General features: G+C 38.7%; 17 protein-coding genes across 26 annotated transcripts; 10 read left to right on the top strand and 7 right to left on the bottom strand.

Annotated features, from left to right (window-relative positions):
• Positions 1-7,612: 7,612 nt before the first annotated feature.
• On the bottom strand, positions 7,613-12,016 carry LOC112183297 (NADPH:adrenodoxin oxidoreductase, mitochondrial). 2 transcript variants are annotated; one of them, XM_024321636.2, is made up of 14 exons: positions 11,859-11,895; positions 11,655-11,759; positions 11,343-11,470; positions 11,196-11,249; positions 11,003-11,067; positions 10,789-10,905; positions 9,984-10,093; positions 9,815-9,888; positions 9,632-9,693; positions 9,312-9,510; positions 9,020-9,080; positions 8,788-8,855; positions 8,278-8,423; positions 7,613-8,166 (listed from the first exon to the last, which is right to left on the bottom strand). In XM_024321636.2, the coding sequence occupies exons 5-14, from the start codon at positions 11,036-11,038 to the stop codon at positions 7,939-7,941; spliced, it is 1,101 nt and encodes a 366-aa protein (XP_024177404.1). In that variant the 5' UTR covers positions 11,039-11,067; positions 11,196-11,249; positions 11,343-11,470; positions 11,655-11,759; positions 11,859-11,895; the 3' UTR covers positions 7,613-7,938. The 2 variants fall into 2 exon arrangements, with proteins under 2 accessions (XP_024177404.1, XP_024177403.1); XM_024321635.2 differs by lacking the exon at positions 11,003-11,067 and having other exon boundaries at positions 11,343-11,456; positions 11,859-12,016.
• Positions 12,017-23,737: 11,721 nt separating this feature from the next.
• LOC112187877 (transcription factor bHLH68) lies at positions 23,738-27,710 on the top strand. Of its 5 annotated transcripts, none has more exons than XM_024326836.2 (9): positions 23,741-24,286; positions 24,551-24,926; positions 25,363-25,440; positions 25,707-25,772; positions 25,982-26,047; positions 26,296-26,361; positions 26,512-26,556; positions 26,768-26,815; positions 27,132-27,691. In XM_024326836.2, exons 1-9 carry the CDS (start codon positions 24,009-24,011, stop codon positions 27,267-27,269), a joined length of 1,161 nt encoding a protein of 386 aa, XP_024182604.1. In that variant the 5' UTR covers positions 23,741-24,008; the 3' UTR covers positions 27,270-27,691. The 5 variants fall into 5 exon arrangements, with proteins under 5 accessions (XP_024182609.1, XP_024182608.1, XP_024182607.1 ...); XM_024326837.2 differs by having other exon boundaries at positions 23,742-24,286; positions 24,554-24,926; XM_024326840.2 differs by lacking the exon at positions 25,982-26,047 and having other exon boundaries at positions 23,739-24,286.
• Positions 27,711-33,624: 5,914 nt separating this feature from the next.
• LOC112183381 (bark storage protein A) lies at positions 33,625-35,345 on the top strand. The gene is made up of 5 exons (XM_024321740.2): positions 33,625-34,027; positions 34,128-34,195; positions 34,291-34,446; positions 34,581-34,832; positions 34,920-35,345. Exons 1-5 carry the CDS (start codon positions 33,796-33,798, stop codon positions 35,256-35,258), a joined length of 1,047 nt encoding a protein of 348 aa, XP_024177508.1. The 5' UTR covers positions 33,625-33,795; the 3' UTR covers positions 35,259-35,345.
• Positions 35,346-35,810: 465 nt separating this feature from the next.
• LOC112183379 (putative E3 ubiquitin-protein ligase LIN) lies at positions 35,811-42,609 on the top strand. Its single transcript, XM_024321738.2, is given in 15 exon segments — positions 35,811-36,586; positions 36,589-36,806; positions 37,528-37,758; positions 37,855-37,940; positions 38,035-39,177; positions 39,273-39,417; positions 39,556-39,810; positions 39,957-40,263; positions 40,360-40,484; positions 40,569-40,685; positions 40,786-41,040; positions 41,183-41,293; positions 41,392-41,538; positions 41,722-41,970; positions 42,339-42,609. Coding segments are annotated over 15 exon segments (4,026 nt in total). The 5' UTR covers positions 35,811-35,967; the 3' UTR covers positions 42,357-42,609.
• A 195-nt stretch (positions 42,610-42,804) lies between these two features.
• Positions 42,805-46,015, top strand: LOC112183380 (stachyose synthase). The gene is made up of 4 exons (XM_024321739.2): positions 42,805-44,436; positions 44,537-44,714; positions 44,805-45,172; positions 45,263-46,015. The coding sequence occupies exons 1-4, from the start codon at positions 42,961-42,963 to the stop codon at positions 45,839-45,841; spliced, it is 2,601 nt and encodes an 866-aa protein (XP_024177507.1). The 5' UTR covers positions 42,805-42,960; the 3' UTR covers positions 45,842-46,015.
• Positions 46,016-49,722: 3,707 nt separating this feature from the next.
• LOC112190284 (protein NRT1/ PTR FAMILY 1.1) lies at positions 49,723-52,315 on the top strand. Its single transcript, XM_024329713.2, has 4 exons — positions 49,723-49,834; positions 49,923-50,140; positions 50,222-50,772; positions 51,301-52,315. Exons 1-4 carry the CDS (start codon positions 49,729-49,731, stop codon positions 52,217-52,219), a joined length of 1,794 nt encoding a protein of 597 aa, XP_024185481.1. The 5' UTR covers positions 49,723-49,728; the 3' UTR covers positions 52,220-52,315.
• A 6,850-nt stretch (positions 52,316-59,165) lies between these two features.
• LOC112183522 (E3 ubiquitin-protein ligase RING1) lies at positions 59,166-59,807 on the bottom strand. Its single transcript, XM_024321907.1, has one exon. It carries the CDS (start codon positions 59,805-59,807, stop codon positions 59,166-59,168), a length of 642 nt encoding a protein of 213 aa, XP_024177675.1.
• Positions 59,808-64,447: 4,640 nt separating this feature from the next.
• Positions 64,448-66,785, top strand: LOC112189165 (protein NRT1/ PTR FAMILY 1.1). The gene is made up of 4 exons (XM_024328433.2): positions 64,448-64,545; positions 64,641-64,858; positions 64,947-65,497; positions 65,870-66,785. Exons 1-4 carry the CDS (start codon positions 64,452-64,454, stop codon positions 66,783-66,785), a joined length of 1,779 nt encoding a protein of 592 aa, XP_024184201.1. The 5' UTR covers positions 64,448-64,451.
• Positions 66,786-77,306: 10,521 nt separating this feature from the next.
• On the top strand, positions 77,307-78,998 carry LOC112189419 (peroxiredoxin-2). Its single transcript, XM_024328754.2, has 3 exons — positions 77,307-77,572; positions 77,780-77,859; positions 78,564-78,998. Exons 1-3 carry the CDS (start codon positions 77,418-77,420, stop codon positions 78,815-78,817), a joined length of 489 nt encoding a protein of 162 aa, XP_024184522.1. The 5' UTR covers positions 77,307-77,417; the 3' UTR covers positions 78,818-78,998.
• A 2,574-nt stretch (positions 78,999-81,572) lies between these two features.
• LOC112189418 (rac-like GTP-binding protein ARAC7) lies at positions 81,573-84,507 on the top strand. The gene is made up of 8 exons (XM_024328753.2): positions 81,573-81,992; positions 82,291-82,378; positions 82,487-82,596; positions 82,858-82,921; positions 83,019-83,083; positions 83,177-83,242; positions 83,381-83,487; positions 84,176-84,507. The coding sequence occupies exons 1-8, from the start codon at positions 81,894-81,896 to the stop codon at positions 84,204-84,206; spliced, it is 630 nt and encodes a 209-aa protein (XP_024184521.1). The 5' UTR covers positions 81,573-81,893; the 3' UTR covers positions 84,207-84,507.
• Positions 84,508-85,426: 919 nt separating this feature from the next.
• Positions 85,427-87,492, top strand: LOC112188881 (cyclin-dependent kinase F-1). The gene is made up of 2 exons (XM_024328113.2): positions 85,427-85,961; positions 86,482-87,492. Exons 1-2 carry the CDS (start codon positions 85,476-85,478, stop codon positions 87,397-87,399), a joined length of 1,404 nt encoding a protein of 467 aa, XP_024183881.1. The 5' UTR covers positions 85,427-85,475; the 3' UTR covers positions 87,400-87,492.
• Positions 87,493-87,986: 494 nt separating this feature from the next.
• On the bottom strand, positions 87,987-92,316 carry LOC112183521 (disease resistance protein RPM1). Its single transcript, XM_024321906.1, has 3 exons — positions 91,857-92,316; positions 89,051-89,742; positions 87,987-88,937 (listed from the first exon to the last, which is right to left on the bottom strand). The coding sequence occupies exons 1-3, from the start codon at positions 92,314-92,316 to the stop codon at positions 87,987-87,989; spliced, it is 2,103 nt and encodes a 700-aa protein (XP_024177674.1).
• Positions 92,317-96,111: 3,795 nt separating this feature from the next.
• LOC112186714 (protein starmaker) lies at positions 96,112-99,973 on the bottom strand. Of its 4 annotated transcripts, none has more exons than XM_040514266.1 (3): positions 99,410-99,973; positions 97,489-97,753; positions 96,112-96,665 (listed from the first exon to the last, which is right to left on the bottom strand). In XM_040514266.1, the coding sequence occupies exons 1-3, from the start codon at positions 99,725-99,727 to the stop codon at positions 96,286-96,288; spliced, it is 963 nt and encodes a 320-aa protein (XP_040370200.1). In that variant the 5' UTR covers positions 99,728-99,973; the 3' UTR covers positions 96,112-96,285. The 4 variants fall into 4 exon arrangements, with proteins under 4 accessions (XP_040370200.1, XP_040370201.1, XP_024180982.1 ...); XM_040514267.1 differs by having other exon boundaries at positions 99,422-99,973; XM_024325214.2 differs by having other exon boundaries at positions 97,489-97,741; positions 99,410-99,972.
• A 7,215-nt stretch (positions 99,974-107,188) lies between these two features.
• Positions 107,189-109,900, bottom strand: LOC112186713. Its single transcript, XM_024325213.2, has 4 exons — positions 108,763-109,900; positions 108,472-108,678; positions 108,269-108,360; positions 107,189-108,108 (listed from the first exon to the last, which is right to left on the bottom strand). Exons 1-4 carry the CDS (start codon positions 109,864-109,866, stop codon positions 107,400-107,402), a joined length of 2,112 nt encoding a protein of 703 aa, XP_024180981.1. The 5' UTR covers positions 109,867-109,900; the 3' UTR covers positions 107,189-107,399.
• A 2,084-nt stretch (positions 109,901-111,984) lies between these two features.
• Positions 111,985-119,494, top strand: LOC112186715. The gene is made up of 3 exons (XM_024325216.2): positions 111,985-112,224; positions 112,446-112,649; positions 118,879-119,494. The coding sequence occupies exons 1-3, from the start codon at positions 112,189-112,191 to the stop codon at positions 119,173-119,175; spliced, it is 537 nt and encodes a 178-aa protein (XP_024180984.2). The 5' UTR covers positions 111,985-112,188; the 3' UTR covers positions 119,176-119,494.
• A 7,615-nt stretch (positions 119,495-127,109) lies between these two features.
• Positions 127,110-129,492, bottom strand: LOC112191018 (glucan endo-1,3-beta-glucosidase 8). Its single transcript, XM_024330544.2, has 2 exons — positions 129,009-129,492; positions 127,110-128,452 (listed from the first exon to the last, which is right to left on the bottom strand). Exons 1-2 carry the CDS (start codon positions 129,365-129,367, stop codon positions 127,336-127,338), a joined length of 1,476 nt encoding a protein of 491 aa, XP_024186312.1. The 5' UTR covers positions 129,368-129,492; the 3' UTR covers positions 127,110-127,335.
• A 1,190-nt stretch (positions 129,493-130,682) lies between these two features.
• On the bottom strand, positions 130,683-134,289 carry LOC112191019 (tRNA (guanine(37)-N1)-methyltransferase 2). 2 transcript variants are annotated; one of them, XM_024330545.2, is made up of 12 exons: positions 134,124-134,289; positions 133,842-133,945; positions 133,636-133,733; positions 133,407-133,511; positions 133,242-133,304; positions 133,067-133,140; positions 132,437-132,962; positions 132,232-132,351; positions 131,967-132,125; positions 131,661-131,767; positions 131,346-131,420; positions 130,683-131,234 (listed from the first exon to the last, which is right to left on the bottom strand). In XM_024330545.2, the coding sequence occupies exons 2-12, from the start codon at positions 133,934-133,936 to the stop codon at positions 131,187-131,189; spliced, it is 1,470 nt and encodes a 489-aa protein (XP_024186313.1). In that variant the 5' UTR covers positions 133,937-133,945; positions 134,124-134,289; the 3' UTR covers positions 130,683-131,186. The 2 variants fall into 2 exon arrangements, with proteins under 2 accessions (XP_024186313.1, XP_024186315.1); XM_024330547.2 differs by having other exon boundaries at positions 131,967-132,089.
• Positions 134,290-138,770: the final 4,481 nt, after the last annotated feature.

Here is a 138,770-nt window from a genome sequence, read left to right as displayed (position 1 = left end):
CACAAGGAGGTATTTATACACCAAGGTTACATATACTAACTAGGTAAATGCTAATTGCAATTAAAGAGATAATTACATTCCTAATTGCATACAATAAGTACATTCCGAATAGAATAAGAATATTCTAAATAGGATACGTTGACTTACACTAACACTCCCCCTCAAGTTGGAGCATACAAGTCACTGATGCCCAACTTGTCAAGTGAGTCATGGAACACCTTGGTGGAAACTCCTTTAGTCAACACATCCGCTAATTGCTCTTCAGTTGGAACAAATAGAAAGTCAATCAACTTCGCGTCTAGCTTCTCCTTAATAAAGTGCCTATCAACTTCCACATGCTTTGTACGATCATGTTGTACCGGATTCTGTGATATATCGATTGCTGCCTTATTGTCACAGTGTAACTTCATGGCTTGCTTAGGTTTGAACCCTAAGTCACGCAATAAATTACGCAGCCATAGTAGTTCACAAACTCCATGAGCCATCCCTCTATACTCTGCTTCAGCACTAGACCATGCTACTACCTTTTGCTTCTTACTTCTCTAAGTAACCAGGTTTCCTCCTACAAATGTAAAGTACCCTGAAGTAGATCTTCGGTCAGTAATACAACCAGCCCAATCTGCATCAGTAAAGCCACTCACCTCCAGGTGATTATGTTTAGAAAACATCAGACCTTTCCCTGGTGCGGTCTTTAAGTATCTTAAAATTCTCACAACGGCATCCATATGAGCCTCACTTGGGTTGTGCATGAACTGACTCACTACACTAACTGCATATGTTACATTTGGTCTGGTATGAGACAAGTAAATTAATCTTCCAACCAATCTTTAATATCTAGCCCTATCTGTAGAAACTTGATTAGGATAATCTGCCAACTTGTGATTTTGCTCAATAGGTGTGTCAATGGGTCTGCAATCTAACAAACCTGTTTCAGTCAGGAGGTCCAGAACATACTTCCGTTGGCATAAGAAGATTCCACTTCTCCCCCTTGCTACCTCAATGCCTAGATAATACTTTAGGTCTCCAAGATCTTTCATCTCAAACTCAGAAGCCAACTGCTGTTGCAGTTTTCTAATCTCATCATTATCATCTCCTGTAATCACCATATCATCCACATAGATTATCAACACGGTTATCTTACCCTTCTGACGCTTGAGAAAAAGAGTGTGATCTGAGTTGCTTTGTTTATAACCAAAGCGGCGCATTGATTGAGTGAACCTCCCAAACCATGCACGAGGTGACTGCTTCAAACCATATAAGGACTTTTTCAATCTGCAAACCACATCAATATTTGTAGTAGTTTCATATCCAGGAGGAAGGCTCATGTAAACTTTTTTAGCTAAATCCCCATAAAGGAATGCATTCTTCATATCAAACTGCCTAAGTGGCCAATCTAGGTTTGTAGCCAAAGACAATAACACCCTGATGGTATTGATCTTCGCTACAGGGGCAAACGTTTCATCATAGTCCACACCATAAGTTTGTGTGAACCCCTTGGCCACCAATCTTGCCTTGTATCTATTAACTGAACCATCTGCATTGTGCTTCACTGTATAAATCCATCTGCACCCCACAGTCTTCTTTCCACTTGGAAGTGGTACTAACTCCCATGTACTATTCTTCTGCAATGCTGCCATCTCTTCCTCCATTGCCTTAGACCACTTGGGATCTCTCAAAGCTTCCTGCACTTTGTTAGGAACAGATACAGAAGATATTTGGTGCACAAAAGATTCATATGACTTAGATAACCTATGGGTTGACACATAATTGGCAATGGGATACTTTGACTTGTCACTAATGGTGGGTAGTACTTTTATTAGAAATACTTAAAGGATAACTGACACGATGGCTCTTGGCCAAGACACAAGTTTCACATCTAAGAGAAGAATCATTAATGCCCAAAAACAAAGAAGGCATAGACTTTTTCATGTTACTAAATGAATGATGTCCTAAGCGACGATGCCATAACCACAGCTCACTCAACTGCTCAGAACTCGAAATCAAAGCGACTGGGGCCATCTTCCCTGGTTTCTCCCCTGCATACATCTAGTCCATATGGAACAACCTCTCCCTCAGATCTCCCCGACCAATAGTCTCCCTGGTAAGAAGATCCTGAAACACAACATACATAGGGAAAAAGGTCACAGAGCACTTAGCTTCAGCATTTAATTGTGGTACAGATATCAAATGGTGAGATAAAGCAGGAACATATAAGACATTATGGAGTTCTAATGTAGGTGTAAGTCTAACTGAACCGGTTCCTAACACAGGGAAGGCTTCACCATTTGCATTGGTAACTTTAGACACAGGTGGTGGTGACAAGTGGGTAAAATAGGATTTATCATAAGTCATATGGTCTGATGCCCCAGAATCAATGATCCAGTTATCTTCCCCAACAAAATCAGAAATATGTAAAGCAACACCAATCTTACCACGTCCAACCATGGATACTGAGGATTACCAGCAGCAGTTGTGTGATCACGCCCCTCCACACCATAGTAATCAGGATTTTGGACTAAATGAGCTGTAGCACGTCCTTGTTGATTAGGTGCTGGTTTTCCCCAAGACGCAGGATATCCATTCAGCTTGTGACATTTAGCTTTAATGTGCCCTAGCTGTTTGCAGTAGTTGCAGAAAGGACAATTGCCAGTAGGTGATGTAAAGCTAGACTGAGGACGCAACTGTTGAGTATGTGGTGGCACATATTTAGGTGGTGTAGGAGTAGATTGAACTGTGAGACTAGACAATTCAGAGTGAATTGCCTTAGCACTCTCTAGTTGAGCCTCATCCTTGCGAATATAGGCAAAGGCTCCATCAAGGGAAGGAGGAGTAGCAAGCCGCAACAACTCACCTTTTGCACTAGCATGCTTGGAATCAAGTCCATTCAGAAATATGTGCACCCGCAACAAATCTTTCTCCTCATTGTGCAGCTTGATATCATCAGCATTCTTCATCTTATTAGGGCGCCTCTGATCAATCTCCAACCAGATGTTCTTCAAAGCAGCAAAATAAAGGAACACACGTTGTCCATTCTGAGTCATCTTGAATGCCTTGGTGTGGAGTTCATGAATCTGAGCAAAGTTAGAATCATTGAGATACAACTCTTTCAAAGTCTTCCATATCTCAGCAGCTGTCTCGCATCCAATGATTAGTTGAACTACCTCATCGGTCATTGATTTGTAGAGGATGGACATCACAGACCCATTTGAGTTCACCCACTTTCCGAATCCTAGGTCCGTCTTATCTGATGCTTCAATTGTGCCATTCACATATCCCATCTTGTCAAGCCCACACAGATGGGCAGTCATTATCTTCCGCCAAGTACGGTAATTGGTGCCATTCAACTTAGCACCACCAAAACCTCCAGAGGAGTCTTGATTCAAAGATAGCTCCACCTTTTGAACAGCGACATCATCATCCTTGCCTGACCCTTGTCCTCCCATTGCAATAATAGAGCACAGCGGAATAAAAAGATGAAATTGAGTAGGCCGAGAAAACGAACAGTAGAGGTTGGAAGGAAAAAAAAAACCCTAAAACCCAAATTCTAGGTTTAAAGGTGTGAATACTCTCAATCACAAGAACACAGACAAACAAATCCCAATTACTGGGTAGAAGAAAATTTAAGAGAAATTAAATTGAGAGAATTGAGAGCAATGAGAGAACAAAGAGACAAAGTCCAATACGGATCTTTGCTCTGATACCAACTTGAGAATAAGAACGTATTTGAGAGAATAATGAGATAATTTTATTCTTCTCACAAGGAGGTATTTATACACCAAGGTTACATATACTAACTAGGTAAGTGCTAATTACAATTAAAGAGATAATTACATTCCTAATTGTATACAATAAGTACATTCCTAATAGAATAAGAATATTCTAAATAGGATACGTTGACTCACGCTAACATTGACGGCCTCAACTGAGTTGTTCGCTCCAATCGAAATTGCCTCAACTTAGTTAGTATCTCGGATTGTAATGACGCCATGGTTTTCTCAAGTTCACGGCACCACGCAGCTATCTCTTCTCTCGCGATTTGGATCCTCCTCCTCCTCAAATCATCTGGGTCAGGTGGACGCGGCAGTGCTGACGAGTATGGTGGTGGATTCCCAGCTCCTCGGCCCCATAATGTGGGCTCTGATACCAATTGTTAGGGTTCTAAACCCTAACAGAGAGAAAGTAGTAGAAATTCTAAGAAAAACCAAGAGAAATGTAAAAACTGAATTTCATTCATTGATTCCCTTTAACAACCAAAAACGTACATATATAGCTACCAACTAATGCAAGCTGTGCACTAGACAGGTGTTGGAATTCTAGAGGAGACATAAAACGAAACAGATAATCCGGATATTCTTCTAACAATGTCGAAACGGTGCGTTTCCCTCTCTTAGACCAGCTTCCCATATGCGACTAGGAGAACTAATGAAATGACTCGTAACACCCATCCCTGATCTCAATGAATGCCGACTTGTATGTCAAGGATGGTATGAGAGCATCCGAAATCGGTCTTTTGTGGAGACAGTCAAGTCACAACATGGGACAAAGGCAAAGAGTTGTTTGCATGATAGATCATCTACTGGTGATGTGGTAACCGTCAAGTTTGATGATGAAAAAAACCTCTGCATTGAAACGTATGTGGCTCCTCTACTACTGTAGGATTCTCCGCGCATATTGGCTTTTGTACATGATCGAATATTGATTGGTGATGAGCAGCAGAAAACCCACCTCATACTTAATCCAAGCACTAGAACTTGCCGTAGGATTGAAGATGGAAGTCGTTATGGCTGTTGGAAATTGTATGGCTTTGCATACAACAAAGCTGAGGCAGATTATACAATAGTGAAAGTTCTTTAAGTGATACCTGAAGATGAATACAAGCAAAAGAAAGACTTACGCTACTATCTTCTCTCTACAAAGGGACATGTGGACAACAAAAAGACTAAGAAAATTCAAACTTGGGCTGTCTCAATTTGTAGGCAGTTTGCATGAAAGGTTGTTTTTTTGTGATTTAGATTCTACCTCTCTCGTGACATTCAACCTGAGCATGGAGGATGTCAAGCTGATTCCTCTACAATTGGAATTGACAGGACATGTTCTCACTTTTGGAGTTGCAAGGGAGAAAGTTATACCTGAGCAGGTGAGAGAAGTCTTGCTTATATACTGCCATCATGATACGCTAAAAACAAGCGCGCAATTTAACCCTGCAAGAATGTAGTTGTTAGTATAGAATAACTAGGAATCGTTCAAGCCGGGGATTGAGGGTACACAAGTATTACGTAACAAATAAAGAATCAAAGTATGAATATAAGTATGTACAAAAATAATAAAAGAATATATGAACATGAAATCGTAAAAAATGGGGTTTTAGGTTATATAACGCATAAAATTTAAGTAAAACATATTAACAATGCGGGATATACAATGATATGAATGAAGATGTTAGAGATTCGGAAATCCACCACCAAAACATGCTCAAGATTAGTTTATTATCCTAGTTTCAATTTCCAAGTCATGAAAAGGTTTCAATCAAGAACAAACCGTAAAACGCACTGCATAAGTTCTTATTACTTCCCTAGATTACTTAAGCAAGATGAACGCACCATTACTAAGCCTTTAGAACAAACAATCAAGGTATAGAATGTTATCCTATCAACAACTTATTCTAAGCATTAAGTATATGTAGAAGTTTGATCGAAACAAGTATGCAAAACTAGTGTGGAATGCCTACCTAGCATGCAATCCTTTTTATTTGGTTTCACCTATTGTCCTATAGGTTTTGTCCTATAGGTTTTAATACCATTGAAATAAGCATTATTAACCGTTTAGGAGATTAAAACGCCTATTTCTAGCCCCACTTACAAGTTCATAATGTTCTATGCACGCGTTCATGAACATAAACAAGTCAGAGATATCCATAAACCAAAACCAAATAAACAAATTCACAACAAAGTAGTTTCAAAACTAAGAATCAAAACAATGTCAAAAATATGTCTTAGGGCTTCAAACCTCGCCCCTAACAAAAGTAATTTAGTTATACATTGTTTTAAAAATCACAAGAACAAAACATAAAAATAGAGAAAAAGAAACAGATGTGGTGGCGGAGGAAAGAGAAAAAAGAATAGAAGAGAAGGTGAAAGGTGTGGTCCTTTTCATTGTGTTGCAGAGGCTCTTTATATAGAGGATACACAACCTTAGTTTCCTTCTTCAACTCTGCTTATAATTTGCTTGAAGTTTCATTCGATTGGTGCACAATTTAATTACTTTTAAGCCAATAAAATAATTCTATGTCATCAAGAATGATGCAGTGGAGAAGTTACTTTTTGCTTTTTACTTCGATTGGAAAGTTTACTTTTTGCTTTCAGCACAAGAAGGATGCAGTGGAGAAGTTAAAGAAGGATTGAATGTGCCTGGGTGAGAGGAGAGTGCAGAGGAGAGATTTAGGTGACATGTGCTCTAGCCTTAGCTAGCTTGAGAGATTTAGGCGTGATATGTGTTGCTAGCTTGTAGCTAGCTTCAATCTTTACAGCTTTTGGTTTTTGGTCATATTGGGCATGACATTATTGACATATGACACAATTTGTCTTAGCTTGTAGCTAGCTTCTATTTTTTCAGCCTTTTCTTTTAGTAACAGAATCTGTCATACGACACAATTTGTGTGTTGAACTAGCTAGCAACATATCCCTAATATACGACCAAATGGGAAAGGATCAAAAGGACGACCGTGTGCTTAATTAAGTTTGCATTGTCTACATTGTTGAACTTGTTCTGCCATCTTATGAAGCATTCAAACTCTAGCTAGCGTAGCTTAGCTTTGATACGAAGCCTCCATGTAACACGGGGAGGGTTGGTCCTTTGACCATATATTCTATAACCCTTTTCTTTCCAAACACATCTTTTTACTCAAATGATCTGTGTTTTATTTGAACCTTGGAAGTGGAGATTCATGGGATTCACAAATGCTTTGGCCCTTGTTTTAGTTTTCTCGACTTTTGGTACTTTTTCTTTCGTCAAAGTACTATTCATCAACTTGGTGTCTTTGATCAAGAAGAGTTTCCTTAATGATCTCCTCAACTCTTGTACTTACTAAGAAAGCAAGTATAGCTTTTATTACCATTTGGTATGATAAATAATTACCATTATTTAAAGTATTCTTATCACCATTATAGTGTTTCTCCTATTTGGACTAGGAAAGGATCAAAAGGACCAAAGCATTAACATTATGTCTTCTCTGAACTTTCCATGACCAATATTTGTTGTAAAAAAAAAAAAGTTTCTATCGTAAAATTACTGGAACTTTTCATTCAATTTGTAAAGTACAAAACTTTCACTCTCAGATGTTAATATATGGCCATAAGTCAACTAGAACTTTCTTGTATATATTTTTGCATTCAAGTGTAAAATGAAATAGGAACCTCACTGGAATGCAAAGTACAGAACTTTCACTCTCAGGTGTTGATATATTGGAATCGCTGGCGTCGTCGTTGCAGCCGCATAAGACTCGGGCAACACAACTGCACTCCCATCCCAGAAATACCATGGACAACTGAAAGTAGATGTAGACATGATTGACAGTCAAGCGAGCAAAATCAGATCAGAGATACAAGGCTCAGGCTATTGGAAACCCTAGCAGAACCCATTAGTACGGGCATGACGATAACTTGATTGAAAAGACAATACAAATTTGTGTCATATCTTTGGTCCTATTCTTGGAAAGGACCAAACACATGAAATAGATTTTTTTAATTCTATGATTCCATTTCTCCTTAAGATACGAAAGCACAAGAAAGAACAAAATAAAGAACGTACCAAAGAACCTGAAGTTCAAATATTGTAATGACAAATAAAATTAGCTCTATCCTTCTTAAGGAATCGTTGGCTTCACTATGTTGACAAACAATGTACTATCCAAGCTCTATAAAAGACGACCTTTATATTCAATTACTCCTCTGATGCTTTCTCAAGCTCCTCCAATGTGGCTAATTTTTCCCGGGGCTTGTTTTTAAAATTCCCAAGCTCTCTTTCTCGTGAGTCCATCTCTTCCCATCTACTAAATGGTACAACTCTTACATTTCGGTTGTCCAGCAATTGGAGGAGACCCTCCCTGCCTGAGCTAGCTGATGAGAATGTGACTATGCCTTGCTTAAGGTCTTCAGATATACTTGCAACCTGCCATGTCAATCAGGAAAATCAAGTGAGGAAAGCTGCGCTCAATCACCCTAATGAAATCAAATCCTAACTGGCTATCTTTCCATTCAAGTAGTGTACAAGACCACTTACAGTTTCTTCTGCACAATAGAGGTTTGTAGCAATGATCCCAGTTGGTCCTCGCTTTAACCATCCACATACATACAATCCCTTCTCTAGCCGTGTATGATCTCCAGATGTATCACTTACAACTCGCCCTCTAACATTTGGAACCACACCTGCAAAAAAGGGCCATCAGTTCAGATTTGCTTTCTCTCATGGATGTATATAGGATCAGCCAAATATATTTTCATGTCATCTCGTTTCGGGAAAAGTTCTATTTGGTAATAGCCAAGAGCACAGGAAAAATAGTTCTTTTGAGATTCACAACTTCTACGGAACAGGTCTTTCAGGCCTCCAAACATTCAAATGAACTGAACTCCCCACGATATGTGTATGTCATAATACATCTTAGTGGAATAATCTTCCTCAGATTTTGTATACTATCATGAACTTAATGCTTGAAGATGTCATCAAAATAAATGTTTTTAGTGTAGCTCTGAGGGACACCTAAGATCCAGGTCAAATATAACCAGTGCTTACCTTTCCGATCATCAAAGGGTAAGCCATTAACTGGTACTGATTTGTAACCAATGCTCTTTAAAACGATTCTACAGAGCGAAGAAATACACAGTTGTCAGTACCTCATCATGATTCATGACACACACACACACACACACACACACACACACACCTGACTTTACGGCTTCATCATATGCCATTGCACATGTCAAGCGGTAGGAAATTGACAGATTGAATTTTAAAAGAGTAATACCCGCATCCAAGATCTTCAAATTGTCCCGTACCCGCAGCCATTTGTTCTCCAGGGTTCACGCCTACAGTTTTAAATTGAAGGAAGCAAATTTATCATTATCACTTGGATGACCAATCATGTAGATCATTTACTAATGTTATTAACAGCTTTCACAGTAACTTGATGTTTGACCTCTTCTGTTTTCCTATGGTACCAAAACGAATCTATGGTCCAGTGACTCAGTGCTGTGTTTATTGCATTGACGAATATATGACAAATCTTAAATCACTACTCTTATGAAGGAAAAATTTACCTATGAGCTTTGTCTTCTCAAGTCTGACACCAGAAACATGGCCAGTTCTCTCATCAGATTCTAAAAACTTATCTGGCTTCCAAAAGAAAACAAAGTGGAGTTCACGTTGATCTGAACTGGGGTGTGAAGGTCTAGATGTAGCAGCCTTAGAAAGCAACTCATAAACCCTTTTCCGAATTCGATTATTCTTCATCTCTTCCTTAGCAAATGACAGCAACAAGCCACAAAACACCAATGGAATGAAATATTACTAAAGATAAAAGGGAATTACTGCATCACCCATATTGAGAGAGAGAACGAAAAAAGAAAGGTAAGCATACTTCATCTGCTTGGGTTTTCAGTAGATCAGCTTCCTTTATGTGAACATGCAGATCTTTTATACCTGAGAAACAAAAGCAACATTAGTCAAATGTATATTGTTCTCCAAAGGAGAACAGTCTATGACTAAATTTCAAATCATATACTGCACGTAGCAATAGAAGGACGAGAAGTTTGACAATCACCGAGAATTTCACGCAGCTCTTTAGCAGTACAAGCTGCTTGTGCCGGACCCCGCCTTCCAACCAAATATACTTTCCTGACATGAAATTGATATCATTAAACATGAAACCTAGATAAAATAAAGTAGCCATTAAACGTAACTGATAATTCTAAAAGTATGGGATAGAAAACCTTATAGAGCTCTTCTCAAGAGCTGACAAAGCATGGTTAGCAATATCAGTCGTGGCCAATTCTGTTGTTGGTCGTAAGAGAATGCGTGCAACATCAAGAGCTACATTTCCCTGGAAGCAAAAGGAACTGTTTAATAGGGATAAAACTCTGTAGTGAAAAGCTATATGTTTTAACATGTCCTCTAAACTGTAATAAATTTCACATATTCTGAGTACCCCAACATTTTCTTCAAACTACCCAAACTGTACTCAAGCCGTGTCAAGTTACTGTTCACTTCAAGTCATAGTTCACTTTTGTTTCTCACTACATGATAAACCAAATTATTGAGGACCATCGTTTGTTTTTGGTGACAAAGCAGCCTCATGTCCCGAAACCTAGTCACCTAGTTTGCACCTTTATTGGCTCCCACTACTCTGTTCTTTGATGCCCTTAATAAGCACCATGCTCTATCTAATTACAACTCCTAGCTTATCTCTTGTCTGTTTTTCAACTAAGTAATGTCTTTATAAGAGAAGTCTTAAATACCTCACAAACATAGAAGATAAAACAAAAACTACAGTAAAACATCTACATATTTTTAATTTTTGGGGTAATTTTTTTTTCCTCAAAATAAGGTTAAAGAAGTAATCATAAAGTATGCCCAGTGATAGGAAGAAGTAGCAAGTTTGGACTGAGCTTTAGATGGTTGTATGTGCTGTAGCAAGAATTTTAAAGTTTTTGCAGTAACCACCTTACTCATGCCAGTAACTAATTACACAATTGATCCTATTTCTGACCTCATTTCCTAAATAAAGTATGAAGATACCTGGCCAAGAATTACAGCTGTATCCGAACTCTTCAAGTCAGGATTAAGGTATCTGGAATCCGGATGCCCATTATACCACCACACAAATTCTCTAGCTGAATATATGCCACTCAAATCCTAGAAAGATATACAAACAGAATTTTCAATAACAATATAAGTCAATTTAGAAAGGATAATCATCAATAATGGTTTAGTTACTATAACCCCACCCTACCCTAAAAGAGGAAAATCCCAAATCTTCCTGAACCATAATGAAGGCTTGATCTTATCTCAGCCCTCCTGTACAATAAGAGATATTCCCATTTGACACCCTCTAAGTTTAGTCCCCATATCCATTCGGCATTTACATTATCCAGTCTATAGAAGAAAGAGCGCCATAAAATAAAAGCAAATCAAGCAATACATACTTCTCCTGGGATACCAAGAACTCTATCACTTTCAGCACCATATGCAAGCACAACCTGCTCAATTGCGCAAAAATATCGGTCAAACAAAAAACCATATCCAGAGTGAAGCTGCCAACATTCTTAACACCTATTGAGATAGAACCTCACCACATCATACAGCTCGCGGAGCTCGGGAAGTGTGACAGACGATCCAAGAGTGACATTTCCAAAGAATGAGCAGCGTTCGTGTTGCGCAACCCTCGTAAACTGGTTCACCACAATCTGTTGCAAGTTTTCTGATCACAATAAGCTCAAAAAAATAAGAGGTTCATTTTCGCAAGCCGAAACTCGAAGATCCTCCACAAAACAAACATCCATAGTTTCAACGCACACTTACTCAATTACAGAATGCCTCACAATTTTTCATCTCATTTAGCTCAACAATAAATAGCAATGATATTGGGGGAATGATATGATCACCTTGGTTTCAGGATGGTCCGGTGCTACGCCGGAGCGGACTAATCCGAAAGGCGTCGGCAATCGGTCAATGATGTCAACCTCAGCTTCCTGGTGCGCCTTCAGCATCTAGTTTTCAGTTCAATTCAAAACACAACCAATTGCATCCATCAAATCCCAAATCTTCAATCGCAGAAGAGAAACGGAAACAATACGAAGGCTTTTTACCTTCTCCGCCGTGTAGAAGCCGGCGGGTCCACTTCCGACGACGCAGACGCGGAGAGGACGAGAAGCGGCGGTTGAGAAGGTTCTGGATAACCATGTCCTCAATTGAATAACCGCCATTTTTTTTTGTTTTCGAAGAAGATGAAATTGATCGACGACTGTGTTAAAAGCTACTGAAAAATAGGGCTGCGACTTGGGCCGGGTCGGGTAAATTTGCAAAAGGAGTAGAGATGCTAAACCCAATCTGTTTAAAATCCAGTTGGTGTGGAATAGACTTGAGCCCAATCACATTAATCAAGTTATAGTTGTTTAACTAACGTTGTCTCAAATTTAAGTTGTACTTTGCAAATTATCTCTTGCTGAGGTATCTCATCTCTCGTCGACCAACGATTTTAATGTAGGATTGGAGCTAGAGACCGGATTTACGTTAGCGACATATTGAGGTTGAGAATTGCTCGACCCTACAAATGGGGGGGGGTTGGGGTGGTGTGGAGATTCATGTTAGGGTCGAATATGACCTAGCCCGCCTAATACGTTAGAATTTAGTGTTCTCTTCTACTCACATTGTGGTAAGGCACCATGCACATGGTAAAGAAATGGTTGGTTAGTCTTAAGAAAGAAGACCTTGTGTTTGTGTTATTTTTTAACTCTTAGCGATAGAGGAAAAAAACAAACCTAGCAAAAGAAGAACAAAGAAATCTTTCTAGCCATTATGGCTATTACGGACTTTTCCATACCGAAAATGTCATCAAGTAGAGCTTGAATAGCCAAAGTAGGAAGAATTTAAAAAATACACACAACACACATTTTCATAGTGATAAACATTTTCCTTAAGAAGAATAAGTATATCGCCAACTAGACTGCCGTCCAAGAATGAAGACCTCTGTTAATGCAACACATAAAACACGTCGGATAAAAACAAAGTTTATATTCAAATAGGGATATCCTAAGTGCTCTTAAGTCTTAACCCACTTTTTGAAGCACTGATGATTAGTGCACATTATACTAGCCAAATATCCATAATTATATGTTTGACTCCAGCACCAACCTCATGGCCCATCACAAGAAAACTACATGGTCTCATGGCCCACTGAGTCAACATGTGTCAAAGTCAAACAATTCCATCTGCTCTTCAACAAGATGTCACATATGATGTATATGTGACGTCATAATAAATTGCTCCTCATTAATTTACAATATTCAAATTTTTTCTCTCTTATAAATATAACCTACAAAATTGAACCCCCCCCCCCCCAAGCTAAGTTAATTTAATGGGAAATCGGAGAATTTCCAAACTCTCTTAGTTTCAAGGTTGTTCTGATTGTTTCTCTGATTATATAATTGTTGTGAAATTGCCTATCATATGCCTATAGTATGTATAATTCAAATATTTCATATTATATGAGTAAACAAACAATGGCTTTATTTTTTTAATTTTTTTTTTGGGAAACGAACAAAATGGGTAGATAGTAAAATGTAAATAGAGGTGTCACATTTCTCTCTTTTTTTTCTTTTTTTTTTGAGGAATTTCGTTTCTTATTGGATAGATTTTTAGAATTTCTCTTAACGAGAACCTAATGATAGAAACAATAAAAAGAAAATTTCCCTTATAGGCGTAGGGCCAGGTTGGTTTTTTTTTTATGTTAGTTACGGAAGAAAAAGACATTAAAAAATGAAAGGGAAAAGTTGTTAAAGGTCGGCATCCAGGGTCAGTTTTGGCAGTATGGCAAGGGGGACAAAGGGCTGGTAGTGGGCCTTTGGTTGGGCCCTCTCCACTAGCAACAATACAGTCCAAAGCCTTAAGTCGCTTTCAGAGATGAAAAGCCCAAAGAAGAAGAATGCTGCTCATATACAAACTCCCCTACGGACGGTGGACCCACTATTAAAAAACTAATGTATATCTTCTCAAAAAAAAAATATATATATATATATATAGTTGTTTAAGGAAAACTGAATTTGGAGATAATTGAGTTGTACTTTCATTGATAATAGGGGAGGGGCCTCTTTATATAGAGGATTACAAATATAGAGATAGAGTTGTACATGGAAACATAATCGTACATTGATTGGATATCTCCTAAGATTCTCCGAGAATATCTCTAAGATTGAATATCTCCTAAGATTCTCCGAGAATATCTCTAATATAAACTCTATTTCACCTAGATTCTACGAGAATATCTCTAAGATTGGATATCTCCTAAGATTCTCCGAGAATATCTCTAATATAAACTCTATTTCACCTAGAGCAAGTAACCTCTAGTTTGGGCCAGACACATATTCTGGATTTACTTGAACAATAGTTATATTATTATTTTTTTTTTTAGAACCATCCTTTTCTTTTCTTAATCAGAAAGAGATTTTCTTTAAAATGTATCTAAGTTCAATTTTGGTAAACATTTTACTGAGACAACGAATAAAATGTCTCATGTAATTATATTAAAGATTGTCATATTACATGAGATGAATCTTATGTGATTAGTTCACCGCAAAAAAGCTCTATGTAAATTTATTACGATTATTCGTTATTCGCTTGATCGAACATAATAAAAAGTTTATTTTCTAATATATTTAAGAGACAATATAAAAAAAAATTAACGATATTGTCTCACACTCTCATTAATTATCACTTGAGTTAACCTAAACATTGATTGTTTGTTGATGAAGTTATATCTTTCTTACTTCTTCGCTTGGAGTTCACAAACTAATTTCACAAAATGGAAAGGTTTGCCCACGTCCAAACATTAAGGTGCTACCAGAGTAGTGGACTCCAAGTTACCATGTGATTGGGTTACGAATAATTAGGCTTTTATTTCATTTTTTTTCTTCTGCATGACCTGTTTCTTTACACCTGCGGCACCATGTGAACCGCCCACTGGTCCATATCAGTTCTCTGGTTCGTCTTCTTGTGCTGAGGACTGGATCATGGGCATACAGTTTGGTTTGCGGTTGGCTACAGTCGGGCACGTGAGCTACTTCCATTTACATGGTTAATGATCTAGGGCAGATGTCATGCTGACTAAGTGACGAGCAGGCTATAAGCCAAAGTAGCTAAACTCAAAAGATAAGCAGTTCTTATGTCGATCTCATCTGGCCATATCTTTCTCTCTTTATTTCTCAGAAATGACATTGAAACCACGGCCCGGAGTCGAATATAAACAATTTTAGTTACTGATTATGCAGAAGCTTAAAGAATTTTTACCCCTGTATAAGATAAGAGCTAGGAGACTACATTAGAAAACGATAATAAGTCCTTCAAAGCTCGACAGCTTGTCCCTTAGTTTTTGTTTCCGGAGAAATAAAGGAAACGCCTTGCCCATTTGGCATCGAGTACTATAGAGATGAAGTTTGATCTCATCACTTACTCGATACTCTTAAGTACGTTCTGTAATAGTTGGGATTAGACTTTGGCCTTACCATCCTTGTCCTGGTTTCAAAGAAAAGACTGATTGTAACAAACTAAAGCAAGTTAAACTTTTTTTTTTAGTTCTCTCTCATTTGACATTTATTCTCTTTAAGCAATAAGCACATTGGCTTTAACACATGCATAGAAACTAGCAAAAGCTATCCTTGAAATAATTCCCCCTAAATCAATTAACAAATCCAAGACCATTATACATATGTAAAAGTATTAGAGTGGGGCAAAAAACCTAGAAAGTGGGCATTATTCAATACATATAGAAAGACAAAAGTATATGATATTGAATTGGAAAAGGAACGGTATGAAGATTATTGGGATCAGTTCTATAGCTATATTAACAAGGGCAAGATGAAATCTGAGTATTTATTTCCTAATGAGAATGATTGAAGATTTGTTTATAATCTACTGAGATATGGTCCTTTTGCTTGTCTGCCAAGATTATTCCTTTAGTAATATTTTACATGATTATTAAATTTGCTACTTACTTATACACTTCTTTCGAAAGCGACTTCGATCTACATATATATACAATTGGTTTGCTAGTAATGAAGTTGCATCATTCGTACTTATCTATGCAAGTTTGCACACATACATCAATTACTATGTGTTCTCATTTGGACTGATACAACTAATTACTATGTTCTCGAAGATGAATTATACCTGCTTATACAGTTTACTAGTTCTAGGATGAGAAAAGAAGATTCTTGATTTATTTCTTGGGGTGTTTAGATCAATATTGTTTTAATTGAATATCACCGTTTTGAGTTCATGGTATTGTAAATTATATAAAAAAATATCATGAGATTGATAACTATGCAACCTTACATGTATACACAAAATCAACACATAAAAAGTTATCTAAATCTAGCGACAACAATACGAAGAATTAACTTGTAACATAATGTGTCAATATTTGAAAAATGTGCAAGTTAGGTTTATTCCAATACTGTTTCGACCTAGCAGAGCGCTCTGCTAGGGTTTGTGGTGCGGCGGCTCTCTTGTTCGTCGTGTCCTATACCTACTCCATCCATGGAGAAAATTTCCGGCTTTGGCCTCTTCATCCTTGTCTTCGTTGTTTTAGAAGGCAGTGCCTCTTTGGAGGGGAGTTTGGGCGATGATGAGGCTGTGTTGAGTTCGGGGTTTGCAGGCGATGTTGTTTCTGCATCTGCGTTCGATAGTGATGTGACAGATGCGGCTTTGAGGCTGGGGATGGCATCTAGATGGCAATTGAGCAGCGATTCGGTCTTGGTTTGGTCAAGATCGGATCGAAAAGATCGCTTCCGATCGAGCCCACGAGACGTTGGTGTACCTGTTACAGGTGATGATCGTTGGCGTGTCAGTGATCTTGCTATTCCCGTTGGTGATGGAGTACTGGTTTGCATGGATTCATGGACTATTGCTGGTGGTGGTGGTAGAGCTCCTGGGTATATCAGCTGCAAGGATGGAAGCCAGAGCTGCTGTCAAATCAAATCGGGGCTTCCGGAGATGTGGGCGGATCTGTTTTTCTCTGGCCCGGGTAGCTCGTTGGCGGGGCTGTTGGCGTGGCTCTGCTCATCGAAGAAGATTACCTCTGGGGATACTGACTGGTGCAGTAACGAGGTCTACCACGTCGGCGATGGTGGAGGCTTGCTAGTTGGCGGCGAAGGTGTGCTGGTCCTGTGGGGTGCCCTTAGTAATTTCTGCTTGGGCTCTCTGGGTGTCAATCTGGTCTGTGGGCTTTACACACTGCTGGACTTGAGTGGGCTGGACCTTCAGTTTTAGGTTTTGGGCAGCCTTGGTTAATGGAGTGGATGGTGATCTGTCACCTTCTGCTCCTATTATTGATTAATTTTGTTTGGGTCGCAAAAACCAGTGCCTTAGTTGTTTACTTTTATGTCTTGCTTCGAGGTTTCTTGGTTTTTGTTAGAATAAAGGCGCATGAATTCACCAAAAGGTGGGTGTACTAGGGATTTTGTGGGAGTTTATTCTTCTAGAATAGGGGTTCATGAGATTCTAAGGGACAATTCTTTCTGACGACTCTATAAGGGTGTTTCGTTCTTGTACTGCTTACTGAATTATAATGAAAGGGCTGACATATTTGTGTCAAAAAAATATCTGAAAAATGTCATAACATATATTAATTAACGCTATAAATGCTTGCATACAAACATATAAGTAAAAGATAATTACATCATAAGAGAATGGTAAACTCTAGGAATGATTGGTGCACACAATAAAAGAAAACCATGTTAGGATAAGTATTGATTGAATATATACTTCGAAATGCGTGCACGCAAAGTGAGTAAACATCATTTTCTCCTACATTTGTTGGTTACAAGACTTACAACATATCGCCACACAACATATCGCCACTCCTATAGGTTATGGCCGGGGGAAGAGATTAATAGGTCTATGAACCTTGCTAATCAATCATACATGATGAACTAGCCAGGCATATATATATATATATATATATATATATATATATATAAACATCATGAACTAGCCATTCAAGTAGAAGGGGTAAGTTGGAATTGAAAATTATATATGCATATATACGTATTAAGTTTCAGTTAACATCAGCGTGTGATAATATAATAATAATATTGTTACGTTATTTATATCGTGTAATGGTTTTAGAGGCTACGAATCAAGCATATATTTCGTTAGAACAGTTGGTATTAGAGAAAATTATTAGATGAAGAGAAAGCAATGCTAGTGGGTTCATATCGAAGAGCACGAGAAATTTCTGTTCTTTGTAAACATAAAGAAGTTTTATTATTTCTATTTGCTTGTCTTCATTTGTCATAGATGGGGGATTTGCATACCTAATGGCATTCCCTTTTGGTTAAAGTTGGCCATTTAAATAAGAGTAGAACTAAACCAGGGTTATTTGAGTCATGGCTTACCCTACAACAAGCTTATTATATTGAGGATGATTAATCAAGTTGTCTAGGGATCCTAGATAGGAATAATGGATATATTTTAAGGGAGTTAAAGAGCATGTGTGATGAGGAATCCAATGATCAAGCATGAGCAAGATGAAACAAAAGAACACACCCTTTTATGAGGTAATATTCGAAGCTCAAGGAAACGACATGCCAAGTTTCAAAAATGTCGATGATTTTATTAGCAATTGTTAATTTCATTTAACAAATTATATTAATCTCGACAATGATATCAAAAAACATGCATGCACCATCTATTCAGTTATAATATTGTCTACATGTATATGCCAAAAATACGAGACAAAAGAACTTATAGGTCATGATGATGGGTATATACAGAAGCATGTGTTTGACGCAATGGAGAAAAATTGTCCTATTTGATTGTATTTGCCAATATGAAGTCTATGTACTAATTCGTTTCGTGGAACTTTGCATTTAGCATGTATCTGGAAAACAGAATTTCCGGGTTGTTTCTGATTTAAGCATTCCAACTGATTAAGAAAATTTTAATTCTAATAATTATAGTGTTGATATGGCCAGTTTGGCACTCGTGGTATGTTAAAACTAGTCAAATCTTGTCAACCCTCCATTTCATTGAAATTTTTTCATTTCATAATCTTGACCATTGATAAAAGATGATTTTATGGACATGTTGCAAGTGACGGTATTCAAGGATATTGAACTTTCTATTTTTCTTATGATTTTCTTGGTTTTTAGACTTTGGAAAATCATTAAAAAAAATATCCGATTGAGAACGTGTAATTTTAGCTAAAAAAATTGTGTGTTATAGTCCACAATTTTAGGTGAAATCTCACCGTCTTGGACATATTTTTTATTTTTGGAAGAAAATTCATGAGTTAGTTCTCATAGGATTAGAAAAGCATATAACATCTTTCGATGTGCTTACACTCGCTTGAGGAGGCACCATTAATCTCACTTGCATTATAGGCATGGGTGCCATTAGTCTCACTAAACATAGGTACCCTTTCACTAGACATATACGTACACTCTAACCCTAAACCCTAGCTATATAGAAAAACCCAAAAGCACATTGTTAAGAAAGAGAAGAATATATGGGAAGGAAGGTGAAGACAAAAGGGAGACGTGTTGTTCCTTGTTTGTTTTATCGTTGGACATGGGAGAGAGCCAAAGAAGAAGAAAATAAAAATGGGAAGTGAGAGAAGTGGGGGTGTGCTGGAAAAGACATGGCGCCCCCGACAAAGATTTTGGCAGTACGGACCAGACAACACCATGGCTGCTAGTTAGTTTTAGTAACCCCTTAATATGCCCAAAACAATAAGGGTTATGTTCCTAAGGCAAGACATTTGAGCTCGAGATTTAAGGGTATTTGTTTCTTTGTTTGTTTCTTGCATCAAAATGCGGCTTAAGGGAATGTATGTTTTGGGAGTAATAGTCGAGGAGAATAATTTTAATGTTTCTTTATGCTTGCTACCTTGATCTCATTTAATTTGATCGATATTGAGAATGTTAGAGGAATTACAAACGAAGTAGTAGGCGTCGGCCTCGGCTTTTTGATTAGCGGTCACTTCCCAACCCTAGAGCTGGAGATCTAATGAGTTTCACCAAGTAGGGTTTCGAGTTTTATCAACAGAAAAGAGAAAAAAAAAATGAAGGTTTTCTTACAAATATTATAAGATCAAGTCACCCACTTCATATTAGAGCAAGTTCACCCGCAATCAAGAAATGTCAAGATCGAAAAGTCAAGAATTCGACCAGTCAAGATACTGTTCACTGCCACTGGACATGGGTTTACACTCGTTTTTTTCTTGACGGTCAAAACTGTTCATCTGTCACTGTTCATCAACTTTCACTGTTCACCACTTTTACGTTATTTAGGGAGTCGTGAAAATTGACTTTTTATACGTTAGGAATTTGGGAAAACTTTCTTCATAAAAGTTGTAGAGTTCGTCGATACGATCTCGTGCATACATGGAACTCAATATTTGGAGTTCGTATGAATTTATTATGAATTTTTGAAATTTGAAAATTTTCTATAAATAGCAAAAAAAAAAATTCTATTTTGTTTCAAAGGATGAAATTTTTTCTTTTTTTCATTTTCGCCCCCCCCCCTCTGGTTCTCTCTCTCGCAGCTGCACCAGACCTGGCGGGTTTCGTCCAACCCGACCCAGATTTTTCTCCATCCTCTGGCCAAGGACCCGGCCCTCCCGAGGTCGCCTCACCTCGTCCGGCTGCGCCGTGGTGTCAGTCCGCCCAGACGCTGCCCCCAGGCCGAGATCGAAGCAACCCCAGGTGGGTCTGCTTGCTGTTGCTGCTTCAGTTTCTCCTTGCTGCTGCCCCCGACGTCGCCTCACCTCTTCTCTCTCCGCAGACGTCGCCTCACCTCTTCTCTCTCCGCATACGTCACCCACGTTTGGGTGTGGGCCGAGCTGGCACAGCCCTTGGCTGGGCAAGGAAAATGTCATCCTCTTTCCTTTTTTCTTGACTGAAGTCAAGAAAGTTCATCCTTTGCCCGGTCAAGCTTCTGTTGGTGGAAGAGAGTTTTTTTTCTTGCCCGATCACCACCTCAGCAAATCCATGCTTTGCTCGGCTAAAGAGGAACCGGTGGACTTGCTCTTAGGACATATTAATATAGATGGGCTTGACTTCATAGTGATCTAGTTCGTTTGAAAATAAAATTATGGATAAGAATAAGACATGTTGAAGTGAAGTACTATGACGACGAGTACATAGTTAATAGAGCCAACGATCTTTGATCTATTTTTATTCTTACAAATATCTTATTTCACGATTTGAATTTAACGACTAATTTTTACTTGACATGTGATTGATGATGTATTACTTAATATAAGGCCTGCTCACCTAAGGAATAGTTTTTAAGGGATTGTGAAGGACAATGCATCTCAACCACATGTATTAAATATAAAAGCAAAAATTATAACAATTTAAAACTGTGCATTTATTTTCAGCCGTCAGATTCACTTGTCCCTTAAAAACTGTCCCTTAGGTGAGCAAGCCTATACTTAATATATATATATATATATATATATATATATATATATTCAAAGATGTCAAGTTTATCTGTCTCTCATTTGTTTGGATTAGCGAGACAAAAGGCCTGTTCACCTAAGGGACAGTTTTAAGGGACTGTGAGGGACAAGTGAATCTGATGGCTGAAAATAAATACACAGTTTTAAGTTGTTATAATTTCTTCTTTTATATTTAATACATGTGGTTGAGATACACTTGTCCTTCACAATTCCTTAAAATTGTCCCTTAAGTGAACAAATTTGAGCGAGACAATGTAATATCACACTTTTAAGTTATTTATAAATGAAATGTTCTCTATTTTTTAAGGAAAAAAATTTCTTTGTTTCAATTCAAGATATGATTAAGAAAAAGAACAAGAACAATTATAATATGATTATGGATTAGAACAATTGTCCATTCGAAGTAGCTTTTAGAATTCTATTTCAAAGATGGCTGTAGGTAGCTAGACTCGTGCTAGACATGGAAATACATATGGAATTCATAGTTTCTGACTTTCGATCTGCTAGGTTTTAAGTGCTAACCTTAAGCTCCCTGGATGGCGAGTTAGTGTTGACAAAGTTGTGTATCAAGGATTCACTGCGCCTGCGCATCTTGTCTTTGCCTTTCAATTGTAGTGCAAGTTAAGTCTGTAGTTGAGTCGGGGCCTTGTTGGCTCCGTGAGTAGGTCATTTTGGAGTTCAAGTGTGAAGTCCAGTGGCCATTTCTGTGTTTGAGATGATGCCAAAACTCATTGTATCCAGTTCATTATTAATGAAGTTTATTCTTGATAAAAAAAAAAAACCTTAAGCTCCTCATTTGGGTGCCAATACAGATAGGGAGGCCATTTTATCAATATGGGAGTGAATCCAATCTTGACTAGTCTCTGGGAAACTGTAATCATTCTCTTGAAGACCTGAGATCAGGGATCTCCAAACCCTAGATATTGACCTCTCGAAAAGTGTAACACTGTTCAATGTCGGTCACCTCCATTTCTATTCCATACTCTCACGGGTCATCTTCCTTACATTTACCACATTCTTCTCCATTTCTTAAATAATTAGACAGACAGTTACAGCAACCTTACAAGCAGATACGGTTACCACACATACATCATCCACTAGTAGTCTCTGTAGGTGACAACAAATCTAGTAATGCCAATGTTCATATTTTGATGATCCTCACTATCAATTTCGTAATCGTCATTTGTTATTATAATTATTTAGTTTGTAAATTTCAATCCAAACAAATTTTTTTAAGTGTATGTAGCCTGCAGCTATATCCTCTATCCTACCCCACTGTTAGACTTCAGAGTCGTTTAAATATGTGACCTCGTTTCCTAATTATTTAGGTAATAAAACTAGTTTAGCTAGGGTTACATATGTACGTACTAGTTCTCAAATTCCATATCATAACCTGAAATGTTGCAGGAAATCGAATTCAATCAATATTAAGGACAGAATTAACAAGGAACCAAAATCAAACCATGCATGACGATCACGAAATTAAACATGAAGCTTAAGCTTGCAGTAGTCATGACTCAGAATAAGGTGGCTACCTCTCAATTATAAATGACTCAACCTGCAATAATGACTAATTAATACTCATCGATCATTTCTCGTAGTTTAGTAGATCAATTAAGTCACTTAATTATTTGACCATCTCTTACAAGTTAAACTCATTTCCATCTAATTTATGATTCTTAGACGTTTTATCTTTCCTTATTGGAAAGAAGGCGGGTCTAGAGAGGGTCACTATCTTTTTGGAGATGATTGTATGCACCGACAGTGCAAGTCTGTAGGTTATTTTAATCTCTAAAAAAATAACAATCACTCATCTAATCCACTCCTTTATATATTTTAATATAAAAAAATTACATCAATTCATATTGCAAGTACCCATACACTAACGGTGCATGGAATACACTCCCCTATCTTTTTATCAGAATGATGAATTAACGTTGAATTTTTAACAATAATCTAGGTTTATTAAAATGTTAATTTATTATGTTTTCGAATTATTTGCACGATGAATGTTTGGTTTCATTTTTTATTTATTATTTTTTTCACAACAAGTCAACAAACATATAAAGTTTGAATTTTTTTAAATTAGCAATTTGCGTCAAAACTTACAATTTACTCATTGATTTTTTTTGGCATGATGCATCGATAAGCTATTATAATCGTTCTTATTGTTCATAAGTGGTGCATGAAATTTCTTTCTCTCAAAGTAAAAAAGAAAAAGAATTTCGACCCCCCTTAATATGCATCACAATTGACCAAGAACTAGCAAGTTACCAAGACTGTTGTTCTGATACTTGTGTAAGTTCTCTACTATGTAATGCCAGGTGGGGTGATGGGATGGAGACAATGTAAACTCAGAGTCACGCTAGTAAGACCCAATATGTTTTTCGTTTACTTAATTAATTGGAATTGCTACCACCTTTTCTGTCCCACTTTGAGATAAAGCAAAAGTAGATGAAAAAGCAAAGAAAGAAAAGAAAAACACAAAAGAAGGAGAAGAAAGGAAAAAGCAGATCAGAGTAATAAAGAAAAGCGGGGGAGAGAGAGAGAGAGAGAGAGAGAGAGAGAGAGAGGTGGGTTTCTCAAAACTCCATGATTATTCAAATTCTCTCTTAAAAACAGGACCTGGGTTTTCCCCTACCTAGTTGGTTAGTACTTAACCCAGTGTTGGTACCTCTCAAAGTTTCTACAGAGACTTATTTTGGGAGCTTCAGCAAAACAAAAAAGAAAACCACACAAAGGGGAAAGGAAAGCTAAGCTAAGTTCAGAAGACTAAGGCATGAATAGAGGTCATGTTTTGCAGAGCTCACCGGTGCAACAAATGATGGCGGCTGGAAACCCTAACTGGTGGAACATCAATAGCATGAGGGCGCCAACAACGAACCAACCTTCATCTTCTCCTTTCCTGCCTGCTCCTCATCACCCTAGTTTTTTCATTCCACAGTTTCAACCTACTAGTTCCTCCTCTTCTTCACTTCCCTTTATTCCTTCTTGGCATGACAACAATAACCAGAACCAGAACCAGGAGCTTCCAGAGTCTTGGAGCCAACTCCTCCTGTAATTACTCTTTCTCCTCTTTAGCTAGCTCTTTCTCTCACAATACACGCGCATGCACGCACCACTGGACATACATATATTGCTATACAAATTAAACTTAGAATTCTCGATGTGAGATTCTATATATTCTCAAACACTAGCCTTTGCATCGCTGCTTCTTGCAGCCTGCATGGATTTCCGCCTTTTTATTTTTCATATTCTTAGACACTGGCTCATCATATTTAAATAAAATCAAACTCATTAACGGGTGTGATTATTATTTAGCAGGGGGGGATTGGTTGGTGAAGATGATAAGGCAAATGGTCTGAGACAATTATTCCATCAAGGTAAGAAATTGGAGGACTGGGAGGAGCAAATATTGAGTAGTCAAGCTCATCTGAATGCTCCTGTTAATGTTGATGTGAAGCAAGAAAACTCGCCACCAGGGAGCTTTCTGTACGGACATCATGGGAATGGGAATAATAATGAAGATTTTCAGTCTCAAGCTTTGTGCTCTTTGTCTCAAATTATGCCAACCACTACTGCTGCCTCAGCCTCATCTCCCAAGTCGTCGTGTGTGACGAGTTTCGGTAGCAACATGTTGGATTTCTCTAACAAGTCGGAGGGGAGGCATCCACCACCGAGCCGATCCAGCTCCGAGGTAAAAGAGATTGAGAGAGTCGAGAAAACGAGATATATATTCTTGAATCTTGATTTCTTAGGGTTTGGAGAATTCCTTTCTTCCGCTTCTTCTCAGATTTAACTTGAGTTTAAAAATGCATGATGCTGAAAACAGATCATGAGCTTATAATCAAGATATGAAGAGTCATTTGGTTTTTTTTTTCTCACTTTTAATTTCTTTGTTATTTATATTTTGATTTAAAGGCCTTCTTAAATCCAATTGCTGGAATCAATGATCAGCACGCTGTTTTTGAAATGGATTGAATCAGATTCCCTTTTCATCTTTTTGATCAATTAGTATGAACTTGTTAATTGATCTAGATATAGAATATAATCCAAGATTAATGGTTTCTATATATTGATTATGTTTACTATCTTTTCAATAATTAATTTTTTGGTTTTCTTGTCTTGTGAAGTGTAATAGCAGTGCAACTGGTGGGGCAGTTAAGAAAGCTAGGGTTCAACCTTCTTCTTCAGCCCAACCTACCTTCAAGGTAACGTCGCCCACATCTCTCTCTCTCTTCTCTGTTTCCACACACGAAAACAGACACACACATGCAGCTATCTGTGTGAGCTAGCTAGGATTGTAATACTTGTCTTTCTTGATTGTCCATTTCTGATCAATCATATTGATTCTTTATCTATCTATGTCTACCTATCTTTCTCTCGTACGTCTGTATTTTAACCACAGGCTAAGAAGCTGCATATGAATCCTTCACCTCTTATTTTATATCGTTGTATGTGTTTCGTGATCGATCAGGTGAGGAAGGAGAAATTAGGTGACAGAATTACAGCTCTTCATCAGCTTGTTTCCCCATTTGGAAAGGTAAAGTAGCCTTCAGATTTTAATCTTAGCAGTTAAAATAAGAAAAACTCCGTAATGAAAGAACTTCTCAACTTCAATATATTTTCATTTTAATCTATCGCATATCGTACTTTTAATTAATTTTTAACTTTAAGCATTAAAGAAGAATGGAGACATAGAAAGTGTATGACTTTGGAGGGACGTGGTGTGGCTTTTTTTCTCTTTTGCAGACTGACACAGCCTCTGTCTTGTTAGAGGCTATTGGGTATATCAGATTCCTTCAGAATCAAATTGAGGTCACGTCTTTCTCTCTCTCTCCCCCCTCCCTCCTTTATTTTTGAAGCCAAGACTGGAACAAACCATGACCATGAGTTGTTAGTCATATATGGCAGCAGTACAAACACACCGTTAAAGTTCCATTTCAAATTATTTGTTGCTTTCAGTTTCAAGTTTCAATATTCTCTCTCTAGATTTGATGATCGAAGTTCTAAATATACCCTTGTTTCTTCTTTCTCTTTTTCCCCCTCGGATGCTGATTTTGCAGGCCCTAAGCTTACCTTACTTGGGCAGTGGATCACCAAACATGCGCCAGCAGCAGCAACAGTCTGCAGTAAGTTAAATATATTAGTTACTCACTCCAATGCCACATATATCCCCATCACTCTCTCACTCACTCTCTCTCGCACGTGCATTAGTCTATATAATTAGTTAATGATATTGATTAATAAACCCTCCATTGGACTTTTCTTCGGTTAATTAGGTTCATGGGGAGAGGAACTGTATGTTTCCTGAAGATCCTGGGCAGGTATTTATACGTTTCCTAGCTTCCCAGAATACTACAAGTTATTGCTCCTCTTAAGCAAGTAAAGAGATCATTGAGTAGTGTACCTAAACATAAAGATTAATACGATAAGCTTTAATTAAAGAAAGTCACGCATGGGGCATAATGTTGATGAGTAGAATGAAATTGGATCAATGCTAATGCTTTTGTATCATTGTTTTGTCTATATATATAGCTGCTGAATGACAACTGCATGAAGAGGAAAGGAGTTAATTCCGAGCAGGTAAATGCATCCTCGTTATAATGAGTCTGACCTATTATGTTGCCACTCACACTACCAATGTTGTTATAAATTATCAGTCTTAGTCGTTGATTAATTAGGTGGAATCTGGCTTAGTTTGAATAAACGTAAACTCGGGCAAATAAAAAGAAGAAAGAAGAGACATATGATCCGTATAGTATGACAACTGAACTTCTGGGGAGAGATATCTAGCAACTTGATGAACATTTTCCTTGCTACATAACGTTTCATTGATTGGTCAATGGACTTATAATTAATTAAGCTCCTTTATCTTTTGGGTTTAAACTTTGTTAATTAGGATGCTTATGAAGAGCCAAAGAAGGACCTCAGGAGTAGGGGCTTGTGTTTGGTTCCGGTTTCTTGTACCCTGCAAGTTGGGAGCGACAACGGAGCAGATTATTGGGCTCCGGCAGCTCTCGGCGGAGGTTTCCAGTAAAGCAATGTGGAAGGGGTGGCATAAGCAGCACACACGCACGTATACACAAATATTCAAGAGATCGTTCGAATAGATGGAGCTTCATGGAAGTTAATGATATAACATCATGAGCAGTCACTCTGCTAAAACCCAAAGGCTGATTGCTCATGATGCTATACAATATCTATTAATTTTATGCATATATGCTTGTGTGCTAGCTGCGCTAGGTTGCTTTTAATTTGGGACTAGGAAGTTGTTAAACTCCCTAATTAATTAAGTTTTAATTATCTACCTTCTATCTTTGCTTCAATGCTAGCTGTTCATGTATATTCAGTATTAATTAGTAGTCGAGTAGTGATCATTTCAAATTAAATATTGTTGATCACAGAGCAGCATGGATCAATTTGAATCGTGTTGAGCACTACATACTCAACTTTTATTAATATGTGTTCTCTTTCGTGATTTCTATGATCATTTTTATTATTTTATTTATCGTTAGTTATAATATCACGCCATTCATATATTTTTCTTATAACATTTAGAAGTGTAAGAGTGCAACAAATATGAATTACAAGGAAGATCCCCGTAGAACTTTGATATTAAATTAAGAGAATTAATCAAATGTTCTTATAATTGTCCAGAACTCTTTCTTCTTCATTTTTTTCCCTCGATCAAACTGAAATTACAGAACCAAATGCATTAATTGAGATAGGATAATAGACACACAAAAATTCTTCAAGAATATATTGATATGACTCCATGCGCATTATTTGGTGTACAATCTATTCTAGGGTTTGGCCAAGGGCAAGGTATTCCAAGAATATTTAATTTTTATGGTACAAAAGATAACCCATTTATCCCAACATGTGATCCCTAATCAATTCCATCAACAATAATAAATTCAGTTTGCTTTCTTCAACTTTGGGTTGATCTTCATTTCAGTGAATGATCTTTTGTTTTAATCACGTTGGTCCCTACAGTTTCAATTTTCATTACCCGAGTGCAAATTTCAAATATGACATCACAAGCTGACTTGGATATGACATGAAGGCCCACTTTTCAGATTTTGACCTTCATTTTGGATGAAATGTTCAAACTACCTTTTTGTACTCCATATTCTTCTTCCTATGATTTTGCTGAAGACGAGATCCTAGCTCCAGCTCCACAATTCAATCCCAATTCCCAAACTATACCCTGCACAACCCAATCCCAAACCAAAACACAAAATCGAAACACCCAAAATCTACACATCCTCAGCCTCGGTTGACTCTGAAAGCGATGATGCCGTTTCACTTTCACTTTCACTTTCTTCTCCTCCAACACCAGTTGGGATAGTCACCGAGGGAGGCGATGGAATCGACGGTGGCGGCGGAGGAGATGGAGTTGTTTGGGTGGTCTTTGCTCTGGTGGTAGTGGTGCTATTGTTGCTTTAAGGCGGGGAAGGCGAGGTGGGTTTCGCGGAAGCAGGAGACGACGATGAGGGCTTGGTTCAGTTCACAAATTCAAAGGACGACTTCATCTGTAAATCCTCCATTTCAGAATTTGATCCTTGCTGATCTGATTCCTTTGCTAAATTTGATTCAGTTTGATCCGTGCTCAATTGGGTGCTTGCTTATGTCTTAGACTCATTGGGATGAGTAGTTTCCATGTTGACTCTGCTCTGCTTTAAGATCTAAACATTTTTCGGTGAAAGTGAAGCTCCGGGCGGTGTTCAGGCTCGAGTATAGCTGAGAATGAGAGATTGATAGGAGCATTTTATGCGACGTGTATATGGTTAATCCCTATATTAATCTTTGTTAGTTTATTCTATTTTCTCCTTATTTATTTACTTTTGTGTTTATTAGGTTTTTCGGAGTAAATATACAAAAAGAATATAATATTGAGGAAAGATGCACAAATAAGGAAAAGCTTGGAGTCCTGGCCAAGCAGAAGACCTTAATGGATCAAGGAGCCCAATTCATGGAGATATCGCAGCAAATTATGAAGATATTCGCATAAATATTGATGATGACATGGCAAATTCTCATTGGACAAAGTGTGGAGAATCCTAAATCAAATAGATAATCAAGAAGTTGCATTTCTCTACAATTCAAGGAGTCTCAAACCAAAAAGGAATGAAAGAGGACTTAAGGAGCAATATAAAAGGGCTGTGCAAATCTGAAAAAGCTCTCTTCTCTTCTCTCTTCTCTCTTCCTCTCTTTCCTCTCTCTTGCAACTTCTTATTTTTCTTTCTATGAGAAACTAACTCTTTAGTTAGGGGTTGTTGAAGCCTCAAATCATGATTGTAAACTTGTTATGACTTTTAATTAGTTTTGTTTATCTATTGGATGAGAACCTAATTTCTATCTTCACATTGATGATTTCTTTGGTGCGCAACTTAGATTGCATGTTTAGGGTTCTATTGCTATGAATGATCATTGCCTGTGCCTTTCTTCGAGGGTTCCGTTGAGAGTTCTAGAGTAGTAAATTGTCTATAAGACAAGTGATTAGGTTCCTAGATTAATTGAGACGCATCGTACTCAAAATGCCTTGTGATGTCTAGTGTTTCTATTGCGTAATGATTTTTTTGTGTTAAATCTAGAGTTGCGTCAACCTAGGTTGCATTTTACAAAACAGGTTAGGTGTAGAGCGTCTCTTACCTAACATACAAGTAAGGAAAATGACTAAATACTGTTTAGTCCTTGAGGTTTTGATAAAAAAAAAACACCTTAGTTCATAGTCTCTGAATTTCATACCTTTAGTCCTCGTACTCCAAAATTTAGGACCAATAGGTCCACTTAGTCGAATCTCTCGGTTAAGTGGGTGACCTGGCACACACGTGGATGCCAACTAAGAGCTAAGTAAGCCGGATGGATGGCAAATTCTACATTATGCCCCTGTCGTTTTTTGTGATCGATTAGGACCCGATCCCTAACCCATTCTCCCAAAACAGCCCTAATTATGAAAATCATCGATCGAGCTCTCTCATCTCCTAATCCCGCCTAACCCACAAAATCGAAAACCCCAAAGTAAGAAAAAGGAAAAATCTTCTGAATCGGGGGACTGAATCTCAATCCCAGGCATTTTGAAGTAGTAGAAGAAGCTGGATATAGAGGTGCCGACATGGCTGGAGATGACGGTGATGTTTTGGTTCCGAGAGTTGAAGATGGCGAGCAAGTGGACAACCCTGAATATAGTGAGTTTTCTTTCCATTTTGAACAACATGATGACGAACTGAACTAATTGACGAACTATTTGAATGGTTCCCAGTTTTAAGATTTTGAACAAAAATTGGGGGTTTCTTTCGGGGTGGTATGTGGGTTGTTTTTCGGTAGTTTCTGATATTTTTGTAAAGGGTTTTGTGTTGGAATGAAAGTTTCGAGTTCTAGGGTTTGAAAATCGAAATTGGGTTTTATGGATTTCTGGGTTTTTGAGTTTAGGGATTTCCACACTATTTTGGGTTTGTGGTATTTGTGAACATGGTTACTTCAGGTTCAGTGTGTTGTGTATTTAAGTGCTTCAAATTTGTGGAGTGTTTGTTGAGAAGTCTGGGTTTAGCTTTTAATATTGTCGGAGTTATGGGTGAGTTGATGGTGTAATGCTCTAGTTTTTGTTTTTTGTAAACTAGAGCTTTTTCATTGCCTTGCTGCAGATTTTATGGATTAATATGAATGAATTGGCACATTATGGTATTTTCCATACTTGGTGATTTTTTTTTTCTGTAAGGATTTTTCTTCTGGTATTGTGGCATACTATCAGTTATATTGGAATTGGCAGATTTCTGCAAAATTTGTGCAATTCGCATATGGCTGCAAAATCATGTGTAATTGGCAGATTTATGCAAAATTTGGAGGAGGTAATTTTAGGGGAATATATGAATGATTTGAAGGGAATTTAAGCTGTAGATGGAAGCAAGGGTCAATTTGGACAATTTACTAGTGACATGGCATGCCAGTAGCTGAGTTGGCATGGAAGGAAACGCCATGTCAGCCACTTAACAGCAGCTTTTAACGGACGGTTAACAGAAAGGATCTATTGGTCCTAAATTTCGGAGTACGAGGACTAAACGTGTGAAATTCAGAGTTCAGGGACTGAAGTACTGTTTTTTGATTAAAACCTCAAGAACTAAACAGTATTTAGTCCTAAAGAAAAACAATAGGTTAATTCAGGCGTTGGGTTAGCTTGAGCATCTTCATCCATACGTAAATGAAATTAGGTTGAACATGACTAGATTGGTGGTGGATGCAATTCCTCTAACTTGTTTTATCTTTGATTTTCAAAACTATGAATCAAGTCTTTTTATTTTCGGAGTCATATAGTGTTTCGTTTTTATTTAATTAGTTCGTCAACCAAAACACCTTCAAAAATTATCAAACTTTGTCAGTAGTTAGTTTATCATGTTTAAAGTCTGTTTGTAAATTTTTGTCACATTTAGAATAGTTTAGAGTCATCTGCCAGTCATATCTTTATAACTGGACAATTTAGGTTTATTTTGTTTTGAGTCTAAAGACTCAGTGATTAGACCACAATCTCTTACCGGGAACGATCCCTTCTTACCTATACTATTTTCGACATTCTTGTAAGGTTAAATTATATGCATTTTTGTGCATCTATTTAGGTGTATAGAAATAGCCTATCAGAGATAGAGAGGAGGTTTTAGATATGAGAGAGAGGCAAAGTCAGGCAGAGAAGAAGAAATGTAATGGAGACAAATCAACAGACCCATTGTACCAGATGAATCTAGAGGAAACGAAGCTATAACTTTGTCTCAGTTTCTAAATTTTAATCAACAGGAGACGGAGGCGGCTTCGTCAAGCATTCAATTCTGTTTTGGATCCAATTCAGGCAGCGGTTTCGTCAATATCTAGATTTTAGAGGCGGATGGAGGCGGCGCGTGTTGGCTAGCACCCAAGGACCCTTCTTAGCGATTCAAAATTCTAAAAAAAAAAAGGTGATGCAACAGAGAAAAATAAAATAAAAATTAGATTAAATTTGAAATGTCTATTTTGCCCTTCTTAGGGGTGCAAATTCTGAAAAGTGGTCCCACATGTCGGTGCCAACTCAGCTTATGACGTCATATTCGAAGCCAATTTTGAAATTTGGATTTGAGTGATGGAAATTTAAACTGCAGGGACCAACGTGATTAAAAAAAAAATCAGGGACTGAAGTGAAACTGAATTTAGTCCACAATAATTCTATGACATCTTTATGATTCACCTCGTGTCTTCCATAGGAAGGTGGTGTGGAGCATTGAGTCATTGATCGCCAAAAACATGATGGATTGATGACGAGATGCAACCAAATAATTACATGATCACATGATGGATTGACAAGTTACAAATTACATATTTAACGGTTTCTACCAACCAAATAATTTGTAGAACAAAATTGCGAGTACTTGCAAGTTGCAAGTACAAAGTAGTAACCATGTGATCATGTAATTAGTATTAAAGACTGAGATTAAAAAACTAAAAATACATTCATTTGTTTTCCAATCTTGAAATCGAATCTATAATTTGATCACCACAGATTCTCTACTCAACAGGGGACTTTGGTGAAAAAGACCGGAACTGTACTAGCCAGAGTAATTGGACCATTAGAATCTTTAAACACATTATCCATAAAGAAATTTAGGACTTCATTAGTCGATAATTTCAGTATAGCTTTTTCATGACAAAACTATATTGGGCTGGGTATGGTCTAGGATCGGCCCATCTAGCCCATCCTTGGTTTGATTTTTCCAAATTCCATGTCCAACACCAAGCTCAGACCAAGTATGAACGAAGTTCCTTAACCAGTTGCTCAGGCAAGTTGTACTGTTGTAGTTGACCTGGTTTACTCGGATTAAACGTGCAAATCGAACCGAATGAATCGTAACGTAACGTAATCTCTTTTGTCCATGTGCATGGTTTTCGGGGTATGAACAGAAAGAGGTCGAGCTCTTCAAGCAAAGCATTTGAATAGTCTTCAAAAGGAAATACACCGGCTTCTTCCAATCAAACCAGTCGCTTAATTTCTTATCAGTTTAATCTAATCTCAACAATTAAAATTTTAATCCACCTTTAACAATATAGAACACCACAGCTAGTCTTTAGCAATTTCTAGCTCTTTCAAAAGCACCGGTGTTTTAATCTAGTCTTATAAATTTAGATTACTTTGACCTAATTTATATATAACACCTAGTTAGGCCATTCAAACAGAGTTTTAGAAGTCTATGGATTGGTTTGGAGTAAAATTCTACGTACTATATATGTATCAAATGCTGAACTAATTCTGTGGCCATCCCTATGTTTTGACTAATCATATAGAACAGACTAGGTACCATGATATTGATTCCTAGAGTTGACCCTTCTACAAAGACAAATGCTAATTAAGAATCTTCAACCTTGATACCTCTCCTTTTCTAACGTGAATATTGAAGTCTTTGAATCTAGCTAGCTAGCTTTCACATCTATTGATTTTTAATCAAACCATTGTATATAAATGTGTCAGTGGCCAATGCAAGTCGATCTACAAGGGTCATCAGCTTTTGGGTATTGATTAGAGTAATATAGAGGGAGAGAGAGAGATGGAGAGCCATTTGAAGATGGTGTTAGTGGTTTTCTTTGTATTGGTTTTAGGGATTAGCACTAGAACAGTTGATGGTGCAGTTTCTCAAATTACCATGAAAAAGATTGATAGGATGAATAGGAAAGGCCCATACTTGGGTATTATAGTACCAAATTCCTTTGAGCTCACCCCTCTTCTTCAATCGGCAAGCTTTGTGACTGATCAGAAGCTTCCCAGTTTGGATTTTTCAGGTAACATATATTAAAATGTCCATCATCGAAGTTTTTATATATTGCATCAAGCTTGATATTGGTACCACTTAAATCGATATTTCTGTACTGAATTTCACAGGAAGAAGGTTTCGATTTGGTAGATTGGATAATCAAAGTGTTGTAATTGCTATGACAGGGTTGAGCATGGTATGTTATGCAGAACTTTAAGCAGGGTTTACTTAGTTTCTTGGTCAATGCAATATTATATATTGAGAATAACTGGTGCACAAACCTTTGACTAGCTTAATGCAGGTGTAACAACTCAATTATTGCTAACCCTATTCAAGGTGAAAGGGGTTGTGCACTATGGAATTGCAGGAAATGCAGATCCTCAACTCCAAATTGGAGATGTCACTATCGCTCAGTACTGGGCTCATACAGGCCTTTGGAATTGGCAGGTACAATTAAACATTTTCAATTGTGATGAAAGTTTTACATAATCTCACTCACCATAGCAAATATGAATGTTTCTTTAGTTTAAATTTTACTAACATTCACATCATCAATTCCTCTGTCATTTGGATGTATGCAGAGGTTTGGGGATGGTCCTGATAATTTGTTATCCTTGGAGTCATTCGGAGACTACACCAGGGATGTTGGTTACATAAAATTTTCCGAATTCAACAACAAAACAGAAACTGAGAAGTCTGTTGACAATTTTCTGAACAATGCATGGTACCAACCGGAAGAGATCTTCCCAGTTTATGGCACTCCTGAAGTTCGGCAGCATGCCTTTTGGGTCCCCGTAAACAAAAAATATTTTGCACTTGCTCAACAACTACTGGTAATCACCTAGTGGCACAATGTTCTCTTATCTATGTGTGTGTTGATCTAATTTGTTTCTAATTCACTTTCGTATTCAATTTCACAGGATTTGAAGTTAGAGAGTTGCGTGAATACAACTTGTTTACCAAGAGCACCAATAGTGGTGAGAGTGCAAAGAGGGATCAGTGCCAATGTGTTTGTGGACAATAGTGCATATAGACAATTCTTGAACTCCAAGTTTAATGCCACTGCAATTGACATGGAAAGTGCTGCAGTAGCTCTGGTCTGTAAACAGCAAAAGACACCTTTCATTGTGATTAGGGCGCTATCAGATTTGGCTGGGGGAGGCTCCTCTGTGTCGAATGAAGCCTCTATTTTCGCATCATTGGCAGCTCAAAATGCAGTCACCGTAGTGCTCAAATTCATCTCCTTGTTGTCTTCCTAGTTTCACCAAATTAAACGCGATAGCTCCACTGATTTTTACACTGTATCATCCTTCATCAAGTTGTTTAAGCATCTTTTTTCGCGACAATTTTTTATCGCAATTCCTATCTGCTGCATCTCCAATACGAGTGACAAAGAATAAACTGTGTATTGTACGTGTACATGACAGCTGCTAACCTTCAAGCTTCATTGTTTTATTATGAAACCAATGAATATTGCTCTCTTACAAATCAGCGTTACATCTTAAAGTTAGGGATGCACCTTCCTACTAACTTTCGCCATCCAGACACACTGCAGTCTGCAGGCTGTAGCCAAAGATTGGCCGCGTATCTCTATAGTTTATTCATCTTCATTGAACAACCTATGCCAAATGGAAGAACAAGAACGATTAATTAAGATTAATCAAGTTTCAAAGTATACTCCATGGTAGTACTGAATTGATTGATTACGACTGATAATCAAAATAAGCAGTCAAGCCGGCCGGGGCGGCATATAATATTAAACCATGGACCTCGATCTTCATCCCTAGAGTTCTGCTCAAAATGAGTTACATTTGCTGTGAGATTTCCACAAACAGTTCGAAAAAACATGCGAAAATGACCGTTTTGTCCCTTGACGCCGTCTTCGAGATTCTTTCCCGCCACTTTTATTTCCGTTAAAACCAGCCTAAAACCCCGAAATTGAAAGTTGAAAACTCTCAAAGCACAGTGATGAGTGATGAACACAGCCATGACATGACCACTACTACTAGTTCATCACAGATTCTATGCCACACGGCGGCTTTCGTCTCCGAAACACTTTCGCAATCGGAGCTCCGCCGCCGCGTCTTCTCCACGCTCCGCCGCAGGCTCCCGCCACCGTTGGGTTCCAGCCAAACCGCGGCTATTAAATCCCTCAACTTCGCCGCGGAAACCCTAGAAAACGCCATCGCCGAATCCAGCGCAGCCGTCCGGACCTCCTCCCTCCGCCTCTGTGAGAAGCTCCTCCTCTCCGGGCCCAAAAGCCCCTTCTCCTCGCTCCTCCTCTCCCTCATCTACGGCCTCTGCCGCCGCTCGATCGACGCCGCCGTCTGCGTCCTCGAGATCTTCCGATCCGAGCCGGCGCTCGCCCGGACGGAATTGGCTCCGGTGCTGTTCGAGGAGCTCTTCCTCGTCCACCTCCTCCCGGTTCTCCAGTGGTACAATCGCCGGCGATCGCAGATTCTGCCGTCGCTGTCCCCAAATGTCAGCTACGAAAACGACGACGACGACGACGTTTCGATCAACGACATGTCGGTGGCGTTTCCGGCGGGGTCGAATTCGCTGTCGAAGATGAGCGGGAACCAGACGGCGGGCTGAAGGAGCTGGAGAGCCGCTACGAGAGGGTTTTGGATGAGAATTGTAGGGTTTTCAGTGAGTATTTCAGGGAGGTTTTGGAGAATAAAGATGGAGGAAGAGTGATTGATCCACCGGCTGTGGTGTTGGAATTGAGTGAAGGAAGTGATGAGTTCCGGTATGATGATCGGAGCACCGGAGAAGATGAAGCCGGATTTGAAAACGGACGGTACAATGTAATCAATTCTTTCTCTTTCAAACTTAAGGTTTTGTTTTATTGAAGAAATTATAACCGTTTGTTTGTGTTTGGATGGAGCTCTTTTGTTCTGGGTATTGGCCTTTTTCTTTGTCTTGCATATGAACCGGGTCTTGCTTTTGCTAATCTGATTAAATATTTTATTTCGATAGTGGTTCAAGACAAAAACAAGATTTGTCTTATTGGAAAAACATTATTAATAATCATTTTGATTATTAGTATTAGGACTAATTGTTTTTGTCACACACCAACTCCCACGTGTTTATAATGCATTGTACGTACCTAAATTGAAATTGTCCCACTCAATAAAACTATGCATTAGGTGTACCGGGTAGGCCACTCTATAAAACAAATCATATAAGACATGTTGCTGATGACTAGTTCTTACATAGAAGTTAACCACAAAAGCTCTTCTTTAAAATGATTTCTATCATCTTCTTGTTTGTGTGTGTTGGATTCTTTGAACCATGAGCTATATTATCCTCTGGTATGGGGTTTTCCAAGGTATCTCAGGAAAGGAGAGAATGTCTGGCCATTATTAGCTTCATTTTCCTTTAATGGTACAACTAGAATGGGATGTGTGTGATCCAAAGTAACAGCGCGTACCCACTGGATTCTTGACTTTTGTAGTCAACCTGTCATTTTCTACAGTTTTGACATTTCTGTGAATCCCATTCACTTTTGCTTCTTAAAACTCGCAGCCAATTTGGGCTGAAGCAGAGAATTCAGTTGAATCGTTCAGCAGGGGCAGCAGTGTAAGAAGAAGACCCAAGTCTCCCTCATTTTATCCTCAAAGAGTTGCACTTGATAATATCTTACCCTCATGGAGTCTGGGAGCGACGCCAAATGTAAATTCAGATTCTGAGCTGGAAGAATCTTCTTTGGAGGACCATTCTCTTGATTCCTTTTTGGATTCCGAAGCTGAAATTGAGGTGAGTGAATCGATTCTAACAAGAAATGACAGAACCTCTACAGCTGTTCTGATATAACTACGCAACTTTTTTGGTTTCTAATCTCGAGTCTTGTAGGAAAACAACACAAGAATGGAATTATTTGATTCTAGGCGGAACCAAATCCAAAAGCTAAAGCAACCCATTTCCGCAGAATCAAGTCGGTATGTGACAGCAAAAATCACCCATGACTGCTTTCGGCATTAGCTTTATATTGTTTATTTCAATTGATAACATTTGGATTTTTGTTGTATATAGTTCATCTCCAAATCCGCTCATGGCAGATTCTGAAAACCAATCTGGTGGTGGAAAATTTACACCTCCGAAGGACTTTGTGTGTCCCATAACTAGTACCCTTTTTGATGATCCAGTGACACTTGAGACTGGTCAGACATATGAGCGAAAAGCCATCCAAGAATGGCTTGATAGAGGAAACTCAACCTGCCCAATTACCCGCCAGAATTTGCAAAGCACCCAACTGCCTAAGACCAACTATGTCCTCAAGCGTCTAATTGCAAGTTGGCAAGAACAGAACCCTGGTATAGCCTTCAGCCCATCTGATAATCCAAGCCCGCAGATTGAGCCAATGGTGAAACCCATAATGCCTTCAACTTCTCCTGTCAGTGTCATAAGCCAAGCTGCTATTGATAGTGCAGTTAGTGAGTTAAGAATTGCCATTACCAATCTTTGTATGTCAGAAATTCTCAAGGAGTCTGAAATGGCTGTTCTTCGTATTGAGCGTTTCTGGCAGGAAGCAAATGTGGAATGGGATATTCAGAATATGCTCTCAAAACCTCCGGTTATTAATGGTTTCGTGGAGGTTCTTTTCAATTCGGTCGATCCTAGAGTTCTAACAGCCACAGTTTTCCTCTTGTCTGAGCTGGGTTCAAGAGACAATGCTGTGATTCAGACACTAACCCAGGTTGACTCTGATGTGGAATGTATTGTGGCTCTTTTCAAAAAGGGGTTGATGGAGGCTGTTGTCTTGATATATCTGCTAAGGCATTGCATTCTTAATCTAGTGGAGATGGACCTGGTGGACTCTCTCTTAATGGTTATTAGAAAGGGAGATGATGATTGGGCTAATATGTGTCTAAAGCCTAAATCAGCTGCAGTGGTTTTACTGGGGCATATTGTTGGCGGCAGTGAATCAATCGCCAACACTGTGACTTCTGAAAAATTACTTGAAAGAATAATCAGCAGTTTGGAATCTGAATCAGCAGAAGAGAAGACTGCAGCGATTGGGATCTTATTAAGATGTATGCAACAGGATGGGCACTGCAGGAACACAATAGCTGATAAAGCTGAGTTGGCTCCTGTTTTGGATAGCTTCACGGGTGCAGAGGATGAAGAACGGTTTGAGATAGTTCTTTTTTTGTCCGAGTTAGTGAAATTAAACAGGTAAAGTTACCTCAAGCTTCTTTGTGTCTATTCACATTTGTTATTACATTTGAAGTCAAGCAAGCACAACAAATTTTAACTTTGGTGTTAGACAGGAGGACATTCAATGAACAAATCCTGCATATCATAAAGGATGAGGGCCCTTTCAGTACAATGCACACCCTCCTTATTTATCTACAGACCGCTGCTCAAGACCATTGTCCTGTTGTGGCCAGTCTACTACTTCAACTTGATCTTCTGGTTTGGATCTCATTGTCCAATTTTAATTGATCAAGTCATACGCTTGTTAATTGCAAGTAGTCATTGCATTTAACTACCTAAATTGGCTAGTTGGTTGTACTGGTGGTAATCAGTTAATGACTACTTGTTGGTTTGTAGGCAGAGCCGAGAAAGATGAGCATATACCGTGAAGAGGCAATGGACACTCTCATTTCATGTCTCAGAAATATTGAGGCCCCTGCTGCCCAAATCGCTGCTGCTGAGACCATTATGTCACTGCAAGGGACGTTCACCACATCTGGAAAGCCTCTTGCTAGGGCCGTCCTTCTAAAACGTGCTGGCCTTGACAAAATTTATAAACAACGTGTGCGAATGGATCAACTTAGCAACTTTTCTGGAGAAGTTGAAACTGTTGTGAGTTTTTTTTGTTTGAAAAATTTGCAGCACATTACTTAGTTCTGAAAAGTTACTTCTTTGTGCTTTGCTTAATACTGTGTACCTGATTATATTTCATATGATTCATATCCTGATAATTTCATTTTTCTGGCTGATGTCAAAAGGAGGAAGAAAAGGCAGCTGATAACTGGGAAAGAAAAATGGCATTTGTTTTAGCAAGCCACGAGTTTGGTCTACTTTTTGAGGCCTTGGCAGAAGGATTGAAGAGCAGAATCTCGGAATTATGTTCTGCATGCTTTGTGTCAGCCACATGGCTCGTACACATGCTCAATGCCCTTCCAGATACAGGAATACGAGGAGCAGCTCGGCTGTGCTTGATTAAACGGTTCATATCAATATTCAAGTCTGCCAAGGATACTGAAGACAAAGCACTTGCTTTGCTGGCGTTGGGCAGCTTCATCCGTGATCCTGGTAAGGCATAGGTCATTTTGAAAGCTCCAGTTAAAATTGAATCACCCTGGAAAGACTTTATAGTTGGAAAAGAGGTAACAATTCCTAAATTTTCAGAGGGGATGCAAGAATTAAATTCTTGCAGGAGGGATATCGTAAAAGGCCTGAGAGAGCTTAAGAGATACACTCCCTTGGCATTTCAAATGCTAAAAGTCTTTTCCGATGGGCAAGACTCTAGTGCCGTAAGTTCATCACTTCATCATACTATTGTATATAATTGTTCTACAAAGAAGGGCCATGACAAAATTTTCTGTGTTTAACAACAGGAAATGTGGGATCATAAAGAATTAGTTCAAGTAGACTGCAGTGAGAACGGAGAGGTTCTTTCAGTAGTTTGTTTCAAGGATAAAATATTTTCTGGCCATTCAGATGGAACTATAAAGGTAACTATTTTTATCCATTTTTTATATGATTTATTCTATTCCAGAAATGTTTATCCCATGTAATTTTCTTTTCATGGCATTCTGTTTTTGAATTCTGAAGGTGTGGACGGGTAAAGGTAGCATTCTCCATCTAATCCAGGAAATTCAAGAACATACAAAGGCAGTTACTAGCTTGGCAATTTTGCAATCAAAGGAGATTCTATACAGTGGCTCACTAGATAGAACAACAAGGGTCTGGTCTATCAGCAATGAAGGAATCCAGTGTGTAGAAGTCCATGATATGAAGGATCAAGTTCATAATCTGGCCGTCACCAATAGTTTTTCATGCTTCATTCCACAAAGCAATGGTATAAAGGTACTAAAGGAGATCATAACTTTTCACATGATTATCATTTTACTTCTCTTTACTTTTTCTGGTATCCATGTAATCATTTCAACCTTAGAAGCAAGAAAAGGCATGCAACAGTTTCTAATGTGCTGCCTGTTACTCTTCCCAGGCTCACTCATGGAGCGGAGGATCCAAAATGTTAAATTCCAGCAAATCTGTAAAGTGCTTTGCTCTGGTAAATGGGAAAATATATTGTGGATGCCATGATAGCAGTGTTCAGGTAAGATATCCCTCCAAATAATGGTGGTTTGCAAGTTGCATCTAGCTATAGTTGTTTCTCTCATTGTACAGATAGTCATTACTTGTTTGAACTTTCAGGAGATTGATTTGGTCACAGGAACACTCAGTACCATTCAAACCGGCTCCCGGAAATTACTTGGGAAATCAAATCCTATCCATTGCATTCAGTATCACAGTGGAATGATATATGCAGCAGGTTCTTCGTTGGATGGAGCAGCAGTGAAGGTACCCTCCAATAGGATCTAATACCATGCATTTTCTGTCTCTTTTATACATAACAAGATCTGTATAAAATAATAATAATAATAAATAATAACAAAAGTTCGAATATAACCTAAAAGGTCATGAAACATTTCCATATTTTTGTTTGCAGTTGTTTACTGAAGTACTCAATTTTTATGTGTCCAGATTTGGAGTGCTGCAAACTTCAGTTTGGTTGGGTCTCTGTCAACTACACTAGAAGTGCGGGCTATGGCAATAAGCTCGGAACTGATCTATTTGGGAGGTAAAGGAGGATGTGTGGAAATTTGGGATAGGGAGAAGCAGAACAAAATAATAGACACACTACAAACTGGCACAAACTGTAAGGTTCTTTCCTTGGCTATTGATCCCAATGAGGAAGTTTTGGTCACTGGAACATCTGATGGCCGAATCCAGGTAACTAATTTTTTCCTTTTCATTTCTGGCTTTAAATTGCGAGTTTTCGACCAAAATAAGATATTTAGTTTCACAAAGAAATCATATCCATATGACATGGGCAAACAAGCACACAAGTATTCATGAGTCATGACTATGCATTTCTGTATGTGTAGGCATGTTTACACGTGTTAAAATGTAGGGATATCTGCCGAGTGCCAAGCAGATGTAGATTGGTTTTTTGGTCTTTTCCATGATGAAGCCTTCATTATGTGATGTGGGTGTGTACAGAACAAGTTATAAAAAAAACCATAGATTTGCTATCTGAGATGATGAATTGGGATAGTAACAAGAATGACTGGGATAACGTATCCTCTACTGACTTGCAGGCATGGGGACTGAGCTAAGAGGACTTGGTAGATTTGGACCCCAATATTATTGGGGTGGAGGAGCAGCTGAAGATACTAGATGATTTTTTAGATGAAATTCTTTGCAATAATATTTCTTCTTTGTTTAAAAGCCTTATAGGAAAATATATTTTCCATTGCTTCAACCAAAATAAAAACATATCAAATGCAAACCATTGCATTGTAATTCGGCTTTTTGTAGCTGTGTACAGATACTAATATTAAATGTAAGATGTAACATGTTCAATACCAATGCCTAGTCCTGGACAAGATTGCAATGCTGGTTCATTTTCAAGTACACTGAATTCTGAGGTTAGATGATTTCAATTTGTCTCTCTTCGATCGGTTCTGCTTATATAGAACCAGTCGGTTTCGGTTGCTTTCTATTCCTTGTACTGTTGGATAAGCCATTCGGTTTGTCCTTTAATGTAATGAGGTGCCTCTTGCACTAAAACAGAGAGAAACCAAAAGATGCCAAAAACCAAAAGATCAGCCATCAATGTAAAGCATATAGGGTCACTATGTTCCGGGTTTTCTTCCATCCCACACATTCAAACCAAGGTTCTCCAAGTCTTCTTCTTCATTTCTCTGTTTCCATCGGCTCATGGCACCCCCTAATGAACCTGTTAATCCAATTCGAAATTTGTTCCATTGTGCGAGTTCGGAACTCTACTTCGACTTGTCTGATGGAAAGTTGAGTGTGAAAGGTGTTCCATTGCTCTCTGAAGTTCCAACCAATGTCACTCTCAGTCCCTTTCATTCAATCTTCCAACCTTCTTCTTGTTCTGATGTTCCATCTCATCTGGTCCGACGCGTCTGTGCCTTGTCCCACAAGGCAGGGTTTCTTGGGTTCAATAAGGAGGAGCCTTCTGATAAGTTGACCAACTCCTTGGGTAGGTTCAGTAACAGGGATTTCCTTAGCATCTTTAGGTTCAAACCATGGTGGTCTACCATGTGGGTTGGGAAGTCTGGGTCGGATTTGCAGGTGGAGACACAATGGGTGCTCTTAGATATCCCTGAAATCAAGTCCTATGTCATAATCGTACCGATCATTGAAGACAAATTCAGGTCTGCTCTTCTACCTGGTCCTGATGGTCATGTAGTTGTCTTTGCTGAGAGTGGTTGTACCCAAGTGAAAACTTCATATTTTGATGCCATCGCTTATGTTCATGCTTCTGATAATCCCTACACCTTGATGAAAGAGGCCTATAGTGCTCTTAGGGTTCATCTCAATACCTTTAGGCTCCTAGAAGAGAAAACAGTCCCAAGTTTAGTTGACAAGTTTGGTTGGTGCACTTGGGATGCCTTCTATTTAACTGTAGAACCTGTTGGTGTTTTCCATGGGGTCAAGGAATTTGTTGAAGCCGGTGTTCCCCCAAGGTTTATCATCATTGATGATGGCTGGCAAAGTATCAATTTTGACAGTGACGAAAACCCGAATGAGGACGCACATCTAATCCTTGGTGGGACTCAAATGACTGGTAGGCTTCACAGGTTTGAGGAGTGTGACAAGTTTAGGAACTACAAAGGAGGATCTTTGTTGGATCCTAACGCTCCTTCATATGATTCCAACAGGCAGAAGAAGTTGATAGCCAAGGCACTTGAAGTTGAGGATATTGAGAAGGCTCGTGACAGGGCCATTCAATCAGGAGTCACTGATTTGTTCGAGTTCAAAACACAATGGCAGAAGCTTAAGCAAGAGTTGGATGTGATGATTGCTGAAGAAGAAAAAAATAGTGGTTCTGCTTCTACCAATGGCTGTGGAAGCTATGGTGGAATGAAGGCTTTCACAAGCGACTTGAGAACCAAATATAAGGGTTTGGATGATATTTATGTATGGCATGCTCTTTGTGGTGCCTGGGGTGGTGTAAAGCCCGGCGCAACCCATCTCAATGCAAAGGTCACTGCTGTTAATGTCTCTTCTGGACTCGACAGGTCGATGACTGATCTTGCTGTGGTGAAACTCATAGAGGGTGGCATTGGACTTGTTCATCCTGATCAATCTGACGACTTCTTCAATTCTATGCACTCCTATCTTTCTGAAGTTGGTATAACAGGAGTCAAAGTGGACGTTATTCATGTAAGGGATCTTCATAAACACCATTTTAATTTGGTAATTATGCTGTCTTATATTTTAACTATGTACACCAGTCGTTCATACGAGTTTCTTCTATATGCAGAGTCTTGAGTTTTTAGGTGAGGAACACGGAGGCCGTCTGGAGCTTCCAAAGGCATATTACAAGGGGCTTACTTCTTCCCTTGTAAATAACTTCAGTGGGACTGGACTTATTTCTAGCATGCAACAATGCAATGACTTCTTCTTCCTTGGGACTAAGCAAATCTCTATTGGAAGAGTTGGTAAAGAAGTCTAAAGATGAAAAATTGGTTTTGTATTAATTTCTAACTAGATCACTGGTACTAGTTTTCACCATTGATCTTGTGTTTCAGGTGATGACTTTTGGTTCCGTGGTGGAGATGGAGACCCTATGGCAGTTTATTGGTTACAAGGAGTTCATATGATCCATTGTGCTTACAACAGCATGTGGATGAGTCAGTTCATCCAACCTGATTGGGATATGTTCCAATCAGAACATCCATGTGGCCAATTTCATGCAGCATCGCGGGCAATATGTGGAGGTCCGGTATATGTGAGTGACTCGCTTGATTGTCATGATTTTGATCTCATCAAGAAGTTGGCTTACCCAGATGGAACCATTCCCAAGTGCCAGCATTTTGCCCTTCCAACTAGGGACTGTCTATTCAAAAACCCTTTGAATGACAGCAAGTCCGCTCTCAAAATTTGGAACTTGAACAAGGTATATGTGTTATACTTGTCGCTTCATTTTGTAGCATATTTGTTCCAATTAATTTATAACTTGTGACTCAAGCGATCACTTTTTCCACAGTATGCTGGTGTCATTGGATCTTTCAACTGCCAAGGGGCTGGTTGGGATCCAAAAGAGCAAAAGATCAGAGGCTATCCCGAATGCTATGAGGAAATCCATTGTTCAGTGCATGTTTCTGAAATTGAATGGGACCAAAAGAAAGAAGCAGCCAATTTGGGCAAGGCTGAACAGTATGTGGTCTATCTCAACCAGACTGATGAACTCCTCTTCGTGACCCCCAAGTCTGATCCAATTCAAATCACAATCAAACCATCTTCGTTCGAGATTTTCACCTTTGTGCCAGTTCAAAATCTCCGCTCCAGCAGCACTAAATTTGCGCCTATTGGACTGACCAACATGTTCAACAGTGGAGGCACCATCCAAGAGTTGGAGTACAATACTAGTTCGGTTTCTTCTAGTGTCAAGATGAAGGTTAAAGGTGGAGGCAATTTCTCGGCCTACTCTAGTGAATCCCCAAAGAATTTCTGTTTGAATGGTGCTGAGGTGGATTTTGAGTGGTCTTCCTGTGGTAAACTGACCCTGAATCTTCCTTGGGTTGAAGAAGCTGCTGGAGTTTCGGATGTGGTTTTGGTGTTTTGATTTGGGTATGTCCAGGTTTTCTTTTTGTTTATGTTCCTTGTTTTTCTTTTTCTTTCCGTCGGAATTGAAATGTTAGGCACATAGCACCTGGCAGTTGAAGAGAAACAATTAACAAAGTATCCAAATCGTTTATTCTCTTTATTAAATGTGAGATGCCTAAAAACTTGATTTCTATTCACACATTTTCCCCTTAAAAGCATTCCCCTATTTGATGTGATGCTTGTGATTGGATGCCATGATAAATTGATAATAGGTACGTATCTCTTAGATAGGTTTGCAAGTTGCCAGCTATTTAGTTAGTGATTAATCTAATTTGGTGATCTTTGAGGCTGCCAGAGCAATTACAGAGCTCCCTGGTGTGACCAACCTAAAATTGGCTCGTGGTTTTGGCAAATATTGTATTGTGGTACTGGTAAGACCCTCTACGCTGTAGTAAGACAAATCTATCTATGTAAAGGGCAAAATGCTAAAATATGAAACTACTTATGGCCGTGGTCAAATTAATATTCAGTATTGATATGAAACATGAATATTGATGAATCATTGAATTGGATCTGTAAAATTAGTTATAACATGCTTGACATTTTGAGTGTGCTAAAATGATTTCTATCACGAGCAGCAAGTGTATGCATCTTTGATTCACAATCGCCTTAGTCACTTTAGGCGACTCTAAATAGAAGTTATTGCTAGGTTATTAGCCAATAACCAATTTGCAATGATTTGAAGTCGGGGCTAAAATACTGAAGTAGCGGAAAAATTCCTATTGTTCATAACTTCATATAGCTTAAAGAGTTGTAGCTGTGTCGTTTCACTTTTATAGGTTAATGGATGAGTTGGTGCATTGATTCTTAGGGTAGTAGTATAAGTCCCAATTTTTTTTTTAATAAATTACATTTAAGTTATTGACAAAAGATGACTTTACAAATAAATCATCTAAAAATTGAATTAAACATATAAGGACTAAATCTTACAAATAAGGACAATGTGTTCTCCACTTGTCACATGTCATGAGTTAATTTACTTTTTTATCCTTAACTACTTCTTTTAACTTCTAATCATTTTATAAAGATCAAATCTTACAAGTAAGGACAATTTGCTCTCCACTTGCCTCATGCCATGAGTTAATTTACTTTTTTACTCTTAACTACTTCTTTTGACTTCTAATTCCCTTATGTTACTTTTTTTTTTTTTTTTTTTTTCTGAGAATAATTCTTTATGTTACTTTTATTTCCTTGAGAATAATCCATTTATGTTACTTCACAAAATCTCACTCTCCTACTACTCTCATCTCATCATCTAATCCTGCTACTGTACTCGTCCAATCCTGCTACTGCACTCATACTCGTCCAGTTCTGCTACTTAATTGTTTTCTGCTACTGCACTCGTCATCGCCCAATCCTGCTACTGCACTCGTTCAATCCTGCTACTGTACTCGTACTCGTCCAGTTTTGTTGCTGCACTTGTCCAATCCTGCTACTGCCCTCGCTGCACTCATACTCGTTCAGTTCTGCTACTACACTTGTACCCGTGTTCTGCTACTGCACTCGTCATCACCTAATCCTACTACTGCACTCGTCATCGCCCAATCCTGCTACTGCACTTATACTCGTCCAGTTCTGCTACTGCACTTGTCCAATCCTGCTACTCTCCTCGCTGCACTCATATTCGTCTAGTCCTGCTACTGCACACAGTAGCACATAATAAACTGCACACAGTAGCACATAACAACAATAAACTACAGAAAGAAACTTCAATTAAACACAGTAGCACATAACAATAATAAACTACACAAATAAACTTCAAATAAACTGCACACAAATAAACTGCACACAGTAGCACATAACAAAAATAAACTGCAGAAAGAAACTTCAAATAAACTGCACACAGTAGCACATAACAATAATAAACTACACAAATAAACTGCACAAAGCACATAACAATAATAAACTGCAGAAAGAAACTTCAAATAAACTGCACAAAGCACATAACAATAATAAACTGCAGAAAGAAACTTCAAATAAACTGCACACAGTAGCACATAACAATAATAAACTGCACACAGTAGCACATAACAACAATAAACTGAACACAGTAGCACATAACAACAATAAACTGCAGAAAGAAACTTCAATTGAACACAGTAGCACATAACAACAATAACACAGTAGCACAGTAGCACATAACAAATACAACAATAACACAGTAGCATAGTAGCACAAATGCAAGAATAACACAGTAGCACATAACAACAATAAACTGAACACAAGATCATGATGTTCTAGACATAATGCAGAAACAAGCACCAAAACAGAGTCGAACTGAGACTAGCTCATATAAAAAATTATCTCTGTTACTATAAAATATATTTTTCCAATCTGTCTCATACAATGTACTAAACCAAGCCATGTAAAATCATGTGCTACTCAAACTCTCAGTACCAGACAAAGTTTTGAATTGCAAAGAAAACAATAGACTCAGTGGTAACAGCTCCAAATAAGCACAAACACACAGTAGCATCAAAAACTAATCCAAACCAAGCAATTACTCCAATTTTTCTAACCCAGCGACTGTGAAGTTGCTTCGAAAATGACAGACAAAATTCTAAGTCTCCCTTCTCACTATCAACTATGATATTCCGATATTCAAGCTCAATAATCCACAATACCAGATGTTGAGAAACAAATCAAATTCGAAGATTAAAGCCAAAAGATGACGAACCTGAGCAAGTAGTTTGGGCAAATTGACCATCACAGCAGCCTTGTTAGCACTCAAACCACCACTATCGTCAGCCATCACAGCTTTGTTCTCTTCTTCTTCTTCCTCCCTTTCACCCTCTGAATCGGAGTCTTCCTTCTCCGAAATCACAATCACGCGGTCCTTCTCCGGCTCCGGCAGCACCTCCTCCTCCTTCAGCTTTTTCACAGCTAACCTCGTCCTCGGCCTCACCACAACGACTCAATCATTATATTTACAGCTGCGAAGCTTTGAGAGTCATGAACATGGTTGATATTTCAAGCTGAGTGCTGCTACTACGGAGATTTTGCAAAGCGTTTTGGATCTGTCGCTGGAGTTTTTAGGTTTTCTGATTTGGGTTTGGGGGTTTTGCGTTTTGCATTTAGGGATTTCAGGTTTTGGTTGGTGAGAATTATGGCAGTGGCATGAGCGTAAATTATAATAAAAACTGAGCATTTTAGTCATTTTCTATCAAAATTTCAAGCCAGGCCTGCTTCATTTGGTTTTGGGCCTGAGCTTGTGTCCTTATTTGTATAAAACAAATTGAAGGTGAGTTTTCTGTGTTTATATCTTTGGTCATGTGTTACTATATAATTTTCTATTTTTTTTCCCTAATATATATATTTTTTCGGTTTTTCCTAATATGAAACTCATGCCTGCACAGTCAAAACTAAAACTAGTTTGATTACACACACACAGAGATATATATATATATATATATATATATATATATATATATATATATATATATATATATAGTGGGGCGGGGCAACGACAGACTTGAGTACAAGACCTCATGGGCAAAACTACAACAATTAACACGTCTTGAAGGCCTTAAGCCCTGGCCAACCGATTCTATATATTTTGTTGAAGATAAACTCTATGTGACAATGTTGGAATTCCCGACAAAGCACCAATTACTAAATGTGTTTTTGGAGTAGTATTAAGAAGAATTTAAAATCAGATTAACATTGTTAAAAGCTACGAAAGATGCCATGGCAGAAAAACAATAGCATTGGTGATGTCCGTTTTTTTTCTTGTTAATTAATACTAAATGATGATTGGGATCATGAGTTTGTTCTTGTCTTCGTTCACGTAGCTTTAAATCTCTCTATAAGCTACATTCTTTGATCGTATCAAAACAGACCAATTCGATGGTTGCACAGGAAATGATGGATATTTCTTCAGAGAAAGCCAAACCCACTGAAGAAGTTACAGGCAAGAAGCTGGGTGGCCTTAGAACCATGCCCTTCATCATATGTAAGAATTTGCCAAGTGTTTGATGTGTAAGAATTTAGTTTCCTTTCAAAAAATTAATCAAGGTATTGTGTGAATCTCATATTTGCAGCAAATGAGACATTTGAAAAGGTTGCAAGCTATGGTCTTCATGCAAATATGATCTTGTACTTGATGAATGAATATCACTTGGGGTTAGCCACCGGAACATGTATCCTGTTCTTGTGGACAGCTGCATCGAACTTTACGCCAATCATGGGGGCTTTTCTCTCCGATTCTTACTTGGGCCGGTTTCGCGTGATCGCTTTAGGATCAGTAGTTAGCCTACTTGTAAGCAAATTTAGTTGCTCATAATCAACTTCACAATAAAATTTATATGAAACTAAGTAATAGCCATTTTTGTTGCTGCAGGGAATGGTGGTGTTATGGTTTACAGCAATTTTTCCACATGCAAGGCCACTCCATTGTGATCCGAAATCTGGAGATAAATGCGTTCCAGCAAGCTCAGCTCAACTCATGCTACTCTTTTCAGCATTTGCTCTCATGTCAATTGGATCCGGCGGCATCAAACCATGTTCATTGGCCTTTGGTGCAGATCAATTGCACAAACCCGAAAACCCGAAGAATGCAAGGATCCTGCAGAGCTTCTTCAACTGGTATTATGCTTCAGTTGGAATCTCAGTTATGATTGCAGTGACAGTCATAGTTTACATTCAAGTCTCAGCTGGTTGGGTTGTGGGTTTTGGAGTCCCAGCAGGACTCATGTTTGTGTCTACTATTCTCTTTTTGTTTGGATCTTTCCTTTATGTTAAAGTGCCTGCAAACAAGAACCTATCTGCTGGATTTGTGCGAGTGATTGCTGCTGCTTGGAAAAACAGACAATTTGATTTGCCAACCAAGAATTTTGATGGATGGTATAGTCTTAAAGGTTCAAAGCTTGTTACCCCAACCAATAAACAAAGGTATAAATACTCATAATCAAGTTAATTAGTAAACTCATGGTATGGTTAACTATCATATTAATTTTTAACTTCTGCGTTACCCCTCATTTAAAGCTAATTTTAATTATATAACCTGTTTTCTTTCATAACAAGAAATTCCGGCCTATGAGACTTGTTAAAGGCTTTAGGAATGATAAAAAAGAAAGAAGGAAACTAATAGTCTGATATCCCTAACTTAATAGTCTGCTATCCCTTGTGATTCCAGCCACGAATTTCAGCTGCATGTCATGCGTGAATAAAAGTTTAGATCCAAAGTTCGAGTCTCATTTACCCCTTGTGATGCTTTACTACGGTAACATAGTATTCGAAAACGTACTAATTGGCCTTACTGCGTTAGATTGTGGAATATCTCAATATCATATATGAAGGACCGAATGACTGATACAATAGTCTTTGGTATTGAACTTCTTTTTTCTTTCGGATCAAATTTTTGTATTGAAGTTAAAGTTAAAAGTTGATATGCATTTCTTTTTGTTGTTTTAATTTCAGGTATCTAAACAAAGCTTGCATGATTAGAAGTCGTGAAAAGGACTTGGGCCCTGATGGATTAGCCATAGATAAATGGAGTTTGTGCACAGTTAGACAAGTAGAAGAGCTGAAGGTACTGATCAGTGTCCTGCCCATCTGGTCATCCAGCATTGTGATTGCAGTGATCATCACCCAACACTCAATTCCTATAGTACAAGCAACCACCATGGACAGGCACATCTTCCCCCATTTTCAAATGCCAGCAGCCTCCTTCTCCCTCTTTGGAATTCTTACTCTCACAATTTGGGTGGCATTATATGACCGGGTTCTAGTCCCGTTGATATCAAAGTACACGAAGAGGCCTCGTGGATTGAGCTTCAAGCAACGAATTGGTACAGGGCTAGCTATCTCCTGCTTGGCAATGGCTGTGGCATCAGAGGTGGAGAGGCGTAGAAGAAACACAGCAATCCAAGAAGGGTTTGCAAATAACAAGCACGGTGTAACCTCCATGTCTGCTAAGTGGTTAGTGCCACAACATTGCCTGATTGGACTTGCTGAGGCTTTCAATGCCATTGGGCAGATAGAGTTCTACTACTCTCAGTTCCCAAAGAGCATGTCTAGTATTGCTGTGGCTCTTTTGTCACTTGGTTTTGGAATGGGAAGTTTGGTTGGGAGTCTCATTGTGACTGTTATGAACAATGTGACCAAGAAAGGGGGAGTGAGTTGGGTTTCAAGTAACCTCAACCAGGGTCACTACGATTACTACTATTTGGTAATTACTATCTTGAGTTTGGTCAATTTCTTGTATTATTTACTGTGTAGTAGGGCATATGGGTGTTGTGAGGATAAAAAGATTTGGGATGAAGGTAACGATGATGAAGACATGAAAGAGGAAGAGATGGCCAAGTCTGGAGAGCACTCTGTGATCTTCTCTGCTTGATTACTATTTGTTTTTTGAACACCAGATAGCAAATGGCTTTGGCAAATATTGTATTGTTGTAAGACCATCAACAATGGAGCGTGACATATTCCAAGCTCTTGGAAAAGGATATAAAAAAGTTCTGGTTGAAAGAGATTCAAAGATCCTTATCACCAAAAAGTGTAATATTCCCTAGCGCATTAAAACCTTAGTTAAAGACATTATTTGGCTAGCTCAGTCTTTTGAACACAACTCTTTCAAGCATGTGCATAGAGAAACAAATTTTACCGCCGATAGTTTAGTTGATGTTGGTCATTCTATTCTGGAAGTCGCTACTGGAATAGAGGACTTCCTCTTTCAAGATAGGTTTTGATAGTTTTGGTTTTGGTTGTAAAAAATGTTTTTTTTAATTGAAAAAGTCATTCATTATGCAATTCAGCAAACAATACGTACAATAATGACACACCCATATGAGTCGTTAGAAAAGTCGTGACACATCATACCCATTACACATACGTATGTATGCACTGGCCAACGCACAAGAAGCCCACTAGGAGTTATGGCCCCATAACAAACTTTTTTTTTTTTTTATGATCTAATGGGCAATTAAGTGCAATTTTATGAAGACTTGTAACTAGCTCCCATAGGGTTCTTAATGCACTACTACAAGGAGAATAACCTCCACCAAGGAAAAATTGGGTCTGCCGCTCTATGTATGTATGTGTACGGTTTTCTATCTGTCCTATCCTATGACAAGTTTTGGACTTGCTGAAATCTTCAATAAGCTCATACGATGTAAGAAAAGAATATCATATGTTAAGAATCATTGAAGAACTTGTTGCATGTTTACTCTTCAAAACAAATTTAAAGATTGCACATTCTTTTAATATGATTTTAAGCTCTAATGTTTTCTAATAATATCATTAAAGTAATTAAAAGCTAATTGTCTGGTACTAGAGTACTTTAAAATGTTTAAATCACCGAATTAGTGGAAGAAAAAACTTGGCAAGATGCGTATAGTAATGCCCAGTACCATTTGTTCTAGTGGCATACTCTCCTTTTCGTAAATGGAAGGTTGTGAGTTCGACTCATGAAATGGTAGTTGTAGCATTTGAGTTGTTTATCTGATAAAAAAAAAGCGTATTGTAAAAAAGTTTCAATCCACCTCCGAAGTCGCGCCTAATTTGGATAAGTGGTCACCTTTAATAATGAACTTCTTTTTTTTTATCCTCATGTCAGTGAAATTTGAACTCATGATTTCTACAATATTAGTTAGGCTAGCTAACTATTATGTCATGAGTCATGACTTGCTGAAAAAAAGAGTAAATTTATCATTGTTTCATCTTTTGTGCAATAAGTTTAAGGGTGCGGCTATATCCATCCTACTAAATACTTGTCACACCCTATATATTTATTTTATGATAATAATCCAATTTTACCCTTGAGTATTTGAATTTTGAAAAATGAATAATAATTCAAGCTAGATAACAAAAACAAATAAGCTAGCATCCCTATTCGAGCAACTCACCCTTAGGCCGTCATCCAGCAACCTAAACCTGTGATGTTTGTCGGCAACCAACAACGCTCAGCCCTATTCGAGCAACTCACCCTTAGGCCGTCATTCAGCAATCCAATCTTGTGATGTTTGTCGGCAACCAACAACGCTGACATCCTCTCTCTCTCTCTCTCTCTCTCTCTCTCTCTCTCTCTCTCTCTCTCTCTCTCTCTCTCTCTCTGTGAAACATCAATTGAGGCATTTGATCAGTTTCCTAATTTCGTGTGTATCAATGGGGAAGTTGTTTTAGGATCATTGCAAGATTAATATGAACATATTTTTCTTCTCATGGTTTAACCATGTCATTGTATGTATGAATGTACTCTTAACAACATAGTTGTCTTGTTAGATGGGATGATGTAACAAAGGGAGGGTAATAGCTTTTTGTTGCAGAAACAAACACAAAATTCCAAGGAATACAAAAACACAGAGCTCTATTAGGGAGGGTAATAGCTTTTCAGTTAGTATTTTACTTTATTTACATTTTGTATCTCTTTTACTTCATTTTGTTTTATTTTTAATTGAATTTAAGGATAAAAATGGAACTTTACGGTATAAAGATTTACAGTAGGGTGAACAAAGAATTTAGTAGGGTATTTGGGTGACAATAGCCTCACCCTAAGTTTAATCATTTAAAAGAAATGTTAATAAATAAAGTGTATCATTTTAATCAAACTCTATTACATTTTTCATTTTTTTGACAAAGATTTCACGTAATTTGTGGTACCACACACATGAACTTATTATTATTAGGATTAAATATTGTTTAGTCCTTGAGTTTTTGACCAAAAAACACTTCAGTCTCTGGCCTTCTAATTTCACATGTTTAGTCCTTGTACTTTCAGAATTTGGACTAATAAGTCCATTCCGTTACTCTCCATCCAAAAACTCTATTATGTTGCTGATGTGGCAATCCGTCCACATTGAAAAGTCTATTATACCCTCACATTCCTTTTTTTTATTCCCTTAATTTCTGTTTTTCCTGTTTTTTTTTTTTTTTTTAATTTATTTCTTTTACTTATCGAGATTTCTCTCTCAACCCCTCAAATCTCTCCGCCCACAAACCTCACCGCCCCAAACTTTGAGCCATCGTGGGCAGTAGGGAGGTGAAATGGAGCTGGACCTCATCTCCATCGATCTCACTTTCCCTCGAGGCCCAAGGAACCTACCTAGCTTTGACCTTATCTTCATCGATCCCACCTCCTTCAAGCTCAACCTCCGGATCCATGACGCCGACAGCTTCAAATTGGTGAGACGAAGAACATGGATGCAAGGAAAGGTCAGAGAAGTCGAAAAATTACCAGGAGATTGCTAGATTTTAGGAATTTGTAGACTTTGTTGTTTTTGCAGAAGCACTAGAAGATCGAGACCCATATCGATCTTCTTGATCAAAAGCCCAGATTGAAACCCAGCCGGCTGGGAATTGATGGCTTGTGCTTAGATCGGGTCTGGAAATATGGCAACGTTTTGCTTCCCGATTTGCAGCAACGTCTCCTGCGAGTTCTTCGAGGTCGGCGCCTCGATTCTCCACCCCAAGAACTTCAACGCCGTGAACTACACCAAGCTGCTGAACCTCACCGCCAACAGTCCATTGGATGATTATGAGGTTTCAGAATTTGGGATGGGGACGAGTTTATATTCAAGACTTTGAGCGTGAAATCCAAGCTTCCATTTGTGGACAGGATAGTTTCGCTGGCGAATTCGCCGCTGCTGTTCGTCCGATACTGCTACTCGCTCGATAGAATGGACAGATTCGTAGAGGTACATGTACTTGTGCAATGTGTGATTTGGTTTAGTTGGTTGATTGTGATTTGAGTGGTCAAGTTTTGATCTTGATTAGAAGTTTGGTTGTTTGATCAATTCTGGAATTAGAATTTTTGTTCGTTGATTTTGGAAGTTTAGTTTGGAGTGGGGTTTTGTAGGTCGCCATTGGAGAAATGGGGAATTTTCATTTTGGATATGGTTTTGGGCGGCGGAGCAGTAGCGGTGGGGATGAAAAATTTCTGGGTTTCGAGGGTTGGGAGTTGGTGGTTGGTAGAGAGGAGATTGGAGGTTTTGGAGAGAGGGTAAGCATAAAATAAAAAAGAGATAAAAATTAAAAATTAAACCTAAAAAAAAAAAAAAGAGGCAAAAAAAAAGGAAAAAAAGGAATGTGAGGGTATAATAGACTTTTCAATGCGGACGGATTGCCATGTCAGCAACATAACTGAGTTTTTGGACGGAGAGTAACGGAATGGACCTATTGGTCCAAATTCTGAAAGTACAAGGACTAAACGTGTGAAATTAGAAGGCCAGGGACTGAAGTGTTTTTTGGTCAAAAGTTCAAGGACTAAACAGTATTTAATCCTTAGTATTATTATTTATATATTTTTTTATATAGAAAATCGAAGCTCACATTTGGTGATAAAAATGTTAAGAGTTACAATTAAATGGACCACAACTGACATAATTATACATCAGAAATTGGAGAATCTTGCTGATGTCTACAACAGAACATGAGTGCCACAGGGTCCAAAACACAAGTACTTAGCTAAGGAACAACAGAACCCTAAACTTATTTACCATCAATTCAAGAACCCGTGCCATCAGAAAAGAGACCACCATCTCCTCTTTCTATTCTGCATGTGGTGGGGTGATGCTCTGGCAACATGACCACGCCGTGAAAAATGATCAGCAAAGAAGCCATGTCCTGTCAGACCTCTGATGGGTCAGTCCCTCCTTAATTGGAGGTGAGAAACCATGCTTAGTTGACCCATTAATTGAAGAAGACTATAGCTGCATGGTAGAGCTATAGGATGGAGCAGTTTTTGTTGAAAATGATAGTACAAGATGGTCGTTGAAGTCTTTGTTATTAATTGATGAAGGAAACATGCAATTAATGTAGCATGCAAACATAGAACGTAAGAAATGGAAAAGCATGACTTTGCTTTTCATTTCACACCTTCAACCTGCCATGAAGAGCACTGCCTATATATTGGCAAGAAAGATTGCAGTAATATAATGAAGGCAGAGAGTCCAAACTACAGAAAGAGAGAAACATCTTCATCCAAGTAGAGAGTGAAGAGTGTTTACTACATGTTGAGAGTGTAGTTATGGTTAGGTAGCAAAACAAGTGTGAGAGAGAGAGTTTCCTTCAAGTAGTGTTTTTAAGTTGTGTATCTCTTGTACCCACATTATCATAGTGGAAGTTCTTGTTGTTGCTGTCCCGTGGACGTAGACATCTTGCCAAACCACGTTATATGCGGTGTTCACTTTTCTTTACTCATTTTATTTCCTTACATATTCATCCTTTTGTGGATGGAGTTGTTATTTCCATTCTATTACTTTTCCCAACAGTGGTATCAAAGCTCTTGGTTCGTGAGGTGTTAGAATGGAAGGTTCAAGGAGTACTATGATCCGACTCAACCACACTAATTGGATTACATGGAAGCCGAGAATGGAGGATATTCTCTATTGTAAAGATTTGCATGAGCCAATCGAAGGAGAGGAGGCCAAGCTGGAAGGAACTTCGGTTGCAAATTGGATGAAGATGAACCGCAAAGTCATCGGTCATATCCGCGAATGGGTGGATGATAGTGTATTCCACCATGTGTCCAATGAAACCAACGCACATGAACTATGGATGAAGTTGGCGTTCTTGTTCGAGAAGAAGACTGCTGCCCAGAAAGCATTTCTAATCAAGGAGCTCGTAAACATGAAGTACAAAGATGGTGTAAGAGTGACGGAGCACCTCAACAACTTCCAAAGTACAATCAATCAATTGGCCACGATGGACATGAAGATTGATGACTAATTGCAAACCTTGTTGCTATTGGGATCATTGCCGAACAATTGGGAGACCTTTGTTGTAACAGTAAGTAATTCTGCTCCAGATGGTGTATTGTCTATGGATAATGTTAAAAATAACATGTTGAATGAAGAAACTAGAAGAAAATCTTCAAGCTCCGAAAATAGCCAAGTTTTTGTGGCGGAACATAGAGGAAGGAGCAAAAGCTGAGGACCCAAAGGCTATGGAAGGAGTATGAGCAAATCCAAGACAAGATTCAATGGAAAATGCCATCATTGTGGTATTTTTGGCCACATGAAGAAGAATTGCAACAAGTTGAAAAAGGATTCGAAGGAGGGTCGAGATGGCAATACTCATCCACCGAAGGATGACACGAGAAACACTGCAGCTTCCGTGTCTCATGATGAGTGTGAGTTCCTTTGTCTTGAAGGTGAATGCTTAATTACATGTTGATGATTGTCCCGGTGTTGCATGGGTTGTTGATTCCGGAGCCTCTTTCCATGCCACTCCACACTTGGAGTACTTCACTACATACCAAGGCAGTGAGTTTGGGACTGTCAAGATGGGCAACGATGGTTATTCCAAAATTTCAGGAATTGGAGATATTTGTTTTGAGACCGATTTGGGCAATAAGCTTATGTTAAAAAGATGTTAGACATGTTCTGGGTCTACGTCTCAATTTGATGTCAACCGGTGTGCTTGACTGACAAGGGTTTCATCATCATGGAGGTGATCAAAAGTGGAGGGGGAGATTGACAGTCCCAAAGTCTATGGCATCATCAATATAAGTGACAAAGTCTTTGCCAAAACTTGCAATCCCTTCTCAGTCATGTGGCCTAGCCGCTTGTGCCATAGGCGCATCCCTCCATCTACTCCATCTAAGTCAGGAGGGGGAGATTGAAGGGTCAGTCCCTCCTTAATTGGAGGTGAGAAACCATGCTTAGTTGACCCATTAATTGAAGAAAACTATAGCTGCATGGTAGAGCTATAGGATGGAGCAGTTTTTGTTGAAAATGATAGTACAAGATGGTGGTCGAAGTCTTTGTCATTAATTGATGAAGGAAACATGCAATTAATGTAGCATGCAAACATAGAACGTAAGAAATGGAAAAGCATGACTTTGCTTTTCATTTCACACCTTCAACCCGCCATAAAGAGCACTGACTATATATTGGCAAGAAAGATTGCAGCAATATAATGAAGGCAGAGAGTCCAAACTACAGAAAGAGAGAAACATCTTCATCCAAGTAGAGAGTGAAGAGTGTTTACTACATGTTGAGAGTGTAGTTGTGGTTAGGTAGCAAAACAAGTGTGAGAGAGAGAGTTTCCTTCAAGTAGTGTTCTTGAAGTTGTGTATCTCTTGTACCCACATTATCATAGCGGAAGTTCTTGTTGTTGCTGCCGCATGAACGTAGGCATCTTGCCGAACCACGTTATATCCGGTGTTCACTTTTCTTTACTCATTTTATTTCCTTGCATATTCATCCTTTTGTGAATGAAGTTGTTATTTCCATTCTATTACTTTTCCCAACAACCTCTTCTTTCCATTAGGCGAGTTCCTAACCACGGCACGGGAACTATGCCACAAGACTAACAATTGGAGCAGCAGCAAGAAGAAACCAACTTCATTGACTATTTTCTCCACCGGAGGTATTAGAGTCAGATTCCCTACCTACTTGGAACCTATACTTAACTCTAGTTTCACTAAAAGCATGATCTTCGCCTTCTTCAGCTCTATTAAAAACACCAGCAGACCTGTCATCTCTAGCATTCTGCCGCCGGGTGTGGATCTCCACTCTACCACCAGCATTTCGCTTCCCCTCTTCGTAGTCTCTGTCATCAGCTGGTATCTTATAACGACAAAGGGGGCAAGAATTTCGTGTACTCAACCATGGCAGAATACAGGAAGTGTGATACAAGTGAAAGCAAGGAAGCCGATTCATTGCAGTGCTAATAGTCAATACATCCTTGCAAATTGCACAGGCTAAGTCATCATGCTTCCCATGTTCCTTACTAATAAGAATGAGAGGCAGATTATTCAAAAAGGAGACAGCAGCAGGAGGTGCCCCTAGTCTTAATCTCTCTGCCTGAGCAAGATGCTCCAGCAATTCTTCAAAGCCTAGTGCATCAAGATAATCACCAGAATTTGTAACATAAGGCATCATGTCTGGATCATCGAAGTTAGATAAGATATCATGGGAGTTCCTTCCCTTCATTCCCCAACGAAGTGGACCATCAGTTTCAGTAACATGTCTCCATTGGTGCATATTGACTGGCCGGTTTCTTCTACCAGAACTCAAAATCAAAGGGTTTCACGGTTGACTATTGGCTTATGCAGATCCAACCATGATTTCCACAGACTCAACTTCTTCCCATTCATCATCTTCTTCATCCTCCTCATCATCGTCATCGTCATCGTCATCGTCATCGTCATCGTCATCGTCATCGTCATCGTCATCGTCATCGTCATCGTCATTGTCATCATCATCATCGTCATCGTCATCATCTTCTTCAGGGTCATCTGAGTTCCATGGGCTGAGACCAGCATGCATTGGATCAATGTCAATATCACTATCAAAAGTGCTTCCATAATCTGGTTGTATAATAGTCTATGTATCTAAGAAACCGTGCAGGTCTACAAAAGCATCAGAATCACCGCCATAGGCACTAAAAGATGCTACATCACTAAAAGACACCTTGTACCCCCCAAAACAGACATTTGATTCACTCTCCCCATAGAGAGAGTCCATATCATCGAAACCATCACTTCAGTATCAGAGAGAACCCGCCTCCATCTTCTAGACCCAGTTGGTGTAGTACGAGAACTTGTGCGTTGTGATATCCGGGCAGCAGAATCACCATCTACAGGTAGATCCTCAAGCCCAGAGCCAGGGGATTGAATTGAAACCCCAACAGCTCGGATCTTTAGAGCCTAGCAGCTCCAATCATGCTGTCTCCAGCTTCAGAAAAATCTATGATCTTTCTGTAATGAATTACAGAAAAATATCAAAGGAAGAAGGAGGGGAAAAATCGTACGCAGTGGGCAAAGGAAAAAAAAAATAGAGGACAAGACCTCTTCCACCGCTTTTTGAGCATTATCTTCACCTAATCTAAATCCATACTCACCCCAAGGGCTTAAACATTTTTCCTTTTGGAATATGGAATGTTAAGAACAATTAGGTAAGGTATATTAGACTTTTGACGTGTATATTAAGTAGTTAAGAATGTGTGTAAAATTTCTCGAGATCGAATAGGGATAGAAAATGTGCATATGTATCCTGCAATAAACCAGGTACAACCAAGCAGTATACCATAATTGCATTTTTATTAGAACTAAATTCAGTTTAGTCCCTTGAACTTTAGGGCTAAAATCACTTTGGCCCATGACTTTTTTTTTTTAATCACGATGGTCCCTGCACTTATAAATTACATCAACCTAGTCTAAAATTTGACTTTGACTCGAAAGATGACGTCATGTGCTAAGTTGGAGCCGACATAGGGGCCCACTTTTCTGATTTTAAACACCCAAAGAAGGGCAAAATGGTCATTTCTAATTTAATCTAATTTCTAATTTTTAAAAAAAAAAATTTCTCTTCATTTTCTCTCTTTTCTTCTCTCACTCTTGCGCTCTCTCTCTCACTCTCCCGATTCGCGTAACCCAAAACCCGATCTGAGCCGTGATCTCCGACCTCCTTCTCCTCATTTCCTCTACACCCGCCTCGCCCACTCCCATTCCCACCACTTCAACTACCGCAACCAAACCCCCATCTCCCAAAACGACGACGTTTCCCTCTCCCACCCCCTCATCTCCCAGGTAATCACTGTCGCCGTCACCACCATCCCCGCCGACGACATATCGGTGGCCACAACTTCCTCTCGACACCGCTGTCATCCCAGTTTGGTTTTCACAGAAGAGCTCCAGTGAAAGAGAATCGAAGCCCGAAAGCTTGTCAGGTTAGCTGGCAAATTTTTCGATTCCGGCCAATTCGTGATGTCTTACCGATAGCTGAAGCTTCCTCTCAATATCGTGGACGTCCCTATGGTGTCGGATTGTCCCAAAAACGAAGCATGAGTGAGAATCGAAGGAGATGGTGTAGGGGTTTCATGGTGGGTTTTCTTCATTTTCTGGCTACCTTTGGTTTCAACTCAGGTATGAAAGTTGGTTAATTCTTCGAGCTTTACCTCTCTGTATACTTGAATTTGAATTTGGATGAGATTTGAAGAAAGTTAGGTTTTAAGCAGTGGTTGACCACCGTGTAGTTACTGTGCACAGCGGCGATGGTGGTTGTCGGAGTTGATTTCTGGCCTTGGTTAGTATACTGGCCTTAGTTACTGGCTTCGTCCCCAACCTGCTCAAGGAGCTCCTTGGTGGAAATTTAGTTGACCAGAATGCATCTCCACCACAGTCCAAGCATGACATTTTCTTCTCAAAATGCTGCAGAAGTGGGTTATCTGGAGAAATGTGATAGTGGTAATGTTGGTGTACAGCTATTGTTGGCACCTAATGGGAGTTCAAAATTCACAGAAGGGAGTTACTTTTGTTTCAGATGAAATTGCAGAGAGGAAGAGAGAGTCAGAGAGAGAGAGAGAGAGAGAGAGCCCAAGAAAGAGAGAAGAAAAGAGAAAAAAAAATAGAAATTAGATTAAATTAGAAATGACCATTTTGCCCTTCTTTGGGTTTTTAAAATCAGAAAAGAGGGTCCCTATGTCGGCTCCAACTCAGCACATGACGTCATCTTTCTAGTCAAAGTCAAATTTTGGACTAGATTGATGTAATTTGGAAGTGCAGGGACCATCGTGATTAAAAAAAAAGTCAGGGATCAAAGTGATTTTAGCCCTAAAGTTCAAAGGACTAAACTAAATTTAGTCATTTTTATTATCTATATTATTAGAGTCGCGCAGACTTTGTCCAAAACTGGAGCGCTCGGCGTTGGTTGGGTAGGCGGGGTTGGTTTGCGTTTCTGTTAGGTCTGGTCTGCTGTGTTAGAGGTCGATGGGAGGCGGCAGGGCACATGGGTTCTCGGAGGAGGCTTTTCATGGCTCTGTTTTGTTGGCATGGAGGAAGGCTATGGTGGATGCGCTTTGATGTTTGGGGCCTACCACAGAATAGATCTGCAGCAGGGTGGAGCAATGACGCCAGTATCAAACCAGCGACGATAGCTGCCATTGATGTTCCGGTGACTATAGCTTGGCGGCGGATTGTGAGTTGTAATGTTTTCCCTTTGGTTTTTGTTAGGATTTTGTTTTTTCAGTTAGTTTTTTGGTTAGGGGTAATAAGTCCCTACTCCTTGGAGTTAGGGTTATGTTCCTACTCTTTTGAGCTAGGATTAGGTCTGAGTGCTATGCCATGTAAATGGTGTCATTCTTGAGGACAATCTGGTTCAACTTTGGTTTACTATGGTGATCGATTTGCTGACGAGCGATCATTTACACGTGGTCTGGTACTTTTTGGACACGGTGTTGAAGATGACGTAGTCCTTTTGATGTTGACCATGAGGTACTACTGGGACTTTCGAGATTATCGGTTCAAAGTAGCCTTGGAAAGAGGTGTTTTGTGGTTAGATTTTGGGCCCATTGGCCTGATGGTATCTGTAACCGCGGTTTTTGGGGTTTCGGTCTATGTCTCCCCCAATGTTTGCTTTTCGTTGGATTGAATGAATATTCTATCTTTCCCTAAAAAACAAAGAGAAGAGGTTTTGTTAGCTAAAACTGAAAATTTTGACAGATTTAACCCTGAAAGATTAAAAAACTTTGAGAATAAATTAAATCACAAGGGTAAATATGACAATTATAAAATAAATTTTGTTAATAAAATTAAAAAGAAATTAACCCACAACCCCCACTTTTCTCTCACACTATTTTCTCTATACAATAACTGTTTTATTTCATTTATTTTTTTGTTTTAAAAAGAAAAAATTATTACACATGCAGAGCATGTATGAAGAAGGCTAGTAGTTATTATCAAAGGTGCATAGAAAAGAAACACCAGAGAAATCCTCTTATACCATTACAGACAACGTAAGTCAAGGGTAGCCAATAGTTAAAGTACGTGCCAACAGGAAAACAAAGAAACCCTAAAGGAATGAAGGCCAAGGGCGTCGAACCCTAAAATACAACGACTATATTGTGACAAACAAATAGTTTTTTTGAATGCATGACCGGTGGTTATATAGCATCCAAGTCCTAATCGAACCCTAACGCCAAGTACAAAACAAATTTTCATTAATTAAAAAAAAAAATCCGAACTTGACTTCAGAATGTTAGGTTGCATATGAGTACTCTTTATGGATATGGACTTTTTTTAGTTGGTCCAAAGAATGTTAGCTAGCCTGCATGCCTGCATGTTGAATGTATTATAGCGGGAAGGCATAACTTAAACCAATTATATATCGTGTTTTTCATTGCAGAGGGATGGCTTTGTTTTTTTTGGGACGATGTTGATCCATCTTGGTTAATAAAGCATATCTTTTTGTACTCGTTCGCCAGAATACTGGTATTACGTTTGTTCCGATTTCTTTTGTTTCGAATATGAAATTAGAAGTTTGATGGCTGGACGACTTGACTTAATGGACTAAAATGATGCCTTCATATTTTGCTCATGATAAACTCTAATATGACAATGTTGTCATATTGGAATACCCCACAAAGCACCAATCACCAAATTTGTTTTTGGACTAATACGAAAAATGTAATCATAAATCCACATCGTCAAACACTATGTTGTGCATGACTAGATCCAGACATGAAAGATGCCGCGCGGCAGAAATACAATTGCAATACAGTCAGTCGTACTAAATATATAGATTTCTTTACTAATTTTATATATTAGTGATGATTGTGATCATGTAGCTTTAAATATCCCCGTTGGTTCTTTGATTGTACACAAACAATTCAGTCTGAGAGAAAGTCTGATGATTGCAAAGGACATTATGGAGCAAACCAAAGCCACCAAAGCAGTTACAAGCAAGAAGCTGGGTGGCCTTAGAACCATGCCTTTTATAATACGTAAGAACCTTCCCAAGTGTTTGATAATTAAGTTCAAGAACTTTGTTTTCCTTGCAGAAATTGATCATAGTTTTATGTGAACATCATATGTGCAGCAAATGAGGCACTTGAAAAGGTTGCAACCTTTGGTCTTCAAGCAAATATGACCTTTTACTTGATCTATGAATATCACTTGGAGGTACCCACTGCAGCAAGCATTCTGTTCTTGTGGACATCCCTATCGTACTTAACACCTATCTTGGGGGCTTTTCTCTCTGATTCTTGGTTGGGTCGGTTTCGTGTGATCACTTTGGGAACAATCATTAGCCTACTCGTAAGCAAATTTGATTATTCATCATCAACAAATCCCAATAAGTTTATATGAAACTATATGTAATTAATTATCATCTTTGTTATTGCAGGGAACTGTTATTTTATGGTTTACAGCAATATTCCCAAAAGCAAGGCCAGTCCATTGTGATCTGCTATCTGGAGAAAAATGTCTTTCACCAAAGCCAGCTCAACTCTTGCTTCTGTTGTCCTCATTTGTTCTCATGTCCATCGGATCCGGTGGTATCAAACCTTGTTCAATGGCCTTTGGAGCAGACCAAATGGAAAATCCTGAAAACCCAAAGAATGCAAGCATCATGCAGAGCTTCTTCAATTGGTACTATGCATCAGTTGGAGTCTCAGTCATGATTGCAGTGACAGTCATGGTTTACATTCAAGACTCGGCTGGTTGGGTTGTGGGTTTTGGAGTTGGTGCAGGAGTCATGTTGCTGTCTACTATCTTCTTTTTGCTTGGCTCTTCTGCTTATGTCAAAGTGCCTGCAAACAAGAAATTGTCTGCTGGATTTCTGCAAGTGATTGCTGCAGCTTGGAAAAAAAGACACTTGGATTTGCCGCCCGAGAATTTTGATGGATGGTATAGTCTCAAAGGTTCAAAGCTTGTCACCCCAACCAACAAACTAAGGTATATATTACCCTACTTATGTTACAAAGATCATATCTAACTGTGCATTTTCAATATGTATCCATTTTATATTATTTCTCTCTTAACAACATGCATATGTTTGTATAAATAAGCACGTTTTCATGGAAAATCGATGCATAAGACCTTAGCAATAAAATAAATTAGATAATTTCAATAATTTTAACACAAGTTACATGTAATGAAAGTGCGAATAAGAACTTAATTCATAAGTTCGAGTCTCACTATTTAATTTCTAATGCTTTAAAGTGGTTATTGAGTCTTGATACTAATAGTCGACATATGTGATAGCCGGATTCATACAATATATAATTTTGGTTTTAAACACCCTTTGTACTTGATTTTTTTTTCCAGATATCTAAACAAAGCTTGCATGATTACAAATGCTGAGAAGGACTTGAGCCCTGATGGATTGGCCATAGATCTATGGAGTTTGTGCACCGTTAGACAAGTAGAGGAGCTAAAGGCACTTATCAACGTCCTCCCCATTTGGTCCACCGGCATCATGATTGGGGTGATCATGAACCAAAGCGCATTTCCTATCGTCCAAGCAGGCACCATGGAGAGACATCTCTTCCCCCACATCAAACTGCCAGCAGCCTCCTTCTCCATCTTTGGAATTCTCACTCTCACCATTTGGGTGGTAGTTTACGACCGGCTTCTAGTTCCATTGATCTCAAAGTACACAAAGAGGCCGCGTGGATTGAGCCGCAAGCAACGAATAGGTGCAGGGCTAGTACTCTCTTGCTTGGCAACTGCAGTGGCAGCAGAGGTTGAGAGGCATAGAAGAAGCACTGCAATCAAAGAAGGATTTGCAAACAATGCGCACGGTGTAGTGACTATGTCTGCAAGGTGGTTAGTGCCACAGCACTGCTTGAGTGGACTAGCCGAGGCGTTCAATGCCATAGGGCAAATAGAGTTCTTCTACTCTCAGTTCCCAAAGAGCATGGCTAGCATTGCTGTGTCTCTTTTTTCACTTGGGTTTGGAATAGGAAGTATGGTTGGGAGTCTCATAGTGACTGTTACGAACGATGTGACCAAGAAATGGGGGGTGAGTTGGGTTTCAAGTAACCTCAACCAGGGTCACTATGACTACTACTATCTGGTTCTCACTACCATGAGTGTGGTTAATTTCTTGTATTATTTACTGTGTAGTTGGGCATATGGGTCCTGTGACGATACAACGATTTGGGATGAGGATAATGATGATCATGACAAGAAAGAGGAAGAGATAAAGTCAGAAGAGTATATAGTTATAACTGCTGCTTGATTTCACCGTCTGTGTTGGTGAACCAAAAATGGCAATATATAGCAGATATAGGGACATCCTCAGCATTAGAAATTAGAATACATATATATATATATATATATATATATATATGTATCTGGCCATCATATGAAACAATTTTTAGGCTTGGTGGAAGCTTCGATATTAAGATCATACCATAGTAGAAAAGAATTGACATGCCAAGAATAATTGAAGCACTTCTTTCCTGTTTGACAATATGATTTTAAGCTAGAATTTCTTCTAATAATATAAGTATAAGACTAAAGTAAAAGCTACTTATTTGATACTAAAGTGTTATAAAATTTCTAAATCATCGAATCAATGGGAAAAGAAAATTTCTCAAGGTGTATAGAATTAAAAAGTTGCAATCTACCTCATAGTTATACATGTCTAATTTGGTTTGCACTGGAGAACTATAAACTCTAATTTGGATAAGAGGTCACCTCTTAATAATGAACATTTTTTATTTATTTATCCCCGCTCCACCGAACGCGTCCTTGAACCGGTAAAATATAACCCCATGATCTTTATCGTGTTAGTTTGGACAATTAACCAACAAAGAGCAACTCACCGAAACCAAAAAAAAAAAAAATTTTGTTATTGTTTCATCTCTTGTGAATTAAGTTTAATCGTTTATATACATATAGGGTGGTGCTATTCACACACTCATTTTCTATATTCACACACCTTCTCTATTTTTCTATTACTTTAATTCAATTTATTTTTACAAATTACCATAACTACCCTCTCTCGCAATTCTGATTATTTTTCTTTTTTCTTTTAATCTATTTTGCAAGTCAATCATTGTCCAATTCTAAACTCTTATTTTCCCGCAGACGAGAATTTCAAAACTCTTTGTGATTCCTTTTTTCCTTTCCATCAAAAATTTCTCTAGCATAGTCATTCCATGTCTCTAATGTGATGTTGAAGTTCAATTATGGCAAAGCAAGCAATTTTAGACCCATCTTTAGAGAAATTTTTTACAAATGATCTGCAATGGAAACGTGGAAAGAAAAATATGGATTTAGTGATCATTTAAGCCCCTTTGAATCCATCATTCCTCGTAAGATTCTAACTGAAATTAGTTGGTGTATTTTAATCTATTGCTCTCGATCAGTTTCTCGGTGATTTGGTGGATCTAGGAGCTTTAAATTTGTACGTTCTATTCGTCTTAGTTTGATTTTGGTATGTGTAGCGTGTTAGTCATGGTTTTGACTTGAGTTTATTGATAATTTTGAAGTCGTTGACGCTTTTATTTTTTTTATTTTTTTTTTCTGAATACCTCATCGCATATATAAATTTGTATCAAATTTCCTAATTTTTTTTTCTTGTCAGTTTCAGCTTAATGTTGAACTTTTATTTATGGGTGAATGTTTTTTCAATACAATTATCTAAAATACACTATATTAAGAGTTTCACGCCATTGATTATGCATGTGTCTGCATTTGTCTAGCCCCTCAAGTAAGTCTTGTTAAATTAATTTTGAACTATACTCCAATTTTATTTTTTTTTATACCTAGAAAATTTTCAAATTCGCAGATTGTGTCTGAAAATGGCTTATTGCCAATCTATAAGAGCCGAGAAACTTTAATAAGCTAGGTGCAATGTTGGAACCCCAGACAACGAAGGAGTAAAGCATGCGTCTTACTCCCCCTACTCGTATGAGGACAAACTTTGCAATTTAGATGATAACTGATTCATGATTGACTTGCCAAATAGAAAAAAGAAAAATCAAAATCATCAGAATTGTAATAGAGGGTACTTAGGGTAATTTGTAAAAACAAATTGAATTAAAGTAATATAAAAAAAGAGGGGTTGTGTGAATAGAGAAAATGGGTGTGTAAATAGCACCACCCTATATATATATATATATATATATATATATATATAGTGTATCATTTTTACTCAAACTCTATTACATATTTCATTTCTTTTACAACCATTATCACATAATTTGTGGCACCACACATGAACTTAACTAATTTTTTGAAGCAAGGAAATAACTTTATAGATAGAAACTCAAAAGAGTTGATTACAAGCATATCGTAACACCTCCAGATAGCATTTGTGGAGTGTTATCAAATTACTAGAAATTTGGGTTAACCTAAAGCCAGAGTGGCCATTACATACCCTTCCGCTGCCATCTACATACAGAACAAGAAGATGTAGTAGGACCCACGGTGGTACATAGAGATAGGTCCACTCATTTGACATGTCATGCTCCGCCATTACAGAATAGCTCGAATTCGCCTTCAGTACTACGCTAGAAGATTCGCAAATACCACCAATTTCGAGACATAGCTGTAGTTTGCTGGATCAAGCCACGGGGATCCCAAATACGAAACCCTAGAGAACTAGAGCCTATCATTTGGGTCCACGAATGGGCCCAACTCCAAGCAACATTCTTAAAAACTTTGAACACCCCATCAAGCCTTAGAATTGGTTTGGGCCTCAGAATTGTTTTAGGCACCCAATTGGGCCTCAGATTTGATTTGGGCACCCGATTGGAGTTGGGCCTCCCAACTGCTCTGGTCACCACCAATACCTCTGCCGTCGACTGCTTTTTGGTAGCTTCCCCACCGACTGTTTCCTGTGCTTCTACCATACACGGCCCCGCATCAATCCTAATCAGACCCACACTCTCCAGAACCGCCGCTGTAGCCATCGAGACCTTCAGCCAGAGTCCCTGTCCCTCCTCTATGACGCAGGTAACTGGCCCAGGATCACGCGCTACAACAAGATCTAGCCAGCACGCACTCGCCGCTGCATCCCTTGAACGGATCATGAAGCAATTTGCCTTCATCTCTACACATCGAAGCACCACCCCCTCGCCAACCGACACAAGTCCAAACACTATCAAAGCCATTGCTTTGAGCCGTCCTCTGGGAGGTCGGGCATGACCCGATTCAACGACGACTTCCTCCCTTGTCACCTTGCATCGAAGGTTGACGCCACCACCCAACAGCCACTGTCGGAGTCCGGTGAGTACTCGGGATTCCAGGGGCTTTGGTCGATCGATCTCCCTTGATAGAGAGATTGGCTTCGATTTTATGAAAGGCTTTGGAGGGATGAGGACAGATCTTAAAGCGTGGATAGAAGGACTCCACTTAGAGAGGAGGCCGGCACCGGCCACCATTAGAGAAAAATCCAAAACCGGTGCGGCTAGGGTTTTCATTCGAGTAAATTTACATCTAAATGACCTTAACTAATTAAGCATTGTATATAAGAACAAAATAAATGATTATTGAACTAGAAAAACAAAACTTGATTAGTTGACTTACTCCTAGATCCTTTTTTTGGTGGCGGTATTGCGCAGCACGCTATGGTTGGGTGATGACGGTGGACGCTAACGGGCCAACATTCATTGGCGGCGATAGTGCCGGTGCCGGTGCTGTGTTCCTGGTTTGTTTCTTCGTCAGTGGGATAGGCTCAAGGTTTTTTTGGGCTATGTCTTGGGCTATTTTTTTTTTTTTTTGGGTCTTCTTGCGTTGGGCCTTTTTAGGGCAAAGAAAATTATTTTTTGTTTGTTATTTAGTTTTGCCTACCAAAGGACCTTTGTTATTTGTCTGCTTAATTCTTAGTTTGTTTAGTTGTACACCAACTGAGGTCTCTAGGCGACTAAATTTACTGTTATGAGAGTTAGGTTAGTTAGGGTTTTGGTCATTTGTTAGGCTCATTGTTTAATAAGTGAGCTAAACCTGTTTTATAGTGAGGGTACTTGTCAATTTGTTCAGTTGCTTGAGCCATTTCTGCTTAGATCAATACGTACATCAATGTACGTGCTTTCTGACCATGAATATGTAATGAAATTATTTATTTCCTAAAATAAATAAATTAAACTGTTTTAGGAAATCAGAAATTGGGAGAGAATGATATGTGTTTTCACTGAAAATAGGTGCTTTTTATATAGAGGATTACAATCACATAATGAATAAGATATCTCCGAGGATATCTGTAAGACTAACCCTATTACAACTTGAACAAATCACTATAATTTAGGCCAAACACATAAATTAGATGTCTTTAAATATAATTTTTTTATTATTTTGTTTTTCCTTACTTCACCTAATCTAATGCCTTAGTTACCCAAGTGCTTAAACATTTTTCCTTGTACGGAAGCAATTGAGACTATTAGAACCATTACCCAATATATGTTGGGGAGAGGATCCTCTCCTAAGTTAAGTTCTCTGTTGAGCTACCTAAGCTTTGAAGGAGATGATGACATGTGTCATTATTAGATCCAATGGTCTAGAAGACTACAACAAGCTTGACTTTACTTTTTCTATTTTTTTCTCTCTCTTTACTGTTCTTCTCTCTTTTCGCTCTTAGAGCAAGTTCACCCGTAGTCAATAAATGTCAAGGCGTCGACCAGTCAAGTAACTGTTCACTGCCACTGGACATGGGTTTCCACCCGTTTTTTTTATTGACATGTCAAGACTGTTCAATTTTTTTTTTACTGTTCATTAAGTATTTTAACGATCTCGACAAATTTCAAAGTGCTCGAGAATATTTTCAGAAATTTTCACAAGGTGAGATCCTCAATGTAAGAGTTGGATAATAAAGTACACGTCAGGACGAGTTCGTGAAAATTTTCGGAGAATTATTCGGATCACAGGGCTATTTTTCGTGGTTGTCCAAACTTTTGAGATTTTGGGAAATTAATTTCAAGAAAGAGAAACAGGTGGCGCGATCCTAGCCATCCACCTTTTCCCACCGATTGATCCTAGCCGTCATTCATTAATGGGACACATTTAAATAGGAGCTGTAGGAAGAGACAGGAAAATTCGAGAGAGAGCTCGGTGCTTTCTGACCCGAGGCGTAGTGGGACCCGGCAGGAAACCCGACCGGAAATTGCTCCTCCGGCCACTCCACGGCGGCGCACGGACACCATCGTCTTCGTCTCGCTGTCGCAAGCAACCTCTTGCCCTTGGATCATCCATGCACTGAATGGAAACGGAGAATCGATAGCGAGAAGCAACGAATGCTTCGACGGTTCTGTGGTGTTTTTCGGCGACTCCAGAGACCGATTTGCTTGCATGTGGTATTGAAATTCATCCCCTCGTCATGCTCTACACGTCTGTATAATTAGTTTTTCAATTCGATCGAGTTTTGACGAATGTGTTTCTGGGTTCTTTCTGTCTCCGTTACGGTTCCTCGCTGCCGGCGACTTCTCCGGCTTTCTGGGCTTCGCTTCTTACTCGATTGCAGCTCTAGACGAGAAATTGTGAAGTTTTCTGGTGCTGATGTCACCTACGTTCAGGGCTGGGTCGAGTTGGCAGATGAGTTGGCTGGGCAAGAAAAATGTCAAGCCCTTGGCTTTTTTCTTGGCTTCAGTCAAGAAAGTCAGGATTTTCCCCGGTCAAGAAGTTACCGGTGGAGCTGCGTTTTTCTCCTCCATGGTCACCACCTCAGCTTTTTCCTAGCTAGTGACCGGTCAAGAAGCAACCGGTGGACTTGCTCTTAGAGCAAGTTCACCCATAGTCAAGAAATGTCAAGGTCGAAAAGTCAAGGCGTCGACCAGTCAAGTAACTATTCACTGTCACTGGACATGGGTTTCCACCCGTTTTTTTTCTTGACTGGTTAAGACTATTCATTAACTGTTCATTGATTTTTTCTTACATAAATGAAAAACTAGGAATAAGTACAATACAACGTTATTTAGTTGTTGTACGAGAAATTCGGTTTCTAATCAATTTTTATTTTCGAAACAAACGTTATTTAGGGGGTCGTGAAAATTGACTTTTTATACGTTCGGAATTTGAGAAAACTTCTTTCATGAAAGTTGTAGAGCTCGTCGATACGATCACGTGCATATATGGAACGCAATATTCGGAGTTCGTATGAATTTATTATGAATTTTTAAAATCTAAAAATTTTCTATAAATAGCAAAAAAAAAATATTCTGTTTTGTTTCAAAGGACGAAATTTTTTCTTTTTTTCATTTCCCCCCTCCAGTTCTCTCTCTCTCTCTCTCTCTCTCTCTCTCTCGCGCGCGCCCCCAGACCTGGCGGGTTTCGTCCGACCCGACCCACTTTTTTCTCCCTCCTCTGGCGTCCTCCGTCCACGGACTTGGCTCCCTCGAGGTCGCCTCACCTCGTCCGGTCGCTCCGTGGTGTCATCCCGCCCAGACGCTGCCCCCAGGTAGAGATCGAAGTAACCCCAAGTGGAGCAAATCGTCCCCCGGCGACAAACGCCTCCTCTCTTCCTCCCAATTCTTGTCGCTAGGCGACAAACGAGTCAACCTAGTCTCTCTCTGCTTGTCTATCGCCTCCACGCGTCCTCTCCTCCGCGTCTCTCTCTGCTTGTTTATCGCTGACGTCGGCCACGTCCGGCTTTGGGCTGAGCTGGCAGAGGCCTTGGCTGGGTCAAGGAAATGTCAGGGAGTTGCTTTTTTTCTTGGCTTCGGTTAAGGAAGGTCATCCTTTGGCTGGTTATCCTTGGCCTAGTCGAGGCTGGATTTTGGGTTTGGCTGGGCAACACGTCAATTTTCACTGCTGGTAGCTGGGCAAAACCACACTGGTGGACTTGCTGTTAGTCTACTCTCTCTGTTATCTCGTTCTTTTTTCTATCATCTTTGACATTGACTGACCAGACGAAAACGTTTCTGACCTCTTCGCCTCCGCCCTCTGCTGCATCCTTAAGTCTCTCCACAGCATCGTCTCACCCAAGCCCAACCCTACTTCGACCCGGATCCCCAACTCTCCGCCCCGATATCTGCCTCGAGAAGGGGACCGTTCTGAAATGGAGAGCCAAGTTTCAATTCATAGAGAAGATACCGTCGCTGGTGACGGCCGGATTTGATTCCGTCTTTATTGGTGGGCTGAAGGTGAGGGTGGTATGGACTATCAGCGCCCTGATTGCTTATATCCTCTCTAGTCTTGGATTTGCACGAAAATGCTCAGGTTATCAAGAGAAGATGTTTTCTTACAATCAACAATCGGAAATGCTGAGTATAGAAGGAGGGGGGATGTCACGCCCCTGATTTTACACACATGAAAATCGATATATATAACCCCATAATTATATATGCGTGAACGTCCAGTCATCAATACAAAATACCTGGAATCTTTTTCCCTTTAACTTACACAGATATTGATGCCTGAACCCTCAAAGTTAATATACACTCGTCTATAGAGTTACATATTACACAAGCATACGAATTAAATTGTCAACAACAAAATAAAACGTAAATGCAGCTCAGAGTTAACTATACAACAGAAGTCCTTATCGACGGTAAAGTTACAAAAATGGCTTCCTACCGTAAAGCTGCAAAGGCGCTACCTCAGCTTCAGCCCCGATTATCCTAACCTGCAGGATTAACCCCTACACCGTTTGAATAGTGTACCGGGTTGCCACACAACAAACCCGGTAAGCTTTTGCAAGCCCGTATGAGTAACTCAAACCACACACGCACAACTCACGCCAAAATAAGGAAAACAACTCACGCTTTGATTCCTTAAAACACGAAATAAAAGAGAATAACTCACACTTTAATTTCCTTTCAAATCGAAATAAAAGAAAGCAACTCACACCTTGTTTCCTTTTAAAACGAAACATAGAAAACAACCCACACTTGAATTCTATCAATAAAACATAGAAAGCAACTCACACCTTGATTTCTATCAATAAAACATAGAAAGCAACTCACTCCTTGATTTCTATCAGTAAAACATAGAAAACAACTCACACCTTGTTTCCTATCAAATGTACCATAATCGTACCATAGAAAGCAACTCACACCTTGATTTCTATCAAAACGTTAATAAGGAAAACAACTCACACCTTGTCCCCTTAAAAACCATTAATAAGGAAGCAACTCACACCTTGTTCCCTAAAAATACGTAATGTCATGAGTTGTAAATAACCAATTCCCGTTACCCCATGAATTACCTATATGGCAGACAGATTATAGCTCTAACTGAAAAACGTAACCACTCGTCCGGCCAAAGACGTGGTCACCTGATATTCTGCCCAAGGTCTTAGACCTTCGATCCTCGGGCCGCAATGTCCCTTGGAGCAAAACATTAAAGGAGTCGCATTGGACCCAAAATGTTACACAAATCACAACGCTTTTGAAAACAATCGAAATCAACATTTCCATAATTATTGTTTTCCGAAAAGCCATAACACAAAACAATAAAAAGCATCAATTCATGCCTATTGTTTTCATACCCAAATCTCAACACTTTTCTCAAATCTCAACGCTTTTCAAAACAAATCGAAATCAATCATTTCCACAAATAATTTGTTTTCCAAAAGCCACACCCCAAAACAATAAAAAGCATCATTTCATGCATATTGTTTTCATAAATCCACAAACCACCCAAAACATATATATTTCACGTAAACATATATCTACTAATACATGAATACGTATGTATATATATACATCCCATAATATATATATATACACACGTAATCATCTACTCAAAAGTGCCACTAATACCATCTATAGTTTGCAGTTAACTAAATAACTCTCAAAACAATAAGGGTATTCCCGTTCGTGAAATGAACTTCGTGAGATTACTCACCTCGAAACTCCCGCTGCGTCTTCTATACAGAACCGAACTAACACTATCACCAACAACTCGTCCAATTCACCTTTAGAAGCACCTAATCACCAATGATCAAAATCAGTAACGATTCACATTTGATTTAAGTCCGAACCCTTGTTTTGAACTAAAATCCCCAAAGTGGCGCCAATCGAGGCAAAACCACATCCGAGACCTTCCAAAGTCTCTAGAATACGTCCACGATCGATGTGACCAAACCACAAGTCGATCGGACGCTCAAATCCTCACGGATAGAATAATCGATCGGTATGAAATTGTAAAAATCATAACAATTCCATACGAACTTCAAAATTTGCATATTATATATCGAAACGCTCGTATCAACGAGTAGAACATATATAATACCAAAAACAGTTCCTTAAGTGGCCGGAACACCGCCGGAACGCCGCCACAGACGGAGGCGCACCGCCGCCGGCCAAAACTCAATATTTCACAAAACTCTCAACATCAAAGTTCTTCATCTAAGCATGCTTGTGAATACTCATAACTAGCTCGAAGTCAGAAAACAAGCATAAAGGGTCGAAAACTACCTCACAAGCCGTGAACAGTAATCCCAACTGAATTGAACCGATTTCCACGTCAACCGATCAAAACAAACACCATGGATCGATCAGCGAGCTTGTTCTGAACCCAACTAAGGAAGCCTGAAGCCATGAAGTCACCGGAGTTGAGTTTTCCGGCCGGGTCCAAAAACACTAGGCTGCACCGCCTTGCAGCGCCACCGTGGAAGAGAATCGGCGATAGAGGGCACCACAGGGATGACCAGACGGAGGAGGCGAACCTGCTGACCAAGTTTCACGGCCAGAGACCACCGCAGTTGGCCAGAAAGTCCGGGTCGGGTCGGGTCAGTCGAAAAACTTCGACTCTGAAGGTGCAGACGAGAGAGAGAAGAGAGAAAAGAATATTTCCGGAAATGGAAATATGAATTTATGAAGTAATTTCTGATTTTTCTCTATTTATACTAAAACGGAAACTTCTTCCGCTAGCCATAACTTTCTCATACGAACTCTGATTTACGCATTCCACCTATCCACGAACTCGTATCGACGCGCTCTACAACTTTTGTGAAGGAAGTTTTCGGAGAATCCCAACGTATAAAAAGTCAACCTTTTCAACCCCCCCAAAAACCACATCTTCTGAATAAAAATTCATCCGAAACACTTCCGCTCCGTCCGCGAGGCACGAAACCGTCCAATAAACATAAAATTAGTTCCGGAAAATCCTTGGAAAATAATTACGAATTTCTGGGGCATCACAGGGGAAGAGAGAGAGAGAGAGGAGATGAGAAGAGGACAGAGAGATTTATTTAAATTTTCCAAGAACTCTCATCTGCTCAGATTCTCAATTGGAGAGAAAAAAAGTTAAACAAAGAGGCAAACACATTATGTCAGGCTTGTTGTAGTCTTGTAGACCCTTTGGATCTACTAATAGACACATGTCATCATCTCCTTCAAAGCTTAGGTAGCTCAGCAGAGAACTTAGCTTAGGAGAAGATCCTCTCCCTATACGTTGGGTTAGCTTAGGCAGCGATGTAAGATTTTAAGACTATCATCTATACTATTATTAAGAGAACTCACTTTGTTAGCCAAAGTGGCTGTGAATTTACGTAAATATCTTTAGACTATAGGTTTAATTTAAAATATATTTTAATATATGAGAGGTGTTATGGTAAATAGTAAAATATAAATATAAATATAAATATAAATATAAATATAAATTCAGGAAAAAAAAAATTCATCTCACTTTCTACATATATAACTTCCAACATCTTACAATTGTAACATCATACTTTTTTTCTTCTTTAAAAAGTAAAAATAAGAATAAAAATAAAAACAAAACTGTTTAGTTTAAATTATTTAATCCATTCCGGACCCCAAAATATATATCCAATCCAGCTAAACCAACCCCCTCAAATCCATCTCTCCCTCACTCCCTATATAACTCTCACTCCACAGAAACCACCCGTCTCCTCGTAACTGCCGCTCCTCCTCCGCCGTCTCTTAACGCCGTTAGTCACCGCCACCGTCGATCAGAAGCTACCATGGCCCCGATTGCCGTCGGCGATTCGCTTCCGGATGGTACTCTGTCCTACTTCGACGACCAAGACCAGATGCAAACGGTCAACATTCACTCCCTCGCCGCCGGCAAGAAGATCATCCTCTTCGGCGTCCCCGGCGCCTTCACCCCCACTTGCAGGTATATATGACTCTCCGTCTTCTAGGGTTTGAGAATTTTGTTTTTGAGGCCGATACGGTGGCGTTTTTGAAGAGATAAAATTGATCGGTGCTTCCAAAGTTTGATTTTTTTTTTGTTTGGCTGTGGATTAGTGTAGAGATGTGAATTTTAGATGTGGTGAAATGTTGTTACTGTTACTGAGGTTGGAATTTTGGTTGGTTTTTACAGTTTGAAGCATGTTCCTGGATATATTGAGAAAGCAGATGAGCTGAAATCCAAGGGTGTTGACAAGATTATCTGCCTCAGTGGTATGAGCTTAAATTGATGTTTATTCTGCTAATTATAATTTACGAGCTTTGCGGTTTATATTTGTAGGTTTCGATTAGTAAGATACTAATATTTTATGATATAAGTAGGATATAATGGTATGGTCACATTTGGTTGCTGTATTGGAGGATTAGATTGAAATTTGATTGAGGTATGAATTAGTAGAATATCTGAGAATGCCTTTTGATTATGCGGTTAGTGAGGAGTTTATCTTTTGTGTCAAAGAACTTTACTTGAATAAAGGAAATGCTTCGTAGATATGCAGTTACTGACAGAAACTTGTTAAGTGGTTAGCATACGTGATAGATAGATAGTGTGTTAGGAGTCAGGAGAATATAATGGGACTTAAAGTTTTTCTCTTTTTCACATGGTTCTTTCATACTGTGGTGTTTGTATTGTTGTATGTGATGTGGACGCCTGCTTTGTAATAACTAATCACTAAGGTCTGAGTAGATTCCTAATGTCTTGCTGATGGTTTCTTCATGTTTTGACAAAGGTAAACTGGATTGGTAAAAGAACAAGAATTAATATATACAACTTGGTTCATTTCTTATGGACAAGGGAAAAATTTAACGATTTTAAGCTTTCGGTGGTGTACAATGTGTTAGCTGTTGGTGTTTATAGTCTGTTTTTCCTTTTTTGTGGATTGAGATATCTAGCTCAAGGGTTTGATTCCTGTTTGCAGTGAATGACCCCTTTGTGATGAAGGCATGGGCCAAATCGTACCCTGAGAACAAGCATGTCCTTTTTGTTGCTGATGGCTCAGCGAAATACACCCATGCCCTTGGTCTTGAGCTTGACCTCTCGGAGAAAGGACTCGGAACTCGTTCCAGGAGGTTTGCTCTCTTGGTCGATGACCTCAAGGTGAAGGCTGCAAATGTTGAAGCTGGAGGAGAGTTCACCGTCTCTAGTGCTGATGACATCCTCAAGGCTCTTTGAAGAGTTTAAATTGTCTCACCTTTAGCTTTGCCTGATCCCTTTTGTATGAGTCTTGTCTATGTTGTCTCCAGTCTTCTAGTATAGTCTGGTTGCATATTATGTATGTGGATCTTTAAATCTCATGCTAAGCAGAATGGTCTAATGAAAATAAAGAGCTTTTGAATTTGCATAAGGTTACTCATTTTGAAGGCATTTTTTGGTGTTGACCTGCAAATGCAACACTAGGTATGACAGTAAACTAACCTTGAATATTTCCACGGATAACAGAGTCATTGCATATGGATGTGCAAAGCACGCTGTTAAGTATCTTGATTACGAACGCACTGCTCTTTTCAGATTAGTCCTCCTGTTGTATATAAAGTTATAAACTGTTAGTAGCCACAGGAAATTGCTTGCAGCATCATAGACAATATCAACAACCAACGCGTTTATGGTTGTCGATTTTGTGTCACATTTCTCGACCTCCTACCTTAACAAGGTCATGTTCGAGTTCAATTGATTTTCTCACATGATTACGGTGCGATTATGCTTGTTGAGGTCGTGCTTTCATTTCTCCTCTTGGCTTAGTAAGCTTGTGTTGATTTTCACACGAACATGAATACAACACGGCACAAGATCTCAAAAACGTGACTCTTTATATACTCGAATTTACGCAAATAAATAGGTGATTGGGTGCATGGCATGCCAGCTGCAAGATCATTCTAGCTGGCCACTAGGGTAAGCAAGATATGATTCACTCTCAAAACGCCGTGAGATGTCCAAGTAAAGCTAAACATTTGAATCGAGAAAAATCAAAAATGTGAAGATGACATGCATTTGTTTATACGCTCGATGCAGGTCACCTAAAAAACCACAACGTATATAACTAAACTGGGATTGAGTCTAGATAATCATTAGAACTAACAAGAGGGCAATTGGTTTTGTCTAATAGTTGAACTTGGCTCAATAAATGAAAAAGGGTCATGTTAGAGCTTCTAACCCAAGTTTCTAACTTTCTACAATCTCGAAACAGCTAGTCACCGAAGTTCATTTTTCAATCAACGACGTGTTATTTATATTGATCGTTAGGCCATGTTTGGTTGGTGGAAAAGAAATGAATCATTTTCCTTTCTATTGGGAAAGTGAATCCTGAGGGGGGGAGGAACCAATTTTCTCCACTTTTTCATTTCCAGTTGGGAATCAATTTCCCTTCCTTGGCTGTCCCAAACGCAGGAAAGGAAACACTTTTCTTTCCCAATGCCCAGATTCTGGGAAACAAACATGACCTTAGAGTTAATTAACATTAACAAAAATTTTGCTATTATAACTAGTGTTATTCATATATTCATATGATTTCTATCGATATCAAACTATCAAAAATGTTGACAACTTAACACTTTGAGTCTTTAATCTCCCCGATATAGCAAAAAAAAAATCTGTAGTTCTACATAACGATTTATGGGAAACAACTTCAAAAGAATTTGAACAAGGTATTGTAGATTGGAGATGTGGGCCAAATCGGAAAACTTGGTCGTCAATCAACTAATCAAGCATGTGGGAAGCTCTTAATATTAAACGGTGGTTCCAGGTGTCGCATGTGAATGAACAGAGCCAGTAGCTAGAAGCTGTTAGTATTAGTGCCGGTTTTGTTTGGTCACAAAGTCCAATAAGTGCCCTAATCTGCCCAAAAGTTGGAAGCATTAACAAACCAGAAGGTCTCTGTAAAGTAATTTGACAGGTAAAATTAGCATGGATCATTAAAATAAATTATCCAAGTAAAAGATAAAAGAAAATTAAACTCTTGTACTACTGTTCTACGTGACAGACATTATATGGTTAACTATTGCCATTTCTTTGTTGTTTGTTTTTGTTGGTTTGTGCATTTAATTAAGCCTTCTACCAGAAGCTATCAAAAAGCGAGGACTCCATGTTCTAGCAAATCGGGGAAAACCCAGAAAAAGTTCACTAGCGTTTCATTTTTTTTTTTTGTCAATGAGAAGAAGGTTATGACTAATGACTAGTTTCAAAACCCTTAATCCAAGCAGAACCCAGCAAATTAGAAATAAAGGTATGTCTTGGTATTTTTCTTAGAAGAGAAAAATATATTAATCAGGTCCTTGTTATTGTGATTGTACTCTTTCATTCGACATTGAGTGGGATTAAAACAAAACGAGAATCTGGTCCTATATTACTATGTCTTTATCCCCACTTCCAAATTATCTGACAGAACATCAATGAGAACTTCAACTCTGGATATATAATTTGATTGATCAAACTGAATTATACCTTTAAACACATTAAAAATCTATTTTAAGCAAGACTTTTAAACATCAGAACCAAAACAAAAAGCAAGACCCTTTTTTTATCTGTTGAGGTTACATATTACTTTCCCCATAACCAAAGAAAGCAAACACAACGGTCACCTTAGCCAAGAACTAGCTAAGATGGAGAAATTCTAACAGCAGTGATCCTGCTACAGTTTTATGTGTAAAACTTAAACATAAAGCTATAATTATTACTATACTTACCAAAAAATTAAAAATCCATGCAGATGTTTTGTAGAAATTCAAGCTTTTCTAATAGGAAAACTCATTTTACCATAAATAATGTGAGGCGAAGTTGGAAGCCAGCAATAAAGGGAGCCAAGATGGCCTATCAAGCTTATAGGTACCGTTTGAGAAGGGGGCCCATTTTATCAAATTTCAAAAAAATATTTTATGGTTTTGATTTGAAATTTATTTAGGGGAACTGGAAAGTGCATAGGTTCAGTTAGGACCCTTTGACTAGAAACAAGAGAAGAGCAACTCTCTCTCTCTCCCTCTCTCATATGCTTCATTTTAAATCTTTCTTCTTGATATTCGAGTAAAACTTGGCCTATATAGCAGCACCTCACAGCTCAACATAAGCCAGTCACTGTTGTCTGTCTTAGCTCTGCTACTTCTTCTTCCACAAGCTATACTTCCTGTTCAACTTTTTGTTTGAATCGGTAGCCTCCTCTTCTGGGTTTCCTTAAAGGACATAACTTTTATTGAAGATTATACAAGTCCCAGTGCTTTTAGCTAAAGAGCTACTGTTTTGAATTTGTGGGGTTGAAAGAATGAGTGCTTCAAAGTTCATTAAATGTGTTACTGTTGGGGATGGAGCTGTAGGGAAGACCTGCATGCTAATTTGCTACACCAGCAACAAGTTTCCTACTGTGAGTCCTTAAATACCCATCTAAGAAATTCTCTTTCTTTCTTTAATTCTTGCATTTATGGATATTTCATGAGATTTCTGTTTTGGGTTTGCCTCAACTCCCAAAGTGGTTTGTTTCTTTAATTCAAATTTCTTCTCTCTTTTTGCTTATTTGTCTTGGGTACTGAAGTTTTACTGTATACATTGAGCTAAAAACCACAAAGAAGGTGAAAAGTTAATTTTACTGTATGTAATGAATGTTGAGATTGGGCTCGTAATTTAGTAATCTCTGTAAATCTCTGTTCTTTGTTATGTGGCAGGATTATATACCCACAGTGTTTGACAATTTTAGTGCAAATGTGGCTGTGGATGGAAATATTGTCAATTTGGGGCTATGGGACACTGCAGGTATTTTGGTTCTTTCTTCTGTAGTGCTTATTCTTGTCTTCAAGATTTGGAGTTGGTGTTTCGGCTAATTTTTTCGGTTTTGACTAAGTATATGTGTTTGGTTTAAAGGTCAGGAGGACTACAGCAGGTTGAGGCCACTAAGTTACAGAGGTGCAGATATATTTGTGTTGGCTTTCTCTCTAATTAGTAGAGCTAGCTATGAGAATGTTCTTAAGAAGGTACTGACATCATGGCCAACATCTTTTCTTTTCTTTTCACTGCACTTTTTCTTTAAAAGGTTCACTGCGCTTTATATGATCTTGGATCAAGCTGTAAAAAAAGTAAAGCCATTTCATTTCAAACTACTTTACTTTTACTCTGCAATTTAGGAGTTTTCAAATGGGGGAAATGCATCATTTTAAATCAATTATTGAATTGTGTTCTTCTGGTTTTAGTTTGATGTTCACTGACTAACTTCGTCCATTGTATGTGCTTCTCAGTGGATGCCAGAACTTCGCCGATTTGCGCCTAATGTTCCAATTGTCCTTGTTGGGACAAAGCTTGGTAGGCAACAATTTAACTTTTGCAAATTTTTTTCCCAACAAGTAATGCATTTAGAATTCATATTCTTAATGCCAAGCTTATATTTTCTTTGTATTAGATCTTCGTGAGGACATGCGCTATCTAGCTGATCATATGGGATCGAACATCATAACTTCTGCTCAGGTACTGATTTGTGTGTATTGGTTCATTTTCGTATTGTATTTTCATAAAAGCGTTACATTTATGTATAAGAAGCTCATTATGCTTAGTATACAGGGAGAGGAGTTGAGAAAGCAAATAGGAGCTGCAGCTTATATTGAATGCAGCTCTAAGACCCAACAGGTAGAGTTAAAGCCTAAGTTCTGGGGTTATTTCATGTCTAATCTTTTTAAAGGATATTCTCGAATCTAAAACTGTTAAATAGTGTCAAGTTCTTGTTTGATAAGACCACTGAGTGATGAACTCTACTTGATTGATTAGAATGTCAAAGCGGTGTTTGACACTGCCATCAAGGCTGTTCTTCAACCTCCAAGAAGGAAGGATATAGTTAAGCAGAAAAGGCACCGAAGGTCTGGTTGCTCATTTGTGTAAGTATTTCTTTCATCCCTATGATCTTTTCTGTTGCTCCAATGTCTTTTTCTCTAGGACAATAAACATGACAAGTATCCCCACCAGACTGATTTGTTTCATCAACCAGGTAACAAATTCATGTGAGAACATGGAAGAAAAAGTAAAAATAACTTCATTTACAATATCAAATATGCCAAAAGACCTAATAGGACAAAACTGGTTAGAATCTGTATCTTTCCTTCCATTAAATGCTTGCTTTTGTTAAAAAACAAAACTCCATTAAATGCTTTGATTGCTTCGGTTCATTGCCATAGTCTCTCCTGTGGTCCAAGGAACTAATATGAAAAGACATGAAGATACCAGGGTGTCAAATGTATGCCAGTAATGTCGGTGTAGTTAAATATGCTAAATTCTAGATCTTGGAAACACATGCAAATCTTCCCTAATCTAGGTTGAACACTTGTTGTTAGACACTTGATCTGTACTCCATTGCTGATACAGAAACTGCATTGAGAGGTTCTTTATAGTTTATACTTCATACTCAATAGTAAGTTGCAGATGCTTATCCTCTCCCAGAGTCACAAACCAAAAGATTTATAATCCCTTACATGAGTTCTTGAATGATAAGAAAGTATGATTGCAAATTTACCTCATATATAGTCTACTAAATTCACTGTAAGAAAAGTTCTGCTGTTTCCAATGCAGGAGCATTGTCTGTGGAGGATGTGACGCTTAGGATGAAGCCAGGCAAGCAAAGGAATTGAATGTTGTTTTGCAATTGCTGTAGGGGAGTTTACAGGCTTATTCCTGAAAGCTAATATATTCATTCTTATGTGTGTATTGTTCTAGTTTTAAGTATCATTGAATGGGATTTCTTTTGTCTACTTTGCCAACTACTGACTGGTGGGGAAAACGGGGGGAATTGTTCATTCTCTCATGTATTTGGTGTATGGTTGATTCCTAAATTATAACTAATTTCCATGACTACTCCCTCTTCCTAGATCATATGGCACTTTATATTGTTGTGGTTGTGTTGATGGACTTATAGTAGTCTGTTTTGTACTCCCTCTCCAAAACTTGTGACAAAGCCATTGCATCACTCACCCATCAAAGAAGTGGTGATTGCATATGGAAGTGGCACATGAAATGCATTCACGTTTCATTGTCTTGAAAGACCCTAATGAATAAGAACAGAAGGAATTAGATGGATCATAATGGCTGGGGAGGCATCTTTTTCTGTTCTGTTCAGAGACCAGACCAGGTAACTGACATTATTAATGTGGCAGTGGTCCTAATATGTGTGATGATCTTACTAGAAACGAGGCAGGTGAGCCTCCATTGACTATTATTTACCCACAGGATTTAAGCTTGCCTTGTCAAGTCCAATGGCAGAGTGCCAGAGTATGTTGATGGCTTCACCAGTAGTAGGACCCTAAATTTCAAACACTTCATAATTCACTAGGCTCCGACATAAGTTCCATACTTCCAACATAAAAGGACCAAGTGCAATCAAATTTGTGAGTTACTGCAAGACATATGAACATACAATTTTTTTGATATTTTTTTTTATTCAGTTACTGATCATATGAACATCATTTTGGTTTTTACATGCGCATAAATGGGTATCAAAATTATACAATTTGCATAATTTATTTATTTTAAATTTTCTCGAAACTATTTGAAGCAAGTGGGAAGCAAGAGAGAGCTTTTCACTCTCTTTCTTCATATTTTTGGAGTTGAAATTTTAAAATTAATTAAACAGGAAATTGTAGATCATATTAACCATGACATAGTCGTGGGAAGATGGTAATGAAAAAATTAGTGAATGAGCATAATTTTCCCCATCCGATCAAAATAATTCGTTCACTTCCCTTTAGGTGCGTTAGGGTCAAAGGTCATCCACAAAACGGTGCGTTTTATTCATTTACTCTTTCATAGCCTTTTTTTTGGTTACATAGTCCTTCTATAGCTTTGGTCAAGGAAAAACAATAGGAGACAGTTTGTGATGGATTCTCCACCGGCGAAGAGCTGGAGCATCCACACCCGACCCGAGATCATCGCCAAGTACCAGATCCTCAAGCGGGTCGGATCCGGCGCCTACTCCGACGTCTACCGCGCCCGCCGCCTCTCCGACAACCTCACCGTCGCCCTCAAGGAGGTCCACGACTACCAGTCGGCCTTCCGCGAAATCGAGGCGCTCCAGACTCTCCACAGCTGCCCCAACGTCGTCGTTTTGTACGAGTACTTCTGGCGCGAGGACGAGGACGCCGTGCTCGTCCTCGAGTTTCTGACCAGCGACCTGGAGACTGTGATCAGAGCGGCGAAGAAGAAGGAGGGCGGGATTCGCTGCGGCGAGGTCAAGAGGTGGATGCTGCAGATGCTGTCTGGGATCGACGCGTGTCATCGGAATATGATCGTGCATCGGGATTTGAAGCCGAGCAATCTGTTGATCGGGGAGGATGGCGTGCTCAAGCTGGCTGATTTCGGACAGGTAAAAATCGTGAATTTTTTTTTTTTTGTGGTTTTGATTTGAAAAGACTGAAATTTTATATTTACTGATGATGATGAAGTGAATATGGTGAAGTAGAGCTATTTTGGTTTGATAAACACAGGTTTTGATTTAAAGGTTTGCATTTAGGGGTTTGATGGTTTCATTTATTTATGACATATCTGATAGAGTGCTCCTCTGGCTCTGTCAGGAATGCTTGGCGTAGTTGTATGTAACTGATCGAAGAAGCATGAAGATTGATTTATTTGGATGTTTGGATCACAATGTTGTTTAGTTAGAATAGTATCAGAAATACTGCATCAATTGTTTCTGCAAACATTGGCTAGGAAGGGTTGGTATCAATTGTAATGAGAAGTCATAACGTATTAAGTGCTTTCAATAATACAATGATAAAAGGTGGGGCGAAAAAATCAGAACATTTGAACACTTGTGTACTTTATTACAGTATAACTGCGTTGGAATCCTATTTGTTATTTTCTCATTAGTATGTCTCCCTTTTTAGGCAAGGATACTGCTCGAGCCTGGATATGCTCCTGATGATGAAAACCGTGAAGCATATGAGCAGAGCTCCCAAAGTCAAGCCAATGCCATTCAACCACCTGAAGCAATTCCTGTAGAAGACAATTCATTTCAAGAAGGGTACAGAATTCGGGATGGAAGTATGAGCAAAGAAGAATATTTTAGGGTCTTAGATGAGGTCAAGGCAAAAGATTTTGACAAGGATACAAATTTTCCTGATGGAGATACATCTTGTCTAGCAACGTGTACAGCAAGTGATGTAGACGAAGAGGTTTTCAAGGCTTCTTATTCATACGAGCCAGAGGATGGTGGAGATGATAGAGTTGGTATGACATCCTGTGTTGGAACTCGATGGTTCAGAGCCCCCGAACTTCTCTATGGGTCAGTAGACTATGGTTTAGAGGTAGATTTATGGTCATTGGGTTGCATTTTTGCTGAGCTTTTTACTCTGCAACCACTCTTTCCCGGGAATTCTGATATCGATCAGCTCAGCAGAATCATCAGCGTTCTGGGAAATCCAACAGAGGAGATATGGCCTGAGTGTGATAAGCTTCCGGATTACAAGACAATTTCATTTAATAAAGTAGAAAACCCAATTGGTATAGGGACCTGTCTCCCCAGTCGTTCCCCGGGTGAAGTTGCTATGGTGAGCAGACTTGTTTGCTATGACCCAGCTAGAAGAGCTACGGCAATGGAACTGCTCCAAGACAAGTATTTCAATGAAGAGCCACTTCCAGTTCCCCTATCTGAGCTGCATGTTCCCCTCGAGAAGAGTGGGCCAGATGAGGTTTCTGGTGGCTGGCGTGATTACAATGATGTGGGTTCAGACTCTGATTTTGATGAATTTGCCAATGCGGAAATTACCGCCACCAAAACTGGTTCTTTCGTGCAGTTTTCTTGAGTGACATTAAGTGTTACTGGTGTCTATTGTTTCTATTGTTTGAAAGCTTTTTGGAGAATTAATATTAAGGAATCTTGATATCTACTTCAGTTGTCCAAACGAAAGCAGGGCAGTTCTACAAGTTTTTATTTTCACCCTCATTGAGGCCTTTTCTGGTGCCTTGATCTGGAAGTTCCGTGGTTGGAAAACCAGTCCCAATATCTCTCAGCGATTATTAAAGTTTGAAAACTTAAACAGCTCTTAAAGCTAACAATAGTTGGTCGAAAGCCAGAGAACTGGGCAAGGATAGCAGACAACCCCACCCCACCCCACCCCCCCCAAAAAAAAAAAAGGGGCTATTGATATGAAGGAAATAGACGAGCGCACACATTTTAACCAAAAAATGGAAACGTAACATTACACACGGATCAGTTTGCCCTATATATCTTATTCTAAAGGATAATATGACAACATCATAGACAATTTAAGGACTGAGTGCTGGTGTAGCTATTGCTTGTGTTCTTCAATCCCTTCAAGTTGGTTGACATCTTCCATCATGCTTGAGTTTATCGACCTCTCTTCCACAACTACCTACTGACAAAAAAGAGTCAAAAAGGTAACGCATGAACATCGCCAGAAAACTCTTCCTTGTAAAATTGGAGACAGGAATATGCTGGACCATCTGACGGTGCGGACAATTGAATAAGTTTATGGGGCATGTAATCCAGATCCAGCTTGTAGAGTGAACTAAGACCACGAATGCCATTTGGAAGAGAACTCAGATTCGGACATCTAGAGATGGTTAGCTCCCTAAGCCGCGGCATTGCTCCGTCGTCAAATGAAATGGAATTCAGCTCAGTAAATTGTTCCATTTTTAATATCATTAGACGCTTGAATGTACCAGCTGTGAATATCAACTTTTCCCCTTTGTAATAGTCCACCAAGTCAAGCTCAAGCAGATAAGGCAGAGCTTGAAGGAGCTCAAGTGGGTTAACGTTAGCCCTCAGCTCTGAACCATGTAAACCAATCTTCTCTAGCCTACTAAGCTGGAGAATCCACTTAGGTAGCCCTTCTAGGCGTCCTTCCAAATGTAGACCCTGGAGATAATGAGGAGGGGTTCGCATATGATCCAAATCAAGGAACTCCAGGCGTTCTGCTCTTATATCAAGTGTCGAAAGATGCTTCATTTCCTCAAGGGCAGTACATAGTTCTTTTCCATCTTGTGTTTCAAGATCTACCAATACCAAATTCCTAACATGTTTCAACTCTCCCAAGGCTTTTATGATTGTTCTGTTGTTTTTCACCTTAATCAGTGACAACCCGTGTATGGAAGATAAAGCTTTAATATTGCCAGCCAATAACATCACTCCGCCAATATGATTAGACGAGACTGAAAAATGGCGCAGATTCTGGAGTACACACATCTCTTTTTCTAGCAATTTGATCACCATGGTGTCTTCAAGAACTAAGGTCTCCAAGCATTGATACTTTCTTATGGACTTTGGAACTGTTGTATTCCTTGATCCCCGCAAACTCAAGTACTTCAAGAGACTGAGACCCTTAAAGGAAAATTCCTTCAAATTAGTTACTCCTTGCAAATCTAAAACCCTCAAATACCAAAGACCACTAAGGCATGCAAATGATTCAAGTTGAAAGAGTACCGCAGACTGACACAATCAGCTTTTAACATTGAAAGGCGTCGAATTTTCTCAAATGCTGGCCTAGTCCTCTGGTTCGGGTCAGACTCCAAAACGGTAATGAAATTCTCCTCTTTTGAAAGGATGTAATCACAGACATGGTGCAAAACAACACAACAACTCTGTAGTTGTCCATTGATTTCTCTTTCAGTGGCAAGAACCAGATTTCTGGAGATAAGTTCATTCAAATAACTTTGTGCAACATGCTCCATCGTAAGAGAGCGGGCATAACGTTCCGCAAGTCCTTCCGCAACCCATAAGTGAATTAGCTTCTCATGCTGGATGGTATAGTTGGGAGGAAAAATGCTCAAGTACAGAAAACAGGATTTAAGATGGTTCAGAATATCCATAAAACTCGACTGCAAAATATTGCTAACAATTTCAAGAATAAAGCCCGGTCCAGTTTTAGATCCAAGATTGTTATAAATATCCTCCCACTCTGCTTGAGTTTGTGGCTTCTCTGCTAGCAAACTACCGACTGCTGAAATTGCAAAGGGTTGGTTCCTGCACCATTGAAGAATTTTATCAGTACACTCCTCCACCTCGGGTTGCAAATTTCCTAGATGATTCTGGAGAACCTTCCTGGTGAATAGATTCTTGGCCGCTTCAGGTGACAACCCACTACTCAAATCATGGATATACTTGGGGGGAGAGAAAAGAGACGACACTAGAATTACGACAAGTTATTATCATCTTACTTCCAGGAGGACCATTTGGTAATGCTTTTATAATGCAATACAAATCCTGTTCACTCCAAACACCGTCTAAGACAACCAGATACCTCATTTGCTGCAGAAAAAGTCTCAATTTTGCTCCTGGATCATCGATTTCTTCTGTTTTGGAAAAAAGATTCATCACTGTTTTGGAACCAAACTGCAGACCTTCAGATGATAGAATTTGACTCATTTATGCTCATAATGTTGGTATCAATTTGACAACAGCTATGACTAGTGGGGTTCACACCATCTAGTGTTTGTCCAGGCAAGTTCTCATTCAAAGATTGAAAAGGTACTTAAATCTAGTCAAATTTTAAGGGTTTTAGATTTGGTAGGTGTACCTAATTTGAAGGAGTTTCCCAAAGATGTTGTTGATATCCTTCTCTTAAAGTACTTTAGCCTGAGGAAACATTGAAACAGTCCCACCGGCTATAAATAAACTTGTGTGTCTAGAAAACTTGGATTCTAACCTCACTAAAGTGACCAAATTGCCAGGAGATAAAGAAATTATGCCACCCTTTAGTGAATGACAAAAATGGTATCTTCAGAGTAAAAGATTTTCAAAAGTGTTAGAGATTTATTTGATTCCATCCAGAAGTTGTTACAGATTTCCAATCATGTTGTTGATCTCATGGTGCAAAACAACACAACAACTTCGTAGTTATCCATCAATTTCTTTTTCAGTGGTAAGAACCAGATTTCTAGCTATATGTTTATTAAATTAACTTTGTGCAACCTGCTCCAACGTCATTCCGCCGCATCTTGGGAGGAAAACTGCTCCGCATCCTATATCAAGTGTTGAAAGATGCTCCATTTTCTCAAGGGCAGTACATAGTTCTTTTCCATCTTGTGTTTTAAGATCTACCAGCCCCAAATTCCTAACATCTTTCAACTCTCCCAAGGCTTTAATGATTGTTTTGTTGTTTTTCACCTTAATCAGTCATAGCTTGCATATGGAAGATGAAGCTTTAATATTGCCAGCCTTAATATTTTAGTGAATTACAAAATGGTATCTTCGGATTAAAAGATTTTCAAAAGTGTTAGAGATTTATTTGATTTCATCCAGAAGTTGTTACCGATTTCCAATTATGTTGTTGATCTCATGGTGCAAAACAACATAACAACTCCGTAGTTATCCATCAATTTCCCTTTCAGTGGTAAGAGCCAGATTTATAGCTATATGTTTATTCAATTAACTTTGTGCAACCTGCTTCATCGTCATTCCACCGCATCTTGGGAGGAAAAATGCTCCGTCTCTTATATCAAGTGTTGAAAGATGCTCCATTTTCTCAAGGGCAATACATAGTTCTTTTCCATCTTGTGTTTCAAGATCTACCAGCCCAAAATTCCTAACATCTTTCAACTCTCCCAAGGCTTTTATGATTGTTTTGTTGTTTTTCAACTTAATCAATGACAGCCCGCGTATGGAAGCTGAAGCTTTAATATTGCCAGCCGATAACATCACTCCTCCAACATGATTGGGCGAGACTAAAAAATAGCACAGATTCTTGAGTACACGCATCCCTTCTTTGGGAAATTTGATCTCTATGGTGTCTTTAAGAACTAAGGTCTTCAAGCACTGATACTTCTTATGGAGTTTGTAACTGTTATATTCCTCAATCCTCGTAGACTCAAGTACTTTAAGAGGATGAGACCCTTAACGGAAAAGTTTTTGGGAAACTCCTTGCAAATCTAAAACGCTCAAATATTACAGTTTTCAAGTACCCATTCAAGCTCAGAATAAGACCAACTACCAAAAACCACTAAGGTATGCAAATGATTCAAGTTGAAAGAGTACCGCAGACTGACACAATTAGCTTTTAACACTAAAAGGCGTCGAATTTTCTCAAATGCAAGTCTAGTCCTCCGGTCCAAGTTAGACTCCAAAACGGTAATGAAATTCTCCTCTTTTGAAAGGATGTAATCACGGACATAGTTCAAAATAACACAACAACTTTTTAGTTGTCCATTGATTTCTCTTTTAGTGGCAAGAACCAGATTTATGGAGATAAGTTTATTCAAATAACTTTGTGCAACATGCTCCATCGTAAGAGAGCGGCATAACGTTCCGCAAGTCCTTCCGCAACCCATAAGTGAATTAGCCTCTCACGCTGGATGACATAGTTGGGAGGAAAAATGCTCAAGTACAGAAAACATGATTTAAGATGGTTCGGAAGATCCATAAAACTCGGCTGCAAAATATTGCTAACAATTTCAAGAATAGAGCCCGGTCCAGTTTTAGATCCAAGATTGTTATAAATATCCTCCCACTCTGCTCGAGTTTGTGGCTTCTCAGTTAGCAAACTACTAACCGCTGAAATTGCAAAGGGCTGGTTCCCGCAACATTGAAGAATTTTATCAATGCACTCCTCCACCTCGGGTTGCAAATTTCCTAGATGATTTCGGAGAACCTTCCTGGTGAATAGATTCTTGGCCGCTTCAAGTGACAACCCACTACTCAAATCATGGATATACTTGGGGGAGAGAAACGAGACGACACTAGAATTACGACTAGTTATTATCATCTTACTTCTGGGAGCACCATTTGATAATGCTTTTACAATGCAATACAAATCCTATTCACTCCAAACATCGTCTCAGACAACCAGATAGCTCATTTGCTGCAGAAAAAGTCTCAATCCCCGTAGACTCATGTACTTTAAGAGGATGAGACCCTTAACGAAAATGTTTTTGGGAAACTCCTTGCAAATCTAAAACGCTCAAATATTACCTTTTTCAAGTACCCATTCAAGCTCAGAATAAGACCAACTACCAAAGACCACTAAGGTATGCAAATGATTCAAGTTGAAGGAGTACCGCAGACTGATACAATTAGCATTTAACACTGAAAGGCGTCAAATGCATGAGTCATCCGGTCTGGGTTAGACTCCAAAACAGTAACGAAATTCTCCTCTTTTGAAATGATGAAATCACAAACATGATGCAAAACAATACAACAACTTTGTAGTTGTCCATTGATTTCTCATTCCGTGGCAAGAACCAGATTTCTGGAGATAAGTGCATTCAGATAACATGTGCAACATACTCTATTGTCTAAGAGGGGGCATAATGTTCCGCAAGTCCTTTCATAACCCATAAGTGAATTAGCCTCTGATGTTGGATGCCATAGTTGGGAGAAAAAATGCCCCAATACAACAAACATGGTTCAAGATGGTTTAGAAGATCCACAAAATTTGTCCATCGATGTCACTCTCAGTGGCAACAACCAGACTGGAGATGAGCTCATTCAAATAACCTTATGCAACCTCATCCATAGTCATTCCGACTCTTGGTTCCACAAATCCTACTGCAATCCATAAGAGAATTAGCCTCTGATGTTGGATGGCATAGTTAGCAGAAAAAATGCTGAAGTATAAAATATAGGGTTTAACCTGGTTTGAAAGATTCATAAAACGAGTCTACAAAATAGTGCTCAACGTGGAGCTCCTATCTACTGGAGTTTCAAGTTCATGACTAAAAAATGAAGAGCTGCCTATTCTCGATTGTGAGCCGCCTTGCGATTTGCTTGGCAGTGAAACTAGTTTGTTGATCAAATCAGTGTTTTTCACAACAATTTGTCAATTTCAGAGGAGAAATTGCGGCTTGCTTTGCAAGATGCGATAATTTTAGCAATTTTGTCATCGTCATCATTCTGTCGATTTGAACATCATCATCTAAAACTAGTTTATCCATCAACTTCTCAAGACGTTCTTCCTTTGCAACTTCGTTGTCGTCATTCGACTGCATAAACATGTCGTTGTCGTCGGTCTTAAAATCATCATCTAATACCAGCTTCTGCATCAACTTGTGAAGACCATCATCATCCTAGTAGAGACCATCTTAAGCATCAACTTGTCAAGAGGTTCCACGATATTAGAAGCTACCTTCTAGATTTGGTGTCTGTTTTCATAAATGCCACATTCGAAGTCAATTAGATAGGCCCGCATCACCTTCCAAACTCTTTGGACTCGTTTTACATCATCATGGAGATGAGTTCAACATGTGAAATTTTGGTACTTTCACCCTCCACCGTTTAATGAATAAAAAATATAATATCTTCGGAGTAAATATCTACAAATGTGTTGGAGATTTATTTGTTTCCATTCAAAACCTTTCACTCATTAAGCTGTCAGTGATTTTGATGTATGAGTATCTACAGAAGCAACATTCAAGCCTGAGAGGAGTGTTCAAAGCCCCCCATATCTCAATAACTATGTTAGAAAGTAGTGCAAGATATTTTTGTTATCATTAGTTTCCTTACTAGTAGGACTCTTGTTCTATTTAAATTAGCGATATTGTAAGACTCTTTGGATGATTTCCAATATATTGAATACAAAAGTGCAGCTTTGACAATATATTGTAAGGTGTTGTTCCTTTATTCTGGTATGATGTTTTGTTGCTACAATTTGTGCTTCCGGAGTGTCATCCCCATTAGATTTCCAAACATGTTTTTGATCTCATCCGAAAAATTTCAATTATTAGAAATGTTAATCTCACGAACATGTTTAAAAACTAGATAAGGCTAGGTATTCGCTCACCTTCATCGGGGTTCTAGACCACAACCAAATTTATTTCAATTTTTAATATAGGTATCTTGTTGTTCAAACTTTTAAGACACCAAGACTATCACACAAGCAACTACAACAGTGTAGAGTGACCTGTCCCAGAAAATCATCCATGAGAAAGGAAAAGATTTGGTCGAAAGAAAACTAAAAAAAAGTTAGGGTAGAAAGTTGTGGCTTGAAATCACATTAGAGATTAGTTTCCTGCCAACTAGCTAGTAGCTACCCACAATTCCGTAAAGACTATGAAGTAAGAATTCAAAAATTCATTATTCATGTTGAAATAATCATTCCTCGTATGTAGCTCATTGAACCAAATATTTCTCTTTTGACAAATAAGGGCTGGCACTATGGACCAGATTTTGATCCGTATCACTCCAGATTTGTGATTATTTAACGGGGTAGGATGGAAAATTTGATCCGTTAATCCATCAATGGTCCGGATTCGTTAATTCATTTATTTAACAGATCAAACACTATTTAGATTGATTCGATCAATTAATGATCCGGTCCGTTTTTATAATAATTAAATATTATTTTCTAAAATATTAAATATAAAATATTTAGAATACTTATTAGTCTTAAATTTAAAATAAATGTCTGCTCACCTAAGGGACAGTTTCTAAGGGACTGTGAAGGACAAGTGAATCTGACGGCTGAAAATAAATGCATAGTTTTAAGTTGTTATAGTTTATGCTTTTATATTTAATACATGTGGTTGAGATGCATTTGTCCATCACAGTCCCTTAAAATTGTCCCTTAGGTGAGCAAATCTGATTTAAAATAATAAACATATATTTCCTACTATAAATGGAGGCTCTCTTTTGGTGTCAAAGGGTTTCACCAAATTTTAAAGTACCTATAATACCCTTCAATAACATAATTATCAAATTAAGTTAAGAATATAAATAGATAAAAGTGTAAAAATGTAATTAGTCAAACTACCATTATTTTATGTCTAAAAAATAAACAACAACTATTCTTTTTAGTCAATCTATTTTCCATTAACATCATAATATCACCTGCGAGAAACGCGGGCACGTTGCTAGTATATATATATATTATAACAAAAATTTTGAGAAATCTAAAGGACGTAATCTTTTTAATTAAGCTTCCAATATTTGGAATATAGGAATATGAAGTGGAAGCTTATTTATGCCTATGTTTTTTTTGTTCTCTTATCTAAAAACATCAATGAAGTATTGCTTTGAAAATTTAGTATTTTGGTTAACTTAGTTTATCGTTACAAGGAATATTTTGGTTATGTAATTCAATTTTTGACGAAATTTAGTATACTTTTCGTTTTCTTTTAATATTTTAGTAATGTTTCATGAAGTATAATGAGAATTTAATATTATTTATTAAAAATTTTAAAATATTTAATTATTATAAATGGATCAGATTAGCGTATTGAATATCTATTAATCCGCCAGATACGAATTTAGATTAAGCCATTAACAATCCGCCGGGTTATCTGATCAGATCATATTGAAAATTTTTATTACTAAACTTATTCAAATTTAAATCTGTTCACTCTAAATCCAATCCATTTGCAGGTCTAGCTAGCACAGCTTAAAACCTATTTATGGTTTGATTTGATTCGGTTTTGATAAACTGAGTTGTCAACCCAAGTGACTAGTAACGGGTGTTACTTCGTCCCGTTCTCAGAGATCCATCAAGAAAATAGATCGGAAGTACCTGTTAGAGCGTTTGATTATAGATGAACAGTTCTAGCAGCAAGGAAAAAGATTGAGAAGATAAAACAATATATTTCCTTTTTCTTTTAAGTAAAACTAGTATCTTGTTGACGGTGAAGTTTGCAAAACCAGTTCCGTTCCCAATATTTATTTTTGCAACAAATTAACAAGAGTACAGAGTTCATATAGGAAAAAAGGTGAAAAAGGAAACAAAACCTAACAGTCTATAGCTGGCTTATCGCACCGGCTGCTGATTGTAGTGATTCTTCTCTTTTTTCTTTGCTGAAGCTAGCCTAGCATTCCTGGCAGCAGCTTCACTTGCAGCAGCTCGGGCTGCAGCATCCATTTCCTTGCTTGATTTCTTCTTCTTCATAGATGCCACTTTCTTTAGCCGCTCTTTAACATCACCAGTTGACGTATCTTCCACCTTCTCGGTTTCAGTGGTTTCTTCTGCTGCTGCATTTCCAACGCCATCAGGCTGGTCCTGGGATTCTCTCGACTCCTTCGATGACTTATCCTTCTTTTTCTTCTTTTTGGCACTTTTGCTCTCCCCAGAGGTTTCCTTCTTGTCTATGTCACCATTTAGGTTCTCTAATTTCTTCTCTTGGGCGCCATCTGCATGTAAAGGTAAGCCAAACCTTAGATCATTGAAGAACAAAACACCAACTGTATATGATAAAATCTGATGAAAATTGCAATGAAAGGGTCATTCTTCAGTGGAAGGACCAACTTTGATGACAGTCCCAAAATGGAATTAAGACAGAAGCCAAATGTATTGTTTGTCAACTTTAAAAAAATGACAACTTATCATATATATAAAGGTAGAAACCAGATGGTAACTGTGTGTTTCAAGAATGTGGCGAAAAGTCAAACAAAGAAGAGACAAGATAGTAATAGACCAAAATTTCAATTTATTACAGGCAGTGAAAGGCAATCATCAATAATCTTTTTTATAACCACAGAACTTTAGCATGTTGAAGTGTCAAATGAAGTATTTAATCTTCTGGAACATAGACACTCATTTTGACTACGAATCCACAGTTAAAAAACAAGAACCAACCAGCATGCATAATGTTCAAGACTTTAGCATGTTAGTGTTAAATGAAGTGTTTAATCTTCTGGAAAATAGACACTCATTTCTGACTACGAATACACAGTTAAAAAACAAGAACCAACCAGCATGCATAATGTTCAAGACTTCAGCATGTTAGCGTTAAATGAAGTGTTTAATCTTCTGGAAAATAGACACTCATTTCCGACTACAAATCCACAGTTACAAAACAAGAACCAACCAGCATGCATAATGTTCAAGACTTCAGCATGTTAGTGTCAAATTAAGTGTTTAATCTTCTGGAAAATAGACGCTCATTTCTGACTACGAAACCACAGTTACAAAACAAGAACCAACCAGCATGCATAATGTTCCAAGACTACATACCTCCAGATTCAATGTGGCCACTGGTCTCATTTTTGCCAAGTCCTAGCTCAGCAAGAACTGCATCCAGTTCTTCAAGTCCTTTTTTCTTCAGTTCCTTCTTAGAAAGCTGCCTTTCTGTATCCTTAGGAGCTGTAGAAGCTTCAGCTAGCTTCTTACCTGTCTCAGTTTCAACTGGTGCTTCAAGTTCGTTATCATGATCCTCGTCCACATCATCATCAACATCATCGAGACCTTCCTCTTCACTGTCACTTACCTGGAATCCAGGCTAAAAATTAAAATTACAGAATCTAACCAGTCTTAAAAGCAATATATATACTTGTGTATTTAGTAATATTAACTGTCCTGATAGTATATTTGGTAATACTTTCATTCTGTAATTTACAATAAAGTTGACTCGGTGTTAAAACAAAGATGGGCGTGACAACCAACTTTTATCTTACTTATAAAACCATCCTAACTATTGGTCAAAACAAAACTAAAACGTGGAGGAATTGGGTTGAGTTGGCATGAACAATTAACAGGCATACCACATTTAAAACAGATAGGCTTGACACTGCATGATTTATGTTATGCAATGCCAACATCCTATAAGTCGTGCCAAACAAGGATGGGCACATCACTGGTTCTGGCATGCATAAGTCTGTTTAATTTGCAACAGATTACGACAAAAAACGTTGAAGGCATGAACACAAAAACACAGCACAAGTAGAATTAGGAACAAGCACAACACAATCATGAATTTGCTAGATGCCTTTACCCATTTCGTGCCTAACACAACAGAACTTGAATGTTTCCATTTTAAATGATGATTTGAGAGTAAGACTTTCCTTTTCAGTTATTTTCCATTGTCTAAACATCCTGATCCCAGATGTTATTCTGCCATGAAATGACATTATAATTCACAGACCAAAGACCAGCTAAGCTACTCGTAAGGCCGTCCCCAAGCTCAGACTATCAATTTTATTAATCCTACGACAAAATTATTACATATCACATATCCATGATCACAGAAACAAAAAATAAACGAGTACAAGGTGACATATGTTCATGTTAGGCAGGTAAATGTATTAGTTAATCGTTTCTGTCTTTTGATATAGGCAGAAGAACACATGTCACCCAGCTGCACTTTCCCCAATACCGAAAGATGATGTATGCTTGTTGAAATGACATCACAGGTAGAAAACTATGAGTCAATCATCGACACCTGCCTACTCAGACAATGTCTGCGTGTCGACGGGATACCTATTATGGACAATCCATGATACAGAAAAGATCTAGCTATTTCTAACAGCATAAGGAAATATAATTAAGCGAATTCAAGGTAGCAATAAAAACAAAATTAAATGTAACCATAAGGGCGGCAAACAACCTAGTCATAGCATCAATAATGCAATCATCTACCACATGTAGACAAAATGTAGTTGATTGTATCCCTTTGCAGAGAATGCAACTACGTTTGGACTTTCAAAGATTCATTTCTACTACCATTAACTCGCATCTCTAGAACCGTTAAACTTTTGTTTTATCCGACACTATCTTTAAACATAATAACCAAATGATCAAAACTAGGCAAGATATCCACAGAATCATCAGATACGAATATCCAATGAATGCCGTAACTCCTCTCAAATAATATCATCAAAATACTTTCATCAACCATCATGCTGTCCAAAACGAAAAACAACTACAATCAAGTGGTCTATTCATCGAATACCACTGACATAACAAACAACCTAATCCACACATCCTATCATGCATTTCCCCTCACCAAATCTCTATAACTGCAGTGTCATCTCAATTTCGCAAAATCAATTTCCTACCCTAAACACACAAATAAACCTTATATGTAGTGCATGTTTTCCATTACTACCATTCAAATTAAGATCATGAAAAACCAAAAGCAACTGAAAGGGTAATATACCAAATCACCGACCTCCACATGCTCAGGCTCCAGCTCACTCTCCTTGTGGTCCTTGGAGTCACCGCCGGCCCAGCCCAATTCCGGCGGCGCAGTAGTCGCAAAATAGTCGTCATCATCCTCGTCATCGACATCGGCCCATGACTTGACGGTGAGCGGAGCCGGGGCCCAATAAACCTCCTTCTCCGGCTCGGCCTGACCGCTCTTCCCACTCTTTGACTTATCGGACTTCTTCTTCTTCTTCAAGCTCCCCAGCGCCGCAAACACGTTCGTGCTGTTCAGCACCACCGACTCGTCCTTCCTGCTCCCGCCTCCCGCCATTTCCTTCTCCCCGCTCCGGCCTTATCCGAACACCGGTGAGGTTCTGCAATCGGAAATGAGAGAGAGTGAGAGTGAAAAGCTAGGGTTTGGGGGATTTGGATTGTGAGGATCTGAAACGGCGAAACGGTGACGTTTTGGGAGGACTTAGGGGTGAAGGGTGAGAGACTCGAAGAGTCTCAGAGAGAGAGAGAGAGAGAGAGAGAGCGGTGGTGGTGGTAATGAGATTTTGAGAGCTGTGTCTGTGTGTGAATCTGTGATGGGCCTTATAAACGGATCCAGGTGGTCACAGGAGTGTGGGATTTGGGCTGTGGGTGAAGCCTGGCCGTTGATGTCTCTGAGAGAACGGCTGTGATGGGGTGGATCCTAGTAGGAGATGAGAGGTATTTGGCTTGCATGCAGGTGATTATGACCCCACTAGCTGAGTGTGTAACTGATCAAAAAGATTTTTTTTTTTTAATCTTTTTTTTATGAAGGTTTTTATTTTTGGATTTTGTTATTAATGTGTTCATATTTGGGTCATTGAAAATTTTGGATATTATTTTACCCTAATATTTAATATTTAAGAAAGTCCATGTTAAAACAGGTACTAATGTTGAGTAACACCTTATTCGTTTCATTATTAAAGTAACAGTTGATCAGTCATGATCACCTGGTCACCTACTGACCAAATATTATTTGGTCAGTCACCGTTTGATTGATATCGGACGATTGACAGCTAAGTGATGAAATCTGAGATGAGAGCTGTCAACCGTCTGATCTCAATCGAATGGTGACTGACCAAATGATATTTGGTCAGTAGGTGACCATGTGAACGGGGCCGATTAAAGTAAATGATCATTTACCTAATTTTTGCTTAAAAATTGCCCACTTACCCAAACACTCTAAGAAATCATTTCCCTAATACACAATTAAGTTTTTTTTGTATTCCTTTTTATTTATTTTTGGGATAATTTTGCCATCTCCTTCTTTGTCACTTAGAGAGAGAAGTCATCGGAGTCCTTGCCGGACTCCGGACTCAGGCGACCGGTCACCGGAATCCTGAATCCGGCTACCGGTCTGGTGATCGAATTCCGGCGTCTGATTTTATTACCCCCCAATAATACCCAGTAATCATATTATTGCCTGGCCCCCAATAAACATATTATTGCTCCCCAACAACAAGTTTATTGTGGCTCAATAATTAGTGAAAAATAAAGATGTTTTGAATTTTGAAAGCTTTCAGAGGTTTATTCAAATAAATAATCTTATTATTGCCTCAACAAACATTTTACTACCCCTCAGTAATCTTATTATTGCCTCCCAATAATCTTATTATTACCAACCAAATCATAATAAAAAAAACAATCACTATTGGCAAAATCTATTCTAGTAAACACTAAACCATACACCACCCAATAATCATTTGTTTATACATTTATACCAACTGAAATCATAATTGCCAAGTCAATTTTGAAAAAGTTTGCTGGGCAAAAGTCAAAAAATCACCAAACCAAGCATATAACATGTACTAGAGAAACATAACACCAATGATCTTCTACCACGTATGAATCAATGGCCCTTTGAGTTTTCTTCTTTGTTAATTTCCAACTCCATTGTCTTCATCCCACCAAATTTACAGAGCCCAGTACTACGGAACAAGTATCATCATCATCATCATCATGCTCTACAGCTGGCTTCAACTTCAGCACACTCGTACCTAATGTCCTTCTTCTTCTTCTTCTTTAACATCTAACTCACAGACTTGCTCCTTTACCCACTCAGAAATGGATCCGACCGGCACTCCTCACCGGACATGAAGTATCTAGCCAAAACCCTACCTCTACTCCACCGTAGTCGTCCACAACGACGATGATTCCAACTCTGAATCCGAGTGAGACCAGAAACAACAGCGATGCGACAATTTCAAGATCTCCACGGACAAAGAACCCGACCCGTATGCTCGCGACGAAGACAACGACTCCTCCACCCTCCCTCTACTCCTCAAACGCCTCCCAAGGACTTCGGCAGCGGCGCCTCCCTCAACTACTTCGACGACAACGAAGGCGATTTTTGCTCCGTGATCGTCAAGAGCGACCGCAATTGGACCACGAGGAGGTTGAGTGACTAGGGAGCCGGCAGCGGAGGAGCAGATCTATCGTTGATTGGGATGATGAGGAGGACCAACGGCTATGGCGAGTGTGCAGACCTCCGGCGACGGGCTCGGGAAGCAGATGAAAGAGAGAGTGTGGCATGGTCTTTTATAATGAGAGTTTGTCCAAAATAGTCTTTTTTACTTTTAAATGGGGTAAGTAGACACACTAATCTCTTACCGGAGTAAGTGAGTTCATATTTGCTCAAATTTGAGTATTTGGTCAAGGTCCCTAAAGTTTAATTAATATCGAGTTTGGCCCATGAAGTTATCAATATTAATTTAATATAACTTTTTATTCTAATTGGATAATATGATATTTGTCATATGCGAACACAAATTATTGCAGATTAAAAAACAAACATATATTGACTAATAGATTTTTCAAAGTTGGCTATTGAGGATCGCCACCTCTCATCAGAACTACTGTTATTACTGTACTATTTTTGAAATCTAGCACTCAATTAAGGAAGTGAAAGAAGTCAAGCAAATGGTAAATAATTTCAAACTAAGAGCTTTGAAATAATTTGACCAACTTAATAATCGAAGATTGTCATTTGAGACTTCCCACTTCCCTAATATATTCCAGGAAGACTAGAGCTTCATGCCCTCGAGCGAGAATTTCAAGGAGAATAAGGAAGGCATACGGTCCACAAGTAATTTTCTTCAAACCCAACCTCTTCAATATGACTTTCGTTTATTTATGTTGGATTTTCGTTTACTTTCTTTGTTCCAACCCACTGGCCCCCTTGGCATCTGAATGTTCCAAATACACCATGATACAATGGAATGAGTATCAAATCACATATATGTGAAAACGAAACACATACTTTTGATTAGTTTCTTGAAATGATCGCATTTATATAACCTGTCCACTAAGTTAATTTCAGATACTTGAGCAAATTCTTTACCATCAAGTATAGCTAGCCTGATAATATGAAGATCACAACAAACTCAATCATCATCATCATCATTACTCTTTAAAAATAAAGAGAACAACTTTTTTTTTTCCTTAATAATGTTGTGAATTCTGACATAATACTTCCACCAAGAAACTAATTGGTTTTCTAATTGTTTTGGTCACGATTACAAGACGGATGAGTAGAGGATGTGTTCGAGGCCATCAATGTAAGAAGCCATAAAATTTGTTCCAAGACCAATCCAACTACAAATAATAAGAAAGAGCAAACTAGGATTTTGTTAAAGAAAAAAATTGAAATAATTTGATTATGATTTTACAAATGTCACAGTTATTAACGAGTTAATGAATAATTAGGATTTTATTAAAGATTTCATTAAAATAATTATTTCGAAAACTCTCTCTCGAGAACACTAAGCTTGCAGCGACAAAGGCAAATCCAGCCCTCGTCCGGTGGCTCTCCGGCATCGCCTTGATGTTATGGTGATGCTGCCGGAAGGGCGACACAAGGGTGTAGCCCTCTGGGATCTTTGCTTATGGTTTTGATAGGTAGCTGGGCCTATTCGGATTGAGACAGCTTGGGGCTGGAGGTTTGTGCGTACCGATTCAGATCAACGGCAGCGGTTGGTTTTCGTTCCTGATGGCAGCGGCTAGGTTTCGATCCTGACGGAGGCAGCTGGCTTTTTATTCGGACGACAGCAGCTGGGTTTCTCTCCAAACGATGGTGAGTGTGCAACCCATATCGAGTTGGGGTTGAGTTTCAATGTGTGGTGCGGATCATCCCTCTCTTCTGGGTTGGGCGCAAGGTCAGAGGCAGTGGCAGCGTGGAGGGGTCATGGCGACAGTCTACCGTTGTGCGTGGAGCTTGAAGGCTTGGGGCTGTGGAGAGAAGATGGGCTGGGCTTCGCTGTTGGGCCTAGGCAGGATGTCCTTTTGGGGCTGCTGTTTATTGGCCTGAGCCTTCACTTTGTCATTTGGGCCAAGTGTTTGGACCTAGGGCTAAACCTGTAAATGGACCGGATTTAAAGCGGATCGACTTAAATCCAAATTCATTTACTAATAAAAAAATTCAACCTGAACCCGCTCCGTTAACCCGGCGAATGGTTGATAGTTTGATCCAAATCTGTATCCGTCGGATTAACGGATACCCGATCCGCTAATCTGATCCGTTTATAGTTTTAAATATTTTTAAAATTTAAATAGTAATATTAAATTAATATCATGATATCTTATAAAAATATTAATAAAATAATAAAACAACATGAAGAGTATCACTGAAAGTAGAATTACATTATCAAAATATTTCCTACACCCGATAAATTAAGAGAGACGTCAAGAGATGTGTATGAGATTAATTGTGCTTCTACAACCTTCTTAGCTTTTTGGTAAACTAAACAAAGCCTTTATCAATAATGCCTCTTGGGTGATGCACTGGTGGACTATGTTATGAAGACCGCCCCTTAGGTATTTGCAAAAAAAATGTATTAAGAAATTCTCAATATTTTATATTATATTTTTCAAAAAATAATAACGTATTAATAAAAAATAATATTTTATTATTATGAAAACGGATCGGATCATTAACGTATCAGATCGACCTAAATCCGTATTTGATCCATTAAATAAACGAGTTAATGGATTAGGATCATTAACGGGTCAACAGATCAAAATTTTCAATCCAAACCCGTCCAATAGCCACGGATCTGGAGCGGGTCCGGATCAAAATCTGAACCATTTACAGGTCTACCTAAGGCTATAGATTGTTAGTAGTTTTGCTTTCAATAACCATTTTCTAGGGACTATGCTTGTTAGATTTTCTTTCGAGCACTAATGAGTATAGTTTTACTCGATCTATTACTATGTCCTAGGTTATCGTAGTAATAGGCTTGCTTTCTTAAATGAACACTGATTGTATAATGAATGGTCTAGTCCCTATGTATCATGTGGTACCCCCACAATTTCTTGTCTATCTGCACATAATAGCGGAGGGGTATGTAATGGCCATTCTAGTATGAGATTTATAATGACAATCATTTATCGATTAATTTTAAAACGAGTTAATCATTATATCAAAAAAAAAAAAAAAAGAGTTAATCATTGCTTCCGAAATTAGACGCGGTGCGGGCAATGCTATTGTCCCATTAGTGCCCTAGGTAGTTCGACTTAACTACCAGATTGCCATCACAGTGTGTTTGGATATGGCAATTCCGTAAATCAGTAGAACATAGTGAGGGTCTTTTGGGTAGCCAGCACATCATTTACACCAGCTCATACGCGCCAAAAGTGAATGCATTCACCCATGAACCCAGATAACGCTTTTGTTTCAATTATTGCCCTGGATAGTTTGCTATTATTTACAAGAATGGTATCCCATTATGGCAAATTTGTAAATATGTGGGATACTGTGGGCTTCATTTTGGGACATAAGCGCTTAGGTTGAAAACGGGCGGCGCCTCCCCTCCGTATAATTCACATTTTGTCTTTCACAGTAATATTTGACTACATCAACATGAAGAATCTCGATGACCAAATCCAGACAAAAAAAAACAAAAACAAAAACAAAGCGGTTTAATGTTATTCTCTTCATCAAAACGAAAAAAACGAAAAGTCTCCATTTTCGAGCACTTGTTTCATTTGTTGCTTCTCATTGTGCTAGCTTAAGGAAGCCAAAATCCTTTTATGAACTAAAAACTAGTGGTTTTAAAAGAACAAATTAATCGTGGTTAAATGTACACTTTTTTATGAGATATTTTTGCTAACAAATAATTCATTGGAAGAAGTGTGACCATATTTATATTTAATATTTTATCACATTTATTGATGAAATTTCGTTGATAATGACTCTCATCAAAATATTATAAAAAAGATACAATTTTAGTTCTATACCAATAATATTTCGGCTTACATAAAAAAATAAAATAGAAAACACCTATCCCTCGACTCTGACGCTTCGTCAACAATTGCATGAAAACTATGATTTATTTCTTATTTTCACTTTCTATAGCTACAGCTTATTGGATTCAGATTATAGACCATTACACAAAGAAATAACTAAAATTATAGAACTGACCAACTGCTTGCTGTTCTACTCAATTTTGGACTTGTTTCCCAGTTTCTTCCTAAAGGTATATAGCAGGAGAGAGGTAGGCTTAGGAAAACTCAATATAACAAGGAAAATCTTCCTATCTGATTCAGGATTGTAGCTTAATGGCCACTAGAATCTATTAGGAAAGAAATTCTCAATCCTAATACCTCTAGGAATAAGCATATACTAAGGACGGAAGATAATGCATTTGAAGACATGGTACTAAGATCGGAAGATAATGCATGAAAACCATCCAGGTTTAAAGGGCCAATTTGAGCAATAATTTACTAATCGCATGAGCGTAAAAAGGAGTTTAGAAGGCTTTTGATCATCTTCATGGGAATTGGGAAATACATGTGGGTAAAATCTTATTGAAAAATGTTGCTAGCTAGTGTCGGTGAACAAGTGTGCTCCACAGAATACCTAGGCCTATACTCATCTATAGTAGAAGCATATTTGGTGGTTAGACTCATCCATGTCCTATGCTCCTTTTCTGCATGTTTATAACCAAACACGCTGCTTATACTCATCCATTTCCTATGCTTTTGCTCTGTATTTATGACAAAAAGAAATCCGAACTTTGTCTGGGAAAGAACAGACCTCTCTGTTCTGGTTTTAGCAAGAATCTCACAAAAAGAAAGAACACACGAGAAAAATGGCATTTGTTCTCAATCAATTATGCCCCATCTGTCATCACCCGTTGCATCAAAATGAGGTCCTTTCTGTGGCCTGCCAGTTCCCACACTATTTTCATTACGATTGCTACACATATGGCCATCAAGTGCATGTCTGCTCCGGAGATGGTGGAAGTGCCATGTACCTGTCGGACAACTAATCGTTCAACTCTAAACTATAAGTAGCTTCACACCGGTTTCAAGCGGATCGCTGATGCTGACCTTCCTCCTGCTGCTCCGCATCCTATGCCGCTGGTTCTTCCTCCTCCTCCGCCTATGCCGGTGGATGTAGCGCCCAAGGGTCCGGCCGCATAGGCAAATTCTATAGCTTTATGTAAAGCCTAAAAGGAAGCATGCTGTTAATCTGCCTCATTTAGATATGTACCGTTTTATCAAAGTATTATTCTCATCTAAAAGTAAGCTTGATGTAAACCTCAATTACAAGGTAGCAACTTCTAGTAAGGCTATTAGGCACTTCTGTGGTAGGGTTCTTCCAAGGGTTGTAACCTTTTAACTTTTTTACACTCACTGTGAAGGAAACTGCTTTGTGTTCTTTCTTTGAGGGTATTGATTCTTGTGACTTGCGTTTATCCAATTTGAATGACAATGAGGCTTGTGGGTTGTGAAAAGAGACAATATGGATCGAATTGGCAGTTCTTCACTTCAGTAAATACCATAATTCAAATCAAAAGTCGAATTAATATTGCCAAGATAACTAGAGAACCATATCTTACAATTGGGACTCAATTCTACATACTCAAAGAGGAGTTGAAAATTAAATAAATCAATTGGAGTAGATCTTCAAATCTTCTTCAAATCTCAATCCATGATTAATCCATAAAGACCAAAATAAGCCTAAATGAAAATCAAGATGAAGCAAGAGGTGAGGAATTGTCAAATGTCGTGCCAACATGTTGAATAACAAAGCCATAGATCTTTCTCTTAAGCCGATCAACCTTTTCATTCAGTAGATCATCCCTTTTGGATACGACTCGATCCAACCACTCATTAACTCGCTTCAACTGTGACAAGACAGCTGCAATGGAGCCACAGTCTAGAGGTAACTTAACACCATCTGCAGCGCACTCTCCAAACACCCGAAAACCGGCATCCATGGCTTTCTCAACAAACTGTAGAAACCACATTTGCATCTCCGACTGCAAGTTCTTTGCAAGCTCAACCGTCTCTCTCATTCCATTTCCCTTCTTCCAATCCCCAACATGAGCATTGGACTGCAGCGACAAAGAAGAAATCTTCAAATTAGCTTTGGCAGGTGCGTTGAGAGATTGTCGCTTTGACAAACTTTTCTGCAGAGTGGGTGGAGACTCATGATCTTGGGGGCTCAGAAGAGAGACAACTCCAAGATCAGTAGCCAAGGCAGCTTCAACCCAAAGAGAAACTGATTTTGATTGCTCAGTTGGAATGTTATCATGAGTTGCATCAGAACTGCGGTTGCAGGCAATTGATTCTAGAGTAGTTGTTGATTTAACAACATCATCATAAATCGAAAAGAACTGGTCAATGGCAGGTAAAGGGTTCCCAACCTTTGATGTGGACGACAGTTCTGCAAACATGCTGAGATGGAAAGGAAAAGGGAAAGTAAAATTTTTGTTCACACCAGTCACTAATAATGGTATGATCATTCAGTAAATGCAATATGTTCATTAATTCAACAACGCACAACAGAAGACAATATGTGATATTAACTATCGACGCATACATGAATTCATAATACCTTAATTTCCTAACAAGAGACTCCGTTGCAATCGCCTCCTCTAGTGCTTCGGCTGCAGCTGTGGCAGCAAGTGCCTTCCTTTGCATAGCTTCCTGCAATTGGGTATAGTTTAGTGGATGTCAAGCTATTGATTTCTATAAACAATTCTCGCCCAATTTGCGTCCAATCCCAAATAAGCAACAAGATCAAATCCTTATCCATACCTTTCCAAGTCTTGCAAGGTCTGCAGAGACTCCATCTAATCGAACACTACCATCAGTCCATTTCCTTTCATGAACAGTGATCCCCAGAGCTGCATAGCTTGGCTTCTCTTGGACCGGGGAATCTTCATGTGAGCTAGCCTTCGATTTCACACTTGAACAATCATCACTTGTTGTTTTTGCATCACTTAATCTTCTCGAAAGGGCAGCCTGCAAAGACAGAATGATGAATTCAGCAATCATATTAAGAAAAGCTTCAAACTAATATGCAGGGGAACCAGTCAAATTCCCTACCTGAGTTCGCAAAATTGCTTGCACATCCGGTTTGTTCTTTGACACAGGCTTCTCCTTTTGCTGCACCGCAGGCGACTCGTCTTCCCATCCCTTCCGGTTATTCTTACCAGACCCCGCAATTGAATCCGAAATCTTCGAAATTCCGGCAACAATTGTAGCCATTTTCTTCCTTGCAGCAGAGTCCTTCGCTCCCCCAACAGACAATCTCCTCCCCGGAGAAATCGAAGCTCTTCGGGGATTCGGCGACGCCTGCCTCCGCCCAATTGGCGACGGCTGCCGGTACCTCGACGGCACAATAATCGAGGGCTCCTTAGCCACCTTCCGATTCTCTTCACGCGCCACCATCAAGCTCGGAACCACACATTTCGACGGCGCCGGAGACGACGATCTCTTTCCTTTTCCGGCCGGCGATGGATCCCTCTCCGCCGGAGGTACGGCCACATTTTTCTTCCCCGCTGAAGCAGACCTTTTTGCGGTGGCCGGAGATGAGAATCTCGCCGCCACCGGCCGATCCGAGACCTTCTTCGCCTCGTCGGAATTCACATTCCCTCCCACATTAACATTCTCTCTATTCGCAAACGGCTGCCGCCGCTGCGGCGATCTTCCCTTCTCGATCTTCGCCTCCGTCCTGACGGCCGGCTGATCCTGCTTCTTGGACAGATAAATCGCCATGAAATCGGCGGACTGGTCGGAATCCGACACCGGCTTGATCACGAACTCCCTCTTAGACGCCGAGATCTGCGCCACCAGAGGCTCCGGCGAACCGACGAAGGGGTGGCGGCCCGCGATGGGGCGGATTCCTGAGACGCGCGGCACCGGAGAGTCGAAATCGAAGCGGTCGACGTAGACGAACTGGCCGAGCTGGAGGCGGTTGGCGAGGATGAGATCGGTGTCTTTCTCGGAGAGGGAAACGTAGGTGGAGTTGAGGGAGTCGGAGAGCTGGACGTAGAAGCCTTGGTTGGGCCAGAGGTCGTCGGAGCCGGCGAGGGCGGGGACGATGCCGATGACTTGGAGGAGGGCGGAGCGGTGGTCGCCGGTGACTTTGGTGGCGGAGTTCATGGACTGGAGGAGCCGGAGGAGGATTCCGGGAGTGGGCGACGCCATTAGGGTTTAGAGAATCAGAGAGAGAGAGAGAGAGAGAGAGAGGATTGGGATTTGTGTGAAGATGAGTTGTGAGAAAGAGAAGTTTGGATTTTTGAAAAAGGAGGAAGAAGAGCTCTCGTCAGGCCGTTAGGTTTTTTGAAATTCAAATTTTCCCGGCCTCTGACTATTATTATTCGTTTATTGTAGTTTTTTTGAATTGAGACGTTACCGTTACGTTATCCCCGTTGATTGCGAGATGCTAGAAGCACTGGGCCGTCCTAGAGGGGAGTTTTCACTGCCAGTTGCACCATGACACATGGAATAGTAGCAGCTACTTCAGCTGGAGAGCTCTTTTTGGAAGGAGAGAAGAAAGACTTTCTCTCCGGCTTCAAGAATGAAAGGAAGCAGTCTAAACAGCACTAGAAGGAACTAAAAAGCAGACACATGTATACACAAATCACTTCGGGGAGAATGGAATGTGATGAATTTTATCCAATAATTTGTTCTGAGACACTATTCTGGTCAAAGTATTTGTGGTTCATACATTTAGACACTATCAAAAGATAAATAAAGATGTTTGCCGTCAGATTTTGGAACAAATATATGACCTAAATTAAGTAAAAAATAATAATAATTTGAACTATCCATCACGAAAATTTTGCTGTTGTGCTTTTAAGTTGAAAGATGCTACAATTCTACTTGAGTTCCATAGATTCTACCAGAACAATCTTTTGCCAAGCAGGCAGCAAATTAACTAAACCAAATGCAACCTGTTTCAATTTTTCCTGGCTGATTGAGCTAGGCTATTGCAGAACCCAATACAAAAATATAATCCATTCCCACACTTCTTTAAAATATATTATGCCAAAAGAGAAGAAAAGAATACTCGGTGTCTTGCTTAGTGAAATGAAGATTTCTTTTTTCTCTTTGTAAACCCCACCTCTTTTTGGGTTTTGATCGAGAACAAACACCAAAATCTGGAGAGAAATGTTTTTACTTTCCTTTTCCACTGTTGCTGTGTTCATATCAATTTCTAGTATTTTCATGGATCAGGTCCTTTATTTGTTTAAATAGGAGAGGCTATTTGTTTCCTGAACACTCTTTGCTGGCTTTTGGGTGGTTTTATTTTTGAAAGTTATGTCTATAATAAAAATCACCAAGGAAAACCATACCTAGCCTTCTGTTGGATTTCATAAAGTCTAGTATTATATATGAATAAGAAAAAAATGTAATTAATAAATTTTGGATGTAACGTTTTACATACATCGTCTTTTTTTATGCGATATTTTATTATTATTATTATTAGGATTAATTTCAGTTTACCCCCCTGAGGTTTGAGGGTGTCATCATTTCACCCCCTCTACTTTCAATTTTGAATTTTTACCCCCTAAACTTTCTAATTTCAATCAGCCGTGTCCAATTTCTACTATTCTGTGTCCAAATTGGACGTTAAGTTTGATTTTTGAGAGCTAAAATGGTCATTTTAACATTAAAAAATAAAAAAATTAAAAAAATCTGTTTTTTAGTTTTTTTTTTTTTTTGTCTTCAACCTATACACCATAAGGGGCCCACAAGGCTGTGGATGTAAAAGTAGCTGAGAAATGAAGATCACAATATCAATGCAGCAATACCTAATAATATAAAGGGAATTCTTGGGTTCATTAATGATCAAATATAATGTAGGTAGCTAAAAGAGATAGTCAAATAGGGTTGTGATAGGTAAAATTAGGAGACTGTTCCAAAACTAGAATTTGTTTGATGAAATTGGGAAGAAAAAAAAAATTTCAATAATAGGATTGAAATCTCTACAAACACATTTTTCTAACAAGTTTTGAGTGGGCTAAAGTCATATGCCCGAAATATTAACAAAAAAGACCACACAACCCTAATATTATTGACTTATAACAAGTTCAATTCCAACACGAATACGGATTAAGGCATGTGTTTTGCAAGATAGCCGGACATGTGACCCCAGATTTTTTATTAATCGTATCAACTTATTCTATGCGAGTTCAAATATTCAAGTGGTACTACAGAGTTATGCACAGGAATTGATAACGATACTACAAGTAGTTTTGTTAGCCTACTGTGTGAGTCTATGACATAGGGTAGTTTATTGGACAAAAAGAAAGAAAAAAAATTGGGTAGTTTAAATTAGTTGTTAAGCGGATAAGAATCCCAGAGTCGGCGACCCGTTAGCTTAAGATCGAAGAAGAAAGTAACGTTCCCCACATTTTCAATATTCAAAACTACAACGGCAATATTCTCGACTCCCCCTTCTCACTTGTCTCTGAAACAAAAGCCCATCTTCTCTCTTTTGTCTCAAAACACATAACAGCAGCTATGAAGAACAACGAATCTGTGCCAAATCGCGTTGTGGTATGTATTGATTTGTTCTTTTTGGTTATTCAATTTGGGTTTTATGTAAGAATCATGGTTTTGCTGTAAGTTTGAATTTTCATTCATATCTGGGTTCAAATTGGTTCTTTTCCTATTCTCTTCTTTGTTCCGTAATCGAAATGGAGTCTGTCAGTTTTGAATTCGAATTGGGTCTCTTCCAATTCATATCTTTGTTTCGTAATCGAATTGGTTTTGAACAGGGCCCTGGCCAGGATGACCCATGTGCTATATGCTCAAAGCCGTTTCGATTCAGGGACATCGTATCTGTGGTAGGAAAGGAGCAGCAGCACATATTTCATTTTGATTGCTACTGCTATGGTGTGGAAGTGACGCGCAGGCTTGATGACTATGCCCATGGAAGAAGGGAGACATCAGCCCGTTGCCCTCTGCAGAGAAGAAATCAAGTATGGAGAATATCTTACTTATTTACATCTCGAGGAGGGTTTAACACGGCTCCGCCTCGACCAGTATCCACTTCCACCACCACCACCACGGCGTCTCCCACCAGTGCCTGCCGGAGATCAGCCTCCACCTCCACCTCCTCCTCCCCCGTCGCCGCCTGATGGAGACCAGGATGCTGACATGTTTGAAGATGCCTTTACGGGGCCAGCCCGGGGCGACAACCCAACAACCTCTTCCCACACGGTACTGTCACTTCCTTTTAACTTTCTGTGTTTTTAGATTGCTTCTGAGATGTAGGTGGTTTAGGTAGTCATATGGTTTCGAGCAGTTGTTCTTTAGGATTTCTCTTGATTAGTATTACGGGTTCAAAAACAGTTCAATTGGACATAGTGCTCAGTAGGTGAATCTAAGGCTAAGACTTGTTTTGTTGGTATATATTCCTTCCTGCAGTTGGACGTAAGCGGGGGATTTGAATCTCCTATGAGCCTTAGTTGGCCATCAACAAGTCACTTTAAGAGCTTTGGAAAACTGATTAAGAGAAGAAGCTACTACGTCAACTGGTTTCTTTTCAGAATTCTTGATTTGTTACTGATGGTTGATGATGTTGTTGAAATGAAAATGTTCGCTGAAAGGATAAACATTATGCTTTGGAGGGATTGTGACATTAATGGCTGCCTGGAGAAGTCTAGAGCCAATACTACAAGCTTGAGGAGGACATAATACACATTGGCACCGACGTCTCTCACCTCCAAGACACAAAGAAAAGATTTAACATCAAATTCCTGAGGCGAGACTCATCAAAATCTGCCCAACAGCTTGTGTCTCAGTATGATACTGAGACAGTATCTATTCAGCAGCCTTATAGTATTGGACCTAGGCTTCTCCAGGCAGCCATTAATGTCACAATCCCTCCCAAGCATAATGTTTATCCTTTCAGCGAACATTTTCATTTCAACAACATCATCAACCATCAGTAACAGATCAAGAATTCCGAAAAGAAACCAGTTGACGTAGTAGCTTCTTCTCTTAATCAGTTTTCCAAAGCTCTTAAAGTGACTTGTTGATGGCCAACTAGGGCTCATAGGAGATTCAAATCCCCCGCTTACGTCCAACTGCATGAATGAATATATACCAACAAAACAAGTCTTAGCCTTAGATTCACCTACTGAGCACTATGTCCAATTGAACTGTTTTTGAACCCGTAATACTAATCAAGAGAAATCCTAAAGAACAACTGCCCGAAACCATATGACTACCTAAACCACCTACATCCCAGAAGCAATCCAAAAACACAGAAAGTTAAAAGGAAGTGACAGTACCGTGTGGGAAGAGGTTGTTGGGGTTGTTGCCCCGGGCTGGCCTCGTAAAGGCATCTTCAAACATGTCAGCATCCTGGTCTCCATCAGGCAGCGCCGGGGGAGGAGGAGGTGGAGGCTGATCTCCGGCAGGCACTGGTGGGAGACGCTGCGGTGGTGGTGGTGGATAATGGTCGAGGCGGAGCCGTGTTAAACCCTCCTCGAGATGTTCGGTTAGCAATATGTTATGCGCATTGATTGATACTCTGATTCTCATTTCTCATCCACTTTTGCATCCATGGCCTTTCTCAAATAGAGACATTTTCTCCACAATGAATTGGGAGCCCAAAACAAACTCTATTAATCCTAACTAGAATTAGGAAATATTATGTTTTGATAACCAACTGTGTTAAAATTGGCATATAGAGTTAGATGATATATATAACTGCTATTATTTAAGATGTTCTTTATGAGGATTTTTGTAATGTGTCAATGGTAGCTTGGGATTCAAATTTTATACCCCATAGTGCATTCTTATAATATTAATAATGAGCACGGAACCCAACCTCTCAGTGAGGCTGTGTTCTAAACTGCATATAAAAAATAAAACTGACATCTTACTTTAGGTCAAAAGTCAAAACTAGAGCTAAATAATTATGTAAGTACTGAAGATTACAATCAAAGCGCAAAAAGCTAGATCGAGACTTTCGAATTGGCTTTAGCGGGTGCTTTGAGAGATTGTCATTTTGGCAAATTTTTTCTTTTTTTTTTAGAAATTTCTATTTCTATTGAGTTCCAACGTTAAAACCATAACTAAGGGAGGGCTATCGGGTTGTCCTTCTTAAATACCATTTCACGTTCTAAAATGATCGAATTAATTAGAACTCTTGCATGACAAAATTGATTATAAATAAATGAGCTTCTTAATCACAATCAGGCACTCACGCATTTCTTGTTCTTTTTTCGACAAATGAAACAACCTTCCATTAACATTAAGATAGTAAGAACAGTACAGCGGAAGCCCCAGAAAAGGCCACAACACACCGAATACATAAGGGATAGGCTCAAATGCATTAATAACTGCAGATGTTAAAAGTTTAAAAATAACTTCAAGGAGGACATAATGTCGATAATATCACAACAGAGACTGTTCTTGAAAGTAACAGACGCTATCGTAATCACACCCGGCACGATAAATAGAGTACTTAAATCTGGCAATCTATGAAGTGATTTCCCAAACTTTCGACGATAGTGCTGCTCTCAACAGGAGATCTATCATAGATCCCAATCACGAGGGCAGCCCTTGTCTTCATTATGGTTATTCCAGGATCATTATTCGCCCCATGCATATTTTTAGACCCACAAAGTCAAAAGAGATACATATACAAATCATATATTTGATAAACTCCACTTCTCACTACCATAATACTATTTAATCAGGTCAAACATAGGTACTGTTTATCAAATTATTCTCACCTCCAGCCTTGCACGAATGACAGAACCGTCAATACCTTGGACCACGTTGTAGCTAGTCCCTCCAATGAATAAGGTGCCATGAGTTCCAGGTCGCTCGAATTCGTTCATGATGGCAGTTATTTCACCTTCCTGAAACTGCAACAAGTATAAATATATAAGTACCACTAAACGCAAAAATCCTGTTAGTAAAACATGCACGAGCTAAAGAAAGGCTGGGATTACTAACAATTTGATTAAACACGAAACAATTCATATCGACATATCTATTTAGTTTGCGTGCGTCTATAGCTCATAGAATAGAGATAGAAAATCTTTCTGAGCTCCAGGAAACCCGGAAACCCTAGTTTCGGCGTTTTGAGAAATTCGGCTCGTCCGGCGGCGCTCCGGGTCGGTGTAGGTTGGCCTCGCCTCTATCAGGTTGCTGCCGGACGGGTGTTGAACCCTACTTGCTCGGGATGGTCGGAAAGGGAGGCGCTGGGCTCAAGGTGTTGGACGGGGCGGGATGATTTCCAGACGAAGTCTCTTGGTGTATTCGCGTTGTGTTGTGCAGGGAAGGGACTCCGGCGTGGGCTCTGCAGATTCAGGCGACAATATTTCTGATAGGTTGAACGACAGCGTGGTTCTCAGGAACTGTCGGCGGCGAGAAACTGGAAGATCGGGGCGGCTCGTGATTCTGGTGTGTGGCGAGGCCGAGTGGTGGCCGTGGTCTGCTGGGGTGGACCGGCTCGACTTGCTTGGGTGTGGTCGGCGAGGCTGATTTGGACGCACAAGGAGGTGAAGTTTTGGGCCAGTTCTAGATCCTGTTGGGCCTTGTGCTGTTTGGGCTTCCCTTTTGGGCTACCTTCTGAGCTCTATTTGGGCTAGGGCTTTGGCTTTGGCCCAATTCTATGTTTATGGCTTTTAGTCTTTTTACAATAAGGTTCCGCTTGCAGGGACAATCTAGGCACTTTTGTGCATTTAGTTTTTTGCATTGGGAAGGTTTTGTTTCCCGGGTCTCCTTGCCTAGTACTTGAAATTGCATTCTTTTATGAATTGCTTATTAGTTCTCTCTAGTTATACACCAATTGAGGTCTCTAGGCGACTAGGTTTACTTTTCAAAGAGAGGCTTGTAGTGAGGAGTTAATCTTTTGTATGTAGGCTCACTAAGTGAGCGCATGTGTTAGCAGTGAGGGTCACCTGTCCTTTGTTGGGTAGCTTATACCATTTATGACTTTGGTGTAAGACAACACTTGATGTACGTGCCTTCTGGTCATGGATAAATGAATGAAGTTATCTCTTTTCCTCAAAAAAAAAAAAAAAAGGCTGGGATTACTAAACTAGAGGGAAGTTTTCGCTTGCGGCCCATGTGTTTCCTTCGTGGGATGCTATTGCACCACATCTGAGCAGTTCATTGCCCATTTAATCCTCTTCCAAGTGACTGTTGAAGTTAAATGCCATCTTGAAAGGAAAACAGAGAACAAAGATGAATTTCTTTGTGGGTTTTTTTTGAAGAAGGATGAATTTCTTTGTGGTTAAAGAGGCTATATATAGGCAATATAGCAAGGCTAGGCGCCCTCATGGTGGCTAATAATTGTTCTAAAAGTATTAACCATGGGTAGCTAGCTGGCTTTTACAACTTGAAGTGAAAAGTTTCAATCAATCAGCTAAAATGATACTTTTGGGAATAGGGATTCTCAAAACCCTAGCTCAACCCTAAGTTAATGTACTTTTGACCAAAATGGGGAAGTTGGGAACCCAATTCAGGTCAATTATGTTCATTTTGGTGCTTGCTTTGAGTGGTCGTAGTATATAACGTTTCCCGAGCTCTCAGGGAAAGCTCAGCCTTTCAGAGTAGATGATAAGGGCCTTTCACGCTCACAGAGTCGAGTGCCTTGGTTAAAGTTGGAGAAAGGGAAACTTTCACCAATATGGCAACCCAATTCAATTCAATCACTCATTCATCTATATTTCTTTTCCTCAGGCCCAAAAAACTCATTCACCAATATTACTTATGTTCTTGTTCCTCCAATCCCCAGTGATAATTGCTTAAATTACAGAGGATACCTTACACTTAATGCTGAATTGCTGATGCAAATAATTGGAGGATATATACCATGGAACCTACCTTAGCTTAGCTAGCAAACAATGAAAAAGTGTTACATTTTGGTTAATTAGTTTGAGCTTATACCTTAGATTGTTCTGGCAGGATGAACCGTTTCCAAAACCATATATATCAATTACAACCTTAACGATAACTGTCTTATTTGATCTTATCCAATGTAATATCCATCATATATAGTTACTCTTTCTTCAAACCCTAGCTCCAAATTGGCAATAGACTGATAATTCAGTCCAACGAAAACCTCTGTTACTGATCCATGTGTTTCCCTCCCTTGAATGAAAAACGAAGCATTAGTTTCATCATCAATATTCAATTCAAGGCTTGCAATATGCTTGGTGTTTTCAAGGAGCACAACTCAAGTTGTTTGGTACTGTTTCCAATAGATTGGGTTGAGATTTCTATTGTAAAATATTCTTCATCACATATCATTTCATCTCTTTCCAGAATCCTGTGAAGTCCATTTCCAGATCCACAAGCAATTATATGTCACTGTATGTAGTTCCCCATAAGCCAGCAATAAAGGTTGATATGAACTGGCCACAGGGGCTTGATAGATAGAGACGTACTGATAGTGCATGAATCATGTAGCGGTTAAACTTCACATTACATTATTACACTGTCAGAAGCTGGCAGCTCGCAAAGTTTATCTAGCACCATATTTGTATATTCACTTGCAAGCCTAGCAGCGTATATGTCACATAGAAGCTTTTGATCACCATTTTTCAATGTAAGTGACACATAAACATGTCGTTGTACTGGAAGTGAAAACCATCTTTCGAGATGGCCAGTGATTCCAGTTGGAGGATACCATGGAACCTAGCTTAGCTTAGCTAGCAAACGCTTAGCTAGCAAACGATGAAACATATATGTTACCAGTCATGTACATACCGCTTTCTTCATCACCCTAATTGCATTTCTCATTTTATTACTAGCCTTCTTGCATGACTTTCACCAACTTATTTTCATTGCAGCACTACAACACTAGATAATATTCAATTAGTAAAATCAAACGATAGCGGTAAGGGGTTTTGTGTATATGAGATGTTAGAGGAAACTGAAAGTATTAGATTTTTAATTCTTGGTTACAGTGATTTTGAGATCTGTGGTTTAATTATGATTTGTGTATATTTATAAGCTGTGTTTTTTGAATTTGGGATTGAAGGATTTGTGTATAATATTTATAAGGTTTCTTGATATATAAGTATATAACTAGTAATTTTATGTCAGGTTTAGGGTTTTTTTTTTTTTTTTTTTTTAATAGTTGTGTGTTTGGCTTGTAGTGTATATACTGATGTTAGAAGTGGTAGTGTGCATGACTGCATGTGGCATTGATGGATAAAATGCTTGGTGCTTCTGCAGCCAAATGTTATGAATACTTGCATTGCCATCGTATGCAGGGGAGTCATGGACCGTGCTCTGTATCGGTATGATCACAAGTTGCCCATTGGCGCATTGAACCCGAACAATGTGTGGGTTGTTGATAACGTTGTTCTGCTGCCAGAGGTTGAGTCAGGACCTGAAGATTATAATTATGGTGGCAGAATCAAGGAATTTGTTACTGGGACTTTTGGGGAAACAGGGGATTGGGAAGATTACTCTATTTCCTCATCACTGTTGGGTACTGCAGGGCTGAACAGAAATAAACGTGGGTTTTAAACTTTATTGATATATCATTAATTCATTATTGAGAGGTTAGAGGAGAGAAACAGAATGGGTAGGAGAAGATAAACCAAGGGACCAAACCCTCAATAAAACTCAATTTTATTTCATTCTAATTTGATTTTTTTTTTTTTTTTGAGTCAAGCCCCAGGTAGTGGCGGATTCAGGATGTAAACTTGGGGTGGGCTAATCTAAGGCTTGCTACCAAGATTTTTTTTCCCCATCAATAATGCTTGTAAAAATGTTGAGACTAAATTGTAAAGAAATGTTAATAGAAATTGTTGTAAGAAAATCGGGAAAGAGAGAAAAAAAAATAGGCAAGAAAATTTTTACAGGAAAGAAGAAGGGAGCCCTCCATGGGGAAAGAGAAAAAAAATAACAAAGGAACAAAATAAGAAAATGGGGGAGGAAAATGATAAAACAATCGAGAAAACAAGCATTAATTGCTGTCAACAAGATTCGAACTGAGGTCACTAGGAAAATAACCAACCACTTTGCCAACTGAACCAAACATGAATATAAGAAATGTTAGCACTTATAATCGATCAAATATTGAAAGAATTATGGGTTGGGCTATAGCCTCCTACGTAGTTATGCCCCTAGCCCCAGAGGCGAAATAATATATTCATCACAAGCTTGAATAGGCTATTACATACCCTTTCGCTGCCATTTAAAGATATAGACAGACAAGAAGCTAGTGGTAGTACCCACAATAGTACATAGAAATAGACATACTCGTTATACAATTAACTATGTAGAGGTAGCGGGGATCCTCCATTGGTACTACACCAAAGGCGCTAGAGATCTAGTTTCCTAATAGAAAAAAAAACTATTGTAATTAGACAAAAAGCTAAAAACATAGGGTTGGGCCAAGGGCCAAAACCCTAGCCCAAATTAACAATGGACTAGGGCAGAACCCCAGCCAAAAGTTGAGGCCCAATAGGGTCACCAAGGAGATCACCCAGGCCTATCATCTTGGTTTGGGCCAATTCACCAGCTCTTCCCATCACTCTCGTTGTACACCACAGTCCGGCCACGTTTCATCCAAACCACGTCGCGATTTGCTGCGCTACACCATCCCCGCATTTAAACCGTTCGAGCACCGCTGCAACCTGCATCACCACGGAACACCATCCCCGATAGCCTCGCAATCCCCACTTCCATTGATCAACACCCATGACGCCGTCGATTCAAGAAACCATCAGCGAGGATCGAAAACCGACATGTATCGCACGACCACTGCCTTCACCACCACCACAGCCAAACCATCTGATAAACTCGAGAGAATCCCTTAGAAGAAGTCCAATGGGCAGTACGACTCCCGTCCGACAGCAAACCCCAAGACGGCTTGGGCATTCTAGCCTATCCTCTGTTCATCAACAAAAGATCCTTGAATACTTAAAGACTTAAAGCATCTTTAGCAGACTCTCTATTGTGGCTCCTTAGTTATTTTGGAGAGCATGTTTAACTTTTTATATATTTTAGCAGCTGCACCAGACTTCTAAGTGGCTCTCTATTATAATTTTTAGCTATCTTCCTCCTAAATATAGAGAGTGGGATGAGGCTCTCTATATTTTAAAACATTCATTTTAAGTTATTTTATGTAATTTATAAATACATTTAAACTATTTAATATTTATTTAAAAAATAATATAAATTCAAAACTAGCTAAAATATAGAGCATTGATGCAGACGTAATTCTAAAGTGGCTAGCTAAAATGACTTTTTAACTATTTTAGCTAACATTTGACTGAAAAATAGCTAGCATTGCTAAAGACGCTCTTAAATAGACATAATGACACATTCAAGACCCTTGAGTACTCACTCTAAGATTTAAATATATTCTTAAAGCTAGACTCATAAATGTTCTTCACAAAATTAAAAAATGACTATTGCATGACCCTTAAACTACCACAGAGACTTTCCTTTGTACCAAAAAAGGTTGGGCTTAACCGTAGGCTTCCAAAAATGATATTTCTTTTCCAACCAACTTATGGCTGCTACATTACCTTGTGTTCAACATTAACTGGACTCTGTCAGAGTACTACGTACAAACACATATGAGTCATATGTGTTCCAAGAACACAAACAATGATCAAATAAGAGATCACTAACTTCATGATGTTGACACCATTGTAATGTCGAAAGCACAAGTCTTCTTTTTCTCTCCAATATTTTAGTTGTCTATGGTGGACATATTGCTTGATGATTGTGAGAAACAGGGACCTAGCCTTATACAAGAGTTGATGATCCCTGAACATAAAACCTTCCCATAAACATTTCCGAGCTCATAGTGTCAACTCCTCTGCAAAACATACTTTACTTCATGTCAAAGTAGACTAATCATAGTCCACACAGGATTAACTCTTCATAAACTGCAAAAAGTATAACCTGAAGCTCATTATTCGATGTCCTTTCGTTGAAATTCAATCTTATTCAAACCATAGATAGAGGTCCATTGATCAGATTCAACTTCAATTTTTTTTTAAGGTAGATTCAACTTCTCATCTATGTTGCTAGTCAATTAGGTAGATTGAGAGTTTAAACATTATGCTTGGGAGGGATTGTGACATTAATGGCTGCCTGGATAAGTCAAGGCCCAATACTACAAGGCTGCTCAATAGATACTGTGTTGATGAGATTGAATCGGACATGTCTAGACCACTTCTTTTCTTATCATCAAGAGCTGATGAATTGTCTAATTGTCTTCGACGTCTTTGAAGTACTGGACTGCTGGGGACCCAGATTTGATTCGTGCCACTCACCAAGAGCAAATAAAATCCACCATGATGCTTTTATAGCTACTGCATGTTTTCGTGGAAGATTTACAAGGGCTCAAAGTGCTGGAAAGTGAAATGGAGAAGTGCTGGATGATGGAAGCAATCGAAACCATTGAGGAAGGAAAGGTTCTCACTGAAACATATCAGAGAAGGTGACTTTCTGTATTCACTAATTGGATGGGCAGGTGGAAGCTTGAGGACGACATAAAACACTTTGGCACTGGCATCTCTCACCTCCAGGACACAAAGGAAAGATTTAATATCAAATTCCTGAGGCGAGACTCATCAAAATATGCCCAACAGCTTGCGTTTCTGTATGATACTTTGCATGATACTGATCTGTCATCTTTCATCAACAAGATTCATTTGAATTTGAATTTGAATTTGCGTCTCTGAGATATGAACAGAGTAGATTAGTTTTTACGTTTCGTATTTGAATTCATTATTCAAAATTCGGGGTGTGACAAAAATGTTTCCTCTTTCCTTTTCCACTGTTGTCGTGTTCACATCAATTTCATGGTTCAGGTCTTTTATTTGTTTAAATAGGAGAGTCTATTTGTTTCCTGAACACTCTTGCTGGCTTTTGGGTGGTTTTATTTTTGAAAGTTATGTCCATAATAAAAATCACCAAGGAAAACCATACCTTTTGTTGGATTTCATAAAGTCTAATATTATATATAAATAAGAAAAAATGTAATTAATAAATTTTGGATGTAAAGTTTTACAGACACGATCTTTTTCTATGTGATTATTATTATTAGACCTTATTTAATTTTTATAAGAATTTCATCTTTATTTTACCCTTAAATGTGAGGAAAAAAAAAAGAAAGATCAAAGAACTAGAACTGGAGGATTAGGTCTCCCAACAGACGACACCATGTTCAACGATCTTCTCTGATCTTCCCTCCCGTCTAGAAAACCTAGAAATTTTTGTGTTATAATGCAACTTCATATCTTCGTCAAAGGGGTAAACTTAGTTTTAGATTTTTTTTTTCATCATACCAATTTATACGAGACTATAAATTTTGTGTAATTATGTATATATCAAGAAGAATGTCTCTGGCTTATAATGCTTTAGAGCTCCCAAATCATACTTTTTAATATATTCCCTAAATATCCAAATTAGACTAATGCACACTGTAAAAATTACTTTTGTCGCTACTGTGACGGTCATTTTTGTCACTGCAACTATTTTAGCTACATCTCAGTATGTGGTGAAAGTTTTATACTTCTTAACAAATGTCATTGTGAGTCAAGAGAAGTAAACCTATTTTGCTATTTTTGGGTAAGGTTGGCCATTGGTGGTTGGTTTTTAATTACCTCCAACATCTCATACACAAAATCATCATACAAATCAGTTTTTTTTACTAAATTATCAAGTGGCATGGTGCAGTAGTGTTTGAAAATATGTATGTGAAAGCCATGCAAGAAGGAAGCACAAGGAGAATGCAATTAAGGTGAGAATGTGAGATACAGAGAGCTGTATGTACATCAGTACATGAGCAACAAAAGGCGATTAGATGAACAGAGTATTTGTTAGAGTTTTATGAAAAATAGAGAAAAGCAGGAAAAGTAGAAAGAAAGCTGAAGAACAAGATAGAATCCAAGGTTTCAATTGTATTGATAGAGTATCAAGTACATGTATTTATACTATAGCACATATATCTAACTTGAGTTGGAAAATCACACTTTTACCCTTAACACCCTCCCTCAAACTGATGGGAGAAAAGATACCATCAGATTGCATTAGAAAATACCTACAGACTTTAGCAACACAGTAACCCACAATATTGGTTTCAAACTTTCAATCAGGATCAATGAGTGGCAGTGATTGCCATAGCTTCAGAGGATAAGAGGCCTGCTTACAGTTCAACATAGTAGTAGTTGGAAGAGTTGTCATAAATGTGGTCACTGGAGCAAAATTTAAAAGGCCATCAACTTCAGATGTGGTAGTAGTAGATGTACTTGGCACAATAGCCAATAACAGGGAACCAAGTAAGTCCATCTCAGCATTGTTTGAAGTAGTTGGAGCAGCTGAAACAGAGCCAAATGGACCACCCGAACCAGTACCACATGGAACAAATTCATCAAAAGGCTCTAATACCGGTTTTGCAGACGATACAAAAATAACTGGAGCACTGGTTGCTTGGCTTGGATTATTGCTTACAGGTGGAGAAGAAGCTTTGGGAGCCGAAACTCTAACATCAACAACAGGGACACAAGCTTGTGCCTTTTGGTCATCCCTTATCTTGTGATCTCCCTTGACTTGATCAAATTTATTGATTGCTGCGACATATGGTTTTTCCGATGCACTATAACAAGAAACAACATCAGAAAATGGAGAGAGCTCATTATTGCCTGCATTTGAGTTGAAGTTGCCACTGAAAGTTCTTATATTCTGAGACTGCACCACATTGTGTTGTGACATAGGTCTATGAGAAAAGCTTCCAACATTATTTGCCTGTGTCATTCCATTGTCTGAAGTTGTACCAAATTGCTGTGTAAATGAAACATTAGAGCCATTAGTGTATTGAGCATTGGGGTACTGTAAGTATGCACCATTTTCATTATTATATTGAGCCATAAACCCACATGCAGAAGAAACGCTATTGACAACTTGCTGCTGAGGTATAGTAGGCTGAGGCATGGGAAATGAAGGATTCACATAACCAACAGTAGGTGAAGTACAATGCATGACATAAGGTGCCTGATTCATAGCAACACAACCATTTATGATTGGAGTACTATGAAACATATGTTGCAATTCAAAAGGTCCATTATTGTTTATCATTGTAGCACCTTGAAAACTATGTTGAAAGTTGGTACTACCTAGTGTAGATGAGACAGGAGAACCTAAGAAACCCATTGATATATTCTGAGAGGAAGGAATTATGAATCCAGTAGATGCAGGTGGCTGAACATAACCCATATGACTCATAGGAACAACATTACGACCATTATAAGCATTTATATGGGTAGTTCCAGTGGATAGACCATAAGTTGCAGGATTGATAAATTCATTCCCATTAACAATTCCATTATGTGTAATCATGGCTGTAAGAAAGGGCAATGGTAGTGCTTTGTGCTTAAGCACAGGAGCAGAAGCAAATTATCTTGATTCTTGAACAATATTAGACTCAGCATCCAATAATATTGTGCGAAGCTCGCTTAGAGATATTGGCACCTGTTGAGCTCTGATGACAGTCTTTATGGTCGCATATTCAACAGGCAATCCATTTAGGATCAGAAACACTATATCTTCATCAGGAATGAAAACTCCAGCAATAGAGAGTTGGTCCCAGACAGTTTTAAAACGTTCCATATACTTGTCTATACTATCTTTACCTTTATGAATTTTCTGCATTGAAGTCTGGAGCTCGAAAATTTTGAACTTTGAAAGTTTAGCATACCTCTCATAAAGCGAAAACCAAACTTCTTCTGAGGTTTTGCTCTCAACAATAAAAGAAAGAGCATTAAGGGACAAAGTACCAACTAGTAACGTCATTATAGCAGAGTCATTCTTCCTCCAAGCCTTATACTCTTGTGTAAGCTCTGAGGTAATACTACCCTCTTTTGTTATTTTGTATTGTGGAGGACACGGAATAGACCCATCAATGTATCCCATTAGATCACACCCTACCAACATTGACTCGAGCATAAATCTCCAAATTACATAATTAATGTCATCCAAGCGAACTGTGATTGCATTGCTGAAATTTGAGAGTAGAGAAAGTTGTAGCTCATTGTTCTGATACATGATTCAAGGTGGCAAAGGCTGAAACTATGATTCCTTTAATGTAGAAAAGCAGAAAAAATAGGAATTCCTATCTTGAATAAGCAGGAGGCAACCAACTCCAAAACCTGGGTAACTATAATATGGAAGTTACTGAAATATTCATCACAAAACTCAACAACCTTCAATAATTGGCAGCAAACGTTGTAATATCTGATGAGAGTTCTTCAATAGGAGTCCGAAATCAACATATACTCCTCTCACACAAAAATACCCAAATGCATAATCAAAGAGAATTATCCCAGAATTTCAAGACAGTTCTAGTCTTCTTCAATCAAATTTCTACCATTATTCACTTAATATTTGCAAGAATCATCAAATTTCACTAATCTTGATTGGTGTCCTTGATGATAGTCTGAACATCTAGAATTCTAGGTTTTTCACTTTTCTTCAACCTTTAACAAATCTCCATGAATAACTTGTTTCAATCAGTAATAGAGTGCTCAAAACACAAATCCAAAGCTTCGATGTAGAAATTATCAACAAATCTCAACAATCTTAACAAAATCCCAAACCAGATCCACGAAGATGAACTTATCTGAAAAAACTTGAATCACACTTCTGACATGCTTGAATCATAAGCAGAATAGAGACTGAAAATATGAATTTCTTGAACAACTAGGTCGTTGGCGCGGATTTCCCATCCCAATCGAACCTGGCTCTGATACCATTTTAGAGTTTTATGAAAAATAGAGAAAAGCAGGAAAAGTAGAAAGAAAGCTGAAAAACAAGATAGAATCCAAGGCTTCAATTGTATTGATAGAGTATCAAGTACATGTATTTATACTATAGCACATATATCTAACTTGAGTTGGAAAATCACACTTTTAGCCTTAACAGTATTTGCTTATTCTACTTGAGATTTCCTTCTCCTTTTGCCTATTGCGCGTCCTGAGGTCAAAATGAATTGCTAAAAGTTCATATACAAGTACAGCAACTTTACCATAGATCTTGTCTTCGTCGTCTTCTTCTTTTTCTTCTCTCTCTCTCCTTTTTTTTTCCCTTCAATTTAGCATAGATCTTGTTGATGCCGAAGTTTTCACTATATAGGTTGGTTTGTTAATCTATTTGAAAACTTCTTGGGGCTAATGGAGGCAATCTTCTACGTTAATTAAGGTAGAGGTGTAAACATAATCTATTGAAATTCCATACTGTCCTTTGTGATTTGAAAGCTGAACAATCAAAGTTTAAAATAAAATAAATTGTTCAAAATAAAATAATAAAACAAGAAAAATGTTCTTTAACGAAAGTTTTCATTTTTGACAAGTATCGATATTACATGCGAGGATATATCACCATACTCGTTATATATATTATGATTCAAAGAGCAAGTGAAATCAGAACCATATTATAGGAGATGAATGAATCATAGAGTACAACTCCAAGCTATCATGAAAATTTCTTCAAATTTATACATGTGTGGTATATATGCACTAAATAAGCTACAATCCACATTAGAGAACAAAGACAATTTACTTGAAAACCATAACTTCTGCCAGAACAATCTACTTTACAAGCTTTAAACTAAACCAATCTGTGGTAGCTAAGCTAGATTCCATATATGGTTTGCCTACAAGCTTTATGCTATAGCAGAATCCAATACAGCATACACCCTCCAATAATTTTCATCACCATGTGTAAAATCCCCCTATTCTGCAACAGTGAAGGAGCATAAGCTATCATCACTGGGAATTGGCAACCCCCTACTGATGGATCTTTATCGGTCACCATCGCCAAACCAGAGAAGTCACAGGTCCATATTTTCTGGTCATTCACTTGGTAATACATGTTAAAAGCATAAGAAGCATTCCCTTCCAGGCTAAGGTTATTGCAAGAAGAACCATAAGCCAAGGCAGTACAATCTGAGAGGCTACAAGCATAGTCAATGCTACTTGGCAAACCATACAAATCTTTAGCCTCTGGATTCAGCACACACCACCTTTTGGACAGATAATCCACACCTTCCACAGCTACAAGTCCCTTATTCTGCACTGAACCCGACAAATCCAATTCGTACTTCGGCTTCCCATCAAACTCGAACAGCCCCCAATGCCTCTCAAAGCAGCCGGGAGCAATGCTTTTGGCATTTTCATCGATGAGGCTAAAAAGATAGACATCAATCATGCCTTTCCTAGCTGGAGTTCCATTTCCACTTAAGGCATGTTTAAGCATTCCCTGATTAAATCTTTTGGCATTTGGGATATTGGCATTTACAACTCCATCAGTTGGCCAACCCACCTCTCCGACTATGATCTTCATTTCAGGGAACCCAGCTTTGGTTAGAGACCAAACAAGGGTGTCAAAGTTTGCATCAAAGACATTGGTGTAGAGCAGGTCACCATCTCTAATGGGCTTGCTTGTTCCATCAAAGAAAGCAAATTCGAAAGGGAAATAGGCATTTCCATAGAGGCTCAGAAAAGGGTAGATGTTGACTGTGAATGGGGCCTCATTGGTATATAGGTATTGGACTATCTCAATCACGTTGTCTTTAAGTTCAGGCCGAAAGTCGCCTGTGGATGGAACTGGGTTTGAGTCAGGGGAGAAGTAGATGTCAGCATTGAAGGGCACTGTGGCTTTGACCTGTGAGCCAAGCCCGGCGCGGTTGAGAGCTTCCTGGATGTTCTTCAGGGCTGGTAATGTAGTCTTTAAATAGGTGCCATTGTATGCTTTGAGAAAGGGTTCATTGCCTACTGCGACATACCTGCCAAACCCCATTGCACAATATTAACCAAGCGTACACACAAACAAAGCTAGCTAGTCCAAAAAAAATCAATGCAAAAACTTGCTTGTATATATGGAGTGTATCCAGTACTAGTAAAAGTTGCTTGTATGCCACTCTATGCTCAACTATTGATTATCCAGAACTAAAAGACAAGGACCACTAATTTCTTTAGGTTAATCTATGCACTATAGTCCCAATAATCCTTCATAGGGTCCTAGAATCAACTCAACCCGAAGTCTCACAAAGAAGAAAAAGGTGCTAGAAAAGGCTATTTCAATAGTAGAATTGACTCATTTGCACATATTGGAAAGACTAACAGTCACAGTCACAGATGAAACAACACAGATATATCAAGAAAAACAAGGACCATCAAGATCACAGGGCAAAAGCAATAAAACTGACCCATGATTTCACACAAAATGAACATAATGCCAAGATGTCCAAATAGTACTCAAACATTGCAAAATTGGGTTTTCCTTATCAGTGTCATAGTGACCAAAAATGGGTTAAAAATCAAGAAAATGTGTGACTCAACTTGATATTGACTCCACCATCATAGCAATAAGAGGTGACATTGGCATCGACCCAAGAAAATGCAGCAACAGGGTCTATACTCATCTCCTGCAACATGAAATTGGGTATGGCCAACATGACCTCAATTTTAGTCCCAGTAAGAGCCTCTAAAATTTTCTGATCAGCTTCAAACAGCTTGAGCTTAGTAAACCCATTATCTTCAAGCATTTGAACCACTTTCTCAGGTGGGAGCTGGTGCGTTGCCATAGTCCCCCAGTTGACTCCAAAGCTCCAACCTTTATGGGCCATGAAAACAAGAACCAGCAGCATTGTGACCAAGAAAGACTTGGCCTTTGGGACTTTTTCATGCACCATTCTCATTTTGGTTGATGAATCTTCAAAAGGGTCTCTGGGAATCTGAGTCTTTTGTTGAATGAAGCAGAATCAAGAAAGATTTTGAGGGCTCCAATGGTTCAGGGGAAGCAAAGAGAGAGAGAAAGAGAGAGAGGGAAAGGGAATTCTTTTGGGTCTTGGTTTAGTATTTATAAGGCTAAAAAAGAATGAGAAGTTGAGAGAAAAGTAGAAAAGGATTGTAAGATTCGTTGCTTAATTCGGTTAATCAGTTATGGCAGCCAGCCCATGTTAATTGTTTCCCAACTGATTAGTAGTACTATCATCTTATAACTAGAGTAATTAAGACTTAAAGAGTGTTGATTTGCCAAAAATGAATGTCCATTAAGCTAACCTTGCCAAAATAGATGAGGAAGGGAGTGGTAAGGTTCCTTTGCTCACGTTGGCTCGACTTTATGAAGGTTGATGTTGGTCGGTTACTTCACTCTATCTCTCGAGTCTTTTTTTTTTAATCATATTTATCGAGAGGCTAATCAACTTGTCATCGTCACGTGTGATGAGCCCTTTCAGGGCTCGCATCCTTCTATTTATTTTGACGAACCACCGACTTTTCTAATTGATAACACAGTCGTTGCATTTGAAAAGAATAGGTTTGTGAGGATTTCTCTTGTTGCACAAGAAAGTGAATGAAAACATACTTATCCAAGACCAAAGAGCAAAGACTCAAGAAGAAAAACTATTGACTCCTTTTTGTTAGATTACTTAATGAGAATCCTTCAAAATGCAAACTTTCCAGCCAAAATCTACGTGTTAATTTTTTAAGCAATTGCAGGTTCTTCTTTTATGTATAGCTTTCTAAAAGATTGCACTTTCCCGTCAGAAAAGGCTAGCAACTAGAACTTATAGTGCATTTCCAAAGAAAAAGGATACATCTTTATCCTATGCTTCTCTTTAGTCCTTAGGTCTTTCATTTTGAGGGTCGTACATACTAGTATACTACATAGGTTTCTAGGGCCTGTGGGCACCTCAATGGAGAATGACAGGCACACATTGCGGGAGAAGATCGATTAAAGTCGGTCAGGGTAGTTCGTTTGGCAGTGGGAAGCATAAACAAATGCAGATTTGCAGTGGTAGGTACTCTTTGTGGCAATAATTACACAAAAGGGGAAAGATTTGCCTCTGAATTATTCAGATTTTGTTGCCTGCCTACAGCTTGAGAGCAATGTAAGTTGTTGAAACACAAGGAAAATGCTTGTTTTTACTACAGTCGCGAGCCGCTTCATAATGCTCAAATCATTTTTGCTTCATTTCTTTGGGTTCTTGTGGGTACTTAGAGCAGTGAAAATGGTAATAAATCATTACTATCAGAGTCAAAAGATAAGTGAAACTGTCATAGTCATAGTCAAAACATAACTCAAACTGTGATACTGCGTTTTCACAGACACTTGTACTAAGTTGCAGGAATGGCATCAGATCTTTGCTGGTATGCCTTGACCAAACAGACCAGAGTACAGGTGTAAGCACAGAAAACACTGAATGATGATAAATTGAAATATAATCACTAGTCACATTTTGTACAAGGTTGGTCCATAACGCCATACCACTTGTCTGTGATTGTCACCTTGATCTTGAATTCTTCAAGGTTAAATATTTGAAGTAACTTGTTTGGTCACTTGGTGCAGGGATGTGGCTTTCTTTTAGTTGGCCAGATTTCTGTATTAGCGGTGAACATGCAAAACCAGCTTCAGTTGGGGTATTTTCTCCATTAGCGAAATCCAAAATGAAGGCGATACAAGCCACCAGAAACAATGAGGCCCATCGGTGCTTATCTGTGGTCTTCCGTGACATCTTAATTAAGGCACGCTTCTGGCAGCCTAAAGCTTAAGCAAAACATTGCCTGAAGACAAGGAAAAGATTAGAAAGTAGTACAGCTATGAAGCAGTTTCTTATACATGCATGCATTTTTGGAGATTTGGAGCTATAAAAGAAGTTCAAATAGTAATAATACCTTGTTTGGAGCAACATCCCTAACCCTATGAAATATTGGGTCTTTTATATGGGCCTTCAAAGCAGCCTCTGCCTCCTGCATATAATTGGAAAAGCAGTTTATGTTAGTCCGCAACAGACCTAACTGAGCATAGGGAAAATAAGAATGAAATCAACTCGACACACCTCCACCAAATACACAAGAAGCATAAGTGTGCATGCTACCAGTAGAGGTCAAAGACCTTAGACTTCATCAAATTAAAGGACTTGCTGTAGTTACCAGCAGATTAATTTAACAAAAGAAAGAAACAGAGTAAAATATGTTGACAGAACTTACGGAAATAATATATTCTTGCGTTTCACTTGCTCGGATGAAGCAATAGCAGTGAATCAAAGGAAGAGTTTCCCTCCAATATTTTCTCTGGATCACCCCTCTAAATGCATCTGAATGCAAAGTGTATACAATAACAGCAATTAGAATTTAAAAATTTGTTCTATGAAGTAAAAGATCATTGAAATAAAATCCTTTACAGCTTTCTAAGTAATTCTTGCAAATTGTCTATAATCAGACAAACAAGAACGTTTACTAAAAGGAAATCAAATGATTTTTAAAGAAAAGCAATTGTGCATAAGGCATCTGTACCTAGAAATTCAAGAGCAGAAGCCGGAAGGTTCATTATCACATGATCAACATGCTCCCAAGTCTTGACATTGATCATCTCAGAGCCTCTTAATCTCTTATTCTTGTTTCCTTTGCTCCTACCAGCTACAAGAACGTTTGTGCCATTAACAATTCCATTCTCTGCAAAGGGAAATGAAAAGATGCTAAATCTTAAAATACAACACAGAAAGCAGTAACCCAGGATCTTAAACATTGTTCAAGCACCTGTTTGTGGTGCCCTTGATACCTGATTGACAAATATCTGCAGGTCTTTTAACTGGAGGTACTGAAGCATCTGTATTCCTACTAGAACTTTGTAGACCGTCCACATTAGAAGTAACACTATCTAGTACCTCTTTTGCCTCAACTGCGAGAAATACAAAATAGAGATGAAGTTTCATACTAACAAGCACCTGAACTGAATGGATACAAAAAGTTCACACATATTTTACCGTTTAGCATTCCATTGCCTGATTCTGATTCCTGACTACCCTGATTGGTACATGTCTCGCAAGATTTGAGCATGGACGCATCTGAATTCAATTCTTTCCCACAGTCAGGCACTGCCATCAATTGAGAAACAAATTCTCTCGCATCAAGATTGTATGTGCGAACATGGTCACCAACCTTGTTAATCTCTGCATTGATCTTCAGATAATGAATGCTATCCGGATTTAAGTCATTTGCATACACGATGCATCCTTTCTGTGCGGCAGGAATAGCAAAAGGGCCAATACCAGCAAACATATCACATATGACTTCCCCAGCTCGAAACTGAGAAACCAACCTTATATGTTCATGTTCCAATCTTGAATTCCAATAGACCAAGCTGTAGTCAAGCTTGAAAGTCGCTCCATATTGTTTCACTTCTGTAACCATATCTTTTTCTCCTGCTAAAACTTCAAACTTTGGCACGCGAAACTCATTTGAAATAGATCCAACTTTATTGACAATTGTCTTGATTCTTGGATAATTCTTCTGCTTTTACAAAAAAAATTCAAACAACACATAAGTATATATATGATACAGAAATAAAAATCAAATCTAGGTCTACATTGCCACCAGAAGTAAATGAAACATACATCATAAATAACTTTGGCAATCACATCCTTGTAGGGAATTAACTCATCATGTATATTCAGATGGGCAACGTGACCTGCATAAGAATGAAGCAGTGTCAGTTCAACATCAGATCATCAATTCAGCACGGTTATTGCTTGATCATACTCCAAGTAGAATCATGAGCTGAGTACTTAACTATTGTTTCAAAAGATGAAGGAACCTCCACTCCGGGGGGCAGAATCTGCTTCAAAATATGGTCTGAAATCATAACAATCGATCACACAGTTTAAAAAATTTCAAATAAAACAGAGTTAAATTTCACAGGCAATTTAGGTATCATCAATAAGAAACTTCCATTACCTGCACCCCAATATGAGTACCCGAGAGTCAACGAATATGGAACTACTTCAATCTTGCATAAATCCTTCAGTTCATTGAGAATTGTATCCGGAATAATAGATAGGTCTACCACACACCCAAGATTATAAAATCCCAATTAGTGATAACTAACAAACACACATGCTCTGGAAAAATGGTTCCACATTCCACATTAACCAAATAGCCAACACAAAGTTCCGGAATTTCTCACCGGAATCTTGCACCCTCTCCGATAATATCATGTAACGGTTTCTTTCACATGTTGGGTCCTCCGTAATCGGCTTAATGCGTGGTTTATCAAGCAAATATCTGCAAATCAAATGCCACCCAAATAATGTTTAACACTGTAGTACGCAAAATCACTGCATTGCAGCTGTACACAGAGAGAGTTAAGACTTAAGAGTGTTTGAGAAGTACCCATTTAGTATTCGAGTGGCGACCTTGCAAAGCTCACGAGGAATCCGAAGCGCCCACAATTTTAAATGCACATCAAATTTACTCTCATCCAACATTTTCAAAGTCTGAAGAGTAATCAGAAGCGGAAAGTTAGAAGCTTTGGACCAAAATCAAAAGAGAAACGGCTCTAATTTTCAGTTGGGCATTTCGTCGAACACCATAAGGGCACACATAAACCCTAATTTTACAAAAAAAATTAGTTAGAAAAGAGATAAAGTTTCGAACTTGAGGTGAAGTGCTCACTGATCAATTTGACAAGAGTTGGAGTCGCTCTGTGTTTGGGGGAATGAAGAGATGGAGTCGTCTTTCCGATGGGTACTAGATTTTGCTTCGTGAAGATACAAGAGGGATTTAGGGTTTAAGCAGTTGACCGGGACAAGTAGAACGGCGTCGTTTGCAGGACATCATACTTTTTCTTTTTCTTTTTTTGGCCAAAGCTGGACATCATACTTATTTGGCCCAAATCAATAGTACGTGAAGATTTGTTAACAAGTGCAAAAGGGTGATCGGACATTAATCTCTTTATTCGACTTATTTTTTACAGCAAATATACATGGATGAGTGATTGTCTGTTATAGTTTATCGTATCATCAGTAATTTTTAAATAAATTGGTTTACAGGGGGTGCTTCATTGAATGAGTTATTTGCATCCATTTGTTCTAGTCGAGTCAATTTTCTAATGGCTTGTGCCATTTTGAATGGTTTTCGTTAATTTTTGTTTTGATGTAGCTTCATTTTTGTAATTATTCATAATTTATCAGTGGACTGAGATATTTTTCTTTTAAAAAAAAATAGAAAAAGTGATAAAAGGTCAACAAAAATAGAAACATTTTAGCCCTAAAGGGATCATTGGAAATCCCATGAGGTTGCATTCACGCATTTCACTTCGATTGTTATCACCATGGCCACGCCGTTAATCAACTCAACCTGCTTGGCATTCTCTGTCTTCCGTGTCGTAGTGTGAGACCTAACAGTGACATCAACACATTTATCATGTTGGAAACCGGCCTCACTGGCCACGTTTTCACAATGCTTATGTAGTCAGCTGCACCAATCTAGTATACAGTTTATTATAACAATTAGTTTCCTCAAATATCTTAAGCACCTTACTAACACACCCATTTGAGGTGTAAGTCTAAAAGAGCAAATCAAATTCAGAATCATATTACACAAACATGTAGAAAGAACAAGTTAGTGATCACAATATACATAGACTATTCTTCCATGTAGTATAATATGTTGCGATTCCAGGCATCGACTCAAGGTGAATATTCATGCACACAAAATCATCCAATATCAACTCTTTCATTGTTGTAAACTTGTAATGATAATTTACGATTTTCAATGTCTACATAATTTTCAATACACTTAAAACTTTCATACTCTTTACTGAAAGTTTAAAACATTTTGTAAAAAATAAAAAAAAATAAACTTCCATGCTCAAATTACCCAAATGTGATGAAAAAAGTTGTCGATCGATAATTTTGAATATCATATGTCTAAGCGTGACCTAAACTTTCCCGGTCAAATTAAAAAGTAGATCTCATGTGCAATCTCTTCAAATATGCTAAAAAGATGGATGACTTAGTATGTTTCCTATCTGTAAATACATTTAACCAATGACCACAAAATAAAAAAGATAACAAACTCTAGAAAAAAGTAGCAACTTCTATTCCAAGACTTCTTTAACAATTTACAAACTTAACCAATGAAAATCGATCAATAAGCAAACCTAAACTTATACAAGAGCCTCACCTAATAAAGCGAGGCCATCCTTTTGGTGTCAAAGTTTCACCAAAATATGGTTTGACTAATATGCCCTTACCTGAATGAAATAAAACACAAGGAATTATTACAATTTAAGGGAAAATGTTCATTTATCCAAATTTGAGCTACACTAACCCTATTTACCCAAATATTTTATAAGATTCCCTACCTTCCCAACAAATTACATATTTTTTGCCCTAATACCCAATTAAGTTATTTTTTTTTTTTTTTTTTTTTTTGGGACAATTTTGCCATCTCTCCCTTTGTCACTTAGAGAGAGAGACTTCACAAGACTCCAGTCACCGGTCGCCTGAATCAGGTCATTGGTCGCCAGAATCCAGTCACAAGCAGTTGGAATCCAGCGACAAGTGTCCGGTTTCATTGCCCCCCAATAAACTTTTTATTACCCCCCAATAATACCCAATAAACTTTGTATTGCCTCCCAATAAACTTTATTGCCCCCTAATAAACTTTTTATTTCCCCCTAATAAACTTTTTATTGCCCCCCAATAAAAATTTATAAGGGGTAATAAAAGTCTCCGACGACCACTTTGTGAACTTCCGGCAATCTCCGGACCGGTGACAGGAGTCTGGTGTCCTATTTTATTGCCCACCAATAAACTTTTTATTGCCCCCAGTAAACTTCATATAAATTTATTGGGGGATAATAAAAATCTCCGGCAAACTCTTTGGAAACTTCCGGCGACTGGTAACCGAAGTCTGGCGGCCGTGATCGAATTCCAGCAGCCGATGACTGGAATTCCGTGACACCTTACCGGATTCCTGTGAGGTCTCCAATGACTTTTTAATTATTTAAAGGGCAAACTTGTCTGTATGGGTCATCATGGGCCGGGCTAGGGCCGGCCCTACCCTAAATTTTAGGGCTTAGGGTCGGGCTGGGCCAGGCCTAGTCAAAGTCAACAAAATTTAGGGTTGGCCGGGGCTTAAATATGCTAACCCTTACCCGGCCGAAAAGCCAGATTCGTTAGGGCCGAAAGGGCTGGCCTTCCGAATAGGGCCGAAATGGGCCTTATTTTGTATAACCAAAAAAAAAAAAATTGTATTTTTTCCTCAAAATGTGGCTAAATGATTATATAGGTAATACAAGACTCATTGTGTTAAAGGAAAAACATATTGTGTGCCTTCATCAAAGCAACTGACGGAGAGGGAATCAAGGAATCAGTGATTACCATTAATCAGCGCAATTACGGATCAATTAGCATTTAGTATCATTAATGTAATCGATATTTCCGTTGTAATTCTATCCCTATATAAAGGGACTATGAAATGAAATCAGTAGACCAATTCCAATTACATTTTACTTTTACACATTGTTTTTTGTTGATCATATTTAATACATACACACACACACACACACACACACACACACATATATAGAAATTAACTTATAACATTTATTAATTTAGTTAAGGTGGTTATCTTCAATTAACTATCTCTCTAAATCTATCAATATTAATTGTTGTGTAACAAGAAAAATAATAGTTAAAGAAAACAAAGCCTATGTAATAGAAAATAATAAAAATAATATATAAATTTTAGGGTAGGGCCGGGTAGGGCTTTTAGGGCCTGGCCGGGCTTGGCCCTTACGGGCTCAATTGGGTAGGGCTGAGCTTCACTTGCATGACCCTTACCCTACCCTATTTGAGAAAGGGTAGGGCCGGCCCTACGGGCCGAGCGGGTTTAGGGCGGGCTTAGAGTTGAAGGGCTAAATGATGAAGCCTACTTGTCTGTTTACATTTAAAGTAAGTGGACATTTATTGGGCCCAAATTGGGTAAACGGTCAAGGGCCCTAAATTTAAATGGTCTCATTGGAAGTAGATAAAGTACACAATTATCTATGATCATTCAAAAATTGAACAATTATCCCATGAGAGACTTAACCACGTTCGAATCAGTTTCTATCAGTTATACCATAAGTGATTTAATCACGTTAAAATTAGTTTCCACGCTTTAGAAGTTTCATGAGTGAGTTTAATCACGTTCAAATAAGTTTTCATGCTTCAGAAGTTTAGAGCAATATACAAACCCATGTTTGCCCATGTTTATATCAACAAAGAGCAGGTGAAGAAAATTTATTAAACGGTGAGCCATTTGCTTTGAGCTTTCTTTTTCAATTCTTTGAACACTAATTGAATCGCTTCTTCAAATTTTCTATGCAGTAGCAATTTATACAAAAGGTGATTGTTGGGGTATTTATATATAGGAGAAATGCATTTTTATGTGCTTCATAGAAGAACGGAGTTCGAGGTATTAAGTTATTTCAAACTTCATCATTCTTCATTTTTTTTACCAATAACACGTGCATCGCACGGGTATAAAACTAGTAGTTATTATGCTAAAAGAAAAACAAAATATAAAAAATCTCAAGCAATTGACTACGTGGCTGCTTTGTATTCTTTAGTTCTCTCATGATCTTGATCAATAAGTGAAGCAAGGCTCTCCACATAGATACCAGTGTTACTAAAACTACCAACTCTAGCAATATCGCGAATTGATAAAGTCCAAATTTTCTCATCATTAAAATTGTACAAAACTAATGATGATCTTTCAAACACCATCAAATCATAAGATCCTCTCCAAAAACCAGAATGTGATAACTGATGATATGGAATGGAGATCTGCATTTTAGTCCAAGACTCCTGACTCCCTCACTCCATACTCCTTCATGACCCAAAACTCATTATATGTTCTTCAGCTGTCAATGTTGAAAACAATGGTATACATAGCCAATCTCTAAAGATCCCGAGTTCAATTGAATGAGTACTACCAATGAGCAGTAGAGGAATTTCTCCAACCTCCTCTTATGCTAAGATATTTCTAGACTTATATAGAATTTTGTCCAATTTCTATAAAAAAAAAGTGCAAGTAATAAGATATGGACTCCTATTTGTGTGTTAAGAATCTCATTGTAAGTACTTAATATTTCTCAAATGGATTGACAATTATTTGATGAAAACTGATGTACATGTCTGTATAAGACAAGCAATTAGAGGAATCTATTGGATATTCTGAAATCGTGTCCCTTGAATTAGCGATTGTACCATTTTTTCTATTTTCCGTTTTTGGTTTTGTGATTTTAAGAACGAGATTTTTGACAGAATG

The sequence above is a fragment of the Rosa chinensis genome, chromosome 2, assembly GCF_002994745.2.
Source record: "Rosa chinensis cultivar Old Blush chromosome 2, RchiOBHm-V2, whole genome shotgun sequence".
NCBI lineage: Eukaryota > Viridiplantae > Streptophyta > Magnoliopsida > Rosales > Rosaceae > Rosa > Rosa chinensis.
The sequence above is the reverse complement of the archived record's forward strand: the minus strand, read 5'-3'. Positions and strand labels throughout refer to the sequence as shown.

Excerpts from the sequence above, each read along its gene's own strand:
- LOC112183297 (XM_024321635.2), bottom strand. The coding sequence starts at position 11,975 with ATGGCGGTTATTCAATTGAGGACATGGTTATCCAGAACCTTCTCAACC. Across the intron at positions 9,889-9,983 it reads CTTGAGAAGAGCTCTATAAG|GAAAGTATATTTGGTTGGAA; the intron begins GTTTTCTATCCC and ends ATTTCATGTCAG. Across the intron at positions 8,424-8,787 it reads ACCCTTTGATGATCGGAAAG|GTGTGGTTCCAAATGTTAGA; the intron begins GTAAGCACTGGT and ends CCTTTTTTGCAG.
- LOC112187877 (XM_024326836.2), top strand. The coding sequence starts at position 24,009 with ATGAATAGAGGTCATGTTTTGCAGAGCTCACCGGTGCAACAAATGATG. Across the intron at positions 26,048-26,295 it reads TCCTTCAGAATCAAATTGAG|GCCCTAAGCTTACCTTACTT; the intron begins GTCACGTCTTTC and ends CTGATTTTGCAG. Across the intron at positions 26,816-27,131 it reads AAGGAGTTAATTCCGAGCAG|GATGCTTATGAAGAGCCAAA; the intron begins GTAAATGCATCC and ends TTTGTTAATTAG.
- LOC112183381 (XM_024321740.2), top strand. The coding sequence starts at position 33,796 with ATGGAGAGCCATTTGAAGATGGTGTTAGTGGTTTTCTTTGTATTGGTT. Across the intron at positions 34,028-34,127 it reads TCCCAGTTTGGATTTTTCAG|GAAGAAGGTTTCGATTTGGT; the intron begins GTAACATATATT and ends TGAATTTCACAG. Across the intron at positions 34,447-34,580 it reads CAGGCCTTTGGAATTGGCAG|AGGTTTGGGGATGGTCCTGA; the intron begins GTACAATTAAAC and ends GGATGTATGCAG.
- LOC112183380 (XM_024321739.2), top strand. The coding sequence starts at position 42,961 with ATGGCACCCCCTAATGAACCTGTTAATCCAATTCGAAATTTGTTCCAT. Across the intron at positions 44,715-44,804 it reads AATCTCTATTGGAAGAGTTG|GTGATGACTTTTGGTTCCGT; the intron begins GTAAAGAAGTCT and ends CTTGTGTTTCAG. Across the intron at positions 45,173-45,262 it reads AAATTTGGAACTTGAACAAG|TATGCTGGTGTCATTGGATC; the intron begins GTATATGTGTTA and ends CTTTTTCCACAG.
- LOC112190284 (XM_024329713.2), top strand. The coding sequence starts at position 49,729 with ATGGTTGCACAGGAAATGATGGATATTTCTTCAGAGAAAGCCAAACCC. Across the intron at positions 49,835-49,922 it reads AACCATGCCCTTCATCATAT|CAAATGAGACATTTGAAAAG; the intron begins GTAAGAATTTGC and ends TCATATTTGCAG. Across the intron at positions 50,141-50,221 it reads GATCAGTAGTTAGCCTACTT|GGAATGGTGGTGTTATGGTT; the intron begins GTAAGCAAATTT and ends TTGTTGCTGCAG.
- LOC112183522 (XM_024321907.1), bottom strand. The coding sequence starts at position 59,807 with ATGCACCAATGGAGACATGTTACTGAAACTGATGGTCCACTTCGTTGG.
- LOC112189165 (XM_024328433.2), top strand. The coding sequence starts at position 64,452 with ATGATTGCAAAGGACATTATGGAGCAAACCAAAGCCACCAAAGCAGTT. Across the intron at positions 64,546-64,640 it reads AACCATGCCTTTTATAATAC|CAAATGAGGCACTTGAAAAG; the intron begins GTAAGAACCTTC and ends TCATATGTGCAG. Across the intron at positions 64,859-64,946 it reads GAACAATCATTAGCCTACTC|GGAACTGTTATTTTATGGTT; the intron begins GTAAGCAAATTT and ends TTGTTATTGCAG.
- LOC112189419 (XM_024328754.2), top strand. The coding sequence starts at position 77,418 with ATGGCCCCGATTGCCGTCGGCGATTCGCTTCCGGATGGTACTCTGTCC. Across the intron at positions 77,573-77,779 it reads GCCTTCACCCCCACTTGCAG|TTTGAAGCATGTTCCTGGAT; the intron begins GTATATATGACT and ends TGGTTTTTACAG. Across the intron at positions 77,860-78,563 it reads CAAGATTATCTGCCTCAGTG|TGAATGACCCCTTTGTGATG; the intron begins GTATGAGCTTAA and ends TCCTGTTTGCAG.
- LOC112189418 (XM_024328753.2), top strand. The coding sequence starts at position 81,894 with ATGAGTGCTTCAAAGTTCATTAAATGTGTTACTGTTGGGGATGGAGCT. Across the intron at positions 82,922-83,018 it reads CCTTGTTGGGACAAAGCTTG|ATCTTCGTGAGGACATGCGC; the intron begins GTAGGCAACAAT and ends TCTTTGTATTAG. Across the intron at positions 83,084-83,176 it reads ACATCATAACTTCTGCTCAG|GGAGAGGAGTTGAGAAAGCA; the intron begins GTACTGATTTGT and ends CTTAGTATACAG.
- LOC112188881 (XM_024328113.2), top strand. The coding sequence starts at position 85,476 with ATGGATTCTCCACCGGCGAAGAGCTGGAGCATCCACACCCGACCCGAG. Across the intron at positions 85,962-86,481 it reads AGCTGGCTGATTTCGGACAG|GCAAGGATACTGCTCGAGCC; the intron begins GTAAAAATCGTG and ends CTCCCTTTTTAG.
- LOC112183521 (XM_024321906.1), bottom strand. The coding sequence starts at position 92,316 with ATGATAATAACTAGTCGTAATTCTAGTGTCGTCTCGTTTCTCTCCCCC. Across the intron at positions 89,743-91,856 it reads TGCGGAAGGACTTGCGGAAC|TGTCGTCTCTTTTCTCTCCC; the intron begins GTTATGCCGCTC and ends TCGTAATTCTAG. Across the intron at positions 88,938-89,050 it reads CAATGTTAAAAGCTGATTGT|GGTCTCAGTCTCTTGAAGTA; the intron begins GTCAGTCTGCGG and ends TTTTCCTTTAAG.
- LOC112186714 (XM_040514266.1), bottom strand. The coding sequence starts at position 99,727 with ATGGCGGGAGGCGGGAGCAGGAAGGACGAGTCGGTGGTGCTGAACAGC. Across the intron at positions 97,754-99,409 it reads ATGTGGAGGTCGGTGATTTG|CCTGGATTCCAGGTAAGTGA; the intron begins GTATATTACCCT and ends TTTAATTTTTAG. Across the intron at positions 96,666-97,488 it reads TGGCCACATTGAATCTGGAG|ATGGCGCCCAAGAGAAGAAA; the intron begins GTATGTAGTCTT and ends CTTTACATGCAG.
- LOC112186713 (XM_024325213.2), bottom strand. The coding sequence starts at position 109,866 with ATGGCGTCGCCCACTCCCGGAATCCTCCTCCGGCTCCTCCAGTCCATG. Across the intron at positions 108,679-108,762 it reads AAGCAATTTTGCGAACTCAG|GCTGCCCTTTCGAGAAGATT; the intron begins GTAGGGAATTTG and ends CTGTCTTTGCAG. Across the intron at positions 108,109-108,268 it reads TCTCTTGTTAGGAAATTAAG|CATGTTTGCAGAACTGTCGT; the intron begins GTATTATGAATT and ends TTTCCATCTCAG.
- LOC112186715 (XM_024325216.2), top strand. The coding sequence starts at position 112,189 with ATGAAGAACAACGAATCTGTGCCAAATCGCGTTGTG. Across the intron at positions 112,225-112,445 it reads CTGTGCCAAATCGCGTTGTG|GGCCCTGGCCAGGATGACCC; the intron begins GTATGTATTGAT and ends GGTTTTGAACAG. Across the intron at positions 112,650-118,878 it reads CTCTGCAGAGAAGAAATCAA|CCAAATGTTATGAATACTTG; the intron begins GTATGGAGAATA and ends GTGCTTCTGCAG.
- LOC112191018 (XM_024330544.2), bottom strand. The coding sequence starts at position 129,367 with ATGAGAATGGTGCATGAAAAAGTCCCAAAGGCCAAGTCTTTCTTGGTC. Across the intron at positions 128,453-129,008 it reads GATGGTGGAGTCAATATCAA|GTATGTCGCAGTAGGCAATG; the intron begins GTTGAGTCACAC and ends GGGGTTTGGCAG.
- LOC112191019 (XM_024330545.2), bottom strand. The coding sequence starts at position 133,936 with ATGTTGGATGAGAGTAAATTTGATGTGCATTTAAAATTGTGGGCGCTT. Across the intron at positions 133,305-133,406 it reads GTACTCATATTGGGGTGCAG|ACCATATTTTGAAGCAGATT; the intron begins GTAATGGAAGTT and ends TTATGATTTCAG. Across the intron at positions 131,421-131,660 it reads CGCAAGAATATATTATTTCC|GAGGCAGAGGCTGCTTTGAA; the intron begins GTAAGTTCTGTC and ends AATTATATGCAG.